Source organism: Triturus cristatus, chromosome 1_2 (assembly GCF_964204655.1).
Source record: "Triturus cristatus chromosome 1_2, aTriCri1.1, whole genome shotgun sequence".
Taxonomy (NCBI): Eukaryota; Metazoa; Chordata; class Amphibia; order Caudata; family Salamandridae; genus Triturus; species Triturus cristatus.
Window position 1 is genome coordinate 365,124,207 of NC_140580.1, and position 120,287 is coordinate 365,244,493.

The following is a 120,287-nucleotide window of genomic DNA, read 5'->3' on the forward strand; positions in this document are numbered from 1 at the left end:
TATAAAAAAACACAAACCTGAAAAAACTCTAAAATGCAGTAACAAACATCGCTAAACCAGATCCAAAACTTAATATTCAAATACATCTTTATGAATTATCATAATAATAAATTAGCATAATCTTGAAATAAATTATAATGAAAACAGTACAGAGTTCGGAATGAGTAAAATAAACAAACATAATTATAGTATATAACAATTCAACAACATCAACAAAATATTCAACATATGTATATTTTCCATGTATTTATTTATTCAACAGATAAATGCAAAGCATGATATTACCCATCAATATTCTATTCAAGGATTCCAAAATAATTTTAAAAAATTGCATTACTTACAACCGAGAAGCAAAAGTCCTTCATCAATATTCCAATAGACAAACTCAATAATATACAGCAAAAGAAAAAGTGTAAAGCAAGCATATCCTGAAAATGCAAAATTAGATTATCCCAAAAATGAATTATCCAAAAAAGAGATAATCGGGTTTTAGGTCTTATACTTATACCCCAAAATGTATTTGTTCTCTTTGTGCAAGGGTCTCTGAGCCCAGTCCAAACCAGTTCTGTCCTCAATGGTGCAGTATGACCACAGGGGGCGGAGACAGCATTGTGAAAGGGAGACAGGTCCAATTCAGGTGAAAGGAAAGGTCCTACCACTACTCTAAATTCAGCCAAGGTCTATTCAGCTCTCAGTCATCCAGGAAGGGCCAGGCACACCTCAACCCCCTCCCCCCCCCCCGCAGTGGCTGTCTACAGTGAAAACACATCCCCAGCCCCTGTCACTCCATAACCAGACACTTAATACACAAATAGGCAAAGGCACACAGAATGGTTAAACAAGAAAAGTGGCATTTTCAAACATCCAATTTAAAAACCATCTTTACTAAAATATGTGTTATTAATTTCTATGGACAGAGAGCCTAAACTTTATTTCTCTATCTTGTCCCAATAGGAAGTTATACTTGTAAGATGTTATAAAGTATTTCCCATTCCAGCCTATGGGGCAGATAGCCTTTACATAGTGAAAAATGAATTTGGCAGTATTTCACTATCAGGACATGTCAAACACACCAGTACATGTCCTACCTTTCACATACACTGCACCCTGCCCATGGGGGTACCTTGGGCCCACCATAGGGTGCCTTACATGTAACAAAAGAGAAGGATGGGGCTAACAAACTGCTCACAGACACTGCAGTGGCAGGTGTGAGATACATTTTCAGGGCTACTCATGTGGGTGGCACAGTCAGTGCTGCATGGCCACTAGTAGCATTTGATTTACAGGCTGGCTCACTCAGCACACTTTACTAGGGGCTTACCAGTAAATCAAATATACCAATCGGGAAGAATAGATTATAACAACAATTTACACAGGGAGCACTTGCACTTTGACACTTATCATCAGTGGCAAAGTGCCCAAAGCTTCTAAGCCAGCAAAAATGAAATCCAGGACAGCATCAAGAAAATGGGAGGTAGAGGCAAAAATTGAGGGGAAACCACACCAAAGAGGCCAAGTCTAACATAGCCTGTGCCACTACCTTATTGACTGGAGACCTCAGATAAAACTTGCAACACAGTGAGTATTTGTTAGACTATCTCTTTACTTTCATGAACACCTTCAGACAATGTATTCACTTTAAAATGGTGTCTTACAGAGGTAATCAAATCAGGTTGTCTTGTTCTACCTGACAGGGAAAGATAAACATCTGATCACTAACACAATGTATTGCTTATAATTTTGTAATACTTTGTGAAAACTGACACTTGGGGGTTGATTACGATGTCAATGGGACCGCCACTGGCGTGCTGTCGGTGTCGGTCTCACAGACATCTACAACCGCGTCAGACCACTGCATTACAATGCAGTGAGTTGGACCACGTTACCCCATGGACCAACCAACAGCTTCCGATGGGCTCGAGGAGCTTTTCAGAAAGTCAGTCAGATCGCTTTCCCACAATGGAGGGGGTTCCTTCTCAGGCATCGTTGTGAGGATTACGATCCACTTTCCCACCTGTCATTTCCCGTCCGTTTTTTCTGACTCGAGAAGGCTGGCGGAAAGGCTTTTTTCCGGCCCCCTAGTAGGGTCCCTGTCCCACCTGGCCCTCCGTTGTCGGCCCTGAGGTCCCCCCTAAACATCCCTGCATCCTGTGGCAGGCACCACATGGTGCCTGTCACAGGTGCAGGGATGTTTACAAACATTCATTTTGGCATTGGGGCTTGTGCTGCTGCCCTTTTTCGGGCCACCACACAAGCATCAATGATAAGAGGCATGTTTCCGACTGCCTCCACAGTGTTCAGATCATAATTTTGCAGGCGGAGCTGCCGATTACCTGTAGGCCGGTCCCAGTCCCGCAATGATGGCAGTCGTACACTTGTCCGACCGCCATCATAATCAGCCCCTTGATGCTCAGTTGTTTCCTGAGACTAAAATAATTTTAGCGGATAATGGCAAAATTTGCTGAATAAACTTTAACCTCCTCTAAATCCACTTTTTCCACCTAAGGTGCTTCACTGAGACAACTTATGTCTCATACTAATTCTACTCTCTTCTAATAAGAGTGTCAGATTTTTCTAAAGAACAACTACATTCAGGTCTCTCTCTTATCTTCTAGCTCAATAGACAGCAATTTCCACTTCTGCTGGTATCCTGGTGGTTCCCTTGTGATTAGCGTGTCCACCACATAGTACCACAATAATGCATTGATTTTACTGTACTGAACTTGCGCCAATAATTCAAGAGCCTGGAACCTTTCTCATGGACTACCATCATTGGGTAGGTTTTAAAATGCAAATTCTACCCTGGGAGCACCATAATAAATAATATCTGGTGTGCAGCTCCTTCCCAGTCTTCAGCTCACTCACCACTCTTAGGGGGTCATTATGATGGTGGAAGGACCACCACCGCCGGGCCGGCGGTCCCTCCACCATCTGAATGCCTATTTCCCCTATTTCGGCCTAAGACCGCCCGCCACGCTTCCGCCACAGGCAATCGTTCCGATTGCCTGGCGGAGTGGATAAGACCGGTGATATGGTGGTGGTGCCTAGCCGGCACCACCCGCCCGACTATAATGCCAGCGTCAGCCAGCCAATCCATGGTGGTGGAACCACCATGGAAAGGCTGGCGGAGGTTGGATTCGGGGGCCCGTTGCGGGCCCCCTCTGTGTTGGGGGAGCCAGTTGTGCACTGGGGGGGTACCCATGGTACCCCTCTACATTTCCATGCACAAGGTGGCAGGCACCGCGTGGTGCCAGGCACGTTGTGCACGGAAATCCACGATATGGCCATTTAACATTGCGGCGGGTGCTGCAGCCAGCAGCACCCGCCACAATGTTAAATTGCTGGATGCTCACATCGTAATTAGGGGTGCTGGACTGCCGCCTTACAGGTGGGCGGTCCCCATCTGTTACGATGGCAGGTGGACTCAAGTCTGCCCGCCATCATAATCATCCCCTTAGTCTCAATTGTCAACTACCTCAAACAGGTTTTCAATCCTCATTAGCCAAACACTGCAGTATGACGTCATATTCCCGCTGCAGCCTTGGATGGCGCTACAATGCTCCCCGAGGGAAACCACATTTATACAGAGACCCCTTTTGAAATGTAAACTTCAGAGCACAAGAATCCGAATATCATTTTGGTTTGTTTGCAACTGGTTACATTTTAATGTATTCAAGACTGTATCCTAATGAATATATCAGTACTATTTTCCAAAGGTATTATGAGGTACTGTTTTTTTCTGTTGTTTAATATATTATGGGGTATTGTTTTTTTCTTTCGTTTATTTATATATGGATTATTGTGTTACCTTAACACCACACTAAGGTTTCATTTGGTTGTTCCAGCTGTATATTGTCACAACTCTTTTTTACTTATTAAAATTAAACAAAAGCGAATAAATTACCAGCATATTCTAAATCAAAATTAAAGCACAGGCCAGCTGCAGACGAATTTCACTTATGTCAGACAGTTGCCAAACTCAGAAATCCCAATCGTGGGCGTGAAAGATAGCGAGAGGGAGGAAAAGACATTCGAAAAAAGTGGAACATTCGCAAATACTTCTGAAGTTAAGTCAAGTACAAATTTCCAGAATTTCTAAAGACGCTATGTTTTGGGCTGATTTGTGCTCTTTTAATGTTTCTGCTCCTGACTTGATATCTATCATTTGAAAAAAGCAGGAAGGCCGGGCATTTCCTCCTGTTTGTCCCTGTGTGAGATCAGTAAAGCACACTCTTAAGAAACTTTCACACACCGTGACCTTAACGAACTGAAATCCAGCAGCAATGCTGGGAATTCCAAGAGAACGCCATTGTGTCAGGCAGCGCTTATCAATTGCTGGCCAGGGAAGACGGTATTTAAACAGACCTCTGAGGTTCAGGGCTAAGCTGCTACGAGACTGAGGCCTGCTGCCAACCGAAACACAAAATACTGTAAGTAGCCCAAGCATTCTATTCAGCGCACTGCTTTCTTCAGGGTTGCATGTGAGGTGAAGGGACTGTCTAGTGTCCAGCTAATGGTTTTCCTTCCTTCTTTTTGTTTGCTGATGTGGTTTCTAGATGTATTTTAGTTCTTAATCTTCTGTAAAGGAAATAGATTATAGCCTTATAGACCGCCGTAGCGGGCTATACCGGCTATTAAAGGCCCGCTGCAGCGTTAAAGGCCCGAGCCGAAGGCGAGGGACTTTAACAAAAGCAGCGGGACTTTAATAGCGCTATAGCCCTGCTACGAAGGGCTATAAGGCTATTAGAACATTCTGCCACTAGAGGGCAGAATGTTCTAATAAATTAAACAAAGGCTTCTCGAAGCTCGAGGGGATTTAAATCCCCTCGAGCTTCGAGAGGCTTTTGTAAAACATTGGAATGTTGCTCTGCGGGCCTTTACCGGCCCGTAGAATCATGGATCACTCCATTGTCTACAATGGAGTGCTCCACATTCCAATGTTCTAATATACCATTATATCCCACCACTGAGGGCTATACCGGTTGTTAAAGGCCCTGAACACGAGGTATAGGCCTGAGTTGCACTTGAAGGGTTGAGTTGCACTTGAAGGGTTATAAGGCTATTTGAAAATTCCACCTAGTAAGGGCAGAATGTTCTAAATTAAAAATGGAAAAGCACAAGGACAAACCCTGGAATGTTGGAGCTCCAGGCTTATGCCAGCCATTATAAGCTCAGAGCTACTCCATTGTCTTCAGTGGAGCTCTCAGCAATCCAATGTTCTAATTGTTGTTAAATTTGAGACATTCCTTATTTCCAATTGTCTCACACATTGAGAGATCTCCTGAGACAGAGAGTAAGGAAGAGAGAGAGAGAAGAATAGGAGAGAGATATAATGAATAACAGAAATGAGGCCTAAAAAAGGAGAGAGAGACTACTGAAGAGATGCCAAGCATCACCCCCAAGACATCTCATCACTGGGTAAAAATTAAACCCCACCTCCACTCATGCGCAATTGACACCATCCATCCTTTCCTTCCAACTGACATCACGAGACTGCCCCCTTCTCTCACCCAGAACCCTTGCTGACACGTTGGAGGATAACTGGAATACTGAAAGTGAACAGCGCCTTTGTAGCTCTGTTTCTGCTTCCTCGGCTGCTTTTCTGATTCTCAAGAATTCAGGGTAGCGAGGACGGTGTCATGGGAACCAGAAAAGTCATAATTTGTAGCAGATGCTACCCCTTATTGACGTCAATATCCACATCGTCAAACTTCTATTCTAGGCTGGTATGGGAAAGAACCCATAAGTAAAGATAATTAAAAAAAGAGCCCAAGCCTAACTCACATTTGTGAGTAAACACGTCAAAATACAGAAGAGGTCATTCTATAGTAAAAAGATATGGCCTAGGAAAAGTGCACATTCTAAGCAGCTTTTTTGCTTAATGTGTCCAATGAATAACATTATTTTTGTGTCAATTCTATTTAAATTGCATTTTCTATGTTTGTTTAGACAAGATGGTGTTCTTATTGGCACTATGTTCATGTGCTTCCATTGGAAAGATTGTTTGTTGTTAGTGTAAATAGGCTCTTTTATTAAGCATGGGTTGAGATAGTAAGCCAGGAAATGGCCTATGAACTTTGCAGTGAGAGCCATCGCCTTAAATTCCAAAAAGATTTTTTTTAAAGCAAACTCTGCAGTAAGGTGGGTGCGAAGAGGAATGGTGTAACGGTCACTGAATAAAAACCTCCGCACTGCTGCAGTACTACTTTTCAACACATGTTCCATCCAGAGGTGAGAAATTGCACTTCATCTGCCCGGCGTTTATGCTGCCTGTGCCCCTTATACTTATATTCCAATAGGACTTCTGTCACGATATTGAGGCCACGAATGTCGACCTGCACATACCACCTTACTTCATACCTCCATCATGTCATGATGGTATGTATACATTGAGAAGTATACATGTACTAATATTAGCTCCACATCTACGGTTAATTTATGTTGTGCAGATTAACAATATTGAGCAGTTGATAGAAGTGCAGCTCTATATTTCAATGGCATAAAAAAGAAGCTTCCAATCTATTAACAATTAAAAACCCATCCCGTTTTTGATAACCAATGTGCCCTGCTGGGCCTTTCTTTGCCTACCTGCAATTTGACAGCAATTTTATTCTAAAATAACTTCTGCACTACACTCTCCACTCCTTGAATCAGGGCAAGAACTGCTAACATTCACATAAATTCACATGGACATGCTGCACACATTTCAAAGTCCAGCGATCGAGAGGTCACACACATTGGTGTTGCCAGAGACATCTTAAGGATTTTGGGGGCCCTGGGCCAAACATATTTTGGGGGCCCCTGTTCAGAACAGCTTTGAATTTATGATCCAATTTGAGCCCCTGTTTCCCACGCAGTTTCCGCTTCCTCAGCTGCATTAGCGATCCAGTTTGCATCATAGGCATTAGCCTATATATTCCTGATGCAAACAGACGTGTGCAGCTGACAGCAGTAGGATTTAGTGTTTCCTGCCCTGCTACTAGGTTTTTAATTCTTTTTAAATTGTATATTGTGGCTGAATTACTCTGTGCTTTTTAACAAGTTCTTCTACCTATGCGCACTTGCACTTTACTTGATTCTGCTTGCCTGCACCTGCTTAGCTGCTCCGATTCGCATCTCACTTTTTCTCCAGTCCTGGTCCGCCGTGGCTGATACGCTGATTGTGCTGAGGGCTGGGGCTACTATCAGGCTCCTCACTTCCGCCCACATAGTTTCCGCTTCCTCAGCTGCGTTAGCGGTCCAGTTTCATCAAAGGCATTAGCCTATATATTCCCGATGCAAACGGACGCGTGCCTTCGGCGCGCCGCTGGTGTGCCAAAGGCAAGGCCCTCTGCGCCCCTCAGTCTGGCTCTGGCCATGCTGCCCAGTTCCCCTCCGGTGAGTTTGTTCCACTATATTACAATGGGGAAAAACTGCTTAGCCTTAGGCGGCTACCATTATGTCAGTGTTCAGCCGCTGATCCAAGCTTGGAGGTAGACTTTCGATGCAATAAGTGCAACTGGTCTCTCCTCCAGCCTAGGAAACTCGCACCCAAGATCCTCCCATGCAACAATAAGTGTAAAAACAATATGAAAACAGAGGACTTAAAGGCCACCCTTTTAAATTGTCGCTCTATGCAAATGCATGAACCACACATTTATGACCTACTTTTAGATGAACCGCCTGATCTTTTATTTCTCACTGAGACCTGGCTGTCTGTAGCCTCCAAGCCTACTATCACCTTGGCCATCCCTATGGGTTATAAAATCTTTAGGAGAGACCGACAAAGTGGGAAGGGGGGCGGTGTCACCATAATTTATAATTAAAAACTAGACTGCTCTCCCATACCAATGGAAAACATTGAGGGTGCAGAGTGCTTAGGCTTCTGCTGTACCTTATCCCCCCATCATAGCATAGCTGTTTTTCTGATTTACAGACCTCTCGGTGCAATAGGAAATGTTATTACTACGCTTAATACAGCCACCACCTCCCTGGCCTTAAAATACAACAACTGCCCTATTCTGGGAGATTTCAATATGTATATGGACAATGGAAAAGACCCTCAAACAATTTCCTTGTTTGGGACGCTGCAGGCCTGCAACATGTTTCCATCTGTTTCTTCGACCACCCATGAGAAGGGCCATACCTTAGACCAAATCTTTCACAACTTTGACATATAAGCAAGCCTACCTCTTCCCATTACCTGGTCTGAACACCTCCTAATAAAATTTGTCATTCCCAACTCTGCCACAGCCCCTCGGGCTAACACAGGGCAGAGGGTCCCTAATTACAGGACGTTCCATAAAATATCCATCCTGATGCTAGCAGATGCCCTCGGTTGTTCCTCACCGGAGCGGTCTGGCTGCCCCGACTCGGACACCCTCTCAATAGATTCATGGCTCCGTACCAACATTGGTACAGTGGTACTGGTTGTTTCCCGCTCCTCAAAGAGGTCGGCCTCACCAGCTCCATGGTTTAACGGTTCCCTCAGATCTAGCAAAAGAAATTGTAGAAAAATGGAACGGAAATGGCGTAAATTCTATCTACCTGAGGACAGGAAGTTGTGTAAAGACACCTTAAAAGCTCATTACATTCTTGTGAAGGCAGCCAAGAAAAACTTCTTTCAAACCAAACTAGAAAATGCCCAAAATAAGAGTAAGGAAATCTTTAGCATAGTTAAATCCTTTACCGTCCCGAAAGCAGGCACAAAGGAAGGGCCATGTACGGAAGAATGGTCTCAGCAAATAGCTCAATTCTTCCACAAAAAGTTCTCTGTGATCCAACAAGCCTTCAATAACATCTCAGAGGAAGAACTGACCTTCTACCTTAGTTTCAATATCAAATTTCACCTCTTGGATCCTCCATCTTTACTAGTTTTCCCTGAGTTTTAGCTTGAAGAGTCACTGAACCTTCTCCAAAGCATAACGTCTGGCTCTCCTACCGACCCATGTCCAGCGAATATCCTGAACCTATTTGCTCCCACCATAAACCCCACGGTAAACCAGCTCTTTAATGCTTCTCTCTTCTCAGGCAAAATGGCAAAATTATGGAAGAATGCTAAGATTCTTCCACTGATGAAAAAGGCTAACGCCAAACTGACGGACCCTGGCAACTACAGGCCAATCTCCCTTCTTCCTGCCCTCTCCAAAGTATTAGAAAAGCATGTAAACAAGGCCCTCCAAAAACACATGGATGATGGGAAGCTCCTTCACGAGTCCCAATCCGGTTTTAGGGCTAACTACAGTACGGAGTCTGCTCTCCTGGATGTGACTGAATTTCTCAAGGGTAAGCTGGACCAGGGAGGCAAGGCTGTTCTGAGAGTGCTCTATCTGTGGGCGGCCTTCGATATGGTTCCACATGAGAGGCTCCTGGAGAGACTTGCTAACATCGACCTGGGGGGGGGCGCCTTAACATGGATGTTATCCTTCTTGGCAAATAGATCTCAGGACATCAGGCTCCCACCTTTCTCATCCCTGGTTCCGGCCATTAATGTAGGTGTCCCTCGGGGCTCCATTCTCAGTCCTACCCTTTTTAATATATATCTATCCCCCCTTGCATTTCTGGTAGAGGAAGAGAGCGTCAAAATTGGTTCCTATGCTGATGACACTCAGCTGATTTTTACATGTGAAAAAGGAACCGACTTTGATGGTGCAATGATTAGGTCTTGCCTCACAAAGGTTTTTAACTGGCTTAAGGTCAATCAGCTGAAGTGCAATCCTGACAAAACTGAAGTTATTTTCTTTGGTAATCCAGAAACGCCTGACTGGAGCTCTTGGTGGCCAAAAGATCTGCTGCCCCCGCCCGCAGAAAAGGAGAAAGTCAAAAACGTAGGAATTGTCATAGACAAGACACTCTCCATGCACTTTCCAATCCAAAATCTAACTGAAGCTTGCTTTGGCATACTCCGAATGCTAAAGAAACTCCTGCCCCTGTTGCCGCATAAGAGTATAAAGATCGTGGTGCAGGCTCTGATGACATCAAAGCTTGACTATGTCAACAGCTTGTACCTCGGTCTTCCCAAAGCCCTTATCCAGCACCTACAAGTAGTACAAAACTCGGTGGCCAGAGCCATCCTGAGACCTAAACCCAGATCTAGTATGAACCCTATTCTTAAGTCTCTACACTGGCTCCGCATAAAAGAACGGATCATCTTCAAATCGATGACCATCTTCTTTAAAGCTTTCCACAGCTTAGGAGCCGGCTACCTAAATAAGCGCGTTAATCACTACACAACATCTAGACCCTTAAGATCTTCCAATGCCTACCTGGCCATCGTGCCTAAAATATGCCATGCCCGCACTGGAGGCAGATCCCTCTGCTTTCTAGGCACAAAATTGTGGAATAGACTCCCTGAGTCTCTGAGACTAACCACAGACCTACTCTCTTTCAGGAAGAACTTAAATACCTGGCTTTTTAATAACTGATGGGTCTTTTACGCACGTCTTCCTCCCGCTGTCATGTGCCAGGACACTCTAGTCTGAGTGGCTGCGCGCTTTATTAAATACATTATTTCATTTAATTTCATTAGGTCCCTGACAGTGCAAAGGAATACTCGTCCAAATTCTAAGGACCTTATTTATGAGGCCTTGTTTCACTTTTATGCCGCTGGTGCGTCACTTTTTGTGACTCACCGGCAGCGAAAAAAATGTGCCATGTTGTGCCCTATTTACAAAGTGACGCATTTAGGCAGATGCGTCACTTTGTAAACCCCTGCACCACATTATACCTGCGCCAGGTATAATGTATGCAGGGTGGGTGTTCCTCCGCAAAAATCCTAGTAGAAGTGGCACATTGAAATCTGTGAGAACTCAGTGCGCCACTTCTAGGAGGCCATTGCGTCAATATCTTACACCTGCCTCACAGCAGGTGTAAGACTGATCCAGACCCTTTCACATGGGGCTTGCCCCATGTGCAAGGACACATTGCTGGACTTGCGTCTATTTTTAGACACACCCCAGCAATGCATCACTTTTGCGCCTACAGATACGCCAGAAATACGGACGTATCTGTAACTCCTTGCAACATGATGCGACATTCAGTAAATATGACGCATCCGTCATGTCGCAAGCAGGGTGCACTAAGAAGTGACGCATCCCTGTTTTCACACAGCGATGCATCACTTCTCATAAATAAGGCCCTAAATGTGTTTACATCTAATATTCAGGGATAGGTATGTGTGTTTTCAATATTGTAACACAGCAGCAGCTCACCAATATTACTGCAAATAATCTCTGTGACGCCCTCCCATTTCTTATATGTCAGGCTTTATTTTGATCTAAAAGAAACTTTTTTTCTGTATATTGCATGAAACATAAACACAACATTTCTCAGCAAAATGGCTCTACTAGACTCTCACACATCAGGCACATAAAACATAAATTAAAGGAAAACAGTATTTAAAGCAATCAGTTTAAGAAATAATCAAGGTCATTAGGGCAAAACTCTGGAGAACGGAGCTGACTCTGCCAGGGGGCCCCCTGAAAGGCAGGGGCCCTGGGCCAGAGCCCACTTTGCCCATGCATTAAAACGTCTCTGGGTGTTGCAGCAGGCCATCACGCCGGTGCCTTGCTGCAACACCGCCAAATCTGTGGTCAGCCTGCACGCCGTATTCCGACTGGAATACAGGTCGGGCAGTCCTGCTGCGGCGGTCCCATCGCGCAGCCTTTCTAAGGCTCATAGCAGAACCTTAGAGAGGCACTGCTGTTGGAGCACTGCAACCCATTCCTGCATGGACCGAAATGCATAATGTCGTGCGTTTCGTTCTGTTCAGGAACTGGGGGTGCGTACACACAGGGGGCACACCATGTGCCGCGCTGCATGCACTCTCATGCACTGAGGCAACAGGGGGCCCTTCAGGGCCTCCTCAGTTTTCTCACCACCACCCTTTTCAGGGTGGGCTCACTGCCATGAAAAGGGTCGCAGTGAGGAAGCCTATAATATGTTTGGCAGTGCCACAGTGACACCACCAGCATATTACTGCCTCATACATCTGCTCCACCCCCCCGGATCAGAGATCCTCGGCACTTGTGACAGTCCTGTGGCGATCCCACTGCCGTAGTTGTGTGTCTTTTGCTTTCTCGTCCTAAGTGCGCCAGGTATGCCCAGACGTGGGTCCTGGCCTCACTGTGCCACTGGAATAAAGCTGTCCTGACAAAAGAGGGGTGAAACCCCGAAACCGGTCCTAGGATGCTTGTTTCCGGTCCAGGGACGGCCTGGCTTGGCAGTTCGGGCTGGACTGTTCCCATAAGGCACAGGGTCAAGACTGATTTGCATATTGCCAGGTCTAAACTGGGTTGGCATGGTGAGCAAAAGAATGATGGATTTAACCCAGATCTCTTGACTGTGGGTGAATGTTTTGATTTGTTCAGCATTCCGTCCATCAATTGTGTGTCTTTTGTAGTTGTAATACAGCAGGTGGACCGGCAGTCAGGCAGTCCAGGGACTGCCACCCCTGGTTCAACGGTCCATGAAACGCCAAGCTCTCAACTCATAATTAGGCCCTTAGTATCCAGTCTGATTGTGTCCTAGCTGCAGGTGTGCTGAGACCCACCAGAGATTTTGAGCTTGCGTAAAAGATAAACAGTGGTGCTGGCTGTGATATCTTTGCAAATGATGCTGCTGGTTTTAAAGAAGGTAGGGGCTGGCAGGGGGAGCCTGCTCTGAGAGTGACTGTTTCTGACTTTCTGTATCTCTTTTACATCTGAGAGAAACACGCAGTGTTGTTGCATTTGTTGTACCTGTTCTGTTTGAGGCAAGCTTGCATTACTGAGATAATTGATGTATCCTTTATGTGTCTCTAAAGGATTCTTGGAAAACCTTTCTTTGCCAGTGCTTGTTGTGTAACCAGTTAAGTAATTTGGTTGATAAACCAAAGAGAAGGAAAGGAAAAGAAATGCTGCCACCCTTTACTTCACACTTCTGATATATAAACATAACTATTGCTACATCTCCACTCACCACACCCAGAGCAGTCAACTATGGAAACTAAATCAAAAAGCAAGGTTTAATTGTGAAAATAAAATAATAATGTTGTATCAGTGCCAAAATGGAGAAAATGCTCTTTGCACCATTTCACCATATTTCTGATGCATTGTAAAAATTGGGAAAACTTAATGTGCACTATTTTTCCTGTGCTTAAATAATAATTATGAATTACACAGCTAACAAAATGATCTACAGTCCGTGGACCACTGAACTTATGGTTCTCCTGTCCATTTTTGAGGTGGTGGAGACTTCAGGGGACATATTTAAAAGGGATTATCACCACCATAATGTCACCTTTTTGATGTTCTGGTGGCGATAAACCCTTCGCCTTATTTACAAGGGGTCATTAAGCTACTAAATGTGGCTTAATGCCGCACTGTAAACAATGTCCCTATTCCTGCAGTGTTGTAGTGGGCATTCTGCTTCAACACCCATTGCTTTTTGATGCAGCCCTCTATTTACAAGGGTGGTGTAAATATGGAGATGCGCCAAAAATAAGACCAGGAAAAACCTGGTCTTAACCTAGCGCAACGAGGAAAAATGATAAATTTTTCCTCACTTCTGCGTTCTGCAGCACACACAGAAAGAGCAAATCACCATTAGTGATTGTTCATGTGCAGGAAGGGTGTCTTCCTGCACATAAACAATAAATTGATAATGACAAGTTGCAACTTCTATATGTGCTTCACTCTGCAGCACACATAGAACTTACAAATCGCCATTAGTGATTGTTTATGTGCTGGAAGGGACACCTTTCTGCACTTGAACAATCATTCCCTGGAATGCAGGCACCCATGCACCATGCTACAAGGGGGCCTGTGTTGGTGCTAGGCAGCTATATTGAGTGCCAGCACTAGGGGAATGCTGGGCTGCACCATATTATTGCAAATATGGCACATCCCTATGTTTTCAGAATGTCGGAGCTCGGTGTTACCAATTGTGGCATAACACCGCGCTCCACCATCAGGTTTCTTATGGCGCAGCTTCTGCTGTTTTTGATCCAGAGGTCATCAGTGAAAGACTGACATATCGCAATGGTGGTGACCCGCTGGGTCAGTTCAGTGGAACTGAATACGGCCACCACATGAGGCAAGCAAGACCAGGGTGGGAAAAGTAAACAATGGCTATGACATGCAGGTCCCTGCACACCATGGAAACCGATTGATCCTTTTTCTCAAAGAAACTGTCCATGGCACCCACACAGTTTTTATATGTGCCAACAGCGTGTTCACTGAATAGAAGACACTTTAGATGCAAATATTCTTGCCAGTGTCTCCCCTTATTAGTGTGTGACAATAGACTCTGAGAATGAGGCACTGGGAGTTCAAAAACTGGCGGTGAGCTACAAGAGAATACTTTTCCACTTACATTTGGCACCTGTCAAAGAACTGATTAGTGTAATTTATGTTCTAAAAACATTCTTTCTATTAGGCTGTTTCTTATTTTCAGCTTATCTTGTTTTGCTGGAATTGTTTCTTCTATCATAATGTTACTTATTTTTGTCTCTTGTATAGATTGTTAAAGCCAGATGCGTTTCCCAATTATTATTTAGATGTCTAAATAGACATACTGCTCATATGACATATTTAAGGTCTCCCTACTTAAACTATTTGAACAGATGAGAAATATTCAACTCCAGAGTTAAATGCCATGGAGGCGATCTATCCATGAGAACTGCTCAGGAGGAGCCATTCAACGTACGTATTCTCCTGAAGAACGTAGCTTTTTACAAGTGCCTTATGTCATAACGCACTTCTAATTGTAATAAGACAGGGGGTATATTTGTCACGTTTGTGATGGAGTATCCAGCTTCCAAAGTCTGAATCAGGCCCTTGATCTTCAAACCAAAATTAAAGCAAGAAAAACCAATGCCTCCCTCAGGGATAATACATTTGTCCAATAAGTCAAAGACATCCTGACATCCTGGCAGTGATAAGCATGATTTATGTAATCCATTCAGAACAGCAAAAAAGGATCTAACTGGATCAATTTATCTCTGAACTGTCTATTGTTGTGTGCAGAGTTTGGTAATGATTTCTGTTATTTTATGTTCTCATGTTGGGACGCCTTTGTGCACAAAAACAATTCATGGAGGCGTTTTCCACTTTCTATGTGTGCTGCAAAATGCAGCACACATTGAACGAGGATAAAATGAGAAGAAATAAACATATTTCTCCTTGCTACGCTTGCCCTGGAGAGGCATGCAGTTTTGATGCATTCTCAGGTTTGCAGATCCTTGTAAATCTGGGAATGCATCAAAATGCATGGGTGGTGCTTGGGAACACCTACCGCAACACCTATGGAAGGCCGACCTGAGGCAGTGTAAGGCAACACAGTGACTTGCACTTATATATGCGGCCATGAAAAGCCACACAAAGTGGCTTTGCATGGCCTCATAAATATGCACTGCCGGTAGGATGTCTTCACCAAGAAACTGCCTTGTTGAACACCTAGGGGTCTATTAGGATGGCGGGTGGCTGGTTGCCGCCATGCCGGCAGTTTCAACTGCCGGACAGGCGGCGGACATCTGCCCGCAATCGCAACCCAGAAAACCGCCGATCCCATTAGCATGGCGGTGACGACCGTGGCAGTGAGAATCTCCGCCTGCCACTTTTCCGCTGGTACCAGTCCGCACGCATGCCTAGCGGGCGGATCTGGACCACTACAATGATGCCGGTGCAGGGCCAGGCTCCACCAGCATGATGATGATGCCGGCGGTAGCCAGCCTTTCCGCGGCGGTGGAACCGCCATGGAAAGGCAGGCGGAGAATTTCTCCAGGGGCCCATTGTGGGCCCCCAATGTGTTTGGGGGTGTGTGGGTGCACTGGGGGGTATCCATGGTACCCCTCTACATGTCCCTGTACCAGGTGGCAGGCACCATGCAGTACCTGCCATGCAGCAACCGCCGCAATGTTAATCGCCAGAATCCCACCACCGTGGTCGGATTTCGACTGCGGAGCATCCTAATTGGTTCTGCTGCGGTCCTTGCGGGCGGTCTTTTCCCGCTACCATGGCGGTCGGGGAGACTTTCCAACCGCCATCCTAATATGCCCCATAGATCCTGTGAGCTCTGGAGGGTTTGCCAGTGACATTTCAATTTTCAATTGGTGCATTATTTGCCCGAAATGACATTGGAGCCTGACACACCTGGGACATTGGTGGCTACTTTCATTATTTTTCATTTTTTTTAATTCTCTGAGGCCTGCCCTCTCAACGATGGTTACTGTAATAATTTTCGTTATTTACTTTGTATTGAGCCTTAATAGAAATGATTGCTATCTTAACTTGTATTTTTTTACATCGCACATTGATAATGTGGGTCATTCTTCAGAATGACAATCCCCATGCAAGTTGTTGTAGCACCCTCTATGTTTTTCCAATGCTCAGGGGTGCCAACAACAGAGTTGAAGGATTAGCATAAACCCTTTGAGAGTTAGTAGAAGCCATTGATGGGAATGTATTTGTGGCAAAAAGGAAACTTGGCATGTTGAAGCAGTCAGTGCTTGAGTGATACTCAAAGGTGAGTGAGACTCGTCAGTTATGTTATGTTATGTTAATATAATTTATTAAGCGCACGAATACCCAGAGGTGTCTTGGCGCTAAAACTGGAGTAGGCCCAAATATGTCAGGAACCTAGTTCTGGAATAGCCATGTTTTAAGACCCTTTCTAAATAAGGCAAGTGAGCTCGCAGCTCTGACATCTATAGGAAATGCTCAGTGCTCTAAGTGTTGAAGTACAAAGCATTTGGCTTTGTCTGCATCATGTTCTGCTGTGAAAGCTAGGTGTTTCAAGTTTTCAAGTTAAATAAGCGCTCTCAGTTTAAAGACTGCACGCGTTTCACGTGGTGAGTTGTGGCAGCACTTACGGGGAGACTCTGTGGAGTTAGCGGCAATTGGGCAAATGTCCCTTATGGGGTTCTACAACTTCTTTTAAGAGATTCAACTAAATTGATTAAGCAGACATTCTGACTCTTTTCTGCAAGACTTGAATGAAGTTTTGAACTTAGTCAGTGTTAGTGTAGTGGAGAGTGGGACATGGTTCTATTGCTGGAAGTGGTATTTTGACGTATTGGCAAATGGATTGCAGCCTTGACACATTGTGTAATTATTACCTACAGTGATACAGTCGCAAGCCTAATAACTTTCTCAGAGACTGCACCGGACTAGTGAAAGTTTCCCTGGTGTGAGGTAGGAGGCTCATATGTGAATTGAATGCACAGGAGTTGTGGGAATTATAATAGGGGCGTATAATATGTTCTCAATTTTCTTACAGAATCATTTGAATAAAAAGACAGATATTTGTAACACAAGTGGTGTTTTGGAATCTTTGGTGATGCTCGTGTCTTGGCACTATGTTTTTGACAATGGTTATGGTAATTTAATAATAGATACGCACCTTAATGATGAGAAAGTGGTATTTCTGTGGGCTTTTATTGTGAGCACATTGTGGCTTTTTTAGTTGATGGCGAGGCAATTGGCATGTGAGTGACACAAGGAACTACAGATGCACAGTTGAGTAAGTATTGAATGATAAACAATATAGGAATTAAGGGCCTGATTATGAGTTTGGCTGTCCATTGGACTGCCTAACCCGTGGTGGAGGTGCGGTGCTGGTCAGGGACCGCCGTACCAGTGGCCCTACCACCGTATTACAAGTAGAGCAGTAGGTCCGTTTTGGGACTGTGGCAACTGCCAGGGAACCACCTGGTGGTGGTGCGGCAGTCTGGGGCAGCATTATACTTGGGAGTGCCTCTGCGGCATCGCCAAGAATATTCTAAGTATCCCCACCACCACCCTATTAATGGCGGTGAGCCTGCCATGAAAAGGCTGGTGGTGGGAAAACAAAGGCCCCTGTTACCTCTGTACACTGGGATGCATGCAGGGGAGCACATGGAGTGCCCCCCCCTGTGTGCATACACACCCAGTTCCTGCATGACATGGACTAAATAGTCCATACCGTGCAGGAATTTGCTTTGGTGCTCCCATTATCGGTCTCTTTCAAAGGCACTCCCGTGGGAACGGCAAAGACCACCCACCAGAATAGGAGAAAACTCCTGATCTGGCAGGCAGCCAGCGGTCAGCTTTGGCAATGCGGGAGCTGAGTGGTGGCATGCCACCCCACTCCCGCACCGCCAAAGTCATAATCAGCCCCTAAGTGTTTACTGTTGTGATGATTATGTCTGATACACTAGACTTGTAAACACATTTAATTGGTGCATGCGTTTCCACTATACGCTACTCTGATTTTGATGTGTGGCATACGCACATTATGTCTCAGGGTGATTATTTTCATGCTGAGGACATGTGTTTGGTCTATGAAAATTGTGCATATCATTTGCGTGTGCTTAAGGCTGTGTTACTGTTTATGAAACCTTAGGGTTCATTTGAAGATGTTAGGTGGGAATCCTCCCTTGTAAGCATCGCATCAAGTTATCTATAGAGATATAGTGTGCACTGTAAAGTGAGCGCCGGAATTCCTAAAAATTCCCCTGTATCAGTAGTCAGCCTTTAAGGTTGTCGATGAAGAAGGGCTTTAAGTTTTTATAGCTGAGGGAGTGCCAGTAAGCTTTGAGAAGATAAGGACATGCATATCTGGGAAGTTGTTCTTTAGCCGTTTGATCCATGGGACCAAACTATGTATACTGCATGCAGAGCAACACTCCATATTGCTAAATGGATATACAGGTTGCAAGAGTACTTGTGTTATATCAGGAATGTATCTTGTGCAAAGAATGTGATACTTAATGATAGTGATAGGAGGACGTGCCTAGGTTTTCCTCTGACTCTCACAGTGTGCATGTAAAGAACGTGATAGCAGCATGTTTGTCTATGGGTCTGATTAAGACTTTTGGCACAGCATGCGGTACAGCACCGCCACAATCCCACTATGCGGTTAGGGGTTTCCTCCTGTCTGGCGGGCTGTTTTTTGGTGTTCCTGTAGCAGTGCCTCTAAAATTGGGCATCACAATGGGAATGCCTAAACCAGTTCCTGCACGGCATGTACTGTAAAGTCCATGTTGTGCACGAGCTGGTGTGAATGTACACATTGGGGCACATGTTGTGCCCCCATGTGTTCATCCACATGGCATGAGGCACTATGAGGCCCTATAGGGCCCCTTTGTTTCCTCTCTGCCACCACTTCCATGAAAAAAGTGGTGGAGAGGAAACTAGTAATATGCTTGGGGAGACCGAGACGGTCCTGTCAAGCCTAATGTGGCCTCAGGAGCACCGTGCCACTGCCAAGGAAAAGCTGTGGTCCCTTGGCAGTTGACCACCCAAGTCTTATTGGGGCAGTCGGACCGCTGGTGCGGCAGTGGCTGGACCACCACCACCATGCCACCCTGAGTCTGGCAGTCCTCGGACCGCCAGACTCGTAATCCTGCCCTAAGCTACCATGGAAGGCTGGTGATCTCATAGAAGATGAAAAAACCTAGGTTAGTCTTGTCATAGAGCCATTTTAGAGGATGAATGGAAAAATGCATTAATAGATGATGAAAACCTACAGCAGAATGCAAAGAGGCTGTCTGGTTTTAGAGAGATAGGTGTGCATGCAGCATTTGAGTTGATTTTAAATCAGTTTGGTAATAATTGTCTATTCTTGATATGGTTGTGAAAATGTATCTTAGGGTAGTTATTCCTGCAGGGTTGCATGTGAGACTGATTAATTTGTTACATGATGGACATAATGGGATGTGTGCCATTAAAAGTTGATCTTGTGTTGCTCTCTGGTGCCTTGCAAGGACTGGGGCATAGAAAGTTGTGTCCACAAGTGTGAAGCATGCACTTGTAGTGATAAATTGTGCATAGTGATCGACACTCCAATTGTACCAGTTAAGTTCCCCAAGAGGGCTGACATCTGCGGTCCTTTTGGACATCCAGTTTTGGAGTGCAGATAAGCTGTATTGCTCATTGTCATCTTCTCCAAATGGTTGGAGGAAGGAGATTAAGGCTCATAACCTGGTGATGTTGTAAGAGGGAAGTTTGTCCAGGTGTGGTATGACTGACAACAGGTCACAATTTTTGTTGAAGGAGTTCCAGTCATACTTGAAGAGGTTAAGCAACAAGAAGATGATTTCTTTCATCAACGGGAACAATGATCTTGTAAAGTGTTTCAACAGCATGCTGTGTGAATGTGTCCAGCGTGCTGTGCGTAGTGTCCAGGATTGGAGGTAGGAAGCAGGGTCATATCCATAAGGATAGTGTTCATGATGCATGGCCTATGCTGAAAACAACAACAAAAAAGAAGCAATCAAATGGTTCATGGAGTTTGGATCTTCTGCTTGCAGAAATGTTTTTGAATAATGTTGAAAGTGTGCTTAGATTTTAGTGAGTACACACTGCATTTTCTGCTGTATTTTTGATTATGGTATCATTCTACCCTGGAGATTGTTTGAAATAATGTACAACCATTTAATACAGATAGTCAAAAATGAATGTCAGAATGAATCTAATGTGATTTAAAGCCCAAGGTAGGGAGGTTTTGGAGGTGTTTCTGGATTTGGTGCTACACCAAAAATTGTGTGATTCTGAGGTAATCACTAGTACTTCATGTATTTTAAATTGCAAATATATGAAATGATAAAATAAAAACTGCACATGGCATAGTTTATATTACAAAGTTCTCCTTCACAAAATATTAGCTTCTCTAACCTAGTCTCATCTTGACACCAAGCACAGAAGTGATCTAGGTACAGCATCTCAATTTTGAGTGCTACTGCTAACTGAAGCATTTACTTTGCAACGCCTTGTTCTTTGAAGTAAATCTGTGAAAATACCTTAAATGAAGACAATGGACAAATACTTTTCTCAATTATTCTCACTCAAGTGGCCAGCCATCTAACTCCAAGGGGCCAATTCCCAAACTGCATTTTTTAGTAGATTTAGTAGTACTTTAATAATACAGCTGCCGTACTACAAAAGGTTGTTCACAAACCTACTTGCTGAGGTCCAGCCTCCCCCTCTACCACCCTAGATCTTTCTGTACTGAGATTTCTGCCTCAACTGCAGAGTCTCTGCACACATACGTGTACGTTTTAGTAGCGAAAGTGGGAGGGATAGGGAGGAGTGACTGGACATTGAGGAATATTTACTAATAAAGGGGAGGAGTTAAGGGATTAGTAAGGCAGGGTTAGGGGAACATTAAGGAGGGATTTAGGGAGAAATTTGCACCCACACACAAAAGAGTAAATCAATTCCTATTCACAAACTGTACTTATAAAGATACTAAAGCCAAAAAAGGCTTACAATAGTTGGAAATATACTCCATGTCGCAGCTTTAGTATGTCCAGCACCACACACAGCCAACCTCTGGTAATGCATCACCCTCTCATAGAAAGTAATGGAAGCAAGGACTTAAAATAAAATAAGAAATAATGTTAAAATAAATCAAATTATTTAAACTATTAAAAAATATAAATACATCTAATTTATTGTTAAAGAAATTACCTAAATATAGAGTATTCCTTATTTTATTGCAGCACATTGATAGCCTTATAGTAACATTAATATTTCTTACTTTATAATTACATTACTTTTAAACAATTCTATAAATCACTTTTAATATTTATTGATGCATAATAAATAATATATTTTTTGACCTTGTATGACAACTTTTTTCTTAATTTAAACTTTTTAAAATATTGTTCTACTCGTAAAATAAATATAAACTGAATTTAGATTACTAATTAGCATAAAAATATTTTTTGTACATTTTTCAAATTTAAAAAAAGTTTTTTACTATTTCCTGTACTTTACCACAATGACATCTTTGCCACTGGAGCACAACTATCCCTATAGTAAAGCGCAGGGGAAGTTAGAAATGGTTATTACACATGATTTTTAAAAATAATGGCATGTTAAATATTAATGCAAATTAAGTTTAGGTATTTATTTTAAATATAGAACAAAATTATTTTCAATTAAATATTTAATTACTTTAATTATAATAAATTAAATTAACATTATTTTTAAAGATGTATTAAAAAACTCAGAGCAACATGTTTATATTTATATCCTGTGTTGTAAAAATACAAAACATTATGTTCAAAATTAATTTAAATTCATTCAATTTTTTAGTAAATATAAGTCACAGTCACTCAAATTAAATTATTTGTATTAAAATACAGTACCTGAGACGTTCAGGGCGTTACAGTATCATAAAATAATATTCCTTTTTCTAATTATATTATAAATTATACCAATGACTTAATATTTTATATATATTTAGAAAGTCGAAATAGGTTAATTTAATTTAGCATTGTTTATTTATGGGGTTCTATTTTAAGTCCCCACCTCACTTATTTTCTAAGGGATGGCGTTGCTGTATCAGTGTGTGTTCATGTGTGGTGCTGAAACTACTGCTTTTATTTAATTTGGTAACTTTACGCTCATAAATTAGGTTCCAACCACTGGTTCAGGGGGTGGGGATATGTAAGTCTACACTTTTGAGCAATTTCACACTCAGAACTGGTGAATAGCCCAACGTAGTAAAGTTACTTAAAAGTGTAGGAGTATGTATAGATTTATTCTATCAGTAGATTTATTCACGGGTAAGTCTACCTTTGTGAATAGGCCCCATAAGTGTTCTGTCTTGTATTCAGCAGACAACTTTCCTATCTTTGGATTAATCCTCATCAGTATTTCTCTGAAACTCTGCAATTTGTTTGTTTCTTAAATTTATAAAGCACAATTAAGTACAGGCTACAGTCAAATTTGCACAGAATGCTGGAAGGTTCCAAATATATGTGCAGTATGCATCCCCTGGATGTATGCAAATATGTACAAACTCTGAAATACACACAGTTTATAGGATTTTAATAAATGCATTGTGTATTCAGCAGGTCAGTGGTATCTGCAAAGTATGCATACCATATAGCTTATACATAGTATGCAAGTCTCTCATATATGCACTAACCCTGGGCGTAGTTCGCGAAGTAGCACTTCGCGAAGCTACGCAAAGTGCAGTTCGCACTACGCGAGCTACGCGTAGCACTTCGCGAACTGCGTAGTACCTTGTTCGCACTGTGCCAGATGTCGTTTTCAATGATTGCACAGTGCGGACAAGCAACCGGCACTGTGCAATCATTGAAAATGGCATCTTGCACAGTGCGAGCTGTAGTTTTCTGCTGCTCGAGTAGATTTTTACTCGAGTGGCAGCTTTCTCAACGCGAACTGGTAGTTTCTCATCGCGAGCGGTCGCGAGCATACGCGACCACTCGCAATGAGAAACCTGACCTCCTCGCGTTGGGAATCTCGCCGGGAGGTTTATTTTCCATGCTCGCGATCGCCAACTTGATGTTGCTGATCGCGAACAAGGAAAAAGTCTCGCCTGGATGTCATTTTGCTTGCTCGCGGTCGCCAACTTGACGTTGAGGACCGCGAGCAAGCAAAAAATGACTGCAGCACTACGCAACACTATGCTACACGTGTTCGCACTGTGCTATGTGCAGTTCGCGTAGTGCGAAGTAGCGCAAACTTTGCAAACTACGCGAGCGTAGCGTAGTGCTTTGCCCAGGCTTAATATGCACAATATCACATTAGTATTTTAAATACATGAAGACCTTGAATAAATGTTTGTTATTTCGACTTCAGATTATGTCTTCTTATTGGGAAAATAGCAAGAACAATGTCTTAACTTTTTCTTATGATAAATTAGAGGATTGAGTATTAGTCACATACTAGAGGCCTGAAAGCTCTGATTTTATCCTAGACTTCCATGCTATGAACATATCCGGCGGCAGCATGCAGGGCATATGTGTGATTCTCCAATGATTTGCTGATATAAGGGGCTTTGATGGTGTGAACTTTTCACAGGTTTCCATGCTATAAATATATATGAGATTTTCATACCATGCATGTATCAGAGGTTTCTATACTGATCATGTATCATAGGCCTTCATACTTTGCACCATTTGAGGCTTCCATATTGTGCATATATCTAAGGTGTGCATACTGGGTACTAGAAGCGTTTATTATGTGCATTAAACCTGAGTCACTCCGCTGATTTATGCACATCACATAAACATATTCTACTGTAAACAAGAGGTAGCAGAAAATATAGCAAAACTGTTTATCACGTTATACAGTGAGCAACGCAGACTGACAGTCATATTGGAATGAGATTCACGTGCATTCATTGTCTAAAAAAAACACAATGGGCACTGATTCACAAAGGTAAACTTACACTTTTGGGTACATGTAAGTTTGTTATAGAACTCACAAATTCCGATTTAATATTAAGTTTACGACTGTTGAGGCTAGGTATTCGGGGCGTGAAACTGCACTCAAAATAAGATAGTCATGTCTGTTTTAGTGTACGGAGATCTCTTACCCAACTGCGCAGCTCCACATATGTAAACTTATTATTAAATCGATATTTGTGAATTCCAAAACAAATGTAAACTTACACAAAAGTGTAAGTTCAACTTTGTGAACCAGGCCGCATGTATTTAGTTCTGCATTATACAAATTTTTCATTTTTCACGCATACACCTTAAATTGCCTCCATTGAATCTATAGAAAACTGTGTGACATTCCAATGCCGCCATGTACCTCAGGCAACTTTCCCTATCATCTCAAAACATCCTACATAAAGCTGATGATGAAAAAAACCTCAACACAGTAGACCAAGCCAACTAACAACCAATCTGCAATGAACAATTTCTCTTCATAACTCACAGAATAAACATCCTTCACTGAAATCTTCAAATCTCGACAGAAAATAACTTACTTCTATGAGCACCATGCTGGTTTCAGATTTGGCAGAGGAACTGAGTTTGCTCCGATCTCCATTTGGGATGACCTGAAGTTCACAGGATACCATAGCGGTTTTGGCATGCCGCTATCAAAGGGCCTGTCAGTCTCATTTAATACAATCTACTATCCCATCCTACTACTGAGTCTAGGAGTTGTTTGTATTCAATAAATAATCTCCAATTAGATCATCACTTTTTGCTCTGAGAGCCCAAGCAAGATTGAGCTCCTACTATACTCTTTAACTCCTTTCCACACTGACTCTTGCATCCCACAATGTTCAATTGTCTTTCTACTCTTCCTCAGTGCTTAACTCAGCCATCTTCCTGACCTCATCAAGTACTTCAATGCAACCTGTTACAACTATGCAGATGACAGCAAGATCATCCTCAAGTCTGCAAATGTGATGCACTTTCCCTCCTCTTGTCTCGACCATTGCCTGTAAGCCATGGAGAAAGGGACGTTGAGTCCCTTCCTGAAGATCAACTATCAAATAAGATCCTCACTTGTGGGAACTGGGTGAATTGCCACCCTATAACCATCTGGCCCTCTGAACTTAGACTTCCTCCATCGGTAGGTAAGAAACCTGGGAGCCGTGAGAGACTCCAAATAATGCATAGTGTCAGAAGTGACTCAAGGTGCTAGAAGTGTCTTCCACACCAAGTAAACCATAAGCCACATTTCCTCACACTTAGATTTCCTCAGAAGGTTTATGTCAACATGCCATGATATTGTCATGCCTCAGCTATGCAAACAGGTTTAAGCTTTGAGTCACAGACTACTTCTTAGGAAGGCTAAAGAGAATGTAGATTACAAGTGTCAGACAACTACTACATCTACCCACATGGATCCACCATTTTTCAGACTTGAAAGCTCCCTATTCACTACTCATGGCAAGACAATCCTCCTTTAAGCCACTCTGCTGAAACTGTGGTGTCTCCACAGGTGCAGCAACAGACTCCATATATGACTCAGGCAAGTTCTCTGCAACGCCCAGGCACCAAATTGCAGACAAAGTATAACATTTTATTAAAATAAATAAATACATATAACAGAATTATGTCTATCTAAATAAATCTGAAATATGCATTTTAAGAAGCACAGTTCACATGAGATTCTTGATTTAGGTGAGACAGGGACAAATAGGTTCTGGGGAGGCACGCGCATGCCACTTGTGGCCCTGACATGAAGAGCATAAAATGTTGTGGTGCTGTAGGAGCACACCACATTCGATCGCAGGTGAAAAGCTGTTCTTCCTGTTAAAATGTAGGGTACCATGCACTGGTGTCGCACCAGCTTTGATGGAAAGAGTTAATGGTAAGTTGACAGTGATGGGGTTGCTATTAACATTGTGTGCATTCAAGTTCATTATGTGTGAATGTACAGTGACAAGTTTAAGAAAGTGTCTTGAGTAGTCAAGAAAGGGGATTTTCTAAGAGTGTGTGTGGGAGTAGGTGGAAGGAAGGCCTTGCTAAAATGGTCCGAACTTCATTCAGATGAGTGTTAGTTGCATCGTGTTGAGGGATGGTAAATGTGTAAAATGAGAAGGATCACACATATTTACCTTCAAAACAAGATTTGGGCCGAGGATTTGGATCTGGACATGAGTGAGGATGTGTGTGTGAGAGCCAACACACAGATACAGAAAAAACCTAGGAAGTTGGAGGATTAATTATATAAGTAATTGGAAGCCTCATGTGCTTGCATATCTGGAGCGGTTCCCATGTATTCTTTTTTGTTTTCAACAAACTTTCATAGTTGGTGCCAGTGTACCTTGTTCCAGGGTTTTCCTGGTTTATATTTCCTTTTAGTTGTTTCCTTGTGCATTAGACGTTATTAAGGTTGCTCGTTTTTATGCAGTTCCACCCTTCCTTGTTTTTTCTTGTTGTTTAGTTGTATTTTTTCTTATGTTGGTATATTTTCTCTGACATATGCTTTTTTGTGTTTGACTTGAATTGATCATCTTCTTCATTGTTCATAACTGTATTTTGGGAAAGGAGGATATGTAATGTTATGTTCTATTCTCATGTTGCCTGGGCACTTTAATGTTAGGTCATTTGGTTCTACAATGTAGATTGTAGTGTTATGTTAATTGAATTAACCCCTTCCCCGCTCATGACGGAACCGTTCCGTCATGAGCCACGGTTGCCGTGTGCTCATGACGGAACGGTTCCGTCATGACAATCCTGTTGGCGGCCGCTCCGCCTGCGCGGCGCTGTTTCCCTGCCTGTGCGGGGGGACAACGCAAATGGGCGGAGTCATGACGGAACCGTTCCGTCATGAGCACAGCTCAACTGTGGCTTATGACGGAGCGGCTCTGTCATGAGCACAGGCCCACCACGCTGCCCCCCTGCCCCCCCCAGCGCTGCAGCGGAATGTCCGCAGCAGCGAAGGGGTTAATACAGCTCATGGCTACCCTGGCAGGGTCTCCCAGCACTATGCTGCCAAAACAAATCCAGCTACACATAGTGAAGATGAAGATTGTGCCTGCCAGGGGTTGGATACTATTGTCTTCTCTTCAACAAAGTCCTATGATTTACCAACAATGTGTGCCTCTTCTTAAAATGTTCCCCTCTCATCATTCCTGCTACTCCCTTTTTCACCTACTCAAACAATCTGGCTGATCCATCCACTACTATATCAAAGTAAAGGAAAAATGCTGAAAACATATTTCAGGGGACTTGCACTCCTTGGAAGAGTAGACAAGATGGAGCAGCCTTATTTTACAAGGCCAACAAAGGGTGTTTTCCTTACGCTTCAATTCACCCTGGTGCTTTCTTTTTGAACACCCTCACCATATTTTCTACTTCAGCCAACAGAACATATATTCACATAGTCAGCACACTGAGCACAGCAGTCAAATTAGCTATATCCCCAATGGCACTTCTCTCAGCTAGATGTTGCCTCCCAAACCTTCATCAAGGTTTCTAAAGTCTGTTAGCAGCAACCCAAAATACATCTATACAACACCCTATAGACTTCCCTCTACCAGCATCAACTACATTTAAAAGAGTAAAAAAACATTGCTTTTAGACTCTAAAAAAACTACACTGTGACCACATAGGTTGTATGCATTAAGCACAAAGCCTTAAGGTACGCCACACATTGAACAGGAGAAAAATGTTGAAATTACAGGGCAGGATACCCCCCCTCCAAATTTCTTTCCTTGACTGTTTTGGCTGGCTGTACAACCCTGTATTTTTACCCCTGCTAACTGGAGCTAAACTGCATGTGCACCCCCTTTGAACATGATTAAAGTGGCATATTTCAAATTGACATATTTAACTTAACTGTAAGCCTGGAGAGACGCGGCGTTTGGTGGCGGCAGGACAGCAAGCAGTTGGGGGCAGGACTCGAAGCCCCAGGAGCCAGCGGGGGCCGTGACAGGACCGGTAGCCCCTCCCCTTGCACTACCATGGGATTACTTCAACTCCTTGCGCCTCCCGCTTCGCGGGGGACGCGGCGTTTGGTGGCGGCAGGACAGCAAGCAGTTGGGGGCAGGACTCGAAGCCCCAGGAGCCAGCGGGGGCCGTGACAGGACCGGTAGCCCCTCCCCTTGCACTACCAGGGGATTACTTCAACTCCTTGTGCCTCCCGCTTCGCGGGAGACGCGGCGTTTGGTGGCGGCAGGACAGCAAGCAGTTGGGGGCAGGACTCGAAGCCCCAGGAGCCAGCGTAGGCTGTGACAGGACCGATAGCCCCTCCCCTTGCACTACCAGAGGTATTTAACCATCTATCGATTCCCGCGTCGCGGAACGCGCGCGGGCGGGCGCAGGGCGAAGCCCGGGCCAAGGGCGGGCCCGTCCAAGCCCGTCACAGCCAGGAGGAGCCAGGGCAGGGCCCCCCCTTTACGTTTTGTCCGCCATTAGCTATCGAGGGGATCGAAAAGAGGACTGCAACAAAGAAACCCCGATTGTGCTTAAAGGCACTTTTTTGTAAACTCAGAAGGACTTCGGATCTGCTACATTGTCTCTCTGGTTGTATCTCTATGGGTAAAAAGAAAGCCATGGAGGGGGCAGGGGGGGGGGGGGGGGGCCCCAGGAACGAATATAATGCACGGCCCTAGGAAAGCTGAGAAAGTAAAGAAAAGTAGTAAGAAGATGCCCAAAACTGATGTGATGGACCGTATAGAAACTCTTGTTGAGGATTGTGAAAGTATACTGCTAGGAGATTCAGCTGTAGATCTGGAAACAAATATACCACAGAAGGACGAACAGTGTAAATCCTCCAAGTTAGCTTGCATACATATACCGGAGATGTTCCGCAAACTCCCTGGCCCAAGCAGTAAACAGAATATTCTTCCTCCAGAAATCACTTCACCCCCCCAGACACCAGCTCAGTCTTTGGTACAGCATAGGCCGAGCCACTTGGAGCCTACTGTTTTAGTGTGCTCCAATAGGTTTGCGGCCTTGGCCAATGAACCAATGAACCAGTTCCCCTAGACAATCTGACAACTTATGGCCCAGTGGAAGCCTCTAAAGGTGTCCAAATAGAGGATGGACTGGATATAAGTAGCGGGACTTCGGCTTTGATATCGACCATTAACTCATTAACAGCAGTGGTGAGGGATCTAAAAGCCTTAGTCATAGATTTAAAAACCTCTCTGGAAATATTAGCAGCGCACCATACTTCACAAAATTTAGCCGCCCTTCAGTACCCAAATTTATTACCAAAAAACTCCAAACAAATTGGCAGGACACGTCCCGCATCTAACCAACCAGTGTGTATTATTCCAAACCATAAGGTAGGGCCGCCTAGCGAGTCTGTGGTGATAACACAGTGTAGGAAGCTAACTAGCGCTTTACCCGCCTTAGTTCTTCCTACACCTCAGGCAAACACATATAACAGATTAGCGCCAGGAGTTCCCTCTGCTGGACGCTTTCCCTGCCCTATATCTTCAAAGCGGACAGTTTTTATGGTTAATGTTCCTAAGGTGGTGGGTCGCGAACACGAGGATTCGTTAATCAGTAAGGTTACACACTGGATTAGATATGTTAGGGGCTGCTACTCGTTGATAAGAGAGGATATTGTGAAGGCTACTAGACATTCACATCCAGCTCAAGGATTAGACACTATTGAGCTTACCCTGATATCCCCTCATTTAGTAGAGGGACTCTTGGCTTTAGAGTATAGGACCTGCCCTCCAGTTACCTCGGATATTCAATTCAGATGTTCTCCATTGGCAGGTAATGCAATTATGAGGGATGAAGCCATTGAGCCTTCTAGAGGGTCGCATCTTGATAATGATTGACTGACTGGAATTCCCCAATCATCAATTTCTTACATATGCGACCCTGCACCACCGCTCATGCATAGTGTTTCTATGACCACTACTGTTCCACAGTGCACACATAACCAGTTTAGATTACCTCAATCCGATCCATCTCATACCCCCCAAAAAAACAGTCATCACGGGCAGGTAGCAATAAGCCCCAGCACTACAACTTCCTCTTTGGAATCTAATTGCGCCCATACCCAACTATCTGGTGAGAAGGGGCCCCTAAAAGTGGATAGTGCAAGCTTGAAGATCCTCTCCTGGAACATAGCCGGCCTTTCTAGGAAACATTCTTTCCCAGATTGGAACAGGTTTATTGAAGGCTATAACATTTGCATATTCCAGGAGACGTGGAGCAAGATTGCACATCATAAAGTAGGCTTTGTGTCTTATTATGTCCCAGCGGTACCGGCGCAAACAGGGAAGGGGCTTCCATCGGGTGGGTTATTGGTATGGATCAGCATATCCCTGGATTGGTCAATTAAACAGATCCAATGTATTTCTCCTGATCTCTTAAGATTAACCATCCGGGAGAACCAAGGAGGTAGAACTCTGGAAATTTTCAATGTCTATGTCCGGGGAACAAAGGGAGGAGCAGAATCTCCCATAATTACATCCTTGGAAGCTGAGCTCTCTAACTGCCCCTATGACTCGCACATCCTGGTAGCGGGAGACTTCAATTGTACTTTTGAGCCTCTTGCTGCCGAGGATGTGCTAGACATTGAAGAGGATGATGCAAAGCGGGTAATTCCTTTGCTGAGTATCCCGCCGATAAAAAGATGGACCAAGTTGGATGTCCAACTGAATTCTTTAGCCATAGAATATGGGTTAAGGGCAACCAATGGCAGGTCACTATCTGATGTAAAAGGGGCACATACCTAAACAGGGTAGGTTGCTCCTCGCGAATCGATTACATCTTATTGAATTATAAATTGTGGCATCGCCTAATAGATATGGTGATAACATCGACAGTTGATAGCGACCATAATCCACTATCTCTAACTTTAAAATCTTCATGTTTGCCTAATTCTGGCTATCTTGATCTAGAATATCCAATGCCAACAAGGGAAGTAACTCCCTCTAATTGTAATAGGTATTTGAAATGGCACAGAGTTCTTCTGGACAAAAAGAAATTATGTGCCATTAGAGAAACTGTGGCAGAGGCTCTAGATGAACTAAGAGGGGCTTCTACGGACCCTGATGTTACTGAGAAAATTCCCAAAATTTATGAAAAAACAATCAGTACTCTTCGGAATTTCTTTTGTCCAACTACTAGAGCAGGTCACCGTCCAATGTGCGAGAAGCCTAATAGCAATAACACATGGTATACGAAAACTTGTAGACAAAAAAAAAACTCCCTGGTTTTGGCAGTTAAAAGTAAATCGCTCCCCACGATCCAGCTAGCAAGATGGGACTATAAGGAGGCAGTGTCCAGTGCCAAAAAAGAGTGGGAAGAGCAGTACTGGCAAGATTTCAAAACAGCCAGTCTGGAGAAGGATGCTAGACGGTTTTGGAATCTCATTAGAATTAAGACTCGGCCTGATAGTGAATCAATTACCTGTAACATCTCAAGTTGTATCTGGTACGACCACTTTCTGAAACTTTATTCTAACTCTGAGGATCTCTCATTGAAAGACACATCAATAGATCCCAGAATAGGCTCGGGGGATTTAAACAGCTATCCCTTTTCTGAACTGGAAGTGGAAACCGCCATTCGGCATATAGTCCCAGCTAAGGCAGCAGGCCCAGATGGCATTCCCGGAGATCTTCTTCGGGCAGATCCCGTTAAATGGGCGAAATTCATTACCATTCTTATTAATGCCATTGACACCGGCTCTCCGATACCAGATTCCTGGAAAGGAGCAGAGGTGGTCCCTATTTATAAAAAGGGCGTTAGGGACAACCCTGCTAATTATTGCCCAATAAGCCTAATTGATTCAGTGCAAAAGGTCATTGGGAGGGTGGTGTTGGAGAGAATCCTAGAATGGGCAGATGAAAATTGGATCCTCTCCGACTACCAAGCAGGCTTTAGGGCAGGTACAGGGACAATTGAGCAGGTGTTCAGGTTAATTCTTCTTTACTGGAAGGTGGTCAAGATAGGCAAAGGCAGACTGCCTTTGACCTAGTCCCTCGAGGGCGCCTGTGGAAGGTCCTAGCTGACCAGGGGGTTCCCAAGTATATTTTAAATCTCCTGGTGCGTCTCCACGAAGGTAATTATGCCCAGGTTAGATGGGGCTCTCAGGGGCAGAAGACGGATAGAATACCGGTGAACAGGGGTGTCCTCCAGGGCTGTGTTTTAGCTCCCACCCTATTCTCTTTGTATGTGAATGGGGTGGTGGAGGATTTGCAGCAAATACCATCAGACGCACCAGCCCTGGCGGACGAAAAAATTCCCACCCTCCTGTTCGACGATGAAACCCTCCTTATCTCCAAGTCCCCGAGGGGGTTGCAGGGTTTGTTGGACAGCTTCCAGTCATTCTGCACTAATAGAGGATTGACCATCAACTCTGAGAAAACCAAGTACTTGGTGCTGAATCCTCCTAAGAATCTTAGAACTCCACCTGTATTAAATTCTGTCCCGTTAGAGAGGGTCACCACGTTTGACTACCTGGGTATCCGCATCTCTGACTCCATGTTCTGGCGTACTCATATACAAAAAATGCTTCTGAATCATAAAAGGGTAGCGGGGGCAATACTCAAAGAGCATCGCACTTCAACAAGTAAACCTATTGCTCCCGCAATTGATATATATAAGGCTAGAGGAGTGAGTTCAGCCCTTTATGGTGCTGAACTCTGCGGTTTTTCTAACTTAGACCAAATTGTGAGGTCAGAAAATAAATTCTTAAAAGATCTTATGATGCTGCCCCCAAGGACCCCCACTAGGCCCCTACTGCAAGATCTAGGGTGTCATTCATTTAGAGATTTGGCCAGACTTCGCCCCCTTTTGCTGTGGGCTCGCTTGTGGCAGACCCCAGAATTAGCAAAGTATGCAGCGGGGTTAAGTGAAATAATGAACATGGATGGTTGGTATAAAATCAAATGGCTTAAGGACCTAAAAACATTGCTGTACGATCTTGGTCTTAAAGAGGCGTGGATAAACAGAACTGCTCCACCAAAGGCAGAACTTAAGAAAGCGTATTGGTCCTGGGTCCGCAATAAGGGTTTTCTTGATTCTAAATTAGGTAGGTTATCTGAGGAGTTCATGCAACATAAACATATCACCTACTATGAACCATACATAGATGTCATACAAAAACCTTATGACAGAGCTCTGTTTTTCGAGTTCAGGGTTGGTTCGCTCCTCACTCGTGAAATGACCGCTCGATGGAAGGCTCCCCATCAGACATTAGCCTCCTGCCCGAATTGCCAACCTTGAAAAAATAGCTCATGTCATGTTCGTGTGCCCAGCCTATAAAGTGCCCAGGGAACGATGGCTTAAACCGCTCTGCAGGGAGGTGGGTACTCGCAGCCACCTAGTGGCGTTGCGCATCCTAAGATCTGATGCACGAGCCCTACACGCGTGCGGTTTGGCCAAATTCCTGAGTTGGGCATGGAAAGATCGAGAACCCTGAAAGCTAATTTCTAAGTATTGTTGCTGCTATGAGCTACTTGCACCTTGTGAATTGCATTTTTTATATATTTTTATCTTGTAAATACTATTTTTAATGTTATTGCCTACTATTCCATCACAAGGATCTTTTGATGAATTATGGTATTTAGTCACTTAGGGTACATTTATTACTTGATAAAATGCTTTGTACCTTGTATAATGTAGTTTTTTACTTGTGTTTCACAGCTTTTAAGATATGTTTTTATAGAAATAAAGCTAATATGACTGATGACTGACTGTAAGCCTGTAGTATGTGGTTCAAAGTGCACCCAGGGCAGGTATTTTAAATGTTAAAAGTGTACTGCAGTGCAGATTGTGTCATCTGTTACAGGGACAGTGTAATATTACTCTAGGCCTACCCTCTGTAGCCTGGCAGTGCAGTTTTAAACTTCAAATTCAACTTGTCAAAATAACCTCTTTTGATAGTCTTACACCTTCCTTTTAAATATTAATAAGTTACCCCTATTTAGACCTTATTGCCCATAAGGCAGGGTGCATGCATGTCACCTGGATCATGGTTTGTGCCGCACCCCACTGAAACATACAAAATCCAACAAGACCTCCAAGCATGCCAAGCATGCCAGCTGGTACACCCCAGAACTCAGAACCACCAAGTGCAACTGCCACCAACTGGATAAATTATGGTGCACCACTAAGAACCCCACTGACAGAGAAGCTCACAAAACAGCCCTCAGCAACTATCACCAGCACATTAAGGAAGCCAAGAAAGCAGTCATCACCTCCCGCATTGCCTCATCACCTCCCACATCGACTCCGCAGCCAACCACACAAAGAGCGCTTCAAAATAGTCAAAGAATGTTCTAACCCAACAGCTACAGAGAACACCATCCACCCCTCCCAAGAACTCTGTGACACCACTCTGTGACACCCCCTCAGACTGCTTCCACAGCAAAATCACCAACATCGACAACAATTTCAACCGCCAACCCGCAACCCTGAACCGCAATGACCTCAATCAACCAACAAACATCAGCCTTACCATTACCACCTGGTCTCCACTCACCGCCCTAACCACCTCAGCTATCATGTCTTCCACCCACTCAGGGGTGCCCACCGACCCCTGTCCCCACCACTTATGCAAACTTGCAATGAACCCAATCAGCACCCAACTTGCCAGCATCCTCAACACCTCCATCTCCACAGCAATCTTACGGGACAGATTAAAACATGCAGATGTCAGAAGCTCTCCTAATGAAAGCCTCTGCCGACCCCAGCGATCTGAAAAATTATTGTCCAATCTCCCTGCTTCCCTACCCGGCCAAAGTACTCGAGAAATCCATTAACCAGCAGCTCACCAAATTTCTGGAACAAAACCACCTACAGAACGCCTCATAAATGAGACTGTGCTGATTGCCACCACAGATGACCTCAGAACTCTCCTCAACCTCGCAGAAACTGTGCCCTGATGCTCATTGATCTCTCTGTGGCATTCAACACAGTCTCCTAAAACACCCATATCCACAAACTCTACAACATAGGCATACAGCTAGACGCCATCAAGTGGATCGCCTCTTTCCTTAAAGGATGCACACAGAGCATCCGGCTGCCTCCCTTCACCTTCGCACCTAAAGACAACGTATGCGGCACTCGACAAGGATCATTCCTCAGCCCCACCCTGTTCAACATCTACATGACCCCCTCACAGATGTCATCAGATCCCTCGGACGCAACAGAATTTCCTATGCACTCAACTGATTCTCTCGCTTACTGAAGACCCCTCCAACGCTAAAACCAACTTCTGCAACACCATGACTAACGTAGCCAAATGGATGAGTGACAACTGCCTCCAACTCAACTCTGACAAGACTGAAGTACTGATCTTCCGGAAGAACATCTCCACATGGGACCCCAGATAGTGACCTGTAGAACTCGGACCTACACCCACACCAATCGACCATGCACGCAACCTTGGCATCATCCTCGACAGCCAACTGACCATGAAACGACAAGTCAACGCATTTGTCTCCTCCTACTTCCACACACTTATCATGCTGCACAAAATCTTCAGATGGATCCCAGTCAACACCTGAAAGACCGTCACTCAGGCGCTCGTCACTAGCCGCCTTGACTACAGCAACACTTTCTATGCCGGCATCTCCACCCAGTTCCTCAGAAGACTCCAGAGCATACAGAACGTTGCAGCAAGACTCATCCTAGACCTCTGCAAATTAACTCACATTGCACCCCGGCTGAGAGACCTCCACTGGCTCCCCATCCAGAAGAGATGCCAGTTCATGATCCTCACGCATGCCTACAAAGCCCTCCATGACTTTGGACTGGCCCACATCAACCATCGACTGAACTTCCACCAACCCTCCAGACACCTGTGCTTCCCGTCACTCGCCTTGCACACACACTCCGCATCCGTTGCAGGCAAAGCAGTGGTCGCTCTTTCTCCTACATCGCTGCCAAGACCTGGAACAACCTGCCCCTCCATCTCCGCATAGCCTCCCTTGCTGGCACACTTCAGAAAGAGACTCAAGACGTGGCTCTTCGATGGAGAGACATTGCCCAGATACCCCTGGGGTGACAGTGTTGCACTTTACAGATGATGTTTGATTGAATGATTGATTGAAGTAGGATATGTAAACTATTACTGTTAAACATGTGCTTTCAGTGAAAAGGCACAAAAAAGCTGTTGTCAATGTTGCAGGATTAGCTGTTCTATAGGAGAGCATTAAGATGCAATATTAAATTAAATAATGGCATCTCCCACAAAGAAACACCTAAAAAATTCATTCTTTGACTTTTTAAAATAGTTATCACTAGCCCAAGTTACTGGTGAAGTCAGATTTGTAATAGATATTTTGGAAAGGATACTTTTAGAAAGTGTCCTCATTCCTGCTTAAAGCCTCTAGAGGCCCATTTGCTGTAGCTTCAACAGTCACCTGGCAACTGAATACACCTCATTTATGAGGTTTGAGCTTTCTCCCAGAACTGAGACCAAGGCCTTTGGTATGGGTAGGTATTCTGTTCTTCCATGATGACTACCATCTGGGCTGTGCCCAGGAACTCGCTTAACCTGCAAGAGCCCTACCCTGCCATCAGATAAATATTTGCTGACATCTGGTAAGGTTACTTCTTTGTTCCCCCTTTAAAGCAGGCACCAATGCCAGTGGAAGATGAGCTGTCCCCAAAACTGGTATAGAGTGACCTCGGAGGAGGAGTCGCTAATTTCCTTGGTCTCACCACCTGGATGGAAACACAGGCTCTGCATAGGGGATGAAGGGTTTCACCATATTGAATTCAGGCATTGTGGGAATGTTTGCTGTAGGGTACACAGGAAGTGCTGCAAAAGAGGGATGGGTTGCCCCTAGGAACCTTTATCCAATTGGTTAGAGAGGGGCTGAAAATCACCCGCACCCACAGGCATAAATGTGGTATCCACTGTACGCTTCCCAGAGCACTTTCAGGGCCTGTGGAAGAACAGAACACTATTGGATGTGCTGCCGGTTCAATGAGAAGAGCCTAGAAGACTAGCCCTGCTCTTCCTCTTGTACCCAGGACAAAACAGTGGACTTCAGGGGTCATAAGGATGACCTCCAGTTCAAGCTACAGGGACACAAAATAAGATATAAGAGACCTTCCCTTCTGGTTCCAGCTGGCAGGTTCCAATTAGATTTGCCCTGGACCCTGCTGCTGGCCTCTGCTGGAGACATCTTGACCTCAAGTGCTGTCCCCAAGGTTCTGTACCAATGGCTTGTGTCAAAGGGTACTCCTAACTTTTTACTTAAACCTGGGACTTAGAAACTTTTTGCCTTTGGAGAACCAGGATCAATATAACAAGCTGATCTGATGAAGGTGTGTTGCCACTGAGCTTTTCTACAGCCGCAATTCTGATTCAATCTGACCTCATGGAGAAGGCATCTGGCCCCTTGGAGCCCTCCCTTGCTATAGCCTGCAGCCTTGCCCTGCTGGAAGAATCTGAGCTTCATAAAAGTGACTAAGCCTGATGGTAGATATTTTCACAGGGCAAAGATGCAAAAAGTATTTAGTCAACACAGGACCTTCTCTGGGCACAAAATTCAAGTTTCTCACACATGGTGTTTTCCCACTAAATGTCAGTGTCCAGTTTCTATCTAACAACATTAAGCCTTCTTCCACCACAACCTGCTACCTTGCCCCGCTGGGGGTTTTGACTACCATTTCAAAGTCTAAGGACCTCATTTAAATCTTGGCGGGTAGCCCGGCCTCTGATGGGATGAAGAAGCAAATTACTCCATCGCCCTGACGGAGGTGCCACCCGCCTGATTTAGAAATGACAACTGACCCAGCAGACATTTCTAGCATTGGCAGGACCTGCTGTCAAAGTGGTTACTGACAATGCATTGTAAGGTTGACAGATGGCTCCGTCAGCATCATGGAGCCATATGGAGAACTTACAACTTTTTTTTTATTTTTAGAAAGAAAATACCAAAGTTAGATTTTCCTTTTAAAAATAAAACTAATGTCCTCCTCCCATGGCAAATGGGGACATTGTGCATTTTTCAATGCCACTTACCACCAGGTGTTTCCTGAGAGTGGTGGGTATTGAAAAACAACTGTATGTCGGCCCGTCTAAATTAGATGAAAGAACATATAGCCCTTATGCCATAGGGCCATCAGAAGAGTTAGACCACGGCAGAGACAGAGTAGTCTCTGTCATCATTAGACTATGATCTGCTCAAATTTTTATCTGGCAGGCAGTCCATAATGGTGGTCGAAGGGAACTCAATTGGCATTGAGACCAAGTTCCCCCTCCGTCAAGATTGAAATGAGGGTCTAAGTCTGAAGGTAAAACTTCCGACCTTGTTGAGCCTGGCTTTTGTATCCTACTCACGCTGTATTGTGGCCAGCCTTAATTTGTGCTTAGGTAGAGGTCAAGCGCAAACAGATTACCACAGTTGGCGCTTAATACTTTTTGGCTCTATTTTCACATTTAAACTTGAAAAATTCATAACTCAGGTCTCCGTTATTGCAATTTTGTCATTTTGATGTAATTTTATTTATTAAAACATTCCCTATTTTTGTAAATTGACTAGGAATTCTTCCTATGTTGTGTTTTTAATGTATTAATGGTTTGGTATTCCTGAAATAGTTCACACATTGTCTCTAGGTCTTCTCTAAACCATAGCTACCGGGGGCTTGGGCTCAGGTTAATGTAGTGACTCTAGGGGTTCAGCCTGACAAAGATTGCGGCTATTATTTGAAGTAGGTACTCACCCCCAACTAATACTCCAGTGTCTTACACTTGCACAAATGTAAAGGTTAGATGTGAATATAAAAGTCAATTAAATGAAAGGTTTATTGATTGGGACCAGTGCCTAATTTGTAAAAAAAAAGATATAAGTACCAGGGTCCTTCTCAGGCATCCACTGTAGCTTACCAATGATTGCCACTGCCAGTAATGCCAGTGACAGAGCAAAACAACTACTAACCATCACAATCATGCAAGTGTGACAATTCCAGGACACCCTAAACTATAATAATGACTCGGGCAGCAGGCAGTAGTAATTTTTTATGTATATTGAATTATTAAATAGTAGTTGTGCTCATCTCAAAAGTAGACACACAGCGCCACTAAGTGGCGGACTGTCATAAATAGTTGTGTTGATAGTTGGCGGTGCTGAGCACCATGAAATCACTGACTCAAATTAAGCATTGCTTGGGATCATGGATTAATTGGATGGGTGTATTGTTGAAATATGAAGTGGTCATTTTCTCTGCTGAGCAGGTTGATGGTTATCAGCTAACTAAATAAATGGATGGATGGATGGATTCTTATCAGGGTAAAAAGACAATTCTAGGTCCATCATGGCAGCCTCTTGTGGATAGCAATTGGCAACTATCCTCCTTCCGTTACAATGCTACAAACTAATTGTATTTTAGACTGTGATGTGACATTGTAAAAACAACTTCCTACACAATGATTACTTGGTATGTATCAGGCCTTTCCTGTATTATAGATTTTCGGGTATTGCAGAAAAGTTGTTCATTATTACAGCTGCACTGATCATCTGTCAATTGTTTTGCAGTCCTGGCAAGGTGAATCGAGCATGTCCTTTCTGTTGTCAGTCAAAATATTTATTGTGGGAGCATCTATGGTGATTGCAGCCAGCATTGATCCTAAGAAGGAACTTCAGACAACCAGCACTTGCCCAGTAATAACTTGTGGTGCCCCAGGAAACAATGGGCTCCCAGGGAGAGATGGAAGAGATGGCAAGGAAGGACCAAAGGGAGAAAAAGGAGACCCAGGTACGTGCATTGTAAAACAAAATAGTTTAGCCTTTTTTGCTCACATATGGTCAATTTCTTCTAATGACTTTATGGATTTGTCTATTTGTACCTTTTGATGACAGAAAGACACACTCCATTACTATGATCACTCTCTCACCAAGAAATCATCAATGGCCGCCACTGAACAACAGCTTGCAATATCAGGCAAAATCCGTTTGTTTGCCTAGAAATAGCTAGGCCTGGGCTAAAATTCCGCTCCGGTCGCGGAAATTGCGATAATTTGACATTTTCGCGGAGAGCGGAAAAATGTCAAAATTTCCGCAATCCGCATTTTACCGGAAGTTTTTTGCTTGTTCGCGCTGTAAAATAATACATTCTCACGTGCGCGCGATCGCCTTACCTGAATCCCCGCGTTCGCCGACAAGTTTTCCCGATCCGGTCGCGTTCTCCATGAGATGTTGGATTGTTGGTAGCCATTTGCGCTGTCTCGCGACAGTTCGCGCCCGCAGTGACGTCATTCGTCGCGCGATCACGTCTTTCTTCTCGCGATCATGCACCGCGAGACAAGTGAAAACAAGATGGCCGCGCCCGCGAGCAATCACATGGGTAAGTTGGCGAGCCGCGACCATGCCGAAAATTCCGCGAACGGGCGGGAAAAAAACTTCCGCTTCTTCGCGATATTTCTGCGTGTTTGCGGAGATTTTTAACATTTTCGCAGGAATTGGTGAAAGTGAATTTCGCAAATTCCACCCACCCCTAGAAATAGCACCAAAATAGACTTTCAGATCTTCGCAGCAGTTGACAGGCTCCCGTCCAGGTAGAACAGTTCCAACAAGTGCTCTGGAGCAACCCCTCACCCTGCACACCAGTGCTGGTTCAGGGTACTTTGAAACCCATGGCAAAATATTGACATGTGGATCCTAATTCCTAACCTCATATTGCTCAACAAGAATAGGAGGGTTCTGAGTGAGAAGATGAAATGACATGGAAAATGACTCCTCAGAGAGACAGGTTGTGGAGAAAAGGTGAAACAGCTGTGTGTATGTGAATATTAGTGTGTGTGTTTTGTGAAAGAGAAGGAGAGTTACGAAAGAGACACGAGAAAAAGACAGCTGTGTGTGCACGCTTAGGTGTGTGTGTGTGTGTGTAGGTGTGTGTGTGAGAGAGAGTGAGAGAGAATGAGAGGGAACTACAGCAAAGACTAGAGAGGCGGGATCTACATAGACAGATATAAATAGACAACCAAAGCAGAGAGGACAATAGGTTTCTAAATAGTGAGGAGGGAAAGTGACAGCTGTGTGTGTATGCATGTGTGAGAGAAAGAGGAGAGGGAGAGTGAGAACAAGAGAAAAAGACAACAGAGATGAGAGATTGAGATGGAAAAGACGACAGGTTTAAGGAAAGTCCAGAAGATGAAGCAGGAGAAAAGAACAGACCAGAAGTTGTGTGTGTTTGTGAGACAGAAGCCGAGATGATAAAGAGGCAAATTTGAATGACATATGGTTTGAGATAAGCGAGGAGGCAGTACAAAGAAAGGTCAAAGAGAAAAAAAAACAGACAACCAGACCCAGGTGATATTTAACAAATAGAGAAGACGATAAGAGGTAAGAGAGAGACACAGAAGAGGGGAGGCAGCAGGGGATTAGAAGGCATGTGTTTCACAGGTAGAGTTCAGCTGCTGAAAGCAGTTGAAAAACATTAGTGAATCACTGCGGGAGCACCGATTCCTGCATGTTATTCCCCTAAGAGTTTTAATCCCCGTTATTTCCCAAACCCTGGAATAACCAGGGTTCCCAGTAATGGCAGTTCTGGGGAATTATTTTGGGCCACTGATAACCGAGGCCAAAGTTTTAATAGGGCTCTACTATTCAAGGGGGGGATGGGGCTCAGGACTAGCAGCAGCAATATCATGAAAGAACACAAGCAAATGAGGAGCACAACCAGCCGGAGCTGGACTGGAGGAAATATGTTTTTTAAAGCCTCTAATGCTGGGATGTGTATTCATGTGCCCATGCCTGTCTGTGTGTGCATGCGTCAGCTATATTCTTTTTTATTTTTTATATTTAGGGTACATTTTAGTATGTCAGGCTCACTAGCACGGTTGGGGATATAAGCAAAAACCATTTCCATTTCCATAAACTGGCACAGTAAAATGAATGTAGCCATCTTTAGCATGATATGATCACCATGTGCACATTGAAATATATCATCTGTAACATGTACAATCTACATTTTTCGTGAGGCAAAACAATGTGTACATTTTATAGTAACATTATTTGTGCATTCTTTTTTATAGTATGGATTGCAGTTTTCTTGGGGGAAACATTGTTTACATCGCATGCAACACATTGCATGCCATTACAACACGGTCGTTACAACGACCGCATTCTTACATCGCAAACCATTACAATGCAATTCGTTACAACGACTTGCTGTAGGGGGCAGAAGGTATTGGTTTTAACATCCAACACCTTCCCTACTGTTGCACAGACTGGAGTTGGAATAGTAAATTATACTATTCCAAAATCCAGCGCGCCCCCTACAGCAATTCTTTGTAACAACTTGCGTTGTAATAGCATGCGATGTAACAATGCAGTCATTGTAACGACCGCATTGTAATGGCATGCGATGTATCGCATGCATTGTAACGTGGCCTATTCTTTCCTTGGCATTTTCACCGCCATCAGTTTTTTTGGGTGCTTAAAAGTTTTTTAAGATGTACTTCAATAAAGCAGTCTAGTTTTGTTAGGGCATAGGGACAGTCAACCAGGGTTTGTTTCTGGGGGAAGGCTTGTCACCCGTGAACTGATGTGGACTCCACTCCTGTGCACATTCTCTTTTGGAGAGTTACAATGTTTTTCCTCCATTTCGAGATTTTGGATCTAAACAGATCACCCTGGCTGCCATCCATAAATGGATGTAAAGGTCCATTAGCTTTTTGAGGCTTCACCAAATACGAGACCCAATGGAACATAGATTGACCGTTGCTAGAAGGTTTGGTGCCTTCAAGCACCTTAGGAAAACAGCAATGCACTCTAACGTTGGCGGTGTTCGTGTCTAATGGGTGTTCAACGGTATCTTTTCAGGTATTTAGATTTACATTTTTGTTGACATTGATATTCACGGCTGCCATGTTGATGGAGCAAAAAACGTCAGCCTGCTGATGTCACCAACCACCTTCAATTGGCAAAAAAAGTGCACAAAATTGCATCTGAAATCTGCAAACAGAGTCCTTTGGCTGGAGCAGGGCAGTCGCTAGGAGAAATTTCTCACCACGCCTATAATTCTTTCACCCTCCTTGTTGATATTGTTCAGCTTGTTTCAAAGTCCAAAATTAGGAGAGTAGATGGTACTGGTTGAGTTTTGAGCACAAATCAGGAACCCAACATGCAAGCCTCCTATTCCCCCTGAGGCTGCTTTGCAAATCATGCAAACCATTACCTGCAGGTAACCAGGCGACCCCTGCCCAACTTGCTTTTGGAGCCAACAATTCAGGCTCCTCTATGTCAGCTAATAAATTCATCCTATAGTTCAAGTAAGATGCCAGAAGACCGGAAACATTCATGAGTTCTTCCAGTAATATAAATAGGATGTACTTAACCCTGCAATAACAGACAAACAACTACTGCGCAATTGTATTTGCTGCTGTCTGTCCCAAGGTGGATGAGAATCCAATAAACAAGCAGCTATCTAGTTCAACCGTTACAATTCTTTACTCAGTCTTATGCTACCTGACACCTGTCTGTCTCACAGCCTCAAGGTTGCCATCATCGCAGTCCAGAATGAGCTTAGAATCACCCAAGTCCATGGTAGCTTTCTGCCACTGCCCCTGTGCCCCTCCACACTGACCCTGTTAGCTAGTCTGGGCCCGATTCACAAACATAATCTGAGACAAAATCCTAACTTTACGACTTTTGGTATTCACAAAAGGCATTTAGGAGTAGTAAAGTTAGGAATCCTGTTGGGGTTGGCAGAGCTGCACTGGAGGGTTGAGCTACTTTCTGAGAGATAGGAGCCAAGCAGTCATCATGCCCTCTTTTAGTTCTGCTACCAAAAGAGTCTCTTGCAGAGTGCCACAAGAATCTTCTTTGTGTCCTGCACTTTGAATCTGTATGCCTCTCCATTGGCAAAGCTGACTCACATCACTCTGAGACTGGATGGTATCAAAGTAACATCACTCGGGCAAGTTTCTTCCAAGTCTTAAAGGCAGTCACAAACTGGATTGATGGAAATTGTTTAAAACTTCGCCCAGAGGAAGCCGAGCTACTGATTCTTGCCGTATTTACTTCCTGCTGGACTACTGACTGGTGGCCAAATGTGTTAGATATTTAATCGGTAGGAATTGGGGGAGATAGCCTTTGGTGACAATCTTTTCTTTTCCCCTCACAAAAAAGTATCTACTACCTGGTTCTGTTATTCAAATCTTTTAAGGAAAATCCTGCTGTTCATTCCAAAATCTGTACACTTTTCTATCATTCAAGTGCTATTAGGAATTTGTTTGGATTATGCCACTGCCAGCCTATTCGCTACACAAGCTCTGAACAAGTCACAACTGCACTGGTTGTCTGCCACTTGGATTACAGCAAAATGCACAGATCTCTGAGCACTTGAGATATTTACAATTGCTTATACTATATGTGTGTTATTTTTAAAAGCACATGTGCCTGCTTTAAAGATTCCTTATGATGGTCCTGGCCTGGCTTTTATCAAGCATATGCTTTTTTGTATAATCCCCACAGAACCCTTTGCTGTACATTGTCCTGCTTGCTGCAAATCCCTAAAAACAGGAGAATCAACAAGATGGCAGATCCTTTGATTTCAGGGAGCCACTCTTTAGAACTTCCTTCCATTAAATTTACAACAACAGACTAATCTATCTAGATTCAGGGAACTCCTCAAGACCTGGCTTTTTACAGCTTAATGGCACCCATGTTTCTTTTCATTATCCAGCTCAGTGACAGCTTCAGGTAATCACACGCTCTACAAATACTTCAAATAAACAACATTATAAAAGATTCTACATATGTGGAGGATGTAGCATCAGTCGCCATTTCTTATGCTTTCACTATGTAGGTACAGTGGTACTAAGAAATGTGCACTACTTGCAGAGCACTGGAAGAGTAGGACAGGTGGTTTTAAAAGAAGGACAAGAAGAATTGGATAAGAAATACAAGGTATTCCTAAGGACTCAGTGAAACTGCATAAAGAGTCAGTATGAGGTGTAAGCCTGCAACATGTGTTGCACATGAAGATCAGTCTTGGATTCTGAATCCAGAGCAGAGGATGTTGTGCTCTGTGTGGTAGTTTGGATCAAAGAGAACACATGAAGGCAGGAATTAGGGGACCATATGAGAGAGAAGTGTGGTGCGGGCCTTCATCATACTTTGCGTGGGTGCCCCCTAAGCTGTTGTTGCGTCACTGCTTGGCTATCTGTTTATTGCTCCTCTCAGTCTTCAGCCTCTCTCTTCTCTTCTTACCCTCAATTCTCCTAATATGCTCTCTCCACCTCGCCCTTCCTGTTCCCGTCACAATTTGCTTCCACCTTCCCTGCTACTGAATTAATGCTTCAGCCACAGGAGAAATGTACCACAGGGAAATGAAAGGAGTGGCCGGTACAACAGGAGGTGTCTTTGACGTCAATTATGGGTTGTAACTGCTACTCTGGCTCTACCCTTGGTATGGTTCTGCTCTTGCTGTGCCTGGTCCCAGGGAACATGATGGATGCTACTGGATCATCGCTACAGGACAAAGCCAAAGGAACATGGCTGCCAGAGCCATGTTTCCCTGTGTTAGTTTCCAAACTTTGTCATTGCAGTAACTGGGAGGAGCAAACGTGAGCCAGTTGAGGGGCTTGGATCATACAAAAACAACCCTGTTTTGTCAACAGGAGTTACATTATGATCAATGTCACTTTCCGTACCACTTACATTTTGGAGAATCTCATGGGAGGAGGGCAGCTCCTTTCTGCTGCTGTTTCTGTAAAGCACAGATCTCCTCTGCACCATTTTCTGCCATCAATTGTTTTCATGGGCTTTAGTCTAACTTTGCTGATGTAACAACCCTCCTCTCTCCAAACTCAAAACCATCTACTGCTTCTATCGTCTCAAGAAATGTCAAACAAAGCTCCTCTTACCAGGAGCCAATTCCGACATATTTTAAATTTATGCTGTAGTTTTCGGGACTGACTCAGAAATAATTCTTTTTTTAACTCATATCTGTATTACCCTGGTTAACACCTTAACCATAATGTCATCCCATGTAATACTGTCCCAAGGTCATTGGGCAAATCATTTGGGGCCCTACTTTGCATTAGAGTGTGATGCTAAAATTAGCAAGAGTGTAATTTGCACCCAAACCTAAATTTAACACCTTGGAATGCGGAATAACTTACCTTTACTGATCCTATTTCTATTCTGAGGTGCACAAATACTACATTTGCGCTCTTTGCCCTGAAAATTGTGACAGAGTTCGCTTGCTGCAAATCACAAGAGCGAACACTTGCAATTGCTGTGATTTCTGCACACATTGTAATACCATTTTGTCACTAACATTGGCTTGTGCAAAACATGATTTAGGGCCCATTCAACTGAAGGGATTTCGACTTATGCAGATATGTTATCTATCCAGCGAGCAAGTCATAGATACTGACCCTGTTTCAACCACTTACTCACTGAAAGGGAGCATTATGTTGAACACAAGCTTAAGCCCACAAATCTGTGCATAGTTTTCAATCCTTCCTTATGCCCTGAATAAGAATCAGGTGGGACCATATGGAATTCTTCTCCGCCTGGTCACAAGTGGGCAGGTATTCCTGCGCCTGGATTTACCAGATGCAAAAGGATGGGACCCAATTTTATAGGGGAGTAATCAAGCCCCTGAAATTTCATAAGGCTTTGGCTGTAACAGTAGTGAGGCCTTGTATTGTGCTGCAGCTCCTTTGGCAAGGGGGTTGTCATGTCGTTATGCCTGACCCTGATCCACAGACAGGGCAGCCAGGAAAAGTGAAAAGGAAGGGCTAGGGAGGAAGCGGAAAGGGAGGAGTTAGTTGTGATGTAGAGGAGCGAGAATAAATAAGTTCTATGAAAGAATTCCCGTGCCCAGTGTCGTTTTTAGCCCGAGGACAGGAAACTGGCGACGAGGGAGGGATCCGCTGACCCACCGCACCTGTTCCCCACGACCACTGAGGCTTAGAAGGAGCGCACGACTGAGAACGCGCTGCGGAGCATTCCAGCAGCGAGAGAAGGGCGCGAGCATCGGGCTGACTAGCTGAAGCGGCCCGTGATCCAGAAAGAGCGATCCTACTGATGCCCAACACGTGAACACCAGGGTAAGCCAGATTAAATAACTACCCTGGTGAAGTAAAAGTTTAACTACCCTAGTGAGGGTGAGGCATCACGTCCCTCTGGCAGCCATCTTAAAGTCAGGCACCGTGCATTGGCCTAACCCCAGACCTCACCACAACGGCCATCTTGGAGTCAGGTGACTCATAGAGAAAGTTTCCAGCGCTCACAAATTGTGGTTCTGAAGCCCCCACAGTCTACCTGAGTCACGTTTTTCACTCACCATGTCCTTGGAGGCTGATTCCACGCAGCCAGCAGTGACTAGGTCCACACAAAAAGCCCCGCAACTAGGACCGGTGCTCATGGGGGTACCCTTCTTAAGCCCTCCCGAGCCTCTAATGCTGACATCTGGGAACAGCATGGGGCTCAAATGGAAAAGCTGGGCTGAAGTCTTTGTCGACTTCATGACAGGGTCGCAAGTTTGTGACCCCAATCAAAAACTCATAGCCCTACGAAACCTAGTGGGTAAAGACATCGGACAAATCATTAAGGAACTACCCGCCGCCAATACCGCATCCTACGAAGATGTGAAAGAAGCCCTAGATAGGAAGTTTCTCCACAAATGGAACCTAGACTATGAGCACTACACGTTCAATCTTGCATCCCAAGAGAAGGATGAATCCATGAGTGACTTCATCACCCGCATCAGGCGCCTAGCCCGATACTGTGAATTCGACAAGTTCAGCACTGAAGATGCACGTCGTCTGCGCATCATCGAGGGATGCCAATCGGAGTCACTGCTTCGTTGACTACTAAAAAAGCACTACACTCTTGAGGAGATAGAAGAACTCACCAGCATCAATGACCAAGCCGAAGAGCACGCAAAAAACATGGAGGCCAGCAAAGCTGAGAAAAGAGAACAAGCTCTTCGAATACAATCTCACACCGATTCGAGCCGTCGCCCTGACCGCCACAAATCTGGAAGACTCACAAGAACACTCATGTGAAATCTCCTCGTAGCGGGATCCGAAATAGCCAACCAGGAGAAAATCACCGCAGTGCTATCGGTGCTGCCAAGATTACCCCCACGCGGGCCAGTGCCCGGCAATGGGTCAACAATGTCACTGATGCGGAAGAGAAAATCACTTTGAAGCTGTTTGCCAAACCCACTGCTCGGAGATGAAACAGACCAAACAGAACATAGGATCCCATCACCATGTGAGAGCTGTACAGGGACGGAGAGACCGCTCCACCAGCTCATCAAGGTCAAGCGCCCAATCAGTCAGCTCATACAGATCCCAGCGTTCGACATCCAGAGAGTCATCTTCCCTCACTCCCATATCACAAGACAGTGATGAATACGTGCGTATGGTGAAGTTGAAGTTGAAGGGATTTGTAAAGCGCACTACTACCAAACGGTTTCTTGGCGCTGGGACAAAGCCACTTCAGAGAGGCACAAGAAGGAAGCTAAGATGGATATGCCAACAGAAAAGGTGAGTTTTAAGAGCTTTGCAAAAGTAAGGGTAGGTAGGGATAGATCTAATGGTGAGAGGAAGTGAGTTCCAAAATAGGGGGGCAAGGGTGGTAAATCTGGAGCCGCCAAATTTTTTTTTCCGATAGCGAGGGTTGCTAAGGAGAAATTGGGTAGAAGAGAGGAGGGTTCTACTAGGCGCATAGACAGTGATCTTTGATCTAATGAAGGCTGGAGCCGTACCGGCCAGTGACATAAATATCAGACAACCCATCTTGAAAAGAGAGCGCTCCAGGATGGGAAGCCAATGAAGGGTCTTCAGTAAAGGGGTCGTGTGATGAGATTTTGGAAGTCTGTAGATAAGGCGAGCTGCCTGGTTCTGAATAAGCTGCAAGCGACGGCACTCATATGCAGGAATTCCAACATACAGGCCGTTGCCGTTGTCCAGGCGAGATAAAGTCATAGCCAAGATGATAAGCTTAAGGGCTTCCAATGAAAAGTAGCGGGAGATTTTACGGATTATCCTGAGGGACAAAAAGCAAGATGAGACCACCGAGCTAATCTGAGGGCGCATCGAGAGATCTTGACTGATTTTAATGTCCAGGGTTTTCACCGACGCAGAAGGGCGGGGGGGGATCCGAAAGTGGAGGGCCAAAAAACGGGAGTCCAGGGATTGGAGGGACCACCGGTAAGAACCAACTCAGTCTTCTCTGGATTCAATTTGAGTTGATTGAAGTTCATCCAATCATGGATGAACGTCAGGATGGAGCGGAACTTAAGGATGGAGTCTGAGGAGGGAGAGAGATTAAAAATAAGTTGAAGGTCATCGGCGTAGTTGAAAACCATGACCTCCATTTCTTGTAGGGCTGCGATCAGAGGGTAAACTTAAAGATTAAAGAGAAGAGGGGAAAGGGAAGAGCCTTGAGGCACCCCGCAAGAAACAGGACAGACGGGGGCAGAAAAACTTTCTAGTTTGACATCCTGGGAGCGATCCGTCAGGAAGGAGGTGAGCCAGGCCAAAGCTGAACCCCGAACGCCGGCGCCCCCGACACGGTGTAAGAGGATGGAGTGGTCGACCGTGTCGAAGGCGGCGGACAGGTCGAGGAGGACCAGGGCCTGAGGAGAATTGATGTCAGCACTTCTCCTCAGCTCATCCAACACGGAGAGAACGATGGACTCCGTAGAGTGGGCAGGACAGAAGCCAGCCTGATTAGTGGCAAGAAGATGATTTTCTGCAATATAGGAAGAAAGGAAAGAGGTGGTATGAATCTCCAAAATCTTACTTAAAAAAGGAAGCAGAGAGATAGGCCTAAAATTCGGGAGGAGGGTGGGGTCGGCACCCGCCTTTTTTAGAATAGGAATGACTGTAGCGGCCTTGAACAAATCAGGGACAATTCCCTGGGAAAGAGAAGAGTTGAGCAAGGTAAGGGGGGTGTCCGGACAATTGGAAAAGATCTCCCGCAGAATGTGAGTAGGACAAGGGTCAGCAGGCGATCCTGACTTAACCTTCCGCAGGAGGGTGAGGAAGGCCTCCTTAGAGATTAGCGGGAAATGGTCAAAAGCGGAGAAAGTGGGCAGCGGGGGGGACAGGAAAAGGAGGGAGGAGGTAACGGGATGTGACGTTTGATCGTGACAATCTTCTCAATGAAGTAGTCATTGATGGCATTACAGAGGGGTTGGGAAGGGATAGGCTGAGGGGCGACTCTATTGGAGGCTGCAAGTTCATGCACAATGGAAAAGATCTCTTTGGGCTTGTTGGCTACTTGGTGGATTTTCTGGGAAAAATATTCCAGCTTAGCTGAAAGTATGGCTTTTTTATAGTCCCGAAGGAGGGCCACATAGCTAGCTTTAAGAACCGGACAATACCTGTGTCTCCAGCGGCGCTCGGCCTGCCTCAGCATGAGTTTCTGAATTTTTAAAGCGTCAGTGAACCATCTCTTTGCGTCATGGGAGCGGCATGTTCTGATTCGTTTAGTGGGGGCAATAAGGTCGCAAGTAGCGAGCAACCAGCTATTAAGGGTAATCGCTTGGGAGTTGGGGGAAGTGTCAGCTAATATAGGGGATGAGGACGCCAAGGAACGGCAAATGTCTACTCGGTTCCAATTGCGGGCGGTAGTGTTTTTAGGGAAAGAGGGATTAGCGGTCACTCTCAAGTCAAGGAGAAAGGAGATCAGAGAATGATCTGACCAGACGCAAGGGAGCACCAGGGGGGTGGAAATGGACTGATTAAGGGTCCATACTTGGTCCAGAGTGTGACCGTGTATATGGGTAGGAAGGAAAATATGAGAGATAAAATTCATACAATAGAGAGTATTGTTGAAGTCTTTAGACATAGGATCTTCACGAGGATCACCTGGCCAGAAATTGAAGTCGCCTAATAGCAGTACCACAGTGTTGTTTACCACAAGGGTAGCTAATAATTCTTGGATGGCAGGGATGAAGTGGGGCATCGACTGAGGGGGTCGATAGCAAAGAACACAAGTGAGGGGGGTCGCAAGGTTAGTAGAGCGAACAATCAGGCAGTCAACTGCTGAAATAGGGGGGAGGGGTAGGATTTGAAACTGAAGGTTGGAGCGGACAAGCATCGCTACTCCACGCTAATTCTTTCCCTCCGGGCGATCAGCGCGAAGGATATAATACGAGGTAGGGAGAGCTGCAAAAGTATCAGGCAAAGAGTCAGGGGTAAACCAGGTTTCAGTCAGGAATAGGGAGTCAGGCTTGGATGTTTCCAAAAGGTCAAAAAGCTCTACTTGATGTTTGACTGCAGAGCGAAGATAAACAGTGGCCAAAGGGGGAGGACATATACGGGGTGGAGGGGGCGGATGCAAATGTGACGGTAATGATGCCGACGGGATCGACCTAAGCAAAACTGTCGATGGGTTGTTGTTATTCAGCCGAAGGATACCAAGAGTATGAAGATGATACTCCACGGGTTTGCTAATGGGCCAGTTGGCCCAGTAAGTAAGCAGGTGAGCAGTGGAATATGAAACACGAGTGGCATGAGGAGGAGACCCAGATAGATTAAAGAAGTACCCGCGACTAAACATTCAAATAGGAAGCCACTACGCCAAATTTGTACTAGACACTGGCGCATCACTCAACTACATTTGCGCCACAGAATATCAGCGCATGAATCCCAAACCGAGACTGGAACCAGCGACAGTTTGAGTTTACACGTGGATGTCCAAAGAACCACTGCCATGTCTAGGACAATTCCGCACTACTCTAACATACAAGGACCGACAAATCCAAGCACACATTCATGTAATTGAAGGCCCTGAAGCAGCAGATTGCCTCCTCAGCCTGCCAATGGCAGAACGCCTGAAGCTAGTTGAAATCCTATACAAGGTGGATGACTCGCCAGACATTGTCAACAAATTCCCGAAACTATTCAGTGGGCTAGGGAAACTAACTCACTTCAAAGTCAAGTTACATATCAACGAACAAATAACACCAATAGCGCAACATCACAGGAAAGTGCCATTCCACTTGCAACAGGCAGTAGATGACGAATTACAAGACCTGCTGAGAGCGAACATTTAGAGCCATCAACGGGACCCACTCCATGGGTGTCGCCTGTCATGGTTGTGCGCATGAGAGGTCAAGACAACAAGGTACGCCTGTGCATGGACATGCGAGCCCCGAACACGGCTATCGGGAGAGAGCGGCACCCAGGACCCCACATCAGCGAAATGATCACGTGCCTAAACGGAGAGACAGTCTTCTCGAAACTGGATCTCAACAAGGGATACCACCAACTAGATTTGCATGAGAAATCGAGATACATTACCACATTCACCACACACCAAGGCCTCTTCAGATACAAACATCTCAATTTCGGAATTTCATCGGCAGCTGAGATTTTTCAGGAGGCCGTCCGGCGTGTGATTCAAAACATCCCGAACACATTTAACTACAGCGATGACATCCTGGTGTTCGGGGAGACTCGGAAAGAGCACGACAAAGCACTTGACCGGGTATGTCACGCTTTGCTCAACTCAAACCTCACACTCAACCAAGACAAATGTGAGTTCCACAAATCAACACTCAAATTCTACGGCCACATCTTCTCAAAGGACGGCATGAGACCTGACCCTGAGAAAGTATCTGCACTCTTTGACACTCCACAGGCACGTGATGTCAGTGACCTCCGTTTATTCCTAGGGATGGCCAGCTACTGCGCCCGTTACATCAAAGACTATGCCACCATCAGTTAACCGTTAAGAGAACTGACACATCAAGGGCAACATTTCCAATGGTCAGCCAAATGTGAACAAGCCTTCAGCAAGATCAAAGAGGCGGTGAGCACTGCCATCAATTTAGCCTACTTCAACACCAAACGGAAGACCGAAATCACTGTGGACGCCAGCCCAGTGGGGCTAGACGCAATTCTGGCACAATATGATGACGAAGCCGACCAACGCCACATCGTTGCATATGCCAGTCGCAGCCTTACCGACACGGAAAAGGCCTACTCACAACCAGAAAAAGAGAGTCTTGCGGTTGTGTGGGCGTGTGAGCACTTTCATATCTTCATATACGGAAAACACTTCACGGTCATCACTGATCACCAGGCGCTAACAACCATCTTTGGTAACCCACGGGCCAAGATGCCCCCGTGGATTGAACGGTGGGGAATTCTCCTACAAGACTACACCACATCATTATCCACAAACCAGGGAAGGCGGAAAACCCGGCAGACTATATGTCGCGGCAGCCACAAACCCGGACGCAAGTGCGACACTTGGGGGCGGAAGAATACCTCCACCTCATCATTGACCAATCCTGCCCACCAACGGTCCCGCTAGAAGCCATCCGTGAAGCATCTGCCCAAGATGCCACGATCCAAAACATCATGCACCGAATCCGCACCAACTCATGGAGAGACTTAGAAAACACAAACATGAGTGACGCTGTCAACACTCAAGAACTTGTGGCGTTCAAACACGTCCAAGATGAACTTTCCATCAGTGCCGATGGGCTGTTACTAACAGACCGAAGAATTGTGATCCCTCAGAAATTACGACAAGGAACCGTCAACCTGGCACACGAAGGACACAGAGGAGTGGTGGCCACGAAGAAAGCACTGCAGGAACGCATCTGGTTCCCGTCCCTTGACCAGATGGTGGAAGCCACACTCAAAGACTGCCCATCCTGTCAATTAGTGGGACGAGATGAATCACCCGCCCCACTGCAGATGTCGGACCTCCCGGAGAGTGTATGTCAACAAGTAGCTGTCGATGTCTTCGGCCCACTGAAGTCGGGGAAATACATCATTGTCATCATGGACGAGTACTCACGTTTTCCCATCGCTCATCATATTTCCTCCACAAAAGCGACTGCTGTCATACCTGTCATCGACGAAGCATTCGTGGCATGGGGAATCCCTACGGTGGTAAAGACAGACAACGGACCGCCGTTCAACAGACAAGAGTTTGCAGAGTTTGCAAAACACCTGAACTTAAAACATCGGAAAATCACCCCCTTGTGGCTCCAGTCTAATGGGATGGTGGAACGCTTTATGGGAACAATCAAAAAGACCATACAACAAGCTGAACTGGCTCGTCGTGACATTCAACCAGCACTAAATGAAGTGCTGCGAGCCATGCCACACAGCACTGCAAACCAATGTCCCGCCACTCTAATGCTCGGGCGAACCCCACGCACCCAGGTCCCCACTACGGATGCTGTCACACAATCCCGAGTCGTAACCACAGACCATGACACTCTAGTAGAACTTGATCACACCAAGAAATCAAAAATGAAAGAGTATGCTGAATACCGCAGACACGCAAAGACGTCCGACATCCGTGAGGGAGATTGGGTGCTGGTGAAACAGGACAGGAGAACCAAAGCGGACAGCTGCTACCTTGCTCACCCCCTGCAGGTGACAGGAAGGAAAGGGCCCATGGTTACCGCCAAATCTGGAGGCAAGCGGACGACCAGAAACATATCATACTTCAAAAGGTGCAACCCTTCTGCCTATACCCGAGTGCGAGAGCCTGACTGGAACACAGACTCGTCAAGTCAAGAAGGAAAGAGTGACCAGGAGTATAGATGAGTGCTGGAAATCGGCAACGCGAGAGAAAGAAGCTTGCCTGACCAGATACAAGCTAGCCGACCACGAAGAACAATTCGAAGACCTGTTTGACTCATTGAAGAACTCTGAAATACAGTGAACGCTTAAAATACAAAGGGGGAGGTGTCATGTCATTATGCTGACCCTGATCCACAGACAGGGCAGGCAGGAAAAGGGAAAAGGAAGGGCTAGGGAGGAAGCGGAAAGGGAGGAGTTATTGTGATGTAGAGGAGGGAGAATAGAGAAGTTCTATGAAAGAGCTCCCGTGCCCAGTGTCGTTTTTAGCCCGAGGACAAGAAAGGGGTGTTGGCTGAAATGTGCGACTTGTTCTTGGGGGATGGTGGTAGTCGACAAAAACGTGCTCACCTCTGCCACCCCCAAAAAGAGTGCTGCCTAGGGTGGACCCCCCCCCATAGCTATGCCACTGTCCCTGCTGCCAGAACTATTTGTTCCTCTCCATCACCTCCCTTCCCTCCACTTTGCCCAAAATGGGGGTCTCTAGTTGGCAGAGGTAGGTGCCTTTGTCCAAATAGGGACCCTTGTTTGCAGTCAGAGTAAGGGGGATACACACTTCAGATTACCCCTACTCACCCCTTGGGTAGCTTGGCATGAGAAGACAGGCTTATCCCAAAGGCAATGGGTAAAGTATTTGTACTCAAAACACATAGTAATACAGTGATAACACCACAAATGAACACCACACCTGTTTAGAAAAATTAAGCATCTGTATATAAACTCCACAAGACCAAAATTACAAAAATCCAACATACAGCTAATAAGATATGACTTTAGAACAGTTATTGAAAAATAAATCTTCTAGAAAACAAATAGCTCTACCTGGGACTATTGCGACTTCGTAACAGAAATAAATCCAAAGTACGGTGCTGACCGCAAGCAGCGTGGCGTTGGGCAGGGTGTCACATGGACCCCCAAAGAAACAATACCTTTGGAACTGATGTCTATGACGTTGCATGATGTTGTGGAGGAGAGGCGTCAGTGCCAAGGTCGAGGCCGGCTCCCTGGCTGCCACGTAAGAGGTGAGGCTTTGTGTCCATGAGGAGGCAACGTGTCAAGTCTAGGAGAGGGGAGGGCAATTGTGCCGGCGGTGAGGCATTGGTTCCAGTAACGATGCGAGTTTGTGGAGTCACCGTCAGTGGTTATCGGTGCCGCGATAACAGGATGCAGGCGCTGGTGATGACGGATTCAGTGCGAGCGATGGGGATGGGAAATGTCAATAACTGCAGGCATCGGAGTGCAGTGCAGGCCAGGCGCAGGTCGTGGCGTCACAGTGGTGTCGCTGACGGCATCGTAGACAGGTTTTCTTGCTTCTTTCAAGTTGCTTCCAGCTCCCAACAGCAGGAACAACCTTCAGAGGCCCACGACTGGTATAAGCACCTCCTGGCAGATCAGAACTCTCAGCAATAGAGTTCAGGGGAGCTGAGGGGTGAAGTATTTGTGTCCCTGAGACTTCAGAACAGCAGGCCAGCACACTCGGGCCCTTGGAGATTCTTCTTCAAGCAAGTTCACAGCAAAGTTCAGTCTTTGTCCTTTCCTTGGCAGAAACAGCAATGGCAGGCCAACCCCACACAGCACACAGCTAAGGGGCAGTACTCCTCCTCACAGCTCTACATCTCTTCTCCTTGGTAAAAGTTCCTCTTGAGTCCAGAAGTGATCTAGATTTCTGGGATTTAGGGTCTACTACTTATACCACATTTTGTCTTTGTTCTCTTTGTACAAGGGTCTCTGAGCCCAGTCCAAACCAGTGTTGCCCTCATTGGTGCAGTATGACCATCTGGGGTGGAGACAGCATTGTGCAAGGGAAACAGGCCCTATTCAGGTGCAAGGAAATCTCCTCCGACTACTTTAAATGCAGCCAAGCCCCATTCAGCTCACTGCTGAGTTATCCGGGAAGGGCCAGACACACCTCAACCCCCAGTGGCTGTCTTCAGTGAGTGCACATCCCCAGCCCGTCACTCCAAAACCAGAAAGTCAATTCACAACCAGGCAGAGGCACAGAGAATGGTTAGACTAAAAAATGCCACAATTTAAAAAACATCTTTGCTAAAAGATGTGTTATAAAATTCTGAGTTCGGAGAGGCTAAACTTTATTTCTCCATCGTGTCCCAATGTTAAGTTACACTTGTAAGGTGTTACAAAGTATCTCCCGTTCCATCATATGGGGCAGATAGCCTTTTAATAGTGAAAAACGAAATTAGCAGTATTTCACTATCATGACATGTCACTCACACCAGTACATGCCCTACCTTTCACATACAGTGCACCCTGTCCATGTGGCTACCTTAGGCCTATCATTGGCGTGCCTTACATGTAAGAAAAGTGAAGGTTAGGGTCTGGCAAGGGAGGGGGGGTTGCCAGGTCGTCATGGCAGTTTAAATCTGTGTGCAGATACTGTGGATATCAGGTCTGAGATACCTTTTTAGGGCTACTCATGTGGGTGGCACAATCAGCGCTGCAGGCCAACTAGTAGCATTTGATTTACAGGCACTGGCACACAGTGCACTTTACTAGGGACTTACCAGTAAATCAAATATGCCAATGAGGGAGAACCAATAGTAATGACAATTTGCACAGGAAGCACATACATTTTGACCCTGATCAGCAGTGGCAAAGTGCCCAAAACATCTAATCCAGGAAAACCTAGATCCAGCACAGCATCAAAAATAAAGGAGGTATAGGTAAAAAGTCTGGGGAAACCATGCCAAAGATGCCAAGTCTAACACACCCCATACAGAAGCCACCATAAACAGAGCAATTTGTAAATGTGTGTGTTGTACAGGCACTGTAACTCCATGTCTACTCAGTTATTTCCCATTTTGAGGGAGTTAGGCAGAAATCAATGCAGGGAGACTGCCCAATGGCGGTAATTCTGGGAGTCTTTTCACAGACATCTGCCTAACTTGTAATCAGTACCACAGTAGCAACCTAGTGATATTTTGGTACATTTTAAGGCTTCTGAACCATGTTAAAACTTTCATATTGATAAGAAAGTTATTTTCTGTCTTCTTTGCATCTGTGTTTGGCAATTCTAGGCCTTGTTCCTCTTTCAACAACGGCAAAAGTAAAATAAATATTTATTATTTAAAAAAGCAAAATATACCTGGCTTTCTGTCCATATATTCAACACACCTTATTTCCTGCTCTGCTCTCCCATGCAAATATTCCTGATTTCCTCCAACCAATGCCAACAAATCTTATTTCCTGCCTGTTCTTTATTTAAAATATATCTGTTGCGTCCAGTCTTACGCAACCTATGCACACCATATTTCTTTCATCATATGTAAAAAAAAACATAAGTGCATGGACTCAGCATTTTTCGTAGGAGCCTGACGCCAGGGATGTCGAATGGCAGGGTGCAGGTACCAAGGCTTGCAAGTCATTGATTCCATATTAAGACACGTCCTTGCTTCACCTCAAACCCCTACCACTTTCTCCCACTTTTGTAGGTTCTTTTTCATCCCCTTGTCTCCCTTTTGTGCCTTTCACTCCATAAGTCTCAGTACCCAATTATGAGTGCTGGTGCCCATCAGCAAACACCTGCACAAATTGTCTACTTCTCTTGGGACACCCCACTTCAGAAGTAATAGTGCCCCCCCCCCCACTGAAAAACTCAATTATGTTGAGTTGTCACAGATCTTTGGATTTGTAAATATAGTAATTAATCCACTGGCATTCGCATTAAGCATGTTTAATTATGATGATAATAATAATAATAATAATAACACTAATAGTAACCGTGATAACAATAATACAAATAATAATAATATTAGCAATACATTGTTTGTTCTATAGTGCTTCGCATGGCACTGTTGCAATTTCTCAGAGTAAATAACAGCTGGTGGACATGCACAAATCCACCAAACACTTTCTCAGTAAATACGTGTAAAGACTACTTCTGAACTTTTATGAATTATGAATGTATTGATGAAATAACAACTGCAATGAAATAATATCTATATCTTTTTTACTTTACTTCTAGGATTGCAAGGACTGAGAGGTCTGCAGGGCCCACCAGGAAAGGCGGGACCAATAGGACCGAATGGCTCAACTGGACCCATGGGTCCCAAAGGAGAACAAGGCTTGATTGGGCCAAAAGGATCGGTTGGTCCAACAGGTCCAGTAGGACCAGTGGGACAAACAGGGCCAATGGGACAAGTAGGGCCAAAAGGCTCAGTTGGGCCACCAGGACCAACAGGGTCAATGGGCCCTAAAGGATCAATTGGTCCACCAGGGCCAGCAGGCCCTACAGGAACTGTGGGACAAAAGGGTTCAACTGGAGCCCCAGGTTCACCTGGACCAGCAGGGCCAGCAGGACCAACAGGCCCAGCAGGACAAAAAGGTTCAATTGGGTCAACAGGGCCAATGGGCTCAAAAGGCTCAATAGGCTCACCGGGACCAGCTGGACCAATTGGGCCAACTGGAGTAGCAGGTCCAAAGGGAGAAGCAGGACCACGCGGAGAAACAGGGCCAGCGGGTCCGAAAGGTTCACCTGGATCTCCAGGACCAATGGGAGCAGTAGGCCCCAAAGGCTCAGCGGGAGCAACAGGTGCAGCAGGCCCAAAAGGCTCAACTGGATCAACAGGGCCTCCGGGGGCAGTGGGGCCCAAAGGTTCAACAGGAGCAACAGGACCAGCAGGGCCAGCAGGCCCAAAAGGTGCAAATGGATCACCAGGCACTAAAGGAGACCAAGGATCACTGGGACAAAAAGGACAGAAGGGAGAGAGTGGAGGCTCTGGTAAGATAAAGGCTAGTGACTGGAGGGGAAAACCACACAGCAATTGTTGTGTCTCTAATTGACAATGTTTGCTCTAGTTAAAGAAAATATCTGAAAGTATGTGTTTGAGTCTATTTGAGAAGATTCTCAATATGATTGTGCATTGTTTTAACAAAACACCCTCAGTGTGTGTTGTGTATACGCAGATTTGCACTGAAGGTTGAGACTTGTCTTTGGTGCATTAACATATTGCATTTTTTGTAGAGCTTTGACCTCTATTGTCAAAGTGTCAAAAACGGACATTAGCCCCTCCTGCCAACTCTTTTCCTGTTATTGGTCTGCTTCAAGGCTGTCACAGGATAGGCCAATCTGCAACAAATGGTGGAATCTGCTACTGATTAAGAAATGGGTGGCGTGTCCGGTCCTTTGTTGCCTGCCCCAGGTGCCCCAGCACATGCAGGGGATTTCCAGCCCTCCCCTGCAGGGCAAAGGAACAGTTGCAATCTCAGGGTTTCCCAATTCCTCTGGCTGGAAAGCTAGAATATCTACTGTGGTTAGCCATCATAATCTTTAACTCCACTAGACCAGATACTGCAATGTTAATCTGATCTAATGATCAGATTGCCCAGATGTTCCCATCCAAATTATCACTGCTTCTGGAACACCATGCGAGACCTATCCTCTAATTAAGAATGATGCTCTGGCTTCTTGCCACTTAGGTGGAGTGAGGATGTAGTAGATGTTTTGCTTCAGCATGATTTTTCTTAATGAGGCCTTAACTCAACTAAATCTCTATTAGTGGTGCAAAAACAGTTTTGAGAGTTGGGTGTTGGCCAACAATATCAGCTCACTAAAAACATAGGGTTGTGAAACATGTTATTTAAAGAGCAAGTATTCTTAACGAGGGACTCCTGTTTTGTGCAAGAATGCTAAGAAACATATATCAAAAATATGGAGTGTAGGTTACTGTCTTGAAATTTGCTCTTGGTTCAAGATTCTAACTTGTGGTGAAATACAGCCCTTTTTTACTAATACAAATGTTGTTAGGTCACAACTGGCAGGCATTATATGAGGAAATACTACAATGTTCAGAGTTATTCAGGTAGTACAGGGAAAATGTTATCCCTCATTTCGAGGTGTGCAACTCAAGAACATGTAGCTAATATCACACTTGGTAAACATCTCACCACAGCTGTATTCACTGAATGAATGAGCTCCTCCCATACGGTTGGTTTTATAATGACCCCACTGTCTTTCAGTGTTGTTTTTTGCAATATGTGAAAGGTTGAGTTTGTAAACCATGCACATATTTTTATTCTCATGTGTGCTAAAATCATATGCAACCTTCTCCTTTAATTCACATTTCCTGTATCCCTTGGCAAGAGTGTCACTTGAATCAAGTTACAAAATGCATTAATTTTTTGAGTCCAAGTAAGCAAAATGAAACACTTCCTGAGAAGAATTACCAGCAGCTGATCATCAGAAGAAGCCATCTGACATTTGACACATTTGTTAAAACATTCAAAGGATCGTTATGTGTTTTTAAAGTAGACCCCATCGATCAAGGCTATGTGGGGGGTGGTGCAGCACCTCCAGCACCTCTAGGTTCCAGCACTACTGCACTCTTAGCACACCTCTTGTTGAGTGTTCCCTGGCTCTGGGAGCTTCAGTGTGTGGTCAAGAGGGATAAGTGTTGTATGCCTTTTTAGTAGCCACATTTGCCAGGTTTTATTGGTGTGTATATGTCTGTATGTGGGTAATTTGACCTACCTATGGTGTCCCTCAGTCTTTGCCTAAGAGACACGAGTTTTATACCTTTGCTCTGAGGCTAGCTGGCCATGCTCCAGCCACTGTATGAAGTCTGATAACTGTTCTCCACCTCATTCAGAGTTCCCAGTGGCACTGGTCTGACACTGTACCAAGACACCAGTCCTATACTAGGAGGGGACAAGCATTAATAATCCTGGATTTCCCATCTCCATCTACTTGGATTTACCAGCGACCAGAACATAACGATGCAAACTGATATACCCTAGTCGGTCAAAACTGCCTCATTTGACTCCATGTCACCTGGAAGGTCTAGCACTTTATCCCACGAACAGACTTCATGGCAATGATAAAATCTCTGGTTCTGTCTCAATCTGGTGGTGACAGCATGATTTTAGCTCGCCTCCCTGAACCTTCCGCAGTGCCTCTCAAATTCATTTTACACTCAGCAGCACCCCTGGTTCATAGTGCACACAAAAAGTGACAAAATTACACCCATTGTAACAGACCTCCTCTGCAAGCCACCCGTCTATCTCGCCCACAAGTTCTTCACTTTAGTCTTATCGTACCTCAGAAGCAACCTCCACACCACATGAGAACAAAGAAACACCAGAGGCAAATCAACACATCTTCTTGAAATTACCATGACAAAACAATCAAAAACTCTCAACTGCGCCTTCTCATTTCGAGCTCCAACTACTTTCAAGAACCTCCTCGAAGAACTCAGACTTAATGTAGACTTTCTTTCTTTGCATATGGCTTTAAAAACTCTTTTTTTTTATTCCATCTGAAATCGAACAGTTAATGGACCTTCATTTTCACTGTTATGCCTCTTACTTTGTTCATTTGTTTCTCTTAGTTGTCATCTGTTCTTCTCTACTCGTTTAGTGGGAGCCCCTGTTAACTACTCCACTACATCTGTTGTTACATGTGAATTGGTCCACTGCCCATATGCTAACGTCTGCCCTATATGAATAGCACTATAATAAAAATATCAACAATGATCAGCATAAAATGTTAGCTGTAATAGATCAGGAGACGATGTTTAGATACCCAAGTGCTACTTAATGTGTCTAGGAAGCAGAATTTACCTCCCCACAGACAGATCTTATCTAGCCTGCGTGTGCAACACAGAACGCAGGCAGACTCTGCAGGCATCTTGCGAAACAAATAGGTCAGAGTTGACGGTAAATATTTTTATGATTGAAAAAGAGGTTTATAGATTTTGAGCTAAAGTGCTCTAAACAGAATGTCAATTTCAATGACCGCTTACCATAAAAATGCTGTTGTCCTGCTAAACGCTACCTCATTTAATTAATTGAATGACATTCTATGAACTGCATTTGACTTGCACTAACCTCCCCATACCTTCACCTGAGTCACTCCTTCCTTTAGTGAGGGGTTACGCCCACTATTCACTCACCAAAATCTAAAACGAAAGATACCTTCATGGGTGGTACAAAAATAGAACTACTAAACATCTTGGATCCTTTAAGCAATCCCTGAAATCCCTCACCGTGCCTCCTAACAATGAAAAATAAGAAAATTTCCAATAGCTTATCTGCTCCTTTTGTTTCCTCCCTCAATGACTTAACTATGCCATTAATGGGATACTCATTGCTTCCCACAATCAGAATTACTCTTGCTAGCTCTTCATGGCTTTCATGCCCTAACTTTAAATTCAAGGGCATATTCACAAGCCCCTATCGCCACCACAACATCACTTTCAGTGACATTGTGGTGGAGATAGGGGCCTCGCCATATTCACAATTCAGCGTTAAGCCACTTAACGTGGCTTAACGCTGCCTTGTGAATAAGGCCCCCTTTCACGCTGTGTTTAGCGTGAAAGGGGCGTGCAGTGGATGTTGTGGTGGGCGTTCCACAGCAACACCCATTGATTTTGATGCTGCCCCCTGTTCACAAGGGCAGCGTAAATAGGAGGTACGTAACCCCAAAATGAAGGCCTGGAAAACCCTGGTCTTAAGTTGGCGAAACGAGGAGAAATGCTTTATTTCTCCTCGTTTTTGCTTTTTCCATGTGTGCTGTATTGTGCAGCACACATGGAAAAAGCAAAATGCCATGGTTTGTGTATGTACAAGAAGGTGTCCCTTCCTGTACATAAACAAACCTTTTTTTCAAATGCCGTTTTGTAACTTGCATGTGTGCTGCATGAAGCAGCACACATGAAAGTTACAAACTGGCATTTTAGGTATGTTTATGTACAGGAAGGGACACCTTCCTGTACATAAATAAACCCCCCTGCTTGCAGACATCCTTGCATTATGGTGTAAGCGTGCCTGCATTGGCGCTAAGTTGCGAAACTTAGCGCCATCGCAGGCGGAAACGCAAGGCTGCACCATATACTTGTGAATATGGTGCAGCCTTGCGTTTCCGAAGTGGCAGAGAGAGGCGCTAAGCCAAGAAGGCTAACGCCTCTCTCCGCCACTCCCTTGTGCATATCTCCCCCAGTCCTTTCACCTGCTGTACCGACCTCTGCACCTTTCCTCCTACATCTTTTGTAGAGCTACTTCTAAAAGCCAAATCTGCAAGCCTATCAGGTGCTACATCTCATCCTTTCAGGTCCATAAACCTATAAACCCTTTACTATCAGCTCTCGTTTCCTATTCTGATCCCACTCTTTAGCTACTCCTTCCTTCAACTGTACCATCTACACAACACCTTTAATCTGAAATGGTCTAGCCTCTGTTAAAAACAAGCAGTGCTGACAACACCTCCCCTTCCAATGATCGATTAGTCTTCCTACTGCCTTTCTTTTCAGAACTAACTGATTCTTTTCAACTGCCTAACTGTCTTTCATTCCCAAAAAAATCTCCTCAATTCTTCTTAATCAGACTTCCAGACCAATCGATACACAATACCCTCTGTTGCATCTTCATTATATCATGATGTGGCATTTGAGCTGCTCCTGTCTTTGATTTTCCCAGATCAGATTGAAAATATGGAAGGTGTTCCATAAACACCACAATGAAACCTTGCCAATCCAAAGAGAGAGAAAACAGGATGGCAGTAAGTCTGTTACCCTAAAGAGTAACACAGAAGTAGCTCCAGAAAACCAGAGAAAAAATGGACACCAAAGGGGAAAAAGCCCAAAAATCAATAAACATATTATTCCAAAGGTATCAAAAAGGTTAAAACCTAAACTAAAATAAGGTTTAGGCACACAGAGAAACATAGGACAAGCAATAGTAAACAGGTAAAAGGAAACCGCAAACAATCAGGAACAGCCTAGTTTGAAGAGTTCAACAGCTTTCCTAGCCTTTCATTGTTTCTTATTGAATCATCAGATTTTCTTTATTTTATAGTTTTAATTAAACATTAATTATTCTTTTAGTGTAATGTTACTTAATAGAGTTTAATATTATATCTAAAAATGAACTCGGCCTTTCAGTTTTTTATGGCTGGATTTAAAGTTTAGCGAATGTAATACTTCCTCACAAACATGATGGATATGCCGTCCACCGTGTTGAAATTACATTGTATCCTGAGGCAGTTGTAATACAACAACAGGATTTCCAACACATTTGTAACACATTCACATTCAGCTAACTCTAAATCAGCCCCTTAGTTCTATACTTCTACTGTTTTTAGGTTCAGTCACACATGTCAAATCGTACATTTTTTGAAGGTTTGCCTTACTACCTTGGCCATTCAACCACAAATGATCCAAGAATACCTTTAGGAAATTTGATTATCTTTGTAGTCCTTTTGCTTGGGCCTTGTTCACTTCATGAACATGATGTTTCTGCCAGATGGGATGCCAAGCAGATTGTCTCCAGGATGTCTTAGAGAGAACCTGGTTGTTCACATCATAGAGCCAGATATTGCAAATGGGCTTGCTTGCCTAAGTTGGAGTTCTTTGGAAATTGGCTAGTGTGTTTTCATAAAACAAAACAATTTGGCTAATAAAACTTTAAGGGTTTTGAGTATCTCCATGAGATACTTCCATAAGGTATGCCTCTATAATTACACAATAAGAAAAGATTCCAGACCCTTTAAGAGATGTAGGAAGAAGCACAAGTATAGTGTAAGTAATAGATTTCCAGCTGTCCAAACTCTTTATTAGCACTTCAGTGGTACATATTAAGCAAAAATACATATGTTATAACATTGTATAGTGCTTAATGCCACAGATGTGCCACTCCTGAGCATTGTAAGTAGCTGCCCATTAACTGCTCAATTTAGTGGTACTGGATTTATTCATCTCAGAAGGCTGAAATAATGAGTTAGTCTTGCCAGGATTCAAACTTGTGGCTTGCATAATCAAATAATAACAGTAACACCAAACCATCTTGTTTGCTTTGTTGTACCCAAATCATGAATTTGCTACCAAGGGGTTTAAGACACGATTTTAACCTGGTGTGTTCAACAGTGCAGTTTTATGGTTCCAGGACAGTCATAGGCTCAGATTCAAGCTGGATGCTTCAACTCATCTCCCATTTAGTGAAACTCCATTCCACGATGACTACCGAACACAAGCTCTATTCCAAGATGGACTATGAATGCAAAGTTCATTTAAAGACAGCCACCAAAAAACACCATTTTGGAATGACCAATTCCTTCTTGCCAGGAGAATCTTTTCTAAAGCAAGCCTCTTCATATTAGGTGTTTCCTATTGTACTGGACTGTAGAGAATCTCGGATCAATGTACCACTGAGTCACAACTCTTCCCTCGCTGGAGCTGTGGCAATCTAGTAACACCGATTCAGTTCTGCTCTAGTCTTACCCGCTCCAATTCCGCTTCAGCCCTGGCCTTACCCAGACAGTTTAGCCCACTGAGAATAGTCCATCAATTACCCTTTAGCTTTTTTTGTGTTTTTAAACTTGTCCATCCTGGTGCTGTCAGGCATTGCTTTCCATAGGGAATGCTCTCTGAAACCTGTGTTACTACCAGAAAGGTCACTGTGGCTTCCAGAAGAGGCTACCCCTTCCTAAGTGCCTGATTATGTCTAAGGACTGATCCCTGCTCCAGAACCTGACATGCAGAACTTTTGGGAGAGAGGTTTGAATCTAAGTGATTTCAAATGGAGATTGACATAATATGGTTCTGTATCAGCTCCTATTCCTATGCCCTTGGTCAGTTTGTCTCCCTTGATCTTCAGGGTGTAAATATATACTCTTGAAGACCTAGTACCTGATTTAGAGTTTGCCAGACGGGTTACTCCGTCACAAACATGATGGAAATCCCATCCCCCATATTAAAAATGTTATAGGATATAATGGACTCGTAATGCGGTGGACGTGATATCCACCATGTTTGAAATAGAGTAACCCGGTCGACCAGAACTTTAGTATCAGAAAGAATTCCCATTTGACCAATGGACAGACTCTATATATGTCAAATAATGCATTTCTTTAATTAATAGTTCTCTTATATATTTGCTGATCATGATATCCAAAAATAGCATAACATTTTGTTTTATTTTAAAATCTTTAAAACCAAGCAAATATGTAAACAATTCACTCATCCCTCACACATATCTAAATATCCAAAAGTCAATATTCCTAAAACCGTTGCCCATTGTTAAATTGATTTGCGTGCAAAAAATACAAAAAGTCTTCCCATCTAAAGGGATGCCATTTTTTAACAAATCCTTGCTGTTGATGGTAAAGAGCAATTATAAATATGGTCAGTCAGCCTGTATTACAGTGCAGGAAATGGAATGTCTTGCACCTTCTTCAGGACCACAATTTATTCAGGCAAGGTTTTAAAACACGTTTCAAGCAGGCCAAATCTAAATTCAAACAGTATCCATCTAGCATTTGTCCTCGCTAATTTCTTTTCCAATTGTTTTTGGCAGGTGAGCTCAAAACAGTGAACTTGTCTAATCACCGCTGTCCTTTATTTCTATGCTTTTGTGATGCAAGCTCTGAGATGCATATGCTATCATGCTTGAAGATGCTCTCCTTGTCTATGTTGTGCATGTTCACCTATCTAAATCTTCTATTAGCTTTATGTGGGTATCAATTGTCGTCCCTTAGGGCGGTGTATCTCATATAGTTCCTTATAAATTCAAAATAGGTAATAACCTCATCTAATGAAATAATATATGCCCATTAGATTATATTTAGAGCTTTCGGTTACAGTTAAATAATTTAAGACTGTGTATACCCTTTATTTTGGGTATATTTGCCTCCTATTTGTGGAGACGGGTTTTGAACATTGTAGAGGAATAGCAAAGCTATTCTCCCTTTGGATTCAACATGTTTCATGTCTGTTCATTTGATGGAAAGTCTTCCTCAGTAGTAACAACATGGGCATAGTTACCTAGAAGGTTAAATAATTGCACCTTGTAATATCAAAATCAATTCATTGTCACAGACATGCATCCATTCATTCGACTTATCTCTGCTGCTGAGGCTTAGTGCCATTTCTTTATCTTCAGATTTCTAGATTTATTAGAATGCCATTGCATTATAGGCTTGTTTATAACATGAAAATCCTGAAAGTCTTAACAGCTGGGCTGAGGTCCTAGTGCAATATAATTTGGATGATACTTAGCTAAATCTGCAGACAACTACTGTCAAGGATTTCAAAACACAGTAGAACTGGCTTTAGAAAATGAAGATGTGGGCAGCAATACACTTCCTGAAATTAATCACTTAAATATCTTTGTTTTTGCAATTTGGCAGTCAATATCATTGCTACTGGTAAATCTGAGGTTTCCTCCAGATTAACAGTTATCCATGTAACTTGATATTAATAATGGGCAATATTGGAAAACATTTTGCTGTGAGCAGGAGTGATTGCTCAGTTAGTACCCCTGAATTCCAGATGTGTGCCTGGAGTACTCATGACTTACTCCGGGAATCTATGAGTGTCAGGAGTACTCCAGTAGTAGGCTAAATCAACATATTTGTGAATCTGGCCCAGTGTGGCTACATCTGACAAATTCCAGTAAAATTGACTGTCGTCCTTCATGCCAGTATTACTTCCTGCGGTGCGTACTGTGGTGATGTCTCACCTTGACACTGACAATGTCAATTTTTAACCTGCCTGGATCTACTTTTGTACCGCTGGAAGCTTTTCTTCATGTTGGCCCTTGTCAAGGGCGCCTAGAGTGTTAAACGTATTTTCCGAATGTTAAACATTGAATTTGCTTCGGCTTCATTTGATTGTCCATTTCAAATTATCTCGGCCCACAAAAAACAGTTTGCTCAGTGCAGCCTTCCCGTCTATCTTGCTAACACTTGACAGATTGGAGATGCTTTCCCCTGGGTTCTGCAGCTGTCATCAGTTTCGCCTGAAGTTTTTTGTTTTGGAACCAAATGATGACTGATTTGAGAATGGCCTGACTTTCACCCATTTTGGAAGCTGCTGAAAATTAGGTTTTACCTTACTTCTGCTTCTAATATCACCCCTCTGTTCTTTGTTTCTGAATGTATTGTGATGAAAACAAGATAATATTCTATTTAGCTAAAGTCTATGCTAAAGCTCGGTATATAATTTGATAGCTAATTTGAATAGTAATCTTCTGCCTGTAGAGACTGTGGGAAAATATCTGTACACTAAACCGAATTTTCTTTCTTTAGAACTTGACCTTCTCAAGCGGCAACTCAGTTCTTTGGACCTTCAGGTGAAGACGCTGCAGGCTGCTGCCACCAAACATAGAAAAGGTAAGGGATATGATCATCATGTCACACTGGTATGATTGTCACTACCACGCTTGGGATTATCAGGCTTTGGAGCCCAAAGTATTCTGGGTATGCCGCATCTCTGCCAACTCGATGGTCCGCTCCAGTTTCCGTGACCCCAGCTCAGACATGGAGCGGTTCCTTCTGCTATGGTACCAGAAGACCCTGGCCAAAATATAGCATGACAACAATATACTGTCCTAATCATTGTTTATGAAAATGTTGCCCATTGAAGTTAATAATTAAAAATCTACTTCCAATTGAGTTATAGTTTTGTAAACGATACTTAGGACATGATATGTTTGTCTTCTGAGAGTGTTCTAGCTGCTTCCTTTCACAAACATAGTTGTCTCGGTCTTTGATGTGTGTGGTTTGTTTGGCATTCCCTAACCTCACAGTTCCCGGGACACAGAGTTCTTCATGTTATCTCATGTTAAAGAATGCTTCGCAATGTAGCTTTGGAAGAGATGCAGGCAGGGCAGCTCCATTATTGAGGGACCTGGGAATGAATGGGGCCTGATATCAGTATATTTCACACATCACACAATTCTTATTCTTATAAAGTTTATTTCAGAAAATTGATTCCTTTAAACTTGCAGACAATAAAACAATCATTGAAATAAAATTTTTCAAAATTGTTAAAACCATTTAAAATCATTTAAAACCTGTCATAAAAACTCTTTAAAAAGAATGTAAAGCAAATCTCGTAACACAGCCTGGAGTAACAAACGCGTTCATGTTCAAAAGAAGCAGACAGTACAAACACCCGATTTGTCCTGGTCTAGAATTTAAGAACTTTAGCTTTCCTTATTAACCTAGTAATGAAAACATTTTTTTTTAAGGCAAAAACTTTGTAAATGAATGTGCTGCCCCTCAAGATTCTCATTGCCTCCTGGTATCTCCGAAAGCGATAATGCTTGCACAGAGGGCGTATCACACAATAAATATCATATTGATAGTCTCTATATTTCACTGTTAAAGGGGATCAATCATGAATTTAAAGATTACCTTTACTTGTTGTACAACCTTTCTTCCATTTCAGTCCTTTGTGTTTTGCATTAAATGAGCTATATATTAGAGGAATAAACAGTTTGTTGTCGTCCTCTATTTCTTTCATTCACCAATTGCAGGCGTTTTAAAATGATGCTTTTATGATGCAAGTGCGGATTTGAGATGTAATGTAAGATCATTCACTGTATGGCTCTTTAAAGCATTTTAATTAAGTGGTAAAACAGAGTAAACTGATGCAGTCCGACCCTCCCACTTTAAAACCCTTAAACTTCATTTTAAAGTGTCTTACTTTGTCATTGAGGTACGGGGGAATAAAGTGGAGCAGTCCAGCCCTCCCCCCCCCCCACTTGCCCCATTTAAAACATTTTGATTTATTTTTAAAGTGTCTAACTTTAACGTAGTGGTGGGAGGGAGTAAACTGGAGCCTTTGGAGTAAACTGGATTAAATAGGCTCCTCCTTCACCCCCAAGGCAATCGACCTAAAACACAAACTGGTGCCTGAAAACTGCCATTTTGATAACATATTTCTGTTATTTTCTTGGCCCACCCATGTAGCCTGCGCTATTGGTTGCCTAACTGTATTAAGCAAGAGCCGCGGCCCGTGCAGGTAAGAGCGGTGGGGCCTGGTGTGTGGGGGGGGGGGGGTTCGACAGAAGACGAGGGAAAATTAATTATTTATTTAATTTTCCCTTGTGGTCATCTGTTGAATTTCCCCCCAACCTAGTCCCACCGCTCTTACCTGTATGGGCCACAGCTGTTAAGCAGCCTTCACTCTGGGCACCATCCAGTGAAAACCTGATACAGCCTCACTTCCTTCATGTGCTTTCATCCAACTTCACCTCCACCCTCTGCACACTGTTTTGAATAGGTGCATATACTGCTGAGAGCTACTCATCTAGATGTGGTGGTTGTATTTTCTGTTTTTCTTTCCATTGCATGCCACAAGTGGAAGGACCGGGTCTAAATGGCTCAACAAAAATATATTTATTTAGTCACCGAAAAATAGTCTATGAACAATGTCAAGAGCATTTCGACAAAGAAAGCTGTAATATAAAAATTATAAATTATATTAAGGATAAGAAAATCTATTTGATCGCTAACACAAACCGGATAGTGCAACTGGCGGTGATGGGTGACTGATGATGCAAAACATTGCATACAATACAATGTCTTCCAATATGAATATTTTCATGTCACATGCAAGCGTCTGTGCCTGCCACGTCATAATGTTACATATATGCAGACCTATGTGTCTAATTGTGGCTTGATAGTGACAATGTACCAACACATAGGGTAGCCATCTTGAAAGGCAATGGAATCATCATTTGAGCCTGCATCACTCTCAGCAAGACACTGGTGATGATGCTGTTCAGGTTCTTTTAATCAGAGGACAGCAGCCCTTAATATCTTCAAACAAATCCGGACGCTTTAATTTTACTATAGAGACAAGCCAAAGTTTAAGGAGGGAGAGTAGGTACTGAATCCTAGAAATGTGTGACCTGCTATTGGTAGCTTTTTTCTCTTCACTGTTTTGCCACATAGTCGAGGCGGTATGGTGCTAGAAAAACATGACCTGAATACCGTCTGAGAAAAATTTTCGGATCCTAAATATGATTTACAAAAAGATGAAGTTAATAGAAAATCTCCACTTATTGGAGCAATAGTTCTGTAATATATTTTGGCCATGATACTTATGCAAGATAACATTTTTGTTAGCAATGTTATGACAAACAACCACCAGAGGCATTAACTAGGTGGGGCCCCCCCTAATATCTCTGTAAGCCAGTCCACCTCGTCCCAAGGCACCTCCGTTCTTCATGGCACTTCAATAAATGACCTCCCCTCGCTCACACTTATCAGAGGATGTGGTCCATCGGCTTAAACTGCCGACTTTGGTGCAGGACACCAGGGTTCGAGCCTCGAGGTCGCGTCCACATCCTGTGATTCTGGGCAAATCACTTAATCTCCCCGTGCCTGAATATGTAATGTAAATACGGTGCTCATGTACAGCGCTCCAATACCTTCGGGTCGAGTTCGCGCTATATAAATAATGCAAAAGAAAAATTGAAGTAACTCTTCAAGAAAAATTGGAAAGGACATGAGGAGAATCCTTCTTGCTGCTAGAGTGATCCTCGTGTCACTGTAAACTGAGTACAATTTTCCTCAGCATAAAGTATCAAGTGTGGACAAGAAAAGGTTCCTGGACAAGTGTGGGACAAGCAGGTGGCTAAGCATGAAATGGTGAGGCCCCCTCTCACATCAACCAACAACAACAAATTAGGCCCTGTTGCGAGTTCGAACTCGCATAAGGGCCTAATTTGTGCCGGTGATTGCAGCTGGACATCGGTGTCCATTTTGGGAGGCTTACGTTATTTTCCATCCTCAGTTTGACCCAGAGAAGGAGAAAGGCAGAAAAAGGAGAAAGCAGAAGACAGATATGAACAGAGTGACAAAAAATAAAGCATGTTTAAAAAAAACTATAAAGATTAAGAGAGGAGGGTACGTTTCGAGTGGTGGATGAAACAGGTATGAGGTGGAATCAATATTAGAAAGCTTTGGTATTCAATAACGCTGACTTTCAGCAACTCTGGCATGGCCTCAAATGAAAAACATTTGGCTCCTCCCCTTTTATATATTTTTTCTCACAAATTAAGCACTTTTTTTCTATTATGTTATTCCTTTAAGATTCTCCTCAGGGGATGTCAAATTAGATAGGAGGTCTAGGTATGTTTTTCTCTTAAAAAATTCTTACATCCTGATAAACATGAAGCAGTCTTAGAAATGAAGATGAGTGCTCTCTAAACCCCACAAAAATTGAATTTTTTAACATTTTACAAATGGAAAGAAGTCTCCATAATTTAATTTTATACATATTTTCCACCGTCATAGAGCGCAGTGCAGATTTAGAGATGATCCAAATTTCAAACCTGAAATTACAGCTGTGTATTTTTGGTTTAATCTTTGCAGTCCTTGCAAAGTGCAAAGCTTCCGAAGTTAAAGGTAAAAAAGGCGGGATCGGCGTAACCGTTCAAGCTGCTGTGAGAGGCAATGGGTGCATGCTGATGCAGTGAATGCTGATGTTTGGAAGCAATCCACTGTTGGCAGCACCATCTGTGACTCTCTCCGTGCCCAATGCCCGCTATGGTTTCCTGGCTCCATAAATCATTTTTACCAGTCCTTACTGGGGAGCTCCCTCTGTCAGTGTCTCTCTTTCTCATGCACATATCTCCAAACAAAACCACAGTCCTCTACACTGCTCTATTACCTGCCATTTTCCACATTTCCATTAGTAGAATGTCCCACCCTCCATGGGCAGGGTACCATGCAGCTTAAAAGTAGCTGCAGGGTGGAAAATGTGGCCTAAATGAGGTGGTGAAATCTTTGTTGGAGTACTTTGAAGTACTTAGAGGATGAAGGGTTTTCTATTGCTCATCTCTAATCTCAATGCTTCCTATTTCAAAAGAATAATTCAAAAGATAAAGCAGCACAAGAATTAAGAAGATAATACATTAATACAGGACATTTCCTCCATCAAAAGATGGCTGTTCCCTAAAGCAAACACTGTAACCTCCTCCGCTCTTAAATCCCTGTCTTTTTCTTTTGCCTTTCTCTTCCAACTGCCTTCCTTAGCCCCTTTGAGTTTCCATAATATGTTGTGCCTCCCAAAATTCTAACATAAATAAATACATTACAATCAGAATAAAAAGGAATGGTCAAATTATTCCTTCATAGCCAAGGAAAAGCACTAGATCCATGAGATATACCAATAATCTGGTATTTGGAAATTCCAAATTTCTGTCTCACAAATGAGAAGCTTCTACAGGCGTTCATGATCACTGGTTACTTGAAGCTTGCTTAGAAACATATGCATTGATTTGTACAGTTGTTGTAGTGCTCTCTAGTTTTTCTGAGTCACTGGGCCTAAATTATACAGCACTTTAAAAAACAAAGGTAAAACTTGAGCTTGATTTGCAACTTTATCCATACTCATTGAAAATCGCTAATGCCCGCCTCACAAGTGACACTGTAATGGTTATATTTATCACACCTGCTAAAATGAGAATCTGATGTGTTGGAATTTGGAGAATAACATGCAGATTTGGGTGCTGAGAGCACCATAAGCCTTATCATCAAATTAATATCGGATATTAAGCCCTTAAAAATATCACAGGTATGACAAGCGATATTTATCACAAAACTCCTTATTGCAATATGTGCCGTAACTCAACTAACCAGGCTGTTTGCAATGGCGTAATTGACTGAGTAATGTTATGCAAGTGGTTAAAAAGTCCCAAAATATGTGCGTTTTAATTCAGGTTTGTGTTATTTGTTTTTCTACTATTATTTTTCAATGTTGGACATCACAAAGCTTCAAAAGTTGACAAAACAGCTGGAACTTGGGGAGTCCCAATATTGCAATCAAAATATTTACTAACCGTGGGCGAAGTGGGACTACGCAAAGGTCAGCGGAGTTGGGGAAAAAACTTTGTGGAACTCCGCTCCGCCACACGCCTCCACGCCCCCTTTTTAATATTAATTAGAGATTAATTAAAACAATTAAAAAAACACTTACCTGCACTGCGGCGTCTCCAGACTGCCCTCCTCCTCTTCCTCGCAGTCTATCTCCTAGGTTGGGTGATAATTGCGAAAACTGCGCAAGGCTGCGCATTTCTTGCAAGAAATGTGCATGCTCGCACATGCCCAGTTTTCGCAATTATCACCCAATGTAGGAAAGAGATGGCAAGGAAGAGGAGGTGGGCAGCCCGGGGACGCCGCAGTACAGGTAAGTGTTTTTTATTGTTTTAATTAATGTCTAATTCATTTTTAATAGGGGGGTGGAGGCAGGGGCTGGCCAACTCCACTCTGCTGCGGAGTGTGCAGAGATTTGCCTCCTTCGTCTTTCATGGAGAACGCAGAGTAGGAAAATCTCTACACACTCCGCTGGCGGAGCAGAGTTCCACGCCTGCGCCTAATATTTACGTGCAACAATATCACAGACCCAATATGGACTGCCATTGTATAGGCACCATAAATACAATAAATATATCTATATATACTTACCTGAGGAAATAGTGGCAGTTGATATTGTGGCTACAAAAGTTTTTCAAGTCAATATTTTGACTGCGATATTGTGACATACAACCAATAGAACCATTTTTCAAGGACCTCGATGAATAACAATTCAGATCAAACCAACACAGAATTGATGGCTGTCTCCCTTCTTCTTTGTCACAGCTTCCCTTCTATATAATGCCAGGACCGTGGGTGAAAAACTCTTCGTGACCAATTACCTAGAAGCGAACTATGATGCGGCGAGAGCAGCATGTGCCAAAGTCGGGGGACTCATCGCCGCTCCAAAGAGTGCGGCCGAGAACGCCGCGGTCCAGGAAATTGTCGTCGCGACGGGGAAGTCAGCCTACCTCGGGATAAACGACATAGAAACAGAAGGTACCTTCAAATACCTCACCGGAGAGAAAATTAGCTATAGCAACTGGTTTCCAAAAGAACCGAATAACCACAGAGGAATTGAGGACTGTGCACACATTGTTGACAGCGGGAAATGGAATGACATGCCTTGCGGGGAGAAGCGGCTAATTATTTGTGAATTTTGAATTCACGTGCTCTGTTGTTTTGAAGCCATCTTCCTCAATGGAAAAAAACTTTGAAAAATATGTTGAATTTGCAAATTTCTAAAAGTTTGCTCTGTACGTGAAAAGCATTCGGGACATTGATAATGATTTTAAACTGCAGTCTCCCCATATTCCACATTTTGTGTGGAAGCGTAGTTTCGGTAGTCAGCTGGAAATCTCAAAAGCTCTGTGAAGACCAACAACTGGGACCTACCAGAAACTGTGCTTGCATAATAACAAATCAAAACACTCTAAGAAAGCACTTTAATTTGGACATTTATGTTGTTTTGGGAACTCATCGTCGATGTGCACATATCTTTAATGTCGAATGTATAATTCCTTGTATTGATCTTTTTTGTTCTCGCTGAATGTGCCTTTGACTTCATGAAATATTTTTTCTGTAAGGTATTACATTTTAATGAATCTTTTCTATATGAACTGTTCTCTGTATGTTCAGAAAGACCATCTTATTGAATCTATTTTTGACAATTTCACTAGTAAAGATTGTAACCTTTACCCCATCCAAAAGTATTAATTTTAATTAATTTATTTAGTATGCTATGCAGAATAGTCTTTGAAAGGTATGATGAATGCAGCCAATGAGGTAGAAATGACGGCTTGAGACTAGGCCTGGGTGGAGTTTGCGAAGTGACTTAAAAACTCCACCACACTGCGCAGAGATCTGCAAGCAGCAGAGTGCATTAGGTTGTGCCGTTTGCACAGATTTTTAGCGCCGGATGTTTCTCCGTGCTGGAAAATGAGCGCGAGGAGAAGAAGTGGCCTAGCAGCTAGAACTTCTGACCTTACAACTGGCCTTGGCTCAAAATACCTTGATTCTGGGAAGTTCATTTAATCTCCCTGTGTCCACAAATGTGTAAAATTAGTTTCTTCTGTAAACAGCTCTTTGCCCACTGGCCAAGTCTGAGCTGTACAAAAAGTGCTTCAACTGCCTTTTACACAATTGATGGAGACATGATCTTCACCGTTAAGCTCAACCTGAAGCATAACCTGAATGAGCGACTCCTACTGCTAGTAATAAGTCTCCTCATCCTCTTGAGCTTTTCAATGGTACACCTTTAAAGAAAAAGAAAATTGGATGAGATCTGGTGATCATTCAGAGATGCCACAATCAATGATTATTTTTTTTTTAAACAAGAACAACTGTCCATCATCTGAAATCTGTCAGTGGCAGGAGCATTCTTCCATTTTCTGAACAATTGATGAAACACTTTAAGGAAACATTGAGTTCCTCCTCAAGTAACATTTTTCCTAAGGGGCTTCAGTCAACGGGGAGGCGTTTATGATAACTATCCCTCTTATTAATAAACTATGATCTTCTACAACTGTGTTCTTTTCCCACACATCTAAATGGTGCTACCCTAGATTTGTTTAGTTACCAAGGATGACATTACGAACAGTGAGACTGTGATCTCAGTTGATTTTTCAGATCATTTCCTGATCCCTTTTCCCGTCTTGTTTCCAAAACTGTGATCACTTTTCTACCAAAAAGAACAAATATGTCAGAGGTCTGATAAATTTTGACTAATTCACTCCTGCATATTATATACCCTCATAACCCCAAAATATACCAGTTGAGCCTAAGTTATACTTGCTCATGAGCCAATAGAATGAGGCTTAGGCTGTGGTCATTGATGATCCCGTACCACTAAAACAGAAGAGACAAAAAAATAGACAAGGAGAGGAAATGCCCTATTACTTATTGGTAATCTTCATTATTTCTGATCCCGTTGTTCTTGTCCCATTCGTTACAAGTGAGATAACCCTATCTCACCAACAGAAAAAAGAACAAAGGAATGCTGGACCCCTACCTCATTGCATCCCACCTGGAGTACATAAGTGTACTTACCCAGCATTCCCTCTGAACTGCCAAGCCCTAGATGTAGGCTGACCGTCTGAGATGGAGGGAGGGGAGTAATGAATGAGACAAGGACAACGGGACCAGGAGTAATGAAGATTGCCAGTAAGAATAGGTCATTATCCCCAGGTCCCTCCTGTCCTCATCCCATTCATTACAAGTGAGAATGCCCAAACAACCCACCGGAAATTTATCAACAACAATCACCAAAACCTAATGATTTATTGGAACACCGGAGCAAGAAGTGAGGAGCTCACAGCCTGCAGCACTCCCAACCCAAAATTAGCATCATCGCCCAGCAAATTCTGGATCCGATAATGCCTCACAAACGTATTAGAGGACGCCCATGTAGCAGCCCTGCAGATTTCAGTCAGGGAACCCCCCGCACTTCAGCCCAGGAGGCCACCAACCCACGAGTAGAACGCCACTGCACTCAATGACCTTCTTCAACCAACAGCCAATGGACGAAGAAGAGGCCTTCCCCTCATGAAAGGAAACACCAAAAGACACAAACAGGGAGTCTGACTACTGGAAAGGACAAGTCCGATCCAGATATACCCGTAAAACATGACTAACATCGAGCAACAACCAAGGAAGATTATCCCCAGACACCTGAACCACACTCAAAGCAGGTAAAACCACCTCTTGGGAATGATGGACCTGCAAAGTCACCTTCGGGACAAAGGAGGAATCCAAACGCAAGACCACCCCATCCTCAGAAAAAGACAGGAAGGACTCCCACGCATAGTAGCCCCTAACTCACCAAGGTTCCTGGCCGAAGTGATGGCCAGCAAAAAAAAAACCATCAACGTGACAAACTTGATGTCCACCTCATCCAAAGACTCGAATGGAGTTGCAACCAAAGCAGGCAACACCAGAGGAAGGTCCCATATGGGGAACAGGGGCAGCACCAAAGGATGGGACAAAGAAAAACCCAGCAGCAACCTGGAGACCAAATCATCTACAACTGCTAAATTCCCCCAAGGGAAACAAAATCCCTTAATCGCAGCACACTGAGCCCTCAAGGTGGATATAGCCAAATGCTTCTCGAACCCCTCCCAGACAAACTGCAATAGCCCCGTCAGAGAACATTCCAGGGGGACAACTCAAGGGCACAACGCCAGTGCTGGAAATGTCCCCACTGCCACCCATAAGACTTGAGGGTTGAAGGCCTCCGAGACTGCTAGCTAGCCTAAGCTAAATGTTCGGGGATACCCAGATGCCGCCTCCCCTGCCTCTAAACCTCCACACCGACAGCCACAGCTGCTTGAGAAGCAATATCAGAGCCGTCCGCACGTTTACACAGAAGGCAAACGTCTCAGAGTGGGGAACCAAGACTGATGAGGCCAAAGGGGCACCACAACCACGACCTCCCAAGTTTCCTACACTAGGCGAGCAAGGAACCGAGGGATCAGGACAATGGGCGGGAAGGCATAAAACAGGTGTGACAGCCAAGGAATGGTCGGAGCATCCACCACCCAAGCCCCCACCTAAGGAACCATGGGAACAAAGCAGAGAAAGCTGAGCATTGTGCCAGGAAGCAAACATGTCAAGGAAGGGCAGACGAAACCTCCCGCCCACCTGCTGAAAGATCTCCGGGGTCAGAGACAACTCCTGGGAGGGGTGGAAAAATGATTGAGGGCATCCGCCATCCCATTGTTCACCCCCTGGATGTGAACATCCACCAGAGACTACAGGTGCCCTCTGCCCAACAAAACAAGGGCACCACCACTGCATTCAGAGACCGGGACCTGATCCTCCCTGATGATTCAGGTAGGCCACCGTCACCATGTTGTTGGACCGAACGACCACATTCCTCCCCAACAATTGCCCCAGGAAACCTGTGACTGCCCTGGAAACAGCCGTCAACTCCCTCCAATTGGAGGAGCGCCTCCCCTCCTGGAGAAACCAACGCCCCTGCAGAGAGCCGGACTCCAACGTTGCCTCCCACCCGAAAGCATTTGCATCCGTCATCAGGACCACAGGAGGAGAGGGCTAAAACGGCATCCCAGAGGAAAAATTGGCCGACACTGTCCACCAGTGCAGGGCAGGAAGGAAGGATGGAGACACCAGAATCTGATTGACAAAGCCTTGAGACAAAGGATCCCAACAGGCAACAGAGCCTGGAGATGAAACCGTTCCCAATGCACACTAAACACAGCCGGCGCCATGAGCCCCAGACGTACCTACCAGAGCTGAATCAGAAAGAAGACCCCCCCCTCATGACCTGCTGAGCAAGGGAACCCAAGGTCACAGCCCGGCATTCCGGCAAGAACACCCTGTTCAGATCTTGGCAAAAGCGGGCATTGGTAAATGTCAAGTCCTGAGAGGGCACCACTTGACACTTGGGAAGGCTCAGCAGAAACCCATGAGCCCTCAAAGCTGAACTCACCACCCCCTGATTGCCTAGCAGCTGATCCTAAAATGGGGCATGGAACAGCCATTGGTCGAGATAAGGGTAGAGGAGGATACCCTGGAGATGCAACTAAGCCACCAATGGAGCCATCACCTTGGTGAACACCCTCGGGGCAGATCAAAGGCCAAAGGGCAGGATAGAAAACTGAAAATGATGTCCTCGAAGGCAAAACCTCAGGAACCTGCATATGGGATGAATTTGGACATGATAGTAAGCATCCTGCAAATGCAGGGTGCACATGAAATGCCTCGGAAGAACCAAGGGGATCACCCTCTGAAGAGTCTCCATCCTGAAGGACAGGCAATCAACAAACTTGTTCAGAGCCTTCAAGTCCAGCACCAGACAGAACCCCTCTGTCAATTTGGCAACAAGAAAGATCAGGGAATAAAATATTATCCCCCTCTACAGAGGAGGCACCACCTGAATTGCCCCTTTCTGCAGGAGTGACCCAATCCCCAGGGACAACTTGGTTCTGTTGGTCTGACAGGATGGCCATGTAATCAGACAAACCCCGGAATCTGGACCAGGCCTCGTGAACTCTATGTGGTACCCCTGGCTCACAAAGTCCAATGCCCACTCATCTGAAGAAGACTGCATCCAGGCCGAAAGAAAGCGCAGAATCCGTCCTCCTACCAACAATTCCGGTTCGTCCACCATGGTCATAACAAGGCTTAGGTGAGGGAGACTTCGCCTTCCTGTCCCGCCCCCGGCCAGAAGAAAACCTCCCATGATCCATAGAAAACTACCTTCTAGAAGGATGACGAAAGGGAGGATTTAGGCTTTGAAGACCCTTTATCAGTGGAGGACTGCTTCAAAGAAGAAGAAAACTTCTTTCCTTTAAAAAGCTTGTGTAACTTGCCTTGCCATCCAACTCTCCCCCAAACATCATAGTCCCTTCGAAAGGCAAACGCATGGCAGAAACCTTTTGAGCAGAATCAGCTTTCCAATCTTTCAAAACCAGATTGCGGCATGCTGCCACACGAGCGCCACCTGAAAGAGACTAGGCCTACACCACATCAAAGGACACATCCGAAAAAAACTCCATCTGGTGCTCGATATGTTCCAAAGCTCAGAACAGTCTGACGTATCATCCAGGGACTGATACAGAGCCTTGATATCTGAAATAGAGACTGAGGAACATAACGCCCATAAATACCAGCATGCAGAGTCAGATAAGAACCTGGGTAAACTTTCCTGAGGGACTCATCAACCTTCTTATCGACAGAATCTCTAATAACAACATCCTCAGCCAAGAAGGCCTGCCCTACCAGACTAGCAAAAAAGGAATCAATGGGAATCAAGTCTGGCAAGTCTCTGGAGAGGATACAGCTTTCCCATGAAACGGGGCACCAGGATCCAATCAGGGTCCCTCAACTCCTTCTTCAACACCTCATGGATGTAGGGATGTACAGGCACCTCCACCTTTGCTGCACTCTGAAACTGATGAAGCAACGAACCACCAGATATGCTTGGAGCCTCCTCCTCAGGAAAGCCCATATTGGACTAAAAATGCCTCAGAAACTCAGGCAACATGTCTTTATCCACATATTTTCCTTTGTGTTCCCCCATCCACTCTTCATCAGAACTCGAGGAATGAGAGGGCTGAGCTAGGACAGAGGGCTTGGGCCGGGCTCCTCCTCCCATCTCCTGCAAAGTCTCTTTAATTGGGCGTTTGATCCTACCATCGTGCCCCACCCTGTTGGGTTTGGACCATGCTGGTGAAGAAGAGGAAGAGGGCAAAAGAGGCGGAGGAAGAATCCCCGACATGCTTGCATTTGCAAGAGTGTTTGCCCATACTGACAAAGTCCAGCACCCCGGAGGCACATAGCAAAGGAAACGTCACCCAGTAACAGGGGTACTCCATACCACCAAGGAACAGCCTTGCTGGAAAGACAATGTCCAACATACACATGAAACCGGTATGGAGTACTCATCCATCGGTCGCCAGATGAATGCAAAAAAAAAAAAACCTCTCTGACCCCGAGTTGCTTCCCGCACAGCCGACCGGCATTATCGCGCCTGAGATACTGAACCATTTAACATCTTAACATCGCCGGAAAACAGTAATCTGACCTGGAAGTGCACCGCACTCCCCGGCAGCACAGAGTAACCACTTTGAAAACTACACGCTTCACGTCATGCTCAGCTGTTAGGCAGGCGTGGCCCACATCTTCCCAGCGGGGAAACACAATCCATGTACAATCGGGCCCAAAGAGGAAACGTGCACGTCTCCCTCCAAGCCTGGCAGAGATGGAGACAGGACCAGCCAGCAACACCCCCACCGCCCAACAGCGAAGATGCCATCCTGCCAGGAGAACCAGCCCCAGATTTGTCCCATTCTGTCAGAAGACAGAAAAGAGAACAGAGGGAATGCTAGGTAAGTACACTTATGAACTCCCTGCAGGTAGGGGTGGGGTAGGGACCAGCATTCCTTTGTTGTTTTTTCTCTTGGTGAGATAGGGTTATCTCACTTGTAATGAATGTGAAAAGGACAGGAGAGATCTGAGGGTAATCTCTCAGTTGCTCTCCCTTCATGTATTTTATTTGTGACACACTTGAGCAATTCTGAAGATGGAGGTAAAGATATACCTCTCATTTTTAATTTAGTTAGAGATGTCTTTAGACTAGACAAGTAACTTTACAACTGTATTTTACATGCCACCTTGTTGGCAGATGTCCACCACCAGGGCAGATAACTATGCAACTGAGATACATATATCTCCATATTTATTTATATATGTATTTTAAAGTCTTATATACTACATCACTACCTCGATGCATAGATGGGTTTACAAAGTAACTATAGTAGCTAGAACAGTGACAGGAGGTGACGAGTAGGATGGAACAAGGGGGATAGCAGTTAGGAGTTGAGGAGAAGTGATGTTATTATACAGGAATCAGAATAGTTTATAAAACTGTGTAAGTGCAGCTACAATATAACTGTTACTTTACATCAGAGTGAATATGACAGATGAAGTCTAAAAAATGAGTTTTTTATAAGACGGTGAAGGGACTGCAGAGTAGGATTGATCCTATTTCCACAAGAGGCGAGTTTCAGAGGAGGAAGGCAGGTCCAGAGAAAGATCGAAGCAATGTATGAGAGGTTCTAAAGGTAGGAATTGCAATATTGATGTCATCATTTGCAATATCAAAATTAATTTGTATGGAATCTAAGAATGCCAGAACCATTGCCCCAAAAATAAACAGCTGTGCCATGTATCTAATATAAAGACTAAAGCATGCAGTTCTCAGCCACCCAAATCTAATGACTATATACTTACTATATATTTACATCTCAATTTGTCTCTCATCATCTTGTCGTCACACCAATTCTTTACTTGTTGGTACAGCCGGAATGGGCTCAAAATATAATCCCTAATATTCTGCCCACCTCTTCCAAATCTTGGGGTGTTTCTGAAGGCACACCCCCACTTTGAATATTGGTACCCCTAGAATGTATGCGGAAATGTAATAAAGTTTATGATTTTTTAAAAAAAACAAATACAAATATTTTTATGTATAATATAAATGTAAATTCTTAGAAATGGTAATTATTAAACTGGAAATAAAAAAACATTTTACAGCACATTACCTCCTGAAATTGGGTGTGATTTAAATCATAAAATAATATAAATGTATTGCTAAAATGTATGGATACTAAAATTAAATATTACCCTCATTACCGATTTTATTTGTATTTAATATTTAGTAAACTAGTTAGAAGCTATATATTTAATTAATAAACTTTGGTTTTTTTATTGCAGTACCAGTGGTTGGCTATTTGTGGTACTCAACTTGCTCCAAACATGTGCTGCATTACATTCACACCTCTTTTGACATCTTTAGGGATGTAGTAAATGCAAAAGTGAGTTTTCAGACTTGCAATTCTCTTTGGGCCTCATTTATGAAAAGTGATGCATTGCTGCGAGAAAACAGCGATGTGTCAAATTTCATTGCGCCCTCCTTGCGACACCAATGATGGTTTATATTTACAGTATGAACCATCATGTCGCAAGGAGTTACAGATACGTCAGTATTTCTGACGTATCTGTAGGCGCAAAAATGATGCATTGCTGGAGTGTGTCACAAAAGTGACTCAACTCTAGCAATGGGTCATTACACAAGGGCAAGTCCCATGTGAAATGTGCCTGCGTCAGTGTTACGCCTGCCATAGATTTCACTGCGTTACTTCTACGACCCTTTCTCGCGTCGGAATGCCCTCCCTGCATACATTATACCTGGCACAGGTATAATCTGGAGCCGGGGTTTACAAGGTGACGCATCTACCTAGATGCGTCACTTTGTAAATATAGTGCAACAAGGCGCATTTTTTATGCCGCTGGTGCGTCACAAAATGTGACGCACCGGTGGCGCAAAAGTGACGCAAGGGCTCATAAATAAGCCCCTTACTCTTTTGTGGGTGTGACTTTTAAAGTAGCATGAACTTCTGAAAGCTATACCTAAGTATAATACTGTGAACAGAGGGCCCAACAAGTTCTTTTGAATCGTTGATGAGATTAATGTGTTTGGACTGTGCATCAACAAACGTTTTACCATGTAATTTGTGGTCAAGGGTAGTCGGAGTCAGAGAAGTTAACCTTTCCTTAAACCAGTTCTTTTATAGAAATGGGGTCTCTAGCTATTTAGAATGATGATACTTCAACATTTGATATGGCTATTTCACATTTTCTGGACAGAGCAGTTTTCTAATAAACCATAGGTTAAATCAACCCAACACCAAAGTAGAAAGCCGCTATTTATTTTCCGATTTGTAGAATATGTTGCATCCACTCAGATATTGTGTGGACATCAGTTTTTCCATTTATGTGTGAGAACCGTTAATGCATCTGCCACAAGCTATAGCTGTAAATGAATATGCAGATAAGCAGCATATTTGTTTAACAATGCACATAGGTATATCACAGAGTTGGCAACAATGACTCTCTAATTATGGTTCAGATGCACTTTCCATGATGTAACAGGTACCATCACAAAGGACATTGATGGCATCACTGGCGACATTACTTTTTTTATTGGTATACATATTTTGAGGTCATAAGCAGTGCATTTGGTGTGGAAGCTCTGGCTTGCATTGTAAGGTCATTAGATAAGGTTTACGTAAGTAACCTTAGCTTGACATGTACCGGTTTTCTAGGTTTTATGTTGTACAAATAACTGCTTTATGACTGTTTTTTAAATGTAATTTCAGAGACTTTTTTAAACATACGTTTGGGGCTCTAAAATGCATGTGTATTTGTAAAGTTCATGTTTACCCTTTAGGACATGCTTGCAATGAATAACAGATGTTCATTTTTAGCCAACTAAATGGTGCTCATTTAATCAATTTCAGAAGGATAATAGGACATGGCAGGATTTTAACTTGACCAGGAGATCAAAAAACAGATCACTGAAGTGGAAGCATTAGTCCCCTGAGCCACCTGGCTATTATGAGCAGGAGAAAACATAATTTCACTTTAATCGTTTTTTTGTGAATTTCTCATGGTTTTTGATGCTATATTAGCTCCTCATCTCCTTCCATGTCCCATTCCTTACAGTATAAGAATTCACCAGTGTATTCATAGTTCCCACAATCCAAAGCTTCCTTCTTTTTCCTTTAAAACAACAGAAGCACTGCCTCAAATATCTTCAAATACCTTCCTCCTACAGGAGCACTTCCTGTTTTTTTCCTTGGTGCAAGCCTGATTTCTACAATCTTGCAAACGTTAGGTACTTGCTGGGGAAACACTAATAACCCTTTTTACGTTTTGTTTGGATCCTCTACACCTTGTGAAGAGGGAATTTTTGTGGGTTTCATTGTCTCCCTGTTTGACTCGTTGCCTGGGGCGGGTATCTGCAGCATCTTCTGGTTGCTTCGATTCTTTGCAGTTTTTCGCACCTTTTAGGACTCAGGAGAAGTCCTGGATATATGTTGCAGTAATGGGGTCCCGCAATCAGTTGGAGTGGGTATCTTCAGGTCCAAGCTCTTGATAATCGAGTAAGTTTTGGCTCAGTTACTCATGCTCGCTGGATATTTGCAGGGGTGAGCTTGTGCCTTGTTGCCAAGAGAGACATTGGTGCAATCAGCCTGATTAGAGGTAACTTTCTGATTTTATTAATGTTCTTTTACCATTGGGTTTGTGCTGAGGCTAAACGGTTTGACTTTGATTCTGTCTCTGGTCTGATAAAAAAAAATAAGAGGGGGAAGAGAAAGAGAAGATGTTCAATGGGGAGTCTTTCTTAACTCTTATGGTGGTGGCTACTTTCTACTTTGAAAAAATAATAATAATAGTATAAGGGCTCACCTGATGTTTCCGCGGGAGCGGGATGCAGGACCTGGAAGAACAGGTCCCCACGTCCCCTCTCCACTGACAATGCTCAACGTGGTCAAAGCCAGATCAGTGTGTAAGGGGATGAGGGGAAACAAGGGAAAGAGAATTGAAGAGTATCCCTCGGATTGACCAAGAGCAAGAATGAGTCCCTGTAATGACTTTAGTGAATAACAATGCTTTATTTCACCAAGGTACGTAACTCCATTAGCTACCTGTTCGTTCCCCTCTTCCACTAATATCCATAAAGAAATCTCTCTGGAACCAAAGTAGTTCTATAAACAAGAAGAGAAATACACAGATAAAGATAAGCAGAAAAACACCTTCCTCTAATTAATTAGGAGTGTTGTGCAACATCCTTACCCATCACATAGAAAAGAAGAAAAGAAAAATGTAGCCCAAAAACAGTATATCTATACATTTGTTTAATTAACCAGAACCTTACATGCATATATCCAAAAATGCGTGTTTGATCCAAAACAAAAATGCTAAATATATGCAGGCTAACTGTGGCTTCCTTAATTTTCAGGAAGCTAACCCCAAACTGCTATTCACAAAGTGCAGTTTTCTCAAGAAGCAAAAACTAATAAAGATGTCCTTATGAACCACAAAGGGGAACATAAATCAGATAAGTTTCTTTACCCGTAATACAGAGCAGCGCAAGCGTTTTACCATACAGGGAGATCCTGATGCAGCTGTAACTGTTTGTTTTATCTTCACAGGTCGAGTGGCAATGAGGAAGTGCAGGATGCGAGGCAGCTCCAACTACCTCTAGAAGAACGATTTCCCCAACGCCATGGAAATTACAGAAGAACCGCCGGATGCCGGAGCTGGCGCCCGCCAAGACATGCTTCATCCAAGAAGCTGTGAGGAACCGGAAGTGGTGAGTGAATGATCCCTGAAGGGAATGGAGACACTCGCAGACCAGAACGCGAAGCGCCCCCTCCCCATGGTCTGGGACTACCGGCCACCCCCCTCCTTACTACACAAATTGCATTACTTAATTCAGCAGGTCCACACATGGGTCTTTGGAAGGCAGGGGTCAAAGGACCCCTGGCCGTATTTATTAAAATATGAAAATAAAATGAAATTTTTTTATAAAATAAACATTTGACGATTTTAGAATGCACATTTCAGAACATTAGATTACATCCATTTTTGACATTGTAAGATGGGCTAACCTTAACAAATATCTAGTACAGCGTGTTTCCTAACCGAATCTAAACATCCTGAAAATTAAGCACTCTAATAATTAAGTCAGACGGCAAGGTCGCTAACCGGTGTCAGATCCCTTACAGCTACGCTCTCACGTTCGAGATGCGCATGCGCAACCCAGGGCACGTTTCACCCCGTGCGCTCTGAACTCCATTAAACCATAACAGGAGGGCCCACACTTGCGCACCTTGATGACGTCATAGTGTCTGTGAGGGGTGGCTACCAGCCTGAGGAAAGCGTGGACTCCCTCCCCCGCACCCTTCTAAGTAATGGATATCATATCCTGCCCCTGAAGTTCTGGGAGAGACCAATGGCCCCTCCCGATGGGCGGCCCCTTTCGTGAATGGGCCCGCCCCCCCCTAAGGACCTTAAAATGCTGCTCACCGATTATGACCTTACCGCCAGACCCACATAATAAATACGACATTGCTATTCTAAAAAGGGGAAAAAAGGGGACTAAGGAAAAAGTTACTTAAAACCACAGCAACACACGAAAACATCTACATTTGTACATTTCCTGTAAAACGGGAAAAAAGGCCTAAGGAGAGAATTAGTTAAAAAAACACAGCAAAGCACACCACATTTACATCTGCACATTCTCCTGTAGACGGGAAACAAGGCCTAAGGAGAGAATAAGTTAACACCCAGCGAAGCACCAAGCATATATACCTGCATATCCCACCTGTGAGCGGGGGAACGCCCGAGGCAGCAATCCTGCCATTCTTATGATCAAGCGACAACATTAAACAGTATACCTACCATTGTCATCACCCAATTCGCTAACCAAGGGGATGGAGGGTGGGGAAAATTAAAGAGCCCCACGGTGGGGCGAGGAGCGAGCCTGGGGAGCGCGGGCACAAAGAGGCCGCCTCCCGCGCCCCCCCAGGCTCTTAACCCCTTCGCGATCGCGGCCCCGCCCCCCCCCCCCCGGCCCGGAAGCACACAACTACTTCCGGGGCAAGGGGGGGGGGGGGGCGGGCACAGCCACCACGAAGGAGACAGGATATGGGAGGGGCCGGGCCCCGCCATGCCTGCGTGGGGGCCGATTGGCCCCCCCTTTTCTCATGGTCTGGGACTACCGGCCACACCCCTCCTTACTACACAAATTGCATTACTTAATTCAGCAGGTCCACACATGGGTCTTTGGAAGGCAGGGGTCAAAGGACCCCTGGCCGTATTTATTAAAATATGAAAATAAAATGAAAATTTTTTATAAAATAAACATTTGACGATTTTAGAATGCACATTTCAGCACATTAGATTACATCCATTTTTGACATTGTAAGATGGGCTAACCTTAACAAATATCTAGTACAGCGTGTTTCCTAACCGAATCTAAACATCCTGAAAATTAAGCACTCTAATAATTAAGTCGGACGGCAAGGTCGCTAACCGGTGTCAGATCCCTTACAGCTACGCTCTCACGTTCGAGATGCGCATGCGCAACCCAGGGCACGTTTCACCCCGTGCGCTCTGAACTCCATTAAACCATAACAGGAGGGCCCACACTTGCGCACCTTGATGACGTCATAGTGTCTGTGAGGGGTGGCTACCAGCCTGAGGAAAGCGTGGACTCCCTCCCCCGCACCCTTCTAAGTAATGGATATCATATCCTGCCCCTGAAGTTCTGGGAGAGACCAATGGCCCCTCCCGATGGGCGGCCCCTTTCGTGAATGGGCCCGCCCCCCCCTAAGGACCTTAAAATGCTGCTCACCGATTATGACCTTACCGCCACAGGCCAGCATAGTTGACCGACTATCTGGCCCCCCCCCGCACACCTACCTATAGAAAGGTCATAACCTACCTCCAAAGTCCTCAACCCACGCCAGGATATTCCTTATAAAAAGAGCATTCCCTGCCTCAGTTAAATGGACCCCGTCCCGCAGGTAAAAGTGCTCCCCCCAGATGCACCCATGAGGTATGGTCTGTAAGACCGGGGTTCTAAATAACCTGTCCAGCTTGTTGTTAATCCTCTTTACTGAGTGATTCAGGGCGCTAACAGAGTCCCCGCCCCTCCATTGCATTCTTGGTATCAATTGTGACCATACAACCACAGACCCCGGTAACCGCTTTGCCACCCACCTTGCTGCTGCTATAATCTCTTCCAGGAGGACCCTCCTACCCAGGCCTGCCAGATCATTCCCCCCTAGATGAAGGATCACCGCCGAGGGAGGTGCAGTATGTCGTCTTAGTAAATCAGACATATAATCCCTGAACTGACTAAGGCGAAGCCCCCCCCTGCCGTGGAAGGAGACCGTGCACCCCCCACTCTCCGCCCTCCGTCTACCCAAACCTGCAAGAAAAATTGCGTTAGCGCGCTTCACAAATGAATGTCCTATTACCCAAACTACCCTTGTCTTCTTTTTGTCCTCTGGGCAATTCCTTGATGTTGCTGAGTTGCTGAGATGATCCATGGGAAGTTTCCATCCTGCGTCGCAGGCCCGTGAAACTGTAAATAACCAGACAAAAAGGACAAGTTTCAAGACTCAAAATGGCAACTGTTCTCACAACATGTGCAACCGCACGTAACCTTTGTACTTATTAGAGGACCATCTCCCAATCCTTTGCACACTGGTTGAGTTCAACCCCCTGGCAGTTGCTTCTGTGGCTGCCCCTATCCGAAAGGAGTGCGTCCCAAACTCTTTGTGATTAAAACCAGCCCTGGCCATACTCATGGCCAGCACCCTCTGGAACTGAAACTTAGTCAAAGGTGTTCCGTCCCCATGCAGCAGCAGTGGCCCCCTACCTTCCTGCGCCCGCTGTCTCAAGAGCTCCTCCACTAGTGCCACCGGGCAGCAGACATTGCTCCGTGCCCGGTGTAACGCCAAGGTTTGGCCCCTGGCTTCTTGATCAGTCTTTGATTTCCTGATGGTAATCCACATTGTGTCACCCCTCATGCTGACATCATGTAGCTGAAGGCCGCCTACCCTATCACATTTGTTGGCCGCCACCAGTTCGCTTACCCTGAATGCCCCATAAAAGGCTAATGAAAATGCCGCTATAAACAGACATACCTCGGCCGCGGAGCTACATGTATCCGGCAGCGCGAGGAGCACTGCCGACAAGCGCTCAAAACCTATCGGCTTCCTAGTATCTGTGGCCGGTGCCTGCATGCGCCGCCATCCCTTCAATGCCCTCTGCGCTAAGAAACTGTTCGTGGGATCCCTCACCCCTTTAGCACGTGCAAAAAAGGAGATTGCAGCCTTGTGCCTGCCGGCTGTTGCTGCCGTGCGCCCTTCCCTGTGTAACGCGCTCATGTAGTTATTAAAGCTAGCCTCCACAAACCACCCGCTCTCCCAGCCCTGGCCCAGAAAGTGACAGTAAGACCTGAACGCCCCTTCATAAGCTTTTCTTGTCTTGGGTGCTATGCTGGCTGCCACGAGGTCATGTAGTTGGGGGCACCAATCTGCCAGAGAGTCGACGGGAAAGGGGCCGGGGTGGTCTCTGCGTCCGGCAGGTGATCCCTGAACACCTGCATCTTAAAGCGAGAAAGAGCATCAGCTGCATTGTTCAACACCCCTGGGACATGTTTTGCCCTGAAAAGTATGTTTAATGTCATGCAACACAGCACAATCTCCTTCATCAGGCGCAATATGAATGGACACCTTGCAGCTTGTTGGTTGATACATTCCACCACTGACATATTGTCTGACCAGAAGATGACTGATCGGTTGGCCAGATCCTGGGGCCACACTTTCAGTGCCACCCAGATTGGGAAGAGCTCGAGGAAACCAATGTTCATCGTCAGCCCGCTCTCCTCCCACCAGGCGGGCCACTTCTGTGCCATCCATTTCCTACCAAGGATTGCCCCAAAACCTACACTTCCTGCAGCATCAGTCCATAAACCCAAGTCCTCCGAGGACAACGTGGGTGCACCCCACAGCACTCTGCCATTGAAATCCTCCAGGAATGCAATCCATATCCGCATATCCTGGCGAACCTCTGCAGATAGCCGTGTCCGGTGATGCTTCTCCCGAAGACCCTTCATGGCCTGTGCAATCGAGCGTGAAAAAGGGCGCGCCATGGGTATTACTCTCAATGCAAAGTTTAACTGACCCACTGTCTGCTGTAACATTTGTAGAGTAACCTTCCTAGCCTGTATGCATGATCCTAGGGTATTCTTGAATCTTTGTATCTTCTCCATTGGTAATCTAAAGCAACCCTCCACTGAATCCAGTTCAATTCCTAAGAATTCCAAGCATGCCACTGGCCCGACCGTTTTTCCCTGCGCCAGGGGTACCCCGAAAGAGCGCATGAGCGCGCAAAATTCCTGCAATGCTGACGCACACTCCCGTGACCCCGCCGGGCCCAGGAAAAGAAAGTCATCCAGATAATGCATGACATACTGGTGCCCTGTAGATTGCCTTAGGGCCCATTCCAAGAAAGAGCTGAACTGTTCGAAATATGCACATGAAATGGAACAGCCCATAGGCATACACTTATCCATGTAGTACTTCCCTTCAAAGGAGAAACCTAAGAGGCGCTGATCCTCCGGGTGAACAGGGAGTAGTCTAAAGGCTGACTCAATATCTGATTTGGCCATCAGTGCACCCGCGCCTAAGTCCCTCAGCATGTCCGCCGCCTGATCAAAAGATGCATATTTAACGCTGCAGATTGATTCATCAATAGCATCATTCAAGGATAGGCCCCTAGGTGCAGATAAGTTGTGGATAAGCCTATACTCGCCCTTCTCCTTTTTTGGAACTATGCCCAACGGGGAGCATACAAAATTCTTAGTAGGAATGACATGAAAAGGACCCGCTACCCTACCCAAGCGCAACTCCATTTCTATTTTGCTAGCCACCAGCGTGGGATTGGAGAGCACTGACAGCTGATTCCTGCACTGCGGTGTCCCGACATAACCCCCAGCTGGAATTCGGAAACCATGAGTGAACCCTTCTTGCAATAATCTAGCAGACGTGTGGTTGGGGTACCTGTTAAGCCAAGGGATCATAGCCGACAAAAGAATGGGCGAATGTGCTATAATGGGATGGATCTTGTTACTCTGGTTTCTTCCTTCCCCTATTCCCAGGCCCACTGCCCTTGTTCCTGCATGTCGCTTCTGGGTGGGAAGGATGGCCGCATATGTTGCACGCGTGCCTGAACTTACAAGTGCCCGGTGCCCTGTTGCATGTCCGTTTGTTGAAGTCCCAACACACCCCTTTTGCACTTCCACCGCTTCTAGCCTTTTGGTTTGTCTCCCCGCCCTGCGCTGGCCGAAAGGGCTGCTGAAATGGCTGTTGTGGCCTGGGAGAATAACTTTTGTTCCAGTCAGAGCTAGGGCCCGCCCCCTGCCCCTTCTCAAATTGAGAATGCCAAGAAATAGAATCTACCTTGTCCCATGCCAAAGACTTGTTGAACTCCCTAGATTTTCTGAAGGCTATATCGTACTCTTTCCAGACATCCCCCGCATGATTATCATGGTACATTGTGATCCTACTCTGATAGCAGCTCATGACTGATTGCATTCCTGGAAAACGTTCCCCAATTACTGCACTGTACACAGCAAAGGCCCTCACCCAATTGAGGATGGTTTCTTCAACCCTAAATTTGTACAATTTTGATCTCCATTCACTAGGCAACATCATATCTTTCTGTGATTTCGCATATTCCCATTCCCTGCTGTCTATCAACAATGAAAAGATATTAACGTATTTATCCGCCCAAATCAACTCTTTCACACTTTGTGACACATGTTGCGCCAGGCACTCCCCTCTGGAGGGCATCGCGCCCTCGCCCAACAGTGGCAGGGCAACCTCCTTACCATTGTCGTTGGATGACGCCACCTCCAAGGTCTTGGCTGGGCCCCCGGTGTTCGCTGGACCTGTTTGGGGAGAAACCGGTGCGAGTGGCGGGCTGCCCTGACCACTAGCCAACAATATCTGCACAACTAATGTTCGTTGTTCTGCCGTGAGGTTCGTGATGTCCGGCAACGCGCCCTTACCTAACCAGGGGAGAACGACTGCTACCTGGGCTGCTAAATCTGCTGGCATTGGACCAGACGCGGGCAGGAGGGGAGGGACCCCACTCGGTACCGAGCCCCCCACGGGAACCGGGGTGGGCGGTGGCGCCAATGGTGCTAAAGGTGCTGCCGGCGCTACTGGCACAGCAACTGGTAGCTGGGGCACCGGTGCCGGGATGCCCAAGGGTGCCTGAGGTGGCGGGACAGGTGCCTGAGGTGGAGGGACAGGTGCCGCCGGCGGTACCATGGGAGTTGGACCCTGTGGACGACCCCCCACCTTCTTAGATCTCGCCCGCTTGGGCGGTGTCGCAAATTCGCCCCTTGGTTTGGGCGGCACTATCGCTCGCTTAGGTCTTCCCGATGGGCCGGCCTGCGCTCCTACCTTCTCTCCCAATTCCGCTACCGTCCTACCCAGTTTGTCAACTTTCCCCAGGCGTTTCTCCATTGCCGCCATTCTGCGCATCATTTTCTGAAACATCCAACCCACGCTAGCATTCGCGTGCCCCCTTCTTGCAGACATACTTATGAGCACACCGTGCTCCGTACCTGACCCACTTAAAAAGGCGCCCAAGCTGGAATACAGACCTAGCTCCTAATCCTGTTGACCTGTAACAGAAAATGCGTTAAATTTCACACTGTGGCAGCCTGAAGTAAGTTGAGCACTACCCCCAGTAAAACAAAATTAAACAGTTTCACGTGTGCCTTGAGGCCAGACCAACCACCCCTGTAAGACACACCATCCGATCATATACCCAATTGAATTGTAAATGGGTCACTTCCTTATGGAAAAAAGGCAAAAAACGACACTAAACTGGTGTGCTATGCACACACCTCAGATCATGTACCTCTGCAAGTTATTGTAAATAGAGGTGCTCAAAATTGTAACAGAGCCCCTTCTCTAGCACCAGCCGTCTAACAAGAAGATCATTCACCTGTTAAACAATACACACGTCGGACAATATACCTGCTAGATTGTAACAGGAGTAACGTGTAACCACCCTAGCCCTTTGTTAATTCAAAACAAACGTTCCTTCCTGAAAAAACCTTCTTGGTCACCCATCCGCCCTCTGCCCTAGCTGTCCCTGCTTAACTTCGTTCTACACACAACCACGCTCGTTAAAAAAAAAAAAAAACGAAACCGTTCACCTTTGCCGCCCGGCTTTTCTGTACGTTCGCTGAGGCTCTGTAGCCCCCCCCGCCCGCCCCACAAAATACCTCGTGTCCTGATAGAAACAACGCGGACGTCCCCTCAGTGCGCAAGCGGCCTCCAGACGAGCCCGGAAAACTTCCTGCAATCGGCAAACTCTCCCCACTACGCTTCCGTCGTCCTCAGGAAAACAAGATCACCGCAGCTTGACCACGAAAGTCCACACGTCGGATCCGGGTACACGCCTGAAACAAACAAAAGGGAAAATTAAAGAGCCCCACGGTGGGGCGAGGAGCGAGCCTGGGGAGCGCGGGCACAAAGAGGCCGCCTCCCGCGCCCCCCCAGGCTCTTAACCCCTTCGCGATCGCGGCCCCGCCCCCCCCCCCCCGGCCCGGAAGCACACAACTACTTCCGGGGCAAGGGGGGGGGGGGCGGGCACAGCCACCACGAAGGGGACAGGATATGGGAGGGGCCGGGCCCCGCCATGCCTGCGTGGGGGCCGATTGGCCCCCCCTTTTCTTTTACACAGGCCAATTTATTCTATTGTTGCTCTGCCACTGCTACAGCTTGCCGCAGACGCAGAACAACCTCGACAAGTAGCACTTAAAAGGAAAAACTATGTGTGGCCATTTTAAGGTGCCAGTAATGCAGAGGAAGCGTTGGGGGATTTTTGTCATCTCACTTATCCACACCAACCACTATATAATAATCGGAAACGTAACTCTAATGACAGGCCCATAAGTCATTATCACACAGTTAGCAATATCAAAGGTCCTCCAATGAATCTTTGATAGAGCTAAAAGAGACTAAATAATGAAAGACGGAAAGCTATCTCTCCACGAGGACCTACAATGAAGAAATATGCTAAACATCGGTCATTATAAATATGTCCAAAATAACTCAATAACTCAGGAATAAAGACAAACACTATTCTTTTCTCATTCGTTTCTCTTGTTATTTCAAATTACAAATTAGAATGTCATTATTTGGTTCATAAACATACAGAATAGATTCATATTAATCATATCAGTTCATTCATTAAACATAAAAATATCAGGTGTAGAGGAGAGAGAGAGAGAGAGAGAAACATCAGCAGAACAATATTTCTCTTACGGAATGAAAATACTAATGCACAGCGTGCATTTAGTCTGAAAAGCTAACCCCACAGCCGTTAGGGAATGGCAAGGGCAGCACCATCAGCCGATGATGTGAAAGTCTCTTGAAAGTCTCTTAGGATCAGCAGGTTTTGCCAGCCAGAGAGTCAGGAATCAGCACGGCATGCAGCATAACCACGAATGCAGGACAGGTCACCAATCTTGTGAACCAGCCTATGAATAACCCTGGGCGTTACACTACGCTTCGCCCACGTAGTGTACGTAGCGCTGCCTGCTTCGCAGTTTTCGAGGTAGGCGAAGCAGGCAGCGCTACGCACATGCCAGCGCGAAGCGTAGCTGCATGCCGCCCGCCGCCCGCCTCCCGTCCACCCTCCTTTTAAATTAATACCCTGCATGTTAAATAATTAAAAGTAAAGAGACTTACCTGAAGCGCGGCGTCTCCGGGGCTCCCTCTTCCTCATTTTCAACTTCTTGTGACAAATGCGCATGCGCGTAGGCCCGCGCATGCGCATTTCTCGCAAGAAATGTGCATGCGCGGGCGTCCGCGCATGCGCATTTGTCACAAGAAGTTGAAACAAGGAAGAGGGAGCCCCGGAGACGTCGCGCTTCAGGTAAGTCTCTTTACTTTTAATTATTTAACATGCAGAGTATTAATTTAAAAGGAGGGTGGGCGGGAGGCGAGCGGCGCATAGTGGGTCTATGCGGAGCGCGCGAGTGTGCGTAGATTTGGGCACACTACGCTCTGCTTCACGTATCCCCACTACGCCCACTACGCCCACCCTTGCCTATGAACATTTTCCCACAGGAATCTTTATAGTACTCTACTTCCTTTCATTCATTAATATTGTTGCATTCTCTCTCTGGAGCAAGCCTCTCTTGTTATTCATAATGGTACGACAATCTACTGACAGTAACTTTACTAGTATTTTATAAACACTCTTTGTCTAAATATTGTATAATTTCCAAAACAGGAAGAGGGAAAGAAATTAGTTAAAAATGTATTTATTATTCTAAAACAGTAACATTTGTCATTACATCTCTCACCTAGACAGGAAAGAATTCTAAAGACCTATTCAGAAACAGGCAAAATACTTTGCACTCTAAGGAAGCATTTGTAACATTTGAAGGACACGAGCACAGAAAGTACATCCTTTAACAATTCTGAGGCCGACATTATTTTAGCAAAACAGAGAATAATTTCTAAAAGCCTACACTAATTTCACGAAAAATAAAGCTTTTTCTTTTTGTCGTTTATTTTTCTGCAGTTCGGAAGACAGAATAGCATTCAGTTAGCATTATTCTCATTATTTAGCTAATTAAAAATCAAACTATCGTGCCTTGTGCACATTTCACATGTTTTTCACTCTTGTGGTATATTAGTAGTTTCACGTAAAGCATGCATTTGGGTGATTTTCGTTGAGCAGATTTTATTTTCAAAAATCGTGCTCCATCACCAGTATATCCATCTTTTTTTACTGTGTTTGTTTTATGGATTTTTACCTTGGGCATTCTTTAAACCTAAATTTAAGGACCATTTCTCACTATTTAAAGCCACTTTGAGTCATTGTCATTGAGTCTCCTTTTTGTTTTCTGAGTGCACCATGGGAAGCAATTCTCAGAAGAGACACAGTCTTTCCCTTCCCTTATCTTCTGGGGGAAGATTTTCTACATGAGGTAAGAGGCCGTTCTCAAGCCAGGTCTTGCTCTTCCCCTTTGACTGTAAAGAAATTGCAGGAGATGGTTTGTTCACTCTCTGAAGCTTATGACCATTATAGAGGCAGAGAGGTCTCCCCTCATCACTCTCCTGTTTCTTCTGTTTCCTCACAAGTTTCTGATTCATCTCTCATGAGGAAGAGATGGGGTGTCCTGACGGGTTGTCAACCTCGAGAGGGAAATACATTCAAAAGGAGGAAAGAAGCCTATTATTTCCCATTTTCCTACAAGCCTGCAGTTGCCATTGGATTTGGAGCAGGCTTCTCCAAGCAGCGATTGGTGTCGGAGACCTTCAATGTCAAAGTTTCCTGTTATTCAAGCCATTCAAGGATTGATAAAAAGAGAATGGAAAGACCCAGATAGGGTGATGATGCAGAGATTTCTGGGCAGGCTTTATCCTTTGGCAAAGGGGAATGATGTGGGCTCAAATTAGGGCTCGCCTCTCTGTATAATATGGTTTGTGATGGATTCTAATTCTGCTGTTGTTGTGTGGGGAATGTTGGGAATGCTGGGAAGCAGTTGAGCATAGCTCCGGCTACTAGACAGACATGTTTTACACTACCCTGTACCTTGACAATAAAGTAGATACACATCATCCTGTGTCGAGTACATACTACAATTTGGCAATGATGGCCAAGGTATTTCCACAAAGCCGTCAGTGAGGAGAAGTTTTAGCAGTTGGAGCTCTGTGCAGATTATTGCTGGTATCATCTTGGATACAATTCCCAGGAAGCTCAGGAGTGGTGCAGCACCATTGTGGCTGGAGAGATTCTGCCAACTTTCATTCTGGGGAACTTCTTTGATGAGGGCAGTATGTGGAGTGCATCCTGTTCCACACGTGCTGTGGGCAAAGCAGTGTGGGGCACGCTCTCGTATCTTAGCAACCACTGCGTAAGCTGTGCGCATGGCACTGTGGGGCACACACTCACAGCTGCACTCAAGGTTTGTGGTTATGTCCAGTATCCAAGCAACCAGCATGACAGCCATTCACTTGCTAAGTCATGAAAGGTCACAGAGCATGACCCGACGCAGCGCCACATTGTTTGGCTTGGAAAGTATCGGGATCCTCAGGAAACGCTCCTGTATTGATTTAAAACGCACAGTGCGCGTTTTACTGGATATTAAACAATGCAAGTAAGTGATTTCTTTTAGGCAGTTAATTTTAATTGTGAAGATTGGATGGTGCTTTGCTCACTGAACAAGTCCATTAAGAACATGAACAACCAAAATGTTAGCATCAGTTCGCCTCAGCCCTTCTGGTCATAGGGCCCTGAACCTCCACTGAAGTGAGAAGAATGGAGTGAATACTTTAGAAATTACAAAGCGATTGAACATGCAGGAGAAATGTCTGCTGCACAAAAGAAAAGGATCCTATTACATTATTTAGGTCCTATGGGGTTAAAAATGCTTTCTTGACATTCTAAAATACCTCTAGTCAGTGACATGATCTTTTTGCTGCTGCTATTAAATGATTTAGATAAGAATTTTGAACCAAAAGTATACATTGGTATAAGTCGGTAAAAATATTTTCAGCGCAAGCAGACAAAGCTGGAGACTATTGATGAATATGTGGCTGATTTGCAAAAGTTAGCAAAGTAAAGTTAGAGAAGCAAAATGATAAGGAAACAATGTCTGTGAATAGCATTTTTAAAAGTTTTAGTATAAAAAATAATGCATCAATTAACAAAGAAAAATCAGCGTGAAAAAGGTAGATGCTATAGGTGTAAAAGCCAACAACATCTTGCTTACAGCAAAAGCTGCCCTGCTTTTAATCAGAAATGTAGTAATAGTGGACTCAGGGGTCACTATGCTGAAGTGTGCAAGAAAAAGAAATGTGTTAAATGTGTACATGATGAAAGGGAGATTGCAGAACAGAATGATTCAGAGCAGGATGAGGATAGGTTAAATATCGTCATGAATGTTGGAGAGAAGCTAATTTTGAATATACATGATGTTACATGCAAAATGAAACCTGAGCATAAGATGACAATTGTCATGGTGAGGTTGACTATTTTTGCTAGTTCTGGTTCTCCCTACACCATTATCAATGAAAGAATCTGGAGAGATAAGTTTGTGGAAAGGATGGGTGGATTTCTGATTCCATCTGACATAGCCCCAGAAGGTCATGGCAGTGGAAAAACAGAAATCCAGGTGTCAGATGGCTAATTTTCAAATTTAAAAAACTGTATGTGTTGTGGTAAGCTGTACATAGCTAAAAACAGTCCGCCCGTTATAGGTTGGCGAGATCAGAAAGATTAGTATATTCTGTTGGACCCAAATAGCAAAGAGCAAGTTTTGATTGTAGATCAGGGTACAACAATGGTAGACAAATTGTTAAAAAAAATTCCAGCAGTATTTAAACAGGAGCTGGGTAATCTTGTGGGGTTCGAGCACAAGATTTGCTTGAAGAAAGATGTGTGCCCCAAAGTACACAAGATCAGAAACTTACCCATGACTATAAGGGAGGAAGTGTCAAGGGAATAAGAAAAGTTAGTCTTATCCGGAGTGATAGAACCCATTGAGGCATTGAATGGATTTCTATGATGTTGGCCGCTCAGCGTATTAATAGTAAAATCAGATTATGCATTGACCTCTGCCATCTGAACAATAACATTATCACTGACAAGTTTCCATTGCCTAAAATCAATGATATGGTAACGTTGTTGATGTGCAATAGTTTTCAACTATCGACCTATCATCTGCATATCACCAGATTTCTCTGACTCCTGATTTCCAGAAATACACAGCCTGTATCCAATTTCGACGCATGCCATTCAGTCTGGTATTGGCAGCTGCTGTCTTTCAGAAATTGATGTTCAATTTATGCAGCAAAAAACAGGGTATAATGTTTTTTCAAGAAAAAAACCTGGCGTTTGGTAAGAATAGATGTGAACACGATTCAAAACTGGATAAAGTACTCTCCATCCTTGTATCGAAAGGGCTACCTGTAGAATTCACTAAGTGTACGTTTTGCAGAGAAAAGTGTAACATGTTTGGCCATGTGATTGATGAATTTAGAGTTGAGCCTAAACCAGCTCTTGCTCAGGCCATAAAGAATGCCAGCAAAGAGATAACATTGAGCTCCTCATTGTATACCTCCAGGAGGCAATCTACTAACAGCGGAATAAACCTATGATAACATTCTGCCAGTAGACCCTCACTTCTGGGGCTTTTGGCAGCTTTAGGATGCCTGTTTGCCATAAGAATGCATTTCGGCCACTTCAAGGTCCAGTCTTGGGAGCTCAACAGAGGCGAGAAAGCTCTGTATATCTTCCCGTGAGAAGGACACTCGCTCTGCATACACTTCCCTAAGATGTGCAGCAAAGACTGCGTTGATCGCTTGCTGCGTATACACACGATCTCCGGTTTTCATGTGGAGCTGCAGGACAGGTGCCTCGGACCAACAAAGTTCCCATGCTATCTCCTTCGATGTGTAGTCACTTTAATATGCTGTGTGTGTGTTTTTCTAACCTGCGCCAGTTTTCCACCAGAGCCTCTCAGGTATCGCACCACTCTGACATTGTATGAGGGGCCTAAGGCAGTGCCGCCTCCAAGCTGCCCAGTTTTGATTCCTGGTTTTTAACATCTTGTCCGACGTTGAACCCCGTAAGATGTTTTAATACACACTCCCCTATGGACGACCTTCCCAATCGAGTGCCTGGTGGGATGGAGACCACCAATTTTCTTGACCACTGCCACGAAGGGGGGATTTGTCAAAGCTTCTACTAGGAGGCACCTCAGAGGTATTGCCAGGTGGTCATGAACTCCCCCAAGACCCCCAAGACTCAACAGGACAGGCAAATTATCTGAGAGATATCGGGTTAAGTAGGTGATCCCCATAACCATGGGCACACATTTGGCTAAGAGGAAACAATAATCCATGCAACTGAAGGTTCCAGACGCAGGCGAAGGACAAGAGAACAGTCTCGCCACCGGGTGAGCTTCCTGCCAGATATCGCCCAGTTGAATGCCAGCCAATATGTCCCTAAATGCGCCCATTAAGCGGGTTTTTGTATGGGCACGAGGAGGTTCCCGATCCGGCATCTCATGGAGGATATAATTAAAATCCCCTGCTAATATTATCCCTGCGCCCAAATATGGAGTTGCTGCTGCCATCGCTGTAGGAAAAAAATCAGGGCAATTAACATTAGGGGCATAAACATTGACAATACATATCTCTCTTTCCTCCAACTTCCCATGCAAAATAACGTCACTTCGGGGTCTACTACATGGGACCTCCGGAGCCACCCAAATAAGGGCCCCCGTGTGAAACCCAAATAGGAGGTGGCACAGAGCTGTGTCCTTCATTGTTTTTTTAGGCTCTGGAGGAAATCGTCCCAAACATGCATCTCCTGCAGGCATGCCCCTGCCACCCCATAGCGCTTCAGATAAGCAAACCCACATCTACGTTTCTCAATGGAAGCGATGCCACAGACATTCCAGGCAATCAGTCTTGTCATGGAGGCAGCCATGGGACATGTAGTTATCTTCCATCTCTCCTTATGAATATAATATATTTGCGGAGACACATCATACAGTGAAAGTCACTTGGCATATAAAGCATGGTCCTCAGAGATGAAAGCAGAGCCAATAACCCTAAACATACTACAACAAACAAATCATACTCTGATCCAAACTCTTCCTTCCCCTTGGCAAATGCCACTATCCCACCCGGTCCAAAGTCAGACAACATAGGAATCTGTGAATGGCACCCCATACCTCAACTTGAACAAAAGGTTTCCAACAAAGATACACTAAAACAATATTCCCCTTTCCTCTTTCTCATAAACTTGTGGTATGCAAGATGTTGATCAGTCAGAAAGGTGCGAGGCAGAAATTCTCCAGCCCCCTCACTCGAGCGACCCCCTCTGGGGGTAGGCCCCCTGCCAACAGAAATACCGTATTGTCAGTGGAAAGAACCCCCTCCTACAATATCCAGGGCACACATTTCCCCATAAATCATCTCCAAATCACCACCACCCCAGCACAAGAATCTGCAACACAGTTCAGTGGACCAACTCAGTTGTTTCAGGTCTTCACCTGCGCAACCCACCGTCTCAAATGGAAGTGGACTCATTTGGGTCTCAGTCTTTTTGTAAATCTTGAGAAGCCACATCTGAGTCAGAGGCACTGATTTTTTCACTTTTGATCACGGTCAGATCTGCCTGACGCCAACGGTCTGGTCGACACCATTGAGGGTACTATACAATAACTCTGGGTTCCCTGGTAATCAATACATTTACTTGCATCCTCAGCTGAGAAAAAGAACAAGACATTTCCTTGGCTTCAACTCTCAGTTTGGCGGAAGGAGGAGGCTATATTCAAGGTTAAGGTCCTGAAGGTGTCTTTTTGCAACAAGAACAGTTTTTTTGTCTCTAAAATTGAATAACCGAGCTTTGATAGCTGTAGGTGGCGCACTAGGTCTAAGCGGTGGGACAAGTACCCTATGCGCTCACTCAAAAGAGAGACTTTTGGGGACCAGTACCGTAGTAATTTATTCCTCTGGGAATAATTTGGCTGATTTTCCTTCCACTTTCTTCGGGAACCCAAAAAAACATTGATTGTTCCCACGAGATCTCACTTCAGATTCCTCCACACATTCATCCACGAGTACCGCTTGTCTATGGAGGCTAATGACTGTGTCACTAAGCATACAAACCTCTGTCTGTAGAGTGCTTACATTGTGTTCACTAGTAGTTACACGGTCCGACATCTTGCGCAGATCATAATGCAACAAATTCACCTCAATGGCGTCAAAGCCTATGTTATGGACCATTTCATCTCAAATGGCCTGAGTCAGGACATCCGTGAGTGAGGGAGCCATCGTCTTCTCCCACAGTGGTTCCTCACCCGCTCTTCCTGGTTCACCTCTTGGGCTCTGGGGCCCGGCAGCAGTGGATGCGCATAATTAAGAATTTTATTGGCCTGGGTCACCCGGTTTCCCTTCTCCCTTACCATCATGGCCAACTACCAGGTAGCAGGCTTCAAGAATAGACACATCAGAGATGGTCTGGGATATTTCAGCAGAGTATTCGCCATTAAATTTGCTGTCAAGATGCCACGCCCTTCAGTGGAAGTCTGGGATCTACTCAGAGGCTTCCCGCTGTCTCAGTCCTTACATATTCCCCTCAGGTCACTGGGCGTCTATACCGATGATCAGCAGACCTAGGGCATGGTCCTAAGGGGTCCTTGTGGGGCACCTCCAGGTTAGCGCAGGCGATGGAAACACCGGTGCCTCCTTGGGCAGGCAGTCCCATCCGAGTCCGGGGGTATTCTCACCGCCTAAGATCCCAGCGCTTATTGAGGAAGTCCATGCAATTCTGCTGCCCCAGCTTTAACATGTAGTCCAGGAGGAACGCTGGAAGCCTTTTCCTCCACAGGGGCGGAAATGAGGGGCGGAAATGACACCGACTGTCTCGGAGGCCACATCTATGTCACAGCAATAGGAGTTCTAGGCAGCAGGGTGAAGATCTCCGGTGTGCCCCAGGGCAAAAGCAGCATCACAGTGGGTCATTGGGGGGATTCCGTAACAGGTACTGCAGGATTTTGGCTGGATTCATTCCGTGTCAGCAGTAGTGCTAGCAGAGACATCTATTCAGCCATCGTGCCTGGCCACGCCCCCATTTATAGCCTTATAGCCTGATGCCGAGGGCTATACTGGCTGTAAAAGGCCCTGAAGCCGAGTTATTGGCCCGAACCTCAAGTGAGGACCCATAACAAGGAAGAGGACCTTTAACAACCGGTATAGCCAGAGAGAGAAGGGTCATAAGACTATTTGAACATTCCCACCCACTGAGGGTAGAATGTTCTAAATTTGAAAGGGGGGAGAAACAGGAAGACAAACATTGGAATGTTGGAGCAGAAGTCTTACACCAGCCAGCCATTATAAGCCCAGATCTGCAACATTGTCTTCAAAGGAGGTCTCAGCATTCCAATGTTCTAATATAACTCAGACAATCATTATTTTCAAATAGATGTAATGGAAAATAGAAGACTGTTGACTCAGCAGTTTGGTGGAATCACTGGTCTAACCCACCCTCTTATTTGAAATATATGTCTTGAAGAGGGTGAGTTAGACCAGTGATTCCACCAAAATGCTGAGTCAACAGTCTTCTATTTAGTAAATGCATAAAAATACTAATAATTATCACAGTACAGGTTGATCAAGGGATAATTCAAGGCAGGTACAAATTAATTTTATACATTTTCCTTTTAAAAAATTACTTGGTTTAAATGTATCTATATTTCAGGAGTTAGCAGCTATACATTATAAAAGGAATATTTACAATAATCTATTTATGAGTAAATCACCCTTGCATAGGCATTTCATTTTTCTGTAACAGTTTCTTTTTAGCATGTTCCATATCTAGCAGCAGTTTAATTTCAAAAAGTATTAGAAATTGAGGACAGTTGATAAAAATAATCACATAAAACAACACCCCTATCTGTAGATCTTCTCCTAGTCTGAAGGACTGAATATAAAAAATGTGCTAGCATGAAACAAATGTGGGATGTTTCCAAGGCATAAATAACAGTAAGGGCTGAGGAATAAGAATGAAGGGTCAGTTTTTTATGAGAAGGAGGATGTACTGTTTCCTTTCCATCTTATAAAGCCAAAAAAGAATAGAATGTGTGGCATCGATTGAGTAGACAGGCCGTCACAGGGACAAAGTGTTAGGTTGCGTAGTGAATGTTCAAATGCTGGGTATCCTGCCATGAGGGGGAAAAAGTTTTACCTCATCCTTTTTAATAAATATCAATGGATATTGTTGGTCACAAAAGAGAGATATGAATCGTGACCTGTGGCTACTCTGGGAATCGTGTGTTAATGTAGAACCATGATTTTGCTTTGGTTATGTTGCCATCTTTCTGACTCACATTTGGTAAAAAAAAGCCTCTTTTAAATTATTCTTCGCAAGGAACATACACTCACTAGGTGACGTGTACAAGAAAGCCAAACCCAGATCTGTAAAAGACTTCCGAACATATACAAGCCAGGGAATACTATTGGCTTTGTCAAGGTTAGTATTATCTTTAATTATAGCTTGGTTCACCCCAATCGAGTCCCTTTTCCATATGTGCAACCAGAAAAGCAGCGGGCCAGTTTAACTATGTCAGTGATAAAAGGGATGCCTAGTTCATTGTGGGCAATCATATTTGAGCAGCCTGGGTTAACTGAAAGCAGCTTTTTAATGAACTTTTCCTCCACTTTCTGCAAAGTGCCCACTTGAGCTGTACCCCAGATTTCTCCGCCATAGGTAGCTATGGCGACAGATTTTGCCTGGTATATTTCTACCATTTCCCTGATTGATTTTTTTCCTAATTTGGAGGCAAATTTCCACAACTACTATGCTTTTTTGCAGCATATTTATTCTATTAGCAACCATGGCGAACCTGTTGAGTTTAGAGTAAAAAAAAAAAGGCCTAAATACATATAGGACTCTACACGTTCCAGAGAACCCCTCCATTGAATAAAATAGACATTTTCCTTCCCATTCCTGCTGTTAATATAAAAGTTTTCGATCTGTTAATCAACAGACCCAATTCGGCCCAAAAAGATGAATAGTTAATTAGGCGCTGTAGGGCCATAGGTGTCCTGGCCATCAAGATCGCATCATCTGCATAGAATAAAGCTGGCAGCGGTATGCCACCTGCTGATGGAACATCCAAGTACTGTGCGGTCAAGACTTTGTTACATTTGTAGGTGTATAGGGAGAACAGGGTCACCTGCAAGCTCTATGAGCAGAAGCTAAGAAGAGGGAAGTGAGGACTCTACTTCTTTGGCACTTCTAACTTAAGACAACACTTCAAGTTGAAGCATGAGACATTTTATTTGAGAGGCACGTGGAAAAGAACAACTCTTGAAGAATGGGGGGTACAAACACAAGAAAACATTCCTGTAGAGGTTTTGCAACAAATTGAGGAGGTTAGTAAGTGGCATTTATGAATGTTCATTAAGAGCCAAGCTCTTCGAGAGTTGGGTCCCAAGAAGGGTTAGGTACCGGGCAAGTCCTGCAGCCAACCAGAGCTGCACTCAGATAAAGGTTGTGCTCATTGGGGAAGAGAAAATTTCATAAAAGTTGAATGCAGTACGTCATAAAAAACAGTAATTTACTAAAACATATCACCGTTATAGGGAACCTATAACGAGGAATATGTTATAACAACTTACTGTATGTTTAATAAAACATATGAAATTCACCTAAAAAGTAGTCTTATTTTTATGAATTAAAATTGAAAAACACTGACCTCAAAAAACTTGTTCCCAAAAGTAGCAACACCTAAAAGTACATATTTAAATAACAACACATAGTTAAACAAATAAATAATACTATTTTCATAGCTGACTCCTTGCTTGTGATAATGGTAATGTGATTTAGTAATCTGACCTGTGGGATCCTTTTGGACATTTGTATTGCTTATGTTACATCAAGGGTGAGGTCATTGGTATTGCATTTGGTGTGTGAGTTGTGTCTACATGGCTGTTTTACGAGTTGATGATGGGGGAAACAACCATAATGCAAACTTCAGTTGTTTTTTATTTTAATTAGTAACCATAATATTAATAATAAATATAAGAATATTCATTAAAATATAAATGAATTACATCATTATACAGATATAATTATAAATCTCAAATACATTTACAATTAAAATAAAACAAATATAGTAAAACCAGTTTAAAAATGCTGATTAGATGTAGCAATTAACGATAGGAATGAAGTAATGGTTAATGATGTAATTGTAACAACAATAGTATAGTTATTTGTGCAATGTAGGGGTAGGCGATGCATGGATGCAATGTAAGGCTTTGGGGGTCAAAGAAATAGTTCATGATTTAGTAAAATACAGCTTGTCTCTTATAAACAACTTTTATGAAAACTTTATAAATAATAGTGGCTTCTATAAATCACAGCCAATGACGTCCGCTATTTGTACCAAAATTGCCTTGGCAAGAACAATTTCATCCTGTGGTAAAGGTTCAGATGGTTGTTTACAGTATGTGCCCTTTTGTTGACTCTCATTTTTTCTCATGATGTTAACTTAGGTGTATATACAGCTGAATTCTCTCAGTATGAATAGTTTTGAAGTGCCTAATTATAGTGGATAATTTCAGGAGGATCCATTCATTTTTTCTCCATCAGATTTTGTTTCTCAGAAGACAGTATTTCAATTGGTACTTACACACCTCTTCTACTATATAGAGTGGACTATTTTACCCATAATCCAAAACAGCGATCTTCTGGGGGATTGAGACACTAGAAAGACACCTTTTCTTCTAGCCCTTCATTTTTGTCTAACGGAAATTTTTATGTGGAGATAGTGATTTTGGCTTGGGTTTAGTGGATTTTAGGTCCAGGTTTAACTCTGAACCAACTACATCTTAGGGATTCCAAGCACTCAAGTTCTGGCAGTGATATCAAGATGATAGATTTGCTTGTCTCTCTTCCACTGGCCACCAGGTTAAGGTCAGATATTGTTGCAGGCAGAAGGCTGAGTACTTTCCTAGTAATGTTGGAATCTTCAAAAGGTGCATGTTCTCTACACACTTTTTATGTTGTCCCTAAATGAAGGGTCTGAGATTATGATTATTGCAAAATCTGATATGTGGGCCATGAATACATTCCATTGTTGCACTTTGGCAATTATGCCTTCTACTTGCTAGGACAAAAAGTGAACTACATCTCTTCTTGGGTGCCTTTTCTGGGTACCACAATAAAACAATGCAAATCAGCAAGTTATAAAGTAATGGTAGTGCACTATAATTAGTCTGAAAGAAGATTTATGATTGCCAATGAGCATTGAACATAGTTTGCCCCTTCACTTCTCTGGACATAGTGATTAGATCCAAGGTCTTAGCAAGAGTGGAATGTCAGGATGACTATTGCTAAAGCATCTGAAGGGCTATTTGGATTTAACCGTCATTTTGGCTACTACGTACTATATAGTTATTTAGTAGACTTAGGGCCTGATAGCGAGTTTGGCAGATGTGATACTTCAAAACAAACGTGACAGATATTCCGTCGCCGTATTATAAGTGGGGGTGGGCGGAATTTACGAAATTAACTTTCGCAAATTATCGCGAAAATGTTTAAAATTATCGCAAACAAGCGGAAATATCGCGAAGATGCGGAAGTTTTTTTCCGGCATGTTCACGAGATTTTCTGCATGGTTGCGGGTCGCCAACTTACCCAAGTGGTTGCTTGCGGGCGCGGCCATCTTGTTTTGAGTTGTCTTGCGGTGCATGATCGCGAGAAGAAAGACGTGATCGCGTGACGCATGACGTCATTGCGGGCGCGAACTGTCGCGAGACAGCGCAAATGGCTAAAAACAATACAACATCTCATGGAGAACGCGACCGGATCAAGAAAACTTGTCGGCGAACGCAGGGATTCAGGTAAGGCGATCGCGCGCGCGCGAGAATGTATTATTTTACAGCGCGAGCAAGAAACAAATTATCGCCAAGCTGCGGAAACCGGAATTTTTGACATTTTCGCGCTCTCCGCGGAATGCGAAAATGTCAAATTATCGCAATTTCCGCGAACGGAACGAAATTTTCACCCAGGCCTAATTATAAGTTCCATGGGATATAATGGAATTGTAATTTGGCGGATGGAATATCCGTCACATTTGGGATGGAGTAACGAACACAACTTGTTGGGCAGTCCTACTTTTAATGAACTGCTTTATCTTGATAGTGGTGTCCTCTAATTCAGTAATCCTAGGAGCTTGCTATTAGACTTGAATTGGCCTTTGGGTTAAGACTTCTCATTTTTTGACAAACTCGCTTGCTGAGCTGCACCATACTGTGCTAAAAAAATATTTTTTATCATAAGTCCCTGGGGTGTCCATGGTTCTCATCTCACGGAACAGTGCATGGTTATACTGATTATTGTACTACTAACATAAGGGTATCCCTTTAGGGTTAAGGCACCTCCAGAAGGGTACAGAAAGTTGTGTACCACACCTATGCACCACTCCTAAGGAAGTGGGGAAGGGAAAAATCCCTGTGCCACAAGCCAGGGAGAGCAGAGCCAAGTAGGTAACAAAGGGGGTAGGGACCCTTGATTGAAGGTTTGACTACATGGCGACTCTTGCCCTCGTGGGGTTAGGTTTCTTCCACATATTGGGTACAACTCAGAGTGGCAAGTATTACAAAGACTGTGTATGCTTTGAGTGCATTTGCATGCTGCACAAAATCACATAAAAGACGTCACTCGGGGAGTGCTAAATATACAGACCCACTCTGGGGGAGTGATAAATATCCAAACCCACCTTCCTGCACAGAAACAATCCTGGGAGGCATTTTCCTCTTCCAATGTGAGCTGCACACATAGAAAGAGGAGGTAACGAGGATAAATCATAATTTTTCTCCATGTTACCCCTCACCTGGGGAAGAATAGACTTTGGACGCATTCCCAGGTTTGCCACTCATGGTAAATCTGGGAATGAGCCAAAAAACATGGGTGGATGCGAAGGAACACCCACGCTTAAACCATGGGACGCCCCAGTGGTGCAGGGTAATGCAGCAATTTGCACTGCGTTGCATTCATCAGATTTCATCATGCCACTCAGGGCCACGCAAGCTGGCCTTGTGTAGCTTGATAAATCATACTTAAGGATTGTATCGCTTTTGCACCTTATTGTGTGACACAAAAGCAATGCAACCCTTTGATAAATATGCCCCTATGTCCTTATGCCTCAATTACATTGTTGTTTGAGCCGTTTCATCACACCACTCAACATATAAAGGATCATATCTTCTGTTCACCCAATCGACCAAAAGGTGAGCCAATGGCTACCTTTGGAAGACTTTGCTTGCGGAAATCAGATTTCTGTGAGAGCTTTGCCATGACACTTAAAAAGTCTTTGTCCACTTCTTCTGCCTTCCAAGTGCAATAGAAGTAATATCAGATTGTTCAGAGATTTCAATAATGGCCACTTGGAATCCTATAATGTCTCCTGGTCACTCATTCAAAATGGTAGGTCTTATTCAAACTAGTATAGAATATATTTAATTACTTATCTGGCTTATATCCACAGACTTTTAGATGGGCATTCAAGGCATGGTGCATTATGACTAAAGCATTTTCTAATAGAAGAGAGCCTAATGAAAATTGACAACTAAAGTGGTGAATTGAATTTCATATTTCAATTTAGGAAGTCAGGTTGCTGTTTCAAGATTTCCAGCAAAGTTATGATGAGCTCCAATTAAAGGTGGATATGAATTGTATTTGTATATCATTTTCAAGTTGTTTAAACAAGGTATTAGTCATTGATGTGCGTTGTGAATCTATGTTTATTATATTTATGTTTGAAAAAGACCATGGAGGACGATAGAAGAATGCGGCTCCTACTCTTTTAATTCCGCTCTTCTTAAGTATTGTGAGTTAGTTGGCACGGTGGAACATACTTCATTCTTTGACTTTGAGTTGCAAATGTTTTTCTCCTTTAATGAATACCACATAAACTGAGGTCTACTGAATGTAGATGCTGTTATTAGCTTCAGTAATTGTGCATTATATTAAATCAAAATTGCGATCCGGGCTCAGAAAAGGAGTCTTTCAAGGGAATAAAAAATATTTATAATATCCAGTTAATTTTCAGATATAGAATTAAATGAGCATGATTTCTATAATGCTGTCCTGTTTCTATGAACATTGTTAGTATTTTAATAAGAAATAAGAGTAACAATGGGAATTTTTCTACACAGTCTTAGTGCCTTTACAATTATTTTTCTTAAGATTTCTGCAGGTTGCAAAAGACCAAGATTTTGGTTTTTGGGAAAAAAGTAAACACATTTAGCTGGTACTTAGACACACAGGGGTGGAGCAAGTCAACCAATATAAATATTTGGGCTCGACTTTTAGGAGGAACTTGAACTGGGGCACACAGTGGGATGGCATTAAGCAGAAGGCCCTATTACAGGCCAGCTGTCTATAAAGATTTAATAGTAGATTTGGGAGGCTTTCCCATATTCCACTACTAAGGGCCTACGAAGGGAAGATACCTCAGTTGGGTTTGTTTGGAGGAAAGTGTTTTTCCCTTGATCCCGCCTATGAATTGGACCGATTAGAAGTGGCAGTTCTTAGAAGGCTTTCATCTCTCACCCAATGCACCATGGTTCAGGCCATAAGGAGAGGGTTCAATCTGGTCTCCTGGAACTTATTAGTAATCACCCGGGCCCTAAGAGGATGTGGCCTTACAGCTAGGGTGGTCGACCTCGACGCTGGGGAACCGGGTTTGAGTCTCTGCAGGGACGCTCAACATCCTGTGATTCTGGGCAAATAGCTTAATCTCCCCGTGCCTAACAAAAACAAAAAATAAATTAATGTGTCCATCTGTAATGCAACTGGTGCTTATGTAAAGCACTCTTAAACCTTCTGTTCAAGCTCCCGCTATATAAACATCTGGGAAAAATATATATATTTGAATACACTCTCAGAGGGTGATGAGGTGCCTAAAGTCTCCAAATTTGTTGGAAAGAGATTCAAGGTAGTGAAAGAAGGTGGGCAAAGGAGGCAAGAACTAGATTAACTGTTTTTAAGAACCTCCATTCAGACAGTAGTACAATCACATCCTGGTCCCGCTTCCCAGGCAAGCATGCATTGAAAGAGTCTGCAGTTTTGGTGTCTGAAACTAATGATCTATTCTACCTGAGCAAGAAACCATCTATTAGTTTCTCAATCACTACTCTAGGCTAGGACACTGGTTTTCCCTACCTGTTACAGTTACCAGATCCAAGGCTGCAAACTGAAATATTAAGGGTCAGTCAATCCACTCATATAGTGCCAGGGTTCAGGATAACAGTGGTCTCTGCCCCTGCCCCTGAATGTAAAATGAACCTTATTGCTTATACTTATGGATGTGTCTTTTATCTCGCAAATCGGATTAAGGTTTTAAGACCCTTGTTTTTTAAATATGATTCTGTCCATAGGAGGAAAGCTGTGGAGCTGTTATCAGAAATGTGTTACTTAGATGTGGCAGTTGGAATTGCTTGGTTTCTACAGTCTGTTAAACAGAGTTTTAATGACAAATTGTAGTGGGAAGGGGGTGTTGGGTAGTCAAGATGGGGCTCAACTATATTGATTTTAATAGTTAAATGTGATGTGAGAATGTTTTATAGAAAATTGTCTAAATACACTTGTTTTTCTACCTACCTACCTGCAGGTTTTCACTGAATCCCAAGCAAGCAGACGTTTTCAGTGCTAGTTCCCAATTGAGATTTATATTCCCACAGTGATCATATTTATATTGTTTTGTCAGCACTCACACACCAAAAGGGATTTAACTATGTATTGCTAAGATTTGGATAGTATGTGAAGCTTTAAACATTTTATTGAGTTTTTATGGAGGCAATCAGCCATCTTTTGGATTTGTGTCTCCAAGGCAGAATGTTTTTTGCACAGCTATTTAGATCTTTTTGGGCCTATCACAGTTTATTTTTGGGGTGTTTCCTAATTTCTTTACATAAGGCTGTACTTGGTCTCTCAACAACTCCATTTATGGATCACAACAGCAGAGTTGTTGGGGAGCAGTGGTGGCTCACACAGGTGAGGCGGTTGGGCGGGGTGGTGGGTGGTGGAAGTCGACAGATGATGGGATAAGTAATATTGAATAAATAAAACCACTTACTTTGTGGTCGCAGACTCGGCGATTCGGCGAGTGCAAAGTACTTGGTTTTCTTTCTTTCTTTCTTTCTTTAAAATTACTTGTCCCATGATATGTAGACTTACACCACCCCCAACCCACCCTGCACCCTCATGGTATGTAAACTTACACCACCCCCAACCTGCCCTGCACCCTCCCCCTGCCCTTACCTGTGCAAGCCGCTACGGTGGAGGAGTACAATGATAGCTCGCTAAAAAAACATAAGGAATCACTAAGGTCCTTACCAGCTCTCCCTTGATTTCACTCATTAAGAAGTTTGTGTCTTTGCCATTTCGAAGGTTGAAGTACTTCTTTATTCACTAGGCATAAATGCTTGATTTCAAAACTTAACATTTCTAAATTACATTTTTCTTGCTGTTTATATGTTTGGAGTAAGTGATTACCTCCATCTTTTTGGGGCATTTAACAATGTCAGAATGTGTTTTTGGATCACCTGCCACTGGCCCTAAATTATTACCTCCTTTTGGCAGGGAACGTTTTCTGAGACACACTCTAACTTTCTTTATCTTAGACTCTGGCCAGGGTTTGCTGTATTTCATTTGGCAATGAACAGATAATTGGTCATCAGAGTTCTGTGTGAGCCCCACTACAGGGTGGCATAAGATAATACCTAATTACATTGTTCTAACATATATTTAACACCTTGACAATTTTAAACATTGAAACAATGTTTTTCTTCTCAAAAGCACATTTGCCAAGTCTATAGTCACCAGCAATGGCTCTTTTTTTAATCGAAAGTAGAAACACAATTTCACACAGATAATATATCATATATTAGAAATATTATAGTATAGTGGTACAGGAAGAGGCAAAGAACGATTATTTCCACAGTAAGAACTCTTGAATAAAAAGACTTTATGCATTACAACACAGGGCGGGTGAATGACAAAACTGTGAGAAAATAGTTTCGGTAAATAATGAAATGTTGATGTTAAGGTAAATGTTATTTTAAATGCATTTAAGGGAAATGTTATTTGTTATCTTTGAATTGCTTCCTACACATCAAAGACAAATGCCTTGTATGAAAACTGCTATACATAGACTTTAAGTAACACTCTAGTTATAAATAAAAACCTTTAAACTGATCACTATGTTACAATTTTGTATAAACCATTCATTGGGCAAGACACTTTGCAATTTTTAGATGCTGGATACACACACTTACAGATCTTGAAGGGTTGCACCTACAGGCATCCCACATATGATAGATACAGCAACAAGTTCAAATAAGGAGCAGGTTACAACCTAATTTCCTTGAATTAAAACAAGAGAAGTTTTTATGCTATGTGTATTTGTAAAGCACACTATCACCCACAAGGGTATCCTGGTGCTTAGCAGGGGTCTGTGTCTAGCCCTGCCCATAGTAGGGTAGTTAAATGAAAAGCAAGGTCTTCAGCTTCTCGTGGAATCTAAGAAGAGAGGAGGAGGCTCTAATGTGGGAGACTGTTCCATACTTCAAGAGCGATATAAGAGAGTGCTGATTGTCCTCATATGGTTCTGTTTATGTGTGAGATGTGTGTGAGTAGGAGTCCTGTAGAATGGAGGTGACTGTCTGGTTGAAGTTGATGCAAATGTTCAAGTAGGTGGGGCCTAAGTTGAGTAGTGCCTTGAATGTGTGTCTGAAGATTTGGAAATGAGCATGTTTGTGTATTGGAGCCAGTGGTGCTCTCTGAGTTGTGGTGTATTCTGAGTTCTGTGTGGGTGGTTGAAGATGAGCCTGGCAGCCGAGTTATGAAAGGTTTGTAGTCTTCTAGAGAGTTGCTTGGTGATCTGGGTGCAGAGGGTGTTCACGTAGTCCAACTTGCTGGTATCTAAGGAGTGAGTGACAGTTTTTATAGTCCTGCTCGGGAGCCATTTGAACATCTTCCTCAGCATCTTCAGGGTGTGGAAGCAGGATGAAGTGACAGCATTGACTAGTGCGGTCATGTCCAGTTTGCTGTCAAAAATTCCCAGCTTCCTGACATGAGGGCTGGGTGTGGGTGTAGTCTGAGTTCCAATGGCCACCAGTTGGATTCCCATGGTGAGGTGTCCTTGCCAAAGATCACTACTTCTATCTTGTCAGTGTTGAGCTTGAGACATTTGGCTTCAATCCAGTTAACGATTTTGGTCATGCAGGCAGTGAACGTATTTCTTTTGTTGTGGTTCTAGTCCGAGACGGAGAATGTGAGTTCTGTGTGGTTGGCATAGGAGAGGATGATGATGCTGTATGTGTTAATGAGGGTGGGGCTGATCAAAGGACATTGAGGCACTTCACACATGAGTTTCCTGCAGCAGAGAGGTCCAGAAGATTGAGGTCAGCCAAGTCTCCTCTGTCAAGGATCATGCAGATGTTGTTGTGGTGGCAATTAGTGCTATTTCTGTACTGTGGTTGGGCCTAAATCCAGATTGCATGGTGTCAAGAAGCTAATGGTTGCTGAAGTGTTCGGTGAGGCATTAGTTGATTAGCTTCTCTAACACCTTCTAACTCTTTTCCAAACCAGACTTGTCTTACCCTCCCACCCGAAAGCTGCCCTTATGTTGCTGTTTGACTAATGTGTCAAATTTACAAACCCCTAGGGAGGAACATACAACTGAACATAAAAACTAAGTTTGTCACTGGTTGTCTTGTAACTCGGATTTTAAAGTTAAAGAATTCAATGATATTTTGTTTGAGAAGAGGGTTGAGTTGGTTGGTCCCTCAGAAAAATGGCTAAGAGGAAATTGTGTTGTCAATTACAGCAACAAACCTGGCCTGGCCCACAGCTTAATTAAATCTGGCACTAAAAGGCACTCACTGGGAGTCAACATTAACATTGTTACCCTATGCTATTTTTATAAACATCTACAACCCAGGAGCGAGAGGGGGGAATGCTCTCTGCACCTTAGAACAGTTGAGATATCTATTTCCGCAGTTGCTATATCAAACCAATGTTTCCCCCTGTCTGACTTAGCCAACATTGACTGACACTCAAGCCCTACTAGTGACTCTCCAGTGTCCTGTATTCAAGAGCAGAAGGGTCCGGGGGACCATATATTATTTCTCCAACTTTTGATTTGAGTAGCCCCGCACCTGTAGTCTTTAAAAGTCTCTGCCTCTATACTGATGACGTCTCCTCTGTGCCACCTACCAAGCTAAATTTTCGAATATTGCAGGTTTAGGCTCCAAACTCTCCTGCATAGATTTGTGAAAGTTTATCGATATGTTCGATATTTGTCTTTTTCAAGAGACATGGTCCCTATTTCCTTTGCTCCATCCAGGCTTTGTTAATTTCACTCAGGATGCTCTTCCTACAGGGAAGGGTCGACCGTCAGGTGGGCTGACTATTTGGATGAAAAACACACTGCTTTTCTTGGCCAACCAATGTTTTATGTGTTAGCCTGCGGTTTACTGCTAATGTGACTTGCTATGTTTACAATTTGTAACGGAGGCCTCTGGGTAGCAGTTCTGAATCATCAATCATAGACATTTTGTACTCTCATATGGAAGCCTTTCCAGGTTATGCTTATAAAATTGTATCTGGTGATTTTAACTGCAGATTTGAGCCATTGAGCCTTCATACTGAGAGTCTTGCAAGCCATGAAGACCAGGTCTGATCAGTCCCTGGGTTGACTCTTTCCCCCATTCAGAAATGGTCAGCTGTTGTCATTCAGTTAAATGCATTTACATTGATCCAAGGCCTCTGAGCGTGTAGTGGGAGAGCAATTTCTGACTAAAGAGAGAGGTATACTTTCAACCGCCCACGCCATACTAGCTTATTTGATTATATTTTGTTGTATATCAGACTCTGACCCAAATTAGTTGACATGTGTGTTGTTGCCACACATTAGATCTAACATTGAGTTCACTGGGAACCGCCCTGTCCGGTACTTGCACTGAAACCTTTGATAGTAAGCTCAGTCCCATCAACAACAGGCGTGGGCTAAAATGGAATTTGGTTGTGGAATCTCACGGCAGTACTGAGGCTGTGCAGTTTATGGCAGTGTCCTTGGAAAAGTCAGCAGCTCTAGAGATCATAAGTTCCACCCACAACGCCATGTTTGCTTCACTAAGAAACATTTTTTTTGTGGAGTCCAAGGCACTAGTGAAGAGAAAATTACAAGAATTGTAGTTTAATAAGTCTTGTAGAGTAGCTAGACGCCTGTTATCCAAAGCCATTCAAGATCAGGTCTTGAAACAGATCCAAGAAGCTAGGCAGTCCTACAAAGCCGCTATTGTTTGTGCAAAGAGTGATTTGTCCATGATAACTGGGGATCCATTCTCCGTGCCATGAAAGTGAATGACCATCACTGACTTTCTGGCAGATTCTTGCCAATGGGGAATGGGCAACCCCTCCCCAATATATAATAACATCCTGGCAGCAGACTAGGTTGCTAATTTTTCAGAGCTATATTCTCCTGTCATAGTGATAAACACTCCCCAGAGCACGCCTGCTGGTTGTCACACAGACTGTGCTGGGACAGCAGATTTTCAACTAGAACTGTCAGTCCTTTATACTGACCTCATTCTCAGCTCTGAGGTCAGGACCGCTTTGGACTGGATTATCTTGAACATAGCCCCAGGATTGGATACATTTCCAGGGGACCTTTTTAGGGCTAAAAGGGATATCTGGTGCCCATATTTAGTCTTGCTTTTTAATGCCATCTTGAAAGGTGCACCTGTGCCTCCCACATGGGCAAGGGGAGAGATTATCCTGATTTTTCAGAAGGGTTCCAGGTTTCTTCTTGCAAATTGCAGGAAAATTAGCTTCATAGACAGCACACTGAAAATCTTCAGTAAGGTCATTCTGGACAGGATGCATGTGTGGCTACTTGAAACTACAAATCTGACAACCTGCAAGCTGGTTTCAGGGATGGCATAAGCAGCATTGACCAGGTGTTTCATCTACAACTATTGTCTTGGAAATATGTTACACTTGGGGGTGGTTGTCTATATGTGATCTTTGTTGACCTTCAGTCTGCCTTCGACTTAGTATCCAGGGAAATTATTTGGAAGGTAATGGTGGATATTGTGGTCCCGAAGTATATCTTGGACGTCCTCATTAGACTACATACTAGCAACTTTACCCAGGTTTGTTGTGGTTCCAGGGTAAATTGACTCACCTAATATCAGTAAACTGGGGCGTTTGGCAGGATTGCACCCCTGCTTCAACTGTATTCCTCTTATTTATTAATGATCTGGTATTGTACCGAAAGAACTGTGAGAATGATGCCCTTAGACTAGCCAGTGTCAAAGTCCTGGCCCTCCCGTTTTCCGATGATACCCTTATGGTCTATAAAACCCTTATGAGTCTTAAATCAGTTTGGGGTCTTCTGCTAACAGAGGGGCTTAGAGATCAATATTGGCAAAACCAAGTACATAGTTTTTAACCCCTGTTCATCTTCTAGGCCATACCCCACACTGAATTGAGTTCAATTGGAGAGAGATCATGTTTTGGATTACTTAGGGGATCACACTCACTGAGCACTTTGACTGGATTCCCCATATTCTTGAGTGCAGTTTCAAGCTTTAATAGTATTCCAGGGGAATCGCGGGGTCTCAGAGGGGTCCCTACTTTGTCCCATTTCACCAGCCCTCCAAATTTATAATTTGCAAGCCCTGGGGGCTGTGTTTTATGGTGAGGAGCTATGAGGCCACAAAGACATAAGCTGTATGGAGAAAGTAGAAAATTGCATTATAGGATCATTAACCAACCTTCCTGCTAGCACACCGGTTATTCCCCTTTGCCTAGATATGGGTCTGAGACTGATTTGTGACAAAATGGGCCTAAGACCCATTCCGGACCGGTGTAGATTCTGGGTGACCCCTGAGCTATGATCCCCTACCGGCAGGGCTTTCAGGATGTTCTGTGGGAACCAGGAGCTCTGAAGATTCTTTGAATTAGGTATATTAAACACTCTCTTGCCAAGTTAGGGTGTGTGAACCTCTGGTCTATCCTCTCAGACCTTACCGGCAGTACAACCACACTCTCACACTAATGCAATCAAGCATAGGTTGCCTTGTAACAGTATTTCTAGAGTTTAAAGATGATTTAATTTGGAACCTTTCCTTAACAAGATAGAGCCCTCTACTCGCCCCCCCCCCCCCCCCAGCAAAGACACTATATTAAAAATGTCATTTAGGGACACTGCAACTTTTTCTGTTACGGCCAAATAGCAGCTTGTTGCCAGGGAGTCTCATGGATTCTGTCCATTTTGCACTAGGACTATCGAATCTACGGAACATGTTGCGCTCTTTTGTCCTGTATATATGCTGTATCGAATATGGGGTATACAAGGAAATGGATCCTCCCGATTTGCCGTATTTCATAAAGTTCAACTTTCGGTATTCACAATGGGCATTTACGAGTAGTAAATGCACTTTGTGAATAACGAAAGTCGTAAATGTAAGACTTTCGTTTAATTTTACCTTTGTGAATCGTGCCCATAGTGTTTGTAGTCCCACAATTTCTGCTATAGATGTGGAAGCTCAGGCACAAAAAGCTTGCAGTATAGTAAGTCATCCTTTGTAGCCTTCCAGAAATTGTATATTTTTTATTCTTTTTGTCATTTTTACTGCAATGAGTATTCTGTGCTTTTATGGCTTTATAGTCGAATAAAGATTTAATTATGATCTTCATGTGTCGTAATGACAATGATTCAATTTTTAAACTCACAGATATAAGTAGTATGTTGGGTGATTCTTCGATGAGCATCTTGGTTCTACCATGTCTAAGGTTTGATATACATTTTCGTTCCATTATAATACAGCCGTGCTGTATACAGCTTTTTACAAAATGGCCTCTATGTTCAGTATTCACGAGGCAGCAACTTCTTTTACTGTGGGAACTCAAGTATGTGTTTTATATACACAATATACCCTACCAGGCAAAAAAACAGATTGAACTAAATTCATAATGATTTTGTTCATGTAAGAACCTTTGCCATACATGTAAAATAAACGTGTAAAATAATAGCAGTAATAACTATACATTCCTAATTTGGTGATTTCCAGATTCTGGGGCATATGAACTAGAAACTGGCAGAGCGTGGGGTTACAGAAAAAATAATAATGCCACACTCCGTCAGTTTTAAAACACAGGGATGCACTGTATTTATAAGAATGCGTTGCACCCTTGCGTTTCACCTAGCGCTAGGGCTAAAGAAGCTGGCTAGAGCAGGCACCCTTGCGCCGTATTACAAGGGTGCCTGCACTGCAGGGGTGATTGTGGATGCACAGGAAAGGACACCTTCTTGTGCATAAACAATCTTTACAGGCGAGTTGCTGTTCTATGTGTGCTGCAGAAGACGAAGGCCTTAATGCCACCAAAATGCCGGAAAAAGTGGCGTTCTGGTGGTGTTATCTCCTTGTAAATATGCCTCTATGATGGATTTTAAGTATGCCATCTAGTGGTTTATTTTCTCCTGTTAT

General features: G+C 44.1%; 1 protein-coding gene across 1 annotated transcript; it reads left to right on the top strand.

Annotated features, from left to right (window-relative positions):
* The first annotated feature begins 4,384 nt into the window (after positions 1 to 4,384).
* LOC146867376 (uncharacterized) lies at positions 4,385 to 76,058 on the top strand. The gene is made up of 5 exons (XM_085614957.1): positions 4,385 to 4,430; positions 39,634 to 39,853; positions 58,663 to 59,418; positions 68,716 to 68,799; positions 75,064 to 76,058. Exons 2-5 carry the CDS (start codon positions 39,655 to 39,657, stop codon positions 75,438 to 75,440), a joined length of 1,416 nt encoding a protein of 471 aa, XP_085471083.1. The 5' UTR covers positions 4,385 to 4,430; positions 39,634 to 39,654; the 3' UTR covers positions 75,441 to 76,058.
* Positions 76,059 to 120,287: the final 44,229 nt, after the last annotated feature.

Bases quoted from the DNA above. Each gene is read 5' to 3' on its own strand.
- LOC146867376 (XM_085614957.1), top strand. From the start codon at position 39,655: ATGTCCTTTCTGTTGTCAGTCAAAATATTTATTGTGGGAGCATCTATG. The intron at 39,854-58,662 runs GTACGTGCATTG...CTTTACTTCTAG, and splicing joins GGGAGAAAAAGGAGACCCAG to GATTGCAAGGACTGAGAGGT. The intron at 59,419-68,715 runs GTAAGATAAAGG...TTCTTTCTTTAG, and splicing joins GGGAGAGAGTGGAGGCTCTG to AACTTGACCTTCTCAAGCGG.